This window comes from Hyperoodon ampullatus (genome assembly GCF_949752795.1).
Source record: "Hyperoodon ampullatus genome assembly, chromosome: 19".
Lineage (NCBI taxonomy): Eukaryota > Metazoa > Chordata > Mammalia > Artiodactyla > Ziphiidae > Hyperoodon > Hyperoodon ampullatus.
Window position 1 is genome coordinate 13,614,774 of NC_136932.1, and position 140,607 is coordinate 13,755,380.

A 140,607-nucleotide genomic window follows, 5' to 3' on the forward strand; every position below is an offset into this window, starting at 1 on the left:
TAAGTGGGTAAAAATAAGAGCCAACTGGGCAGACCATAGACCCCCGCATCCTGCCCGCTTCCTGTCATTTCCGCATCAAATCTCTCTGAGGCATGTGAATCAGAACTTCTGGGGTCTTAGCTGTTCACAGGACACTTTCTGGATTTTCATTAAGCCCAGAAGACAGTACTCTGCCTCCATTCTTGTTCTTTGGAATTTTTCAGTCTTAAAGGAAACTCAAATTGGGGAACCCTTCTCTCACGTTAAAATATTCCAATCACATATATATTACGAAGATAGCACCTCATCAAACTGAGGGAAGGGGCTGCTGACAAATGGGGGTAGCAGAGAATTCTGAAAAACCAAAGTAATAAGAGAAAAGCTGAGCTGTTTTCTTCCAGTGTCTCTGATACCCACACGTGGCAGCTCCTCCATCCTCAGGCAGCTGACAGGCCTGACTCCCAGCCTCCTCGACGTTCACCACTTGATGTCTCGGCTGTTAGCAGGATGCCCTGGGCCCTGGTACGCGGTATGCAGGGCTTCCTGGACTCGGGGGGAGTCGGTGCCATCCAGCCATTCCTGGTACAGCTCCTGCACATGGGCACTGGTCTCCGGGAGCCGCACGGGGATGTCAGCGTAGATGCCTTTCATCTTCTGCAGCAGGGCCTTGTCCACGCACCCATCCTCGGTCTGGGCTTGGCCTCTGCCGTTAAGGCACCCTGAAAAACAAAGGGAGCTTACTCTTTCCCTCCTTTCACTTTTTTTTTTTTTGGCCGCACTACATGGCATGTGGGATCTTAGTTTCCTGGCCAGGGATCGAACCCTCGCCCCCAGCAGTGGAAGCACGAGTCTTAACTGCTGGACCACCAGGGAAGTCCCCCACCTTTCATCTTAAAGGGACGGTGGTTCTGGAAGAGAGAGGAATGACAGCAGCATGCAGTGTCTTGTGGCCAGAGCCTGGAGCTGGACCTTGGGCCCCAAGACCCCGGTCACAGGCTCACAGTCCCTGGTGCTTCCTATTCTCTCCTATTTACATTACCCATGAAATGCTTTTATCTAAAGCCGAAATAACTTGCCAACCTTTTAGAAGTGAGTGGCTAGTTTCTCTTGAAATTTATCAAAACCAGGAGAGCACAGAAATTATTAATGAACAGCTAAATCACTGGTGTCTACATAGTGTGTGCATCCACATCTGGGCTGCACGGGGTGGGGGGGGCGGGCGGGCGGGGACGGTGGATGGAGACCCATGAGCCCAACACCCTAACACCTTGGCCTGAATAAAGAACATGCCTCCTACGTATTGATGCTACTTATTTTCAAACGTGTTAGATGATGTCATGACTTGTAAGATAAAAATTCATTTAAGAGAACTTGCAGCAGGACTTCCCCGGTGGTCCAGTGGTTAAGACTCTGCACTCCCAATGCAGGGGGCCTGGGTTTGATCCCTGGTCAGGGAACTAGATCCCACAGGCCACAACTAAGAGTTCGCATGCCGCAACTAAAGATCCCACGTGCCTGCAACTTAAGATCCAGCAGGCCACAACTAAAAGATCCCACATGCAGCAACAAAGATCCTGCAGGCCGCAACTAAGACCCGGCACAGCCAAATAAATAAATAAAAACATGAAAATAAAAATAAAAGAACCTGCAGCAAATTTCCAAACCTCCCTCCACTTATCCCTTGGCTGCACCCAACAGCTGCCCTCTGGACCTCACATCTCACTTCCCCAGGGGCCTGCTTCTCTCTCCTCAGATCCCAGCTCCTGCTCCCCCAGCTGATGCCCTAACTACAGGGCACAAGTGAGTCCTGCTGAGCCTCTACCCGGATCGGGGTGCCTTTCCTGGAGGGCCTGCATGGACCCCTCAAGCCCATAGCTCCCCCGCTGCCTCCTCGTCCTCATCTCCTGTCCACTCCTCCACTCAGACCACGGGATCTGCCCTCCATGTCCTGGTCCCTGGAGCGAGGTCTCCAAGGCTGCCCATCCCCCACGGCCAGCGCTCGCCTCTCTGCCCTCAGCTACCCGCACTGGGGCCTCCTCTCCCTGAGCCCGTCTCGCACCTGGATCCGCGTCCCCCCGCCCAGGTATTTCCACCTGCGTATCTTGTGGGCATCCCCCACCCCAGAATGGCACAGACATCCCCGACCCCCTGAGTTGGCTCTATCACCACCAAGGGGGCCGATGGGCCATGGGGGCCGCACGCTTCCCTCCTGCCCGACTCCACCAGCAGGTCCTCTTGTGGGACCCCTACCCCCTCTCATGGGCCTCCATCCATCACACGGGTCTCTCCCATCACTCACTGACAAACCTGGCTGGAGGAAGTAGGGGCCATTCAAGCTACCAGGCAGTCTCAGTGTTCTCACACGAGCTGGCTCTCAGCTGGTGCCACCCAAGCAACTCTCTTCTGGGACCATGTCCCCAAGAGGTTTTCCAAGGTGACATCTCCCAGCCTGCACTTTCCAATATGTGCGTGTGAGGGAAGGAGAGGGACCATCACGCCACAACCACCAGGGCAGCATCCACACTCCCACAAAGCCCTTGGAGCTGAGTGAGGCTGGGGGTGGCCAATTGGGCCCGTTTCCTACAGGGCTCAGAGGTGCCCAGCTCAGCCTGGGCCCGAGTCTTACCCCCGGCACAGGCGAGGACCTCCACAAAGTGGTATGGGAACTTGCCCTTCTTCAGCTTTAGGACCACGTTCTGGATGTTTCGAAAGCCATAAGCAGCAGCAAAGCGCAAGAGAACCTCCCCGCTCTTCTCGAGGGTGACCTCCTGGAAGTCTTTGTTCCTATAAAATCAACAACACAGACTTTGATCTGTAGGGTCCTTCCTCTGTGGTTTGAGGATTATTTCCAATCTAAGTTTGGAGTGTCAGCAAAATTTAAAAGTCTGTGAATAACACATAAAAGGCCTTTCGATCTCGACTGGTGTAAATTCTATAAATAGGACCTCCCTCCCGGACCTGCAGCTGGCTTTGCGGGGCGGGGGTCCTATTTATAGAATTTACGCCTGACAGGCAGCGCTGACCACACAGGAAGACAGACAGAGGCCGCCCCAGCCCCACGCACCTCAGGGCGCGGTAGGTGACCTCCCCCACGTCCTCGTTGAACAGCTCCTTGGCCGCATGTCTGAAGATGTGCGCCAGGTATCCGTCGGAGCTGGCTCCGTCATGGCGCCTAACCTCCTCTTCCTTCATGTCTCCAAACCTCACCAGGCAGGAAAAGTGACAGTAAGAGTTAAATCCAACTCCCTAAGTTTTATGATCCAAGGTCGCGAAAACCACTTTGGGCAAAAACCTCATCTGTGTTGGGTTTCGCTGGCTGATGTGAAGCCTGCAGGTGCAGGCGCGCCCACTACTACCCAAATGACTCCTTTCCTCTGGCTGCATGTGTGTCAAGGTATGACCCTTAGAACCTCACAACTCGGGGCACGAGAACTAGGCATCTGAGGGCCACTTGAGAGGGCACACCGTCTGTGCCCAGTGAGGACGAGGCCTCTGGGTCAGCCTGGGCCCAAGCACGGGGTCTGGCCACAGGCACACCAGTCGCTTACATCCTATGCTTACAGTCCGCCTTCCACACCAGGGCCACACGTGGGCCTGACATCACTGCCAGAAGGATCTGCCGCGCAGCCCGTGTGTGCCCTGTGGCCCTCGCGTGCTCTTGCAGGCTGTGTGCGCTCTGGGGAACAGGATGCAGCAGGAGTGCGGTCAGTGGTTGGGGTCACCACTGATGGCAGAAACCCAGTCTGCTGCTCTTGGGCAAAGGGACCTGAGGGAGCCACTCTGTGTCTGGAGGTGCCCCCCCATCCCCCATAGGTCCAGGTGTGACGTCAGGAACATGTGAAGTTCAGGAGTGGGGGGTGCTGGTGTCCACTCCATGGTGCTGTGCGTGCTCTATTCAGAGCCAAGGGTCGTACGCAGTGGGGCAACAAAGGGAATGGTCCCCCAGACCAGGGGCCTCACCACACCCATGCCTCAGTGTGGCACGTGGCCTCACTGTAAAGGAGGGAGGCCTTGGGACATGCGCCTGGCAGAGGTCACAAGGTCACACAGGAGGCCCCCAAGGTGCAAGGGTGCCCCTCCCTGCAAAGCCACTTACAGAGTGTCCAGAGCAGCGTCTCTCACTGAGAGGTCACTCTGTTCCATCATCTGAGTGATTTCACCTACAGACAAAGAAGCAACATAAGATGCCATGACAGGACATGGCCCACATTTTCTCAGGAGCTGCTCCCGGTGTCACCTCCTTCCCCCGGAGGACATTCTAGGTTACAATGACCTTGGTCATCACGCCTGTCACAGGCAACAGATACAAAGTAACACTGATGAAATGCCAGGGAAGAGTCTAATTCCTCCTTCTGCCCCTGAAACGGGGGCTTCTACAAATGTCTCCCGGTGTTTTTGTTTCCTGAGTGGAAAGCTTTCATGTGGATAGGATGACAGTTATCTGCAACAAGACCGATCGAAAATCAGGACCACTTTTGTATCTCCCTTTGCACAAGGGATCCTAAAGAAACCCTTAACACTAAGGGTGTATCCTGAACCAACTGTGGTGGTGTCAGGTGTGTGTGAGAAGACTGAACATCTGTGAAAAAGAGTAAAATCTACTGTATTCAAAGAAAAGATGCCCGAGTGTGCTTCTTAGGAAAACCCATCATCTAAGGTGAGCAGAGGGCTGTGGCTGAGGCTCTCCCACCCCACTCACCCCCATCACCGCCATAGGAGCCTGTGCGGTGGGCACCTTTCCACGGGCTTCCATGTGGGGAGTTTCTGGTCAGGGGACCCACTGTCCTCGGAGGTTGCCAGAGAGTCAGCCACTCTGCCTCCATGCCGTAGGGACCTGTTTTCAAGGCCATTTGAAGTACACCCACCTGGGCTTCAGTAAAGACTTAATCTACCCCTCAACTGATGGCAGCATTCTGAATGGCTCTTGAGGATTCCAGGGAATCACTCCTATCCCAACACTGAGAAGGTGGTGCGGGCTCTCTGCACAAGTCCAGGGGCAGGGCCTCCATGAGGAGTCCCCCAGCAATGTCCCCGGTCACACATGTGCTTTCTGCTTTGCTCTGAAGGACGAAGCTTCAGTGTCCCCAGTGTGGTTGTGTGTCAGGCCCTCACCGTGGACATGCACCGGCCGCGGGGCTGGCCTCCCCCTGCTGCCTTTCCCGAGGCCCCACCCTCACCTGAGGTTAGCACGCAGTCAGTGCCCCGGGAACCCCTCGAGGCCGTGAGAACATCTTCCTGAAGGGCCTCCAGCTTCTTGTCATAGCAAGGGGCCACGATGACATGGAAAATCTTGTCTGGGGACAGGTTCTGTGCAGGAAAAGCAAATCCATGTTGGGGGCCATGCAGAAGGGAGGGGGCAGCTTAATGCGCTGGAGCCAGAACATGCCGCAAGGGAGCAGGCCTGGTGCTTTCTCGGGGTCCAAGCCCCGGCTCCCACAGACCAAGTTCCTGAGCCGCAGTACCCCCAAGCCCACCCACGGCGCCACGGCGCTCAAGACCTGCTGCCTGGACATTCACAGGGAGAAGCCAGAAGCTGGCCTGTTTCCCCTGAACTATGCACATGGTGACCAAACATCGTGACAACAGGCCGCTGCTGGACTGTAAATGAACGCCCAGCCATTTTCCCCGCAGACTTTCCAGATGCTTCCCAAGAGACCAGGCCGCCCCTCTCCGTGCCCCTGGCTGAGCAGGAATTGGTGGCAATGCCAGAAGCTGGAAGCTGAGTGACCAGGTGTCTCGATGCCCCCTCAATCAGCAGGGCCTGGGGCTGAGACCACCTTGCACACCCGGTGGAACCTCCCCTGCCCTCCCTCGCTCGCCCTCAGTTCCCATCAGCACCTGTCCTCACAGGGAAGCTCGTCGCCTGACCTGCACGCTGCCCTTCAGGAAGAGGCCGGCTTACCTGCCGTCTGGCAAAGTAGTCCTTCACCAGGGATCCCATAATCTGCTGGGGAGACTTGGCAGTGCAGAGGTGGGGGGTGACAGGGTGACCTAGCACCCGCTCAGCATATCGGACCCAGCCTGAGGAGGGAAGGGCCCCGTGTCAGCTCCTCGTGGCTGCCTCACCCAGAGTAGAGCAGGACACGTCTTCTTTCAGGAGTGCGTGACACGCTCCCTCTGACCAGGCCGCCTCTCCTCAGCGGCTTGGCCACGGGAATCCCAGGTGCGTTTGCCACAAGACCGGAGGGTGCCGGGAATGTGCGCCTCCCTCGGCCCCAGACCAGAGAGAACAGAGCAAGAGGAAGGTAAGAGCTGGGGTAGCAGGTCTCCCCAAATCGAGAACAAGCCTTGCAGGAGCAGCTACGAGGTGGCGGCCTGGGCGGCTTGGTTCCAGCTCCACCTTGCCAGCTACAAAGTTGTTCTCATAGCCAGGATGGGTGGCCACAGCTCAGACAGGAGCCAATGGTCACCAGGCCTACCCAGCTTCACTCACCTATTGGAAATTAACAGCCCAGTAATTGCCCACTTTTAGGACAATGAAATATGAGAAACCCACACTCCCCAAGCAACACACAATAAGCAGCACAACCTGCAGCGTGCCCATGGCGTGCCCAGCACAGTCCTTAGCGTTTCCCCTGAGTCGCTGACTCCCACAATGCCTTGTGAGTGCACCGCCGCTTCCACAGATTCCGGGGTGGACTGCAGGTCAGAAAGGTCAGCGGACCAAACAGCCAGCAGCTCAACCTGCAGGAGCAACAGCCTGCTCCCTTCTCCCGCTGGGCACGACCTGGTGAGGAGAGCGTCTGGTGTGCACACCACAGCACCATGAAAGGGGTGTCGGTGGGGGAGCGGGGGCGAGGAAGCCTGGAGACAAGCTGCCCACCAGAACCCTGGGGCAGCCACCTCCCCATGCCCACTCCCGGAAGGAGGAACAGCAAGCACCAGCCAATCCCATCTGAACAAACTCAAACCACAGCCATCACCTGCTTGCAGGCCTGAGCATACTCAGGAAATGTTCATGGTCACCAGCAGAAGCCCCTAAGAGAAATGCTGCTGGAGGATGGCTCCCCTCGTTCCCAGCCTCTGCACGTGTACATGGAATGGTTCACATGGAAACAAAAAAACTAGGGAATTCCCTGGTGGTTCAGTGGTTAGTACTTAGCGCTTTCACTGCTGGGGCCCCAGGTTCAATCCCTAGTTGTGGAACTAGGATCCCACAAGCTGCATGGCACGGCCAATAAATAAATAAGTAAAAAGAAAAAAGAAAAACTATCAAAGGTCATTGAGCGTTTGTGGGCCCAAGGCCACTCCCACCACAGGTCTGGCTTTGTAAGGCCCCTGTGCACCCTGGTCTCAGCGCCAGTGCCCGCACCTGCAGACTCGGCTCTCAGGCAGACCCCAGCTCCATGCTGCGGGCGAGTGTGCTATGTGCTGTGAAGGCCTCGCACAAGATCAGGCAGGACAGCAGGCGGTAGGAGCCAGGGCCCCGGAGAACCTCCTGGCCGGGCCGGGGAAGAGGACCAAACAGGGATGAGGAGGAGGAACCGGGTCACAGGGTCTGCAGCACCTGGCACCGGAGACCAGACAGGCTAGCACTTTCTCATGGGCACCCCTGATCAGAACTTGCTACCAGCACCGGCATGGGGCTTGGTAAGCCCCGCTGGCCCCCCAACTTGGTGGCAGCATGGGTGTGGATAGGGCACCCAAATCCCACCCTGTCAGACTACCCACCTCTTCTCAGTGACCCTCTCTGAAGGCAGAAAGGGAACCTGTTCAGAGAAGTGCCTGGCACAAGGTTCCCGCTCTCCAGACACTCTGCTGGGTTGGAGAGATTACTTCCCACACTTCAGCTCAATGAGTGCTCTTGGCGGGATATCACACAGCCCAAGGCCCGTGAGCATGTCCAGAGCTGAGAAGCTCAATACCTCCTCTCCCATCCACCCCCACGGGGCAAAGGTACATCGGCAAGGTGGTTTTCCATCGGCTTGTGGGCAGCAAGGGCCTGCCCAGATGTCCCTATCCCGGCCTGGATGTGCTGCCCTCCAGTCTGAGGAAGCACGACTGGGACATAGGGACCCTGTGTGCAGAAGCTTGACAAGTCAGTCCAGGACCACCTATAGCCTGATTCTGCGTGCCAGGTCAAATCATCTGACTTGGTGTTGTTTTAATTTCCCTAAGTTGTCACAGGGAAGCAAAACGTCAGCACCAAATTTTACAAAAGGGTTAGGTCCGAACCAGATCTCACCTCATCTCCCTGAATTTGAGAGGTGGCATAAACCTGAACAACAGTTACAGTTTTGACTGGCTTAGCTACGAAGAGCTCCCGAAGGAAAATGCATCATTATCTAGAAAGAAAACTTGGAGAAGCTCCAAACCCATGAGTAAACAGCCCTGAGCAGCTCAAGGAGACCACCAAATGCTGCAAACACCACGCTGGAGGAGGGGGAGTGGCTGGTCTGCAGCAACAGCAGACAGCCCAGGTCTCCACCAGCGCTGCACTCACTCCAAGGACAGAGGGCCCATTGCTTTCTGCAGGAATCAACCACCTGCTTACTACCCAGGTCAGCAGGGCTAGTTCCTGCTAGGAGTGGAGGTTTCTGTCCCAGGCTCCATCCGAACAGGGCCTCCCACATAAGGAATCCATCGCTATCTGAAGGTTTGGTGTCAGGACAGCACGGCAATTCCTGTGATCCTGCTGACAGGAACGTGGAATGGGAAGTCTGGAACCACTGCCCTGGGGGCACGGGCCAAGCTCAGGTCATTTTATACTGCCTCTTCCTTGGATGGGTGGGAATGAGCCACAGTGAGTGGCTGTGTGGCATTGAGTGAGGGCCCCACAAGGATCCGGTGCGGGGATCCCAGGGGCAGGGGTACCTCTGCAGTGCCCTTGGAGAGCCAGGTGGTTCCCCGAGACCTCAGCTGTGCATACCTACTCCTAAGCAGCTGCGAAAACACCTACAAGGACGTAAATGCAGAAGTGGACACCACAGTCCAGCAAAGTGTGCATTTAGAGTCAGCTTATACATAGACTCTGGATACAGAAACTGCCTGACATGCCTGGAGAGCTGGGAGCATCCATGTGGGGGGTCACCTTTCCAGGAGGACAACCTACACACCGGAAATAAGCCCCACCTGATGCTGATCACCTCTCGCCGGCCCGCGGGCCGCTGAACAACATCACTCAGTTAATGAATCAACCCATGGGCCTCTTGGACAGATGGCAAATTTCCTTTCCATGGTTTTACGAGTGGGTGGAAAGTATTTCCAAATTCTAAGCCACCATAATGTCAACATTTGACTTTATTAAATCGTAATCCTAATGATTGATGGGTGACGTGTAAAATGCTAGAAAAATTTGGAACCATGGTGGGGGAGGAGGGGTAAACTGAAAATAGAAACGTGAACAAAAACCTAAGATTATGTAGACCTGGGCTCTCACAGACCTGATTTATTTAGAAATAATTTTTTCACTAAATGTCACTTACCAGTACAGCACTTCCTCCCTTCCCTTATGCATCATCTTTAAACATTTTCTTATTCCAAAACTTTCTATTTCTGCAGAATTAAAAAACCTGTGATAAAATTTCTCTACCTCAGGCACCAAGCTCTATATAATAAAACTAATTAAAGACTGTTTTAAAAGGTGCTCCAGGATGGAATCTAGTATTAATGTAAAGAAATATTTTTTATTATGTAACTTCTGTTTAAGCTGGCAAAAGATCCATGGGTGTTCATATTATCTACAACTGTTTGGACATCTGAAATATGTCATACTTCTAATAAATATGTTGGTCGATGTAAAACTACTCAAGGCTCAAACTACTCCCCAAGACCCACTGACCCCCTGACCTCATCCACTGCCCAGGCCTACCCCCAAACGCAGACTGATGTGAAAAGGTGCTTCAGGCACCCAGAGGCCCAGCCGCAGGCCCTGTGCTCACCAGGACAGGCAGAGGTCAGCATGGGTAACGTGGGCTCTTCCTCACTGTGCTGGCGGAATCGACGCACAAATTCTTTTTGACTCTCCAGGATGCTGAAATCTGCAGCGATTGTTGTATCGAAGACATAATGCACCCCTGCAGGGAAGAGAGGCGCATTCGGCTCCACATCACAGAATGTGGGATCTATTCTCAGGGTCTGGAGTGTCAGCGACAAACTGAAAGTGCAGACTCCACAAGCATCGCTAGCTGCCGAAGTAGGAGACTCTGACCTTTATTCTTTCAAACAACAGCATGTATCATTTTTCACAATAATATATATTCTCTCTCCTGCTTCCTCTTTTCCCCTCTACATGTACACAAACACCTTACCGTACTCCATATGTAAATTAATGGAATTTTACAAGGTACCAGCAGTATTCTCTTCCAATTCACTGGCTAAATTAAATTCCAGTCTGTAATGGTCTTTGATATCTTTAAAATAAACAAAATGAGTAAACTGGCTGAGCATACCTTTATTATGTTGATTTTTAACTAGCTTTCTTTTTCTTAATATTTTTCTTTTTTTAAAACTGAAGTATAGTTGATATACAGTATTATATAAGTTACAGGTGTATGATATAGTGGTTCACATATTTTAAAGGTTATGCTCCATTTATAGTTCTTATAAAATATTTGCTATAGGGAATTCCCTGGTGGTCCAGTGGTTAGGACTCAGCGCTCTCACTGCCATGGCCCGGGTTCAATCCCTGGTCAGGGAACTAAGATCCTGCAAGCCGCGTGGTGTGGCCAAAAAACAAATTTTTTTTTGCTATATTCCCTGTCTTGTACGATATATCCTTGCAGTTTATTTCATCCCTAATAGTTTGTACCTCTTTATCCCCCATCCTTATAGTGTCCCTCCCCGCCTTCCCTCTCCTCACTGGTAACCACTAGTTTGTTCTCTGTATCTGTGAGCCTGCTTCTGTTTTGTTATATTCACTAGCTTATTATATTTTTTTAGATTCCACATATAAGAAATATCACACAGTATTTGTCTTTCTCTGTCTGACTTAACTCACTTAGCATAATACCCTCCAAGTCCATCCATGTTACTGCAAATAAGTTCTTAATATTGGAAAATAAACCTAAGACAAAAGAATGTGCTTTCAATAATTACAATAAAATAAAGCAAGCAAGTAATTTTAATATCTGCAGCTGGTCTAAACCTTAAAAGCAGCCAGTTATTCTTAAAAAGAAATATTATTGGGACTTCCCTGGTGGAGCAGTAGTTAAGAACCCGCCTGCCAATGCAGGGGACACAGGTTCGATCCCTGGTTGAGGAAGATCCCACATGCCGAGAAGCAATGAAGCCCGTGTGCCACAACTACTGAGCCTGCGCTCTAGAGCCCACGAGCCACAACTACTGAGCCCACGTGCCACAACTAATGAAGCCTGTGTGCCTAGAGCCCGTGCTCTGCAACAAGAGAAGCCACTGCAATGAGAAGCCCGCGCACCGCAACGAAGAGTAGCCCCACTTGCCACAACCAGAGAAAGACCACGCGCAGCAACGAAGACCCAAAAATAAAAATAAATTTATAAAAAAATAATTTAAAAAAAGAAATATTATAAATATTGCGTCACCTTAAAGAGTTACCTTAAAAATATCAGTTTCACTGTGGATATATTTTCTTTATTAACATATAATGCCCAATTATTTATTTTTTAAAAATCCCCCCCCTAAAAATAGGGCTTTTCACTATGAGAAGACAGAGCATCTAATAACTTTGATCTCTGGTAAAAGTAAGTTAACCTTAGGCTTTTTAAGATTAAAAGCATAAAGGACGACTTAAGGAGTCCACGCTGGTAGCTGCAGCCTTAGTTTTGGTTGTGGCAGGCAGTGCACTGAGAAACAGCTCCGCGGGGAAAGCAACACGGAGCAGTGAGGCAGGTAGACCAGTGCGAGGACATCGAGTCTACATGTCATCTTATTAGTAATCCCAATGCGTTTACATCTTTAAAAATCCATTGAGGAACAGTAAAAACTCTTATTTGGCAAATGGCTCAAGTTCTCCTCTTCTGAGCCCACCTGTAGGACACTCTGGGTTGGAGGGGAAGTTCTAGTCTCACATGACAGACAAGACAGAAGCATTCTTATCGCTGTTTGAGGCAGTATTACTCTAGTATTCGTTCACCTTTGAGTCCTCATGTACTGACCTTTCACTCTTCACACAAAGGACATAGCCCATTCCCTTCCTGCTCTGATCTTCAGAGAGCTTCCTGGGAAACCAGATGCCAATCACTGTAGATGTGATTCTCCATCAAATAAACGCCCTCTGTAACCACTATGAGCCAGGCAACTCGACACTGCTGGGCAAGCGTGGGTCCCAGGTGTCCCCAGCTACGTGCCCTAAGATGGTCATTTGCTGTTCCCGGAGGGGCCATCCCCGGCCGTAATACAACACCCATCTGCATGGCAAGAGGGTAAGTGACACCAGCCTACCATGCATGGGTCAGAGAGACGGTCCTCTTATGTTCCACAAAACTCTCATGGAAGCTCTTACCTATCCTGTGCCCTTGAAAATTGAACTCTAGAGATTAAAAGGGCAGTTAAAAACTCAAGTTATAAATTCAAATTAAATCAAATTTATTTGCTATAAATAATATCAAAAGGCACCTCACCAAGACTTTTGAGGAAGCCACAGAGTCTTCTGGATGCATCAGTCACACTGAGGCTGAATTTAGCAGCAAAATAAGGCAGAGACTGAGGACATACCGACACTGCCAGCACCTTGTGCTTTGAGGTATCACATTTCTAGGAGAAACAGAGAAGAACATTGTACATGTGGTGATTACACAGGGAGTGAAAGTAAGACACCTTCATGAAAAGTCTAGAACAAACAGAATGTAACAGATGCCCTATGGAAAAACTAATAAAATATACAAGACACTGGCAAGCACAAAGAAAAAGGAGAAAAAAACGAGAGTGAAAAGAATGAGACATTCCAGGAGATTTTATCAACTTTATATACACTGATATTATACATAAATGCAAACATCTGGAGAAAATGGATAAATTGAAAGGAAAAATAAAAGTTATGTACAATATTGGACTGTAAATAACTGAAATGACCCATAACAATGAAAATACATGAAAATGGGGCCCTGAGGTCTGTCCCCAAGAGACCTCAAGCCCAGGTCACTTAGTGGCAAATTTTAGCAAATTTTTAAGTAGTAGATGATCCTCATTTTCTGTGAAGTCTTTAATAAATACCAAACAAACAAGCGTGAAACCAGGCTATCACACCCTGAATCCAAAACCAGGTGCTGGCAGTTCAAGAAATCCCTAGAAAAATATGAACAAATTGAGTTTAGAAGCGTGCTGACTCATCACGGACACACAGGATATAACCCAGGGGAGCAGCATGAGCAAGCATGTCAGGCATTAGAAAGTCAGCAGTGGGATCCCTTGACATGGGATTAGAGGAGAGAAGATGCAGGATTATCATGACAGAGACTGTTCAGGTCAGACACTGTCTGCAAATGAGGAAAAGCGGAAACCTGGACAGAGGCGTTCAGTGGTCACCTTCCACCACAGTCTACCTGTGGACTGGTCACAGACAGGACAGTCTGGTCCTGTCCCCATGCCCCTGCCTCGAAGCTCAGGCGAGACAACGCTGAGGCTGCCTGTCTCCTCTGGATGGGATTTCACCTTCATGTGACGCCTGGGAAGCCCACACCCAACAAATCCATCAGGGCACCAAGCTGGCACACACTGACCTCCAGCTCCCTCACAAACTCCTATGATGCCCAAGCCAGCCAGGCATGGTTTCTGTGGTTTGTGACCAGCAGCACCCTAATATAAATTTGGAAGCAGGAACAAGGGGGTGCAAGTTTCAAATGCTACTGGAGCAGGAAGAGCAGAGGGCGGTCTGTCCCCAGCTTCAGGAGCCAGACTCGGCACTTCCTACCCCTCTGTCTGACACCCTGCCCAGGGAATTGCGAGGGCGCACTCCTCACTTCATTCTCACTCAAATATCACCTCCTCTGAGGGAGCCGATTTATGACCAAGAGGGCATCAGCCTGAGCCCAGAGCCGAGGGCAGCAGGGAAATAGAAACTGCTTTTTCCTGATGACAGCCCTGACTGACTCTGCCAAACCCCCAACCTCTCCCACTTCTAAGCTTTCAGTTTCATGAAATAACTAAGCATTTCCTTTTTATGCTAGTTTGACTTGGGTACCCATTTTCTACAGCCAAAATGCTGATTGGTATGAGTATCTACATCTCTTTAATAGTAAAAGATTCTGCAAACATCTATTTAATAGTGAAACTTTACCAGCATTTCCACTAAAGTCTGAAACAAGACATTAGGACTATCTTTTTAAATTTAATTTTATTATCATTATTTTTTTAATTGGCCACACCACACGGGGCATGTGGGATCTTAGTTCCCCGACCAGGGATTGAACCTGCGAGCCCTGCATTGGGAGTGTGGAGCCTCAACCACTGGACCGCCAGGGAAGTCCTGACATTAGTACTATTTTTATCACTACTGTTATTTCAGGTTGATTTAAAGGTCCTAGACAATACCATCAGAAGAAGAAATAAGATATACACAGACTGGAAAAGATAAAATTTGTTACCTGCAGTCCGTACACCTAGGAAAAAACCTGGGCCTCACATGGGCCAAAGCGCCCAGCAAGGTGTGTAGAGCCGGTACACACACTTCCTGGGAAGCAGCTGTGAGAGCACAAACACCCCAGGCCAGAGTGAGGGCAAAGAGAGATGTGCTTTACAGCCTCATCTGCCTCCGCATTTCCTGTCTTTCCCCTTCACCTGTCTTCCTGTCACTACTGGAATACAAGTGACATTGAGTAGTTCCGTCTGTACGGGGAGTCTGAGTCTGCAGGGATGAGCTGAAGGACCACAGCCCTGCCCCAGGTCACAGAGCCTGTGAGGACAGAAGCCCTGCCTCTGAGAATGCCCCAGAGGCAGAGTGGCAGCAGCTGAGCCACCACACCATCCCGTGACCAAGCACTCAGAGGCCTCCCCCAAGCCAGGGGAGCCTGGTCGGTGGTGCCGGCCATAGCTGCTGTCCACATCAATGAGGGAGTGTGACTGTGGGTGCGGTTTTGTTCTGACAGGGCTATGGAGAGGGTCAACTACAGCAAGGGACACAGAGCCAGGGCCAAGATGCACTCCCCAAGCCCCAGCAGAGGCTTCATGCCTCACCTTGACCTCCGCCCACCTCTGGCGCCAGAAAGCGCCCGGGATGCCGTACCTTGTTAAGGTTCAGAACTCGGAAGAAGTCCTTGGCATTCTGCTGGGAAACCTGGACTCCTTCCTCTGCAGACACACAGCTGTCACAGGCCAGGCAGTCACTCAGAAATATCTTGGCATCAGCCAATTTATGGAATTCTCCTTTCTACGAAAGAAAGATGATGCTCTGGCTTGATTCTTCAACAAAAATTCTTTAATACTTGCTTCTTCAGAAAAAGTAACAGCACAAGCATAATACAGAAAACTGGTGCAAAATCCCTGAGACATCCAGGCCAGGCCTGGAGCTCCAGGTGCTGCAGCCACCATGGTACCAGGGTCCCACGGATGGCAATATGCGGGGAGCGGGCCAGCACCGTCAAATGTGGCAGGAGGAGAGCTACACTTCTGGGCTTCTCCTGCCCCCACGCCTCTCCCTGCTGCCACTGGGGGCTCCTGCTTTGGCCTGCTCTGCACTCCCCGTTGAGCTCGCCCAGTCCCACGGCTCCCCACAGAAGCCTCCCATGGAAGCCCACAGACTGGCCTCCCTGAGAGGCTTACAACTAACGTATTCCACTGCTGACCCGTGGGCAACAGGGCCCTCACGTCACAGAGCTGTGACGCTCAAACTCACACATCAGTGACTCTGCTCCCTTAGACGCCAAGACTATAACCCTTGGCTGCTTCGTCTTCTCCTGGCTGCACCTGCGCCCACTTGCTCCCTGCAGCCCCCTCCCTAGGCAGAGGTCCACCAGAACACAAGCCACACCTCCGATGGAGGCCCTCATCGCCGTCACTCCTCCCAGCTCTCACCTCTAGCCACTCTGGCCCTTCCTGCTCTGGGTCTCCCTGCGGGAAATGCTCCCTGAGAGCCTGGCTCACCCCTCGGACCCTCGCAGACACCTGCCAGAACAGCACCCCCTGGCATCTATGTGTTGCCTCTTTTCCCTGAAATGCAAGCTCTGAGGGAGCAACCTTGTCTCATTCCCTTCTGTTCTCTGACATCTCCTGTATACAGAAGGCACTCAATAAATATTTGGTGGATGAACATATGAATATTCTAAAGCCTACTACAGCCATTTCAACAGCTCCTGATGGTTGTACATTGGTTCTTCTTTCAAACATTTGGTGAGAGAGGGCTTGGGGTGGGGGTGGTGTGGCCCTCCCGTCCACAGCAGCTCTGAATAGGAGTGCACACTGTCACCTGCCTCCTCCCCATGTGCCCCTATGTCACTGTGCAGCGCTCACTCTGGGACCTTGTTATGTTGCAGATACTCATTCAGGAGGTAAGGACAGGACCCAAGGGTTTGCACTTCTAACAAGCCCCCAGGTGGAGCCAGAGCTGCTGCTCCAAGGGTCTGGAGCACATGGCTTGGCATACAGCTGGTGCCTAATAGGTACTGTTGAGCGGCACTGAGAGCTCTGCCTCCACTGCCCCTGCAGAGGCGCCCAGGACCACACTCTGAGCCGCCGCGGGCAGCAGGGCTCCCTCCCGGCCTACGAGCCACACGCCACCCCGTCATCCTCATCCTTCTGCAGGCTTTCAAGGGCCAGGCCTGGTTCCTTTCCACCTGTTGCGGTCCTTCCCCTTTCTCCTGCTGCCTCTTAAACACAGGCATTCTCTGCAGAAGCCTATCCATTGGCCCTTCTCTCCAATCAGCCTCACTTCTCAGAGCAGCGTCAGGCCCCTACTCAACCTCTCCAATCTCGGCCTCCAGGGAGCTCTCTCCCTCCCCAGCTCCAGACTGACATCCTGCAAAGCTCAGTGTTCATGCAGCTCAAACTGCACTCAGCTCCCTGTGCCGTGCCCCCTTTCCTGCTTCTGCCACTCTGGCTGGCCCACCCAGGCCTCACCACCCTCAGCCTCCCAAGTAGTTTCCTTCTATTCTTCCCCTACTCTAGTCAGCTTAAGCCACCTGCCTTAAAACATGCATCCAATCTATCTCCTTGCCCTTTACACCTTCCCTGTGCCTGATGAGCTTTCACCCCATCCCTACATCCCCACCCTCAGTTCTCACCACCCCTCAGGGCCCACTCCAGTAGCCACTTTCCTGACTGGCTCTTCCCATCAGGGGGTCCGCCCACTGTGCTGGCAGGGCGCCCACTTAAGCCATGTACACACATTATCTCCCGGCTACCACAGCCCTGGGAGAGAAGTAACCCAACTCCCCATGTCACTGATAAGGAAACTGGGGCTCCCAGGGTTAGATGTCTGTCCACGGTGATGTAGCCAGAGGGTGGGTGTGGGAGGCCCCAGGCCAGGTGCTCTGGGGCTGCAGGGCCCCAGGTGCTCCCTGCCTCTCTTCTGCCTCAGTGCCCTGGGTGCTTGTCTCATCCCCTGCTGCTCACTAAGCCCTACAGTCACCAGAGCACACAGCAGCACTGGTACATGACAGAACCAGATCAAAGCCTGTCTGACTCAATGTTGTATCAGGACTCCTAAACTAAAGAGGAAACCTGCTGCTTGCTTCTTCCATGTTGCCAATTCTCCATTTCTAAAACCGGTACCAGTACTTTTTAAGGGAAGAAATAACCTTAACCTCCCTGTACCGCATCCTCCTCTCTGTAAAATGGGGACAACAGTAGGGCTTACTTGAAATGCTCATTCTGAGCATGAAATGAGATCACATGTATAAAGCACTTTCTCTAGCGCCCAGCTCAGGGTATGTACCCAGTAATTGTAAACTGTCACTACTAGCTAAGGAAAACTTAAAAACTCAAGAACTGAGAGAAGAAACCATTAGAAAAATAAACTTACAGAATCAGGAAATCTGAATTATTTTATAAATTACCTACCTAAAATCCCATCTTACAGAATAGAACTTTTCACTTAAAAAAAAAAAAAAGGTTTAAACATTACAGCTCTATTTCTAATAAACAGCCAAGGACAACATTTTTCTTTGTCCCTAACATGGTATGTCTTGGCTTGGTGTATTCTGTGAAGAGACACTGTTTCGTACTCTTAACTTGAAGATCGTGTGCCTCCAACTGACTGACCTGCACGTTTGGCCCCTGGCAGGGGCTTTTTAGCCCCTGCATTTCTTGCTTCTTTCTTTCTTACAGCAATGATGTATCTGGTGATGTGAGCCCCCAAAGAGGAAAAAAACAGCAGCAGCTGTTTACTCCAGGCTGATACAAAACTGAAAAATCTACTTGCCTCTCCATTCTCGTGGGCTGGACTTGGTACATCGACTGATGCATTCTCTTGGTCATCGGTTTTTGTTTTTTTACTACATTCCTTGAAAAGGCAAAGGAACATATGAAAGAACAACTTTTAATCTGACTCTGTGAATTTAAAAAAACATACATACTTGCTGATGAATTCATCGCATGTCTCAAAATCTTTTCTACAGAAATAGAAGCACTTATAATTGTGGACATACAAACACACCCATACACACCTTTATACCTGCATTGTTTGCAGCAAATGAAAACTAGAACCAATGTGGCCTCTCATGACAGGTAAATTAATGCCAGACTACCTGGACATGTGTATACTTGGAATACAACGAACTAAGGTTGTATGTAATGCTACGAAAAGGTATCTCCTGTATAACGTTGAGTGAAAGAAAGAGCAAGTGATGGAATAATATTTATGATACGATCCAATTTTGAAAAAACAAACAGAACCCCGCCCCCCGTGCATCACAGCCTAGAAGTAAGTGGGTAACGCTATCACAGTTACCGTGGTTACCCAGGTAGCAGAAGGCCCAGCCCGTTTCCTTCCTGCACTTCTGTATCGTTTTCGTTACTGTAAGCACGAAAGTTTTTAGGTAGCATAAAGCCCCCTAAAAACACTGTTTATCACCGTATCGCTAATTCACACCAAGGATGGTGTCTGCTGTAAGTGCCCTGACTGGTAGCAAAGGTTGGTCGGTTTGTCTGGTGGTTTTTGGCTTCCAAGGTACTTTGAAAGGATAGACATGCGCCCCGACGTCACGCCGCCTCCAGGAGACGGGAGCGGGAACCGGACGCGCGGGTGGCCCACCCTCAGCGGCCTCCACCCCAGAGAACGGCAGCTGCGGGCCGGCGCCCGGAGGTTCTGTCAGCGATAACACGGAGGCAGAAGCGCTCGGAGCTGCCAGGCTCCCGACGCCCCCGAGGGCCTGGGCTCTGCGAGCGTAGGCTCCTCCCGGCCCCGGACCCTGCCCCGGACCCCGCCCCGGCCCAAGCGCGCGGAGCCCACCTTCCGCGTGCAGTGCTCACACTTCATCTGGAGCGGGGCTGGCAGGTCCGGGTGCGCGGCCTGAGCGGAGCACCGCGAGACGCGTTCACCACCGCCCGCCTCCCGCTGCCCGCCACCCTTTGTTGTCTTCGCTCCGACGCGGCCCCACCCCTCGCCGCTCCGCTCGACCAATGAAAGCTCCGGGTGCGAGCGAGCCACAAGCCTGAACCAACAGGAGCGCGTAGAGGGCGGTGCGGCTCCACGCTTCAGGGCTCTGCCTAGGCCAATGAGACCGCGGGAAAGGGGCGGGTCAGGCCCTGGAGCCAATAGGAGCACGCGGGGCGGAGCGGGCGGGACCCCCGCGAAGACCGCTGCCGGTTCCCCGGTGGGTTTCCGCGGCGTGAGGGTCTGATGGCGGCTCTGGGCAAGCTAGCTCACCGTCCCAAAGGGACGGCCCGAGATCGTTCCCAGGGTGCTCGGGCGCGTCAGCTTGGCGCCAGACGCGCGCTCCGCTCCGGGCTCGGGCCGGCTGAGACGGCGCCGCCCCGCCGCCATTTTCACCCCGAGAGGCGTCACGTAGGCCCGGCGGGGCGGCAGTGCGCACGCGCGGCGGGTCGGGAGCACGTGTCGCCGTCGGGAGCGCGAGGCACCTGTGAAGCGGTGGTGCTGGACCTGCGTCTTTCCCCTGCCTCTAGCAAACCGGGGGTGGTGGGGGCGGATACAAGGCTAAGGGGAGATGCTGAACTCTGTCCACTGTGAAGATTTTATGAAGCCTGTGCATGGTCATCGTACCATCGGAAATGAGAAATACACCTGGAAGAAAAGCATGAGGGTGTCTATCAAACACCAGCAGTTCACAGGAATCTCAGGAATGGACCCTTCTTCCTCCTAACCTTGGGGGAGGGGTCACAGAGGTCAGCAAAACATTCAAGTATATTCCACATAGCAGAACCTCACTAGGATCTTAAAATTTTCCCCATTAAAACCGTTTTTTAAAAATAGTTTTTGGTTCGTACCACTTTTTTTTTTTTTACAAATGCCATCAGTTAAATTCAGGAGGTCCTCACTAGCTGCCAGATTAACGCACTGTATTACTCAAATCTATGTCAGCACCTCTCAGAAAACATCTTCAATTATCAGCTGGAAGAAAAGAATAATTTCAGGTTGTCATTTGTATATATTTTGTTAATGTTTTAAAAACATAACAGTATCATCGTGTGAAAAAAGCAAGTTACAATTAGTTCCATCGAATGTGTATTTAGTGTCCAGGTTTCTGTCCAGGTTTCCCCAATGGTCTCATCATTTTTCTAGTTTCAATCAGGATCTAAATAAGGTTCAATGTTTTATTAGTCTATATTTCAATTGGTTTGTGTGTTTGTCTCTCTTAGAAATCTTTGTTTCTAGAAAAAAAAAAATAAGGCTCACTTAGAAGTTAACAAATATAGTACAGGGAGTTCCCAGTCTTAAGGTTTGGGGAGTTTTTTTGGTTTGTTTTTTAAATCTAGGCTCCATCCACAAACCCCCCTCTCTCCTTGCATATCATAAAGAAATCAGGTTGACTGCAAGGTTTTCAGCAATCGCTGAATGCATCCATGTGGAGTTCTTTAGCATACCTTTATTCTGAATTTTCAGCAAAGGGTAGTTAAAACATTCTAGTGGCTTGATCACAGTTAGGTAAAAATTTTTTGGCAAGACTACATAAATAGTGTTGTGAAATCCCTCCAGGGGGTTCTATTGTCCTTTTTGTGATGTTAATTAGCCATTGATGAGATTGCCTAGATTCATTAGGGTGATTTTAAAAAAATTATTTATTGGCTGTGTTGGGTCTTCATTGCTGCGTGCGGGCTTTCTCTACTTGCTGTGAGCAGGGGCTACTCTTTGTTGCATTGCACAGGCTTCTCTCATTGTGGAGCACGGGCTCTAGGGTGCGCAGGCTTCAGTAGTTTCACACGAGCTCTAGAGCGCAGGCTCAGCAGTTGTGGCACATGGGCTTAACTCCGTGGCATATGGGATCTTCCTGGACCAGGGCTCGAACCCGTGTCCCCTGCATTGGCAGGCGTATTCTTAACCACTGCACCATCAGGGAAGCCTCATTAGGGTGATGTCTTACTCCTATAATTTCTTCTTATTAGCAGGACTACTTCCATAATGAGAAATTCCTCTTATCCACTATTTGATTATTCTGTTGAATTCTTCTGACAAGACATTAATAGTCGCTTTGCATTTTTAAAAAAATAAATTTATTTATTTTTGGCTGCCTTGGGTCTTCGTTGCTGTGCGCAGGCTTTCTCTAGTTGCGGCGAGCGGGGGCTACTCTTCATTGCGGTGCGTGGGCTTCTCATTGCGGTAGCTACTCTTGCTGCACAGCACGGGCTGTAGAGCGCAGGCTCTGCAGTTGTGGCACACGGGCTTAGCTGCTCCGCAGCATGTGGGATCTTCCAGGACCAGGGATCGAACCCATGTCCCCTGCATTGGCAGGCAGATTCCTAACCCCTGTGCCACCAGGGAAGCCCAGTCTCTTTGCTTTTTAATACATTTCCTTGTACATTTCTTACTTCAGACCTGACATAAGTCTCACTGGAGACACTCTGCTACAAAACCACTTAGGGGTTGCTGGGGAAGGTGCTGGATGCTGGGTGTAGTTGGCCAGTGTGTATTGTAAAAGCTGGACACTGGAGAAGCCCTGTGCACTGCAGAAGCCTGTGGATCCAGCACAACAGAACCAGAACCAGGAAAGGAAACTCTTCCTCCAAGTGTCTCCAACCCTCTATTGACAAAGCTTAATATCATGCCAGAGAGCACAGAACAAAATAAGGGCTCAGATGCATTTTCATAGAACAGGCAATGAAGTCTGAATTTAGAACAGATATATAATGCATTGATAACTGGCAAAATATGCAGATTTTCCTCACTCAGTCCCCTATTTATGGATTTTGTAATTTATTTCCAGACTTTTGCTCTTATCAATATTCAGCAGGATTTTAACCAAATCAGACATCATTTGTTCACTCATTTAACATTAGTAGAAAGCTCGTCTAGGCTTCATTTTTAAATGGCTTGTACTCTAGTACAAAAGGTGAAATTATGCAAATAACTGTAATGCAAAGTAGAACTTTCTGGGTATCAACTCAGTTCTCCCTAAGTCCTAAGGAATTAAGATCACTTTCAGCTGTACCAAGCAAGAGGGACTTAAAGGAGGTGCTAACCAATTCAAATGGACCTTCAAGATGGTGTGGGATCTTACCAGAGAAGGCATTTCAAGAAGATGGAATGTGAGCTGAGGCATCAGGTCAGGAAACCTGCCACATTCAGGCAGAACCTTCTTCTGTTCCAGCTTAGCACATAAGTTCTCTGAGTGTGGTTCCCAGAGCAGCAGCACATGTACATTTCAGGCCCCATCCACTGCTGGGAACAGGTCCAACAGTCTGTGTTTCAACAAACCCCCCAGGTGATTCTGAACCACAGGCAGAGAGTATATGGAGGCTGGTAAAATAGAAAAGTCATCTCCAAATTTTTGACATTGTGCCTATATTGATAAAACATCTAGGGTTATGAATATCTATGTATGTATATTTCTTTATAAGGTAATATGCACTGTGTATTAATCTTATGTAAATTATAAGACACATGACAATAGATATAAAAACATAAAATAAGTAGGAATACAAGCTCTAGTATGTTTTTCTAGCACTCCACAGATCGTCTTGACCATCCCAGTTTGGAGGTCACTGAAGCAGGCAGTGGCCGTGTGGTGGAGGCTCTCCTGTTCCGGGTAGGGTCCTCCATCTGGTGGAAAATAGAAAGGCAAGTCAGGGTCCTGCTTGGGGCCTCATCTGGGGGCTGTGGGGACAGGTGCTGAGTGTTTTGGTGGAGAGTGGAGCAGGGAGGCCACTGAAGCGGCCGTTCAAGATTTTCCTCGAGAAAACTGTCTGTCCTACTACAATCTTCCTTCCCGGGCACTGGGGCAAGTTTCTGAGCAGCAGAAAAACTGCCATCACGAACATGTGAATGTTCAGTTTCCCCAGCTACACTGAGCTTTTGGGGGGTCAAGGATCTCTGGTTTTCCCCTACCCTCCTCCACTGTGCCTTGCAGCATTGTTCAGATTTAGTTTTTTAACCTGCTGATACTCTTACTGGGTTCGCAATTGAATCTGCAGATCACGTTGGGAGAATTTACATTTTTACAATAATTTTCCAGTCCATGAACAAATATCTTGGTTCTAATTTAATATTTCTTATTAAAGTTTTTACAGAATCTACCATAATGTTCGTACGTATCTGCTGTGAGGTTAACTACGTACTTCACGTTTTCTCACCATCCTAAGCGGATGTTTCGTGGTACAACTCACCTCGCCTTCCTCTGCGGAATTTCTAAGGGTTGTGACCCCAAACGCTATCTGCTCAACGACAGGGCGCGCACACCACACCACGCGGCCGCCTCTGCTGCTACGTAAGAGACCTCCCGTTGTAGCCCCGCCCGTTCTCCCACCTCGAAGGCTGAATGGGGGCCTCAGAAGTCAGCGCCCGCCCGCCCCACCGCCGGTCCGGAAGTCAGCTTTCCCATCCGCCCCCGCGGGTCCGGAAGTCAGCCGGCTTAGCCCCCCAGCTCGGGAAGTCGGAGGCCGGCGGGTCCTGAAGCCTGGCGGTCCGGCCTTTCCCCGCGTCCGCGCCCGCAGGTTAGTGTCCGCAGTGGACGGGCCGTACCGCCGTCGCGGGTGGGAGGTGCGGGGTGGGCTGGGGGGCGGCTCCCGCAGCCGGGGTCCTGCTGGGAGCGCAGTCTCGGGACCCGGCCCGGCTCAATGCCCCGGAGGCCTGGCGGCGCGCGAGCCGGACGGGGCGCCTGGTGTGGCCGCAGGGGTCAGCGGGGCGTGTCCAAGGTGGCTTGTGCCGGTGACAGGCGTGATCTCGCCCCGCGGGCGGCTGAGTCGCGCGTGGAGACAGATGAGGCATGTCAGGGGAAGGAGCCGGTGATGTCCCAGGATCCTGGCTTCGTTTGTGTGAACTGAATTCACTATTTGTTGTCAGAAATTTGACTTGACTTCACAGGGAATATCTGAAAAGCTACCCAGAACGGGGTCCCTGGAGCCAGCATTTCGAGCGTATTGCAGCGTGCAGGGCAGAATTCTCCACGTGTGGAAGATCAATCCCCTTTGCTGACTCGTTCATTAAACCAGTGCTCTGGACCCTCCGCTCCCTCCGCTCCCTCCGCTGGGTGCAGACTGTTCTTCTCGGCAGCTGTAGGAGACCGTAGAGCTGGCTTTTTCGGTCAGTGCCAGTACAGACTCAAACTATGATGAGACTTTCAGTTCCCTTTTTCAGAGGCCAGCACAGGGAAATGAGGGTGTTCTGGTAGGTTCCGGTAAGGTGCCGGAAGTTTGAAGCCTGCTGGGGGCTAACGGTTTCCAAGAGACTGAGGTTTCCAGGTAGGAAGGGAGCAGGCGATGATCAAGTGCTTGTTGATGCTTTGTGAGTCGGAGCAGGGGACAAAGCCCCAGTGCAACCATTACAACTGAGCAGAGAAGAACCTTCCTTACAGGTCTCTGGGGGATTAAGTGATTTGCCGGACCACAGAGACTGCAGTCAGCACGGGCTGACTGGTTCCTGAGCCTGTGTGGGCCTTGCTAGTGGGCAGCCTGGCTTCCTGTTCTGGAGAGGAGCTGGGTTCTTGTCTGTTGGCAGTGGCTCGAGGGCTCCAGCTGTCTGTCTGCCCTTCCCCAGCCCCCCAGTCTCCTGTTGAAAGTTGTGGCAGCACGTTCCAGGGATGTATATGCAGGTGGAGACACGCACCAGTTCCTGCCTCCATCTGAAGAGGGCTCCAGGCATCAGGTCCTGGTCCCTGCTGGTTGGTAAGGATGTTCATATTTCTCCTCAAGTTAAAAATCTAACTTTAAAAAAGGATGAAAATTAAATTTTTTTCATGGTTCTGTTACCCCAAGATATGGCAACTATTGTGCCTTTCCAACTTTTATCCTCTACGTGTGCTTTTACAGATGATGTGTGTCTGTCTTGTCTTTTTTCACCGTTTAACATCCTTTCGTTAATACTCTGCATGCTCTTCTGAGGTCCCCGTACTTCCCCTTTTGCTTGTTTTCATACACCCAGTCCCAGGTATCTGATTTATGTCAGGGCCCACATGATGGAGACAGTGAGGAGTAAGGCGGCGGGGGCCCTGGCCTCCATCCCTGTCAGTACCCATTGGAGGGCCCTGCACTCCCTGGGCAGCTGCACCATGTTGACTGGAACCTAGGTGTGTGGGGAGAAGCTGCTGTGCCTTCAGCAGCCTGGCTGTGGGCCTTCTTTCCCAGGACTCTGCCTGATTTGTCTCATGTGCTGAGTTGTGATTCTTTACCTTCAGTCTTGTCTTCATTCCACACAATGTGCTGTCAGTGGGTAAAACCCACATCAGGTTCCTCTTTCTGGTTCCCCCGTCAGCTCTGCAGCCTCACATAGACATGTGTCCAGTGAATATGTGACTGGTGTAGAACATTCTTCTGAACAGACTTCCCAGTTGTTTCCCCCGCTTCAGAGCCTGGTCGTCTTCTTGCCCCCTGCTCCCTGCCCTCAGCCATCCCTGGCAATGGGAAGGGGCTGCTTACCTGGGTCTGTGGGTCCTGGGAGGAGTTGGGCTCTGGGCTGGTGGTGGCCCAATGGGAAGGTACCTGCTTTCTCCTCGCAGGAATCTTGTCGATTGGCCTGGCTGCTGCCTACTACAGTGGAGGTGAGATGCATCACCTGCCCCCCAGGAACTTCCTCAGCTGATTGGGAGAGAAAAAAGGAAAGCCCATCATTTGTAATCTGCCAGGGCATGGCTTTGGGGACTGCCTCTGCCTCTAAATTGTTTGCGGATGCGGCCCACTTCCATATGCTGGTGTGTCCCCCGCAGCTTACGTTTTTCACTTACATCTTCAGCATTTTCATATATCATAAAATATTCTTCAGAAAGGCACTCTTGTGTCTGCCTCATGTTCTGTTGCAGGGATGATCCGTGCTTCCAGCAGCTCCCTGTAAGCGTTCCCACCTTTCTGCTCTTACTCACCGTGCTGTGATTGTCATCACGAGTAGACATCCAGGGGAGAGTGAGGGCAGAACTGGGGGAGCACGTCCTGTCCCAAGTGACAGGGCCCGCAGTGCTAGGTGGCCATGGCGAGGGTGGGGTGTCCTTGCAGGCATGGGCAGCAAGCCAGGCCCCCAGGTCCCACTCCTGCTCTCGGTCTGGGAAGCAGCTGTGCTGGGGAGGGGGCACCGTCTCCGGGCACGTTGGCCTTCGCCCCTCTGCTGCCTTCCCTCGCCTAATTGTCTCCTGTGTTTGCTCCCCAGATACTCTGGGCTGGAAGCTCTTCTATGTCACGGGCTGTCTGTTCGTGGCCGTGCAGAACCTGGAGGACTGGGAGGTGAGGCCAGCGCAGGAAGGGTGCCCAGGCTTTTGGGCTCCTGGGCTTCCCTGCAGTGCGAATCAAAGCAGGAAGAAAGGCTCCAGGGGCCTAATGCCCCCTCCATCCTGAAACTTGAGCTTAGTGGTTTCCGGATAGCTGGACTTGGCCTCTGGACATTGCCTGTCTGTGACCATCCCTAGGCGAAGGAATCCTCTAAAGCTGTTGTTCTCCCAGAAGTTCTCCTAGAATAGAAGGGCAAGGCCACTTCCCTCACCTCCCTTTTGTCCCTCTTCACGTGTCGTTTGGGTCGCCTGGCCCCAGTATTGCTCTCTGACTGCCGATTTCCATTCCCTCGTTTGATGACCTCGTCCGCTGTGCTCGTTTCTCTTGAGTGCGGAGAGAGGCTCCTGCTTTTCACACCCCAGCCCCTGGAGGGATCAGGCTGCAGGGGTTTGGGGTTCTGACTGGGATGGGAAGGAAGAGGGGCTGCCTCCTTGAGTGTCTGCTCTGGTGAGGGTGGGGACGCAGTCGGCAAGTCTGTGTGTGTTGGGCTGGCTCACGGGCTAGCAGCCAGGTGACTGCCTTGTGGCTGGCGTTCTAGGAAGCCGTCTTCAATAAGAGCACCGGGAAGGTCGTGCTGAAGACGTTCAGCTTGTATAGGAAGCTGCTGACTCTCTGCAGAGCAGGCCATGATCAAGGTGAGGCGTGGGGAGTGAACAGGACACAGGTTACTCTGGGATGGACGGAGGGCGGCGAGCGTCTGTGTGTGATGGCAGGGAGCAGCTTAAGGCCTGGAAATGGGCTGGGTCCAAGCTGGCCGCTCAGTGACCAGGGTTGTGTCCTGCCTTGTGGACGCTGTGTACCCCAGACGTGCCCTGGCCCAAAGGAAATTGCTGGGCAGCCCCTAGCTCAGTGACTGGCCACTAGAAACCAGGAAGGCATTTTCCAGCAGTTGGGGAAAATGAAGCAGAAAGCTGGGCAGCACTGTGCTTAGCCGCCCCCTGAGGTGTTAGACTGAGAGAAGGGGTGGGCTTTTCAAGGCAACAGTGGGCCTGCTGGACATTCCTTCTCACCCAGACTGGACATTAACCAGCAGCCACACAACCCTGCACTGTGGTCACTGACCTGTGACATCTGAGGTCAGGGTCTCGGCATGGGCCCAGCCTCAGACATGGGGTGACACGTGCTCTCTGCTTCATGACAAGCGTGATGTGATCCTCTGCATCGTGGCCCCGAAGCAACTGTGCCAGCACCCAGGTGGGAGGGGCAGGGTGGGTGGGGGACACGGCCACTGACAGGGCCCTGCCCACAGTGGTGGTCCTGCTTAGTGACATCCGGGACGTGAACGTGGAGGAGGAGAAGGTCCGGTTCTTCGGGAAGGGCTATGTGGCGGTGCTTCGGTTTGCCACGGGCTTCTCCCACCCCCTCACGCAGAGTGCTGTCATGGGCCACCGCAGGTAAGCCGAGGACGGGCGACTTGATTGGCCAGGGCTGCCCCTCGCCCCCAGTCAGGTGGTCCTCCCCAGGGACTGCCCAGCACGGCAGGGCATGGAGAGAGGCCTCAGGAACGTGGGGGAGGAGGTGAGGCCGGGGGTGCAGGCCTGCCACCACCCACTAGGGGGAGGTCAGGGGTCCCCACAGGGACAGAGGGGATGGGGACGTCAGGGGTCCCCAGTGGGCATAGAGGACTGGGCTAGGGTCAGGTGAGGGTGGGGATCAGGACTGAAGGTGCTGGGTCCTAGTGGGTTACCCTGGAGGTAGATACCTGGGGTGAGACACATATGGTCTTTTGGCTGCTGCGGGGTGGCCAGTACCTCCGTCACAATAACCCACCCTTCCTCCCTGTGCCCGTCTGGACCAGTGACGTGGAAGCCATCGCCAAGCTCATCACTACTTTCCTGGAGCTGCACTGCCTTGAAAGTCCCATGGAGCTGTCTCAGAGCAGTGACAGTGAGGTTGATGGCCCTGGTGACCAGAGCTGACCTCCACGGAACCCCCGCCTTGGTTCTGGTGGGGCCCCAGCAGGACTGATGGGCCGCCTACAAGTCCTCCTCCTCAGCTCCCAGCTGTGTCCCTGGAAGCCCCGGGGCAGGACCCTCAGCCGTTCCTGCTGCTTGCTTCTGTCCTCTGAGCAAAACCACAGTGGGACCTTCTCTGCAGGCTCCGAGGGGTCCAGAGAGGGCACGGGCCTCAGATCTGTCTCTTTCTGGAATCAGACAGCCCACTGGGGCAGCGGCCTGGTGTGGACAGGCCAGACGTGCTAGCTGTGGGGGGCTCAAGGCCTCTGAAACGGGAAGGAAGAACACCCAGGGTCCCAGGGTGTGAGGGCCAGGGCTGAGCTCTTTGGGTCGAGAGGTTCGCCAGGACCAGGTCCTGAGGGTTGCGGTGAGGCTCCAGCAGGCCAGCGTCTGGGTGAGGCTCTGAGGATGCTGCCGCGCACGTCATCCCCAGGAATCCTATCTCCTGCCCTGCTCCCCACGCCCATCCCTCCCCGCAGCCAGATGTCCTCAGTGGTCAAAGTGAGGTGCTTGCCTGCGGAGCTGCCAGGGCTCAGGGTGGACGCTAAGGGGCACGCCTGGTTGGTGTGCTGCAGCCACTCCTGAGGCTTCCACAGCCCCCAGACTGCTGTCCGCTCAGGTGGCTCATCTCGAGTCCAACCAGGATTGTAGCCGGGCTCTCACAGAGAGGATAACCTCCCGCCCCTGCCCCCAGAGTAGGCAGAAGTTCTCTCTTCTAGCTTTGTGCAGCATTTAAAAACCTGGACCCATCCCTCAGAACCCAGATTCCCAGCTTCTCTTGAACTCTGGTGCTGGGCCTGTGTGTTTGGGGCCAGAATCGCTGGTCTCATGGCTGCCCCTCAGCAGTGCCTGAGCAGCTAGCTGCAGTCACCCTTGTGGAGTCTGGGTGCCAGCCACACTGACCCTCAACTGCACTATTAGTTTTCTCCTGCTTTCTCTGAACCTAGGCTCCTCCGAGGTACAGCATGTGCCCAGAGCACCTCTGAGCGAGGGACCCATGAGGCTGTGCACCTGGGAATGGCTGCATGGACCAGGGGTTCTGAGGCTGCCTGGGTGAGAGACGGCAACTTCCAGGGAACTCCAGAGAAATGAGATCCTCTCCCTTACCAGTGGTGGCCGCCAGCCAGCCCTTAATTTGGGCACACAGTCATTTAAACATGCCAAAGTTAGGTTTCTAAATGGTTAAACCTGAAACACGTTTTTCTTAAAAGGTGTGAAACAGCTATGGTTGGTTTCTTGTGTGTTTGTTTGCCCCTGGGCTGGAGGAGGGAGGGTGTTTGGCCGGCTCCCCCTCCCAGGGCTGGGCTGTGCGAGGAGGGTCTCCAGACCATCGTGAGGGCCAGTAACTAAGTCTTTCAGAGTTCTGGCTTCCACTCTCCTTTTTATTTTGAAAGAATTAAAGTTCTAATGCTGATCACTGCATAGGCCCAGAGTGTCTTTTCCTTCCATGTTTACTCTTGTTTCTGTGGGCGCTGTCTGCTGGCACGACTGCCCAGGGCTCAGGAGGCGCACGTGGGGCCGGGTGCAGCTGATGAGACTGCAGGGAGGCCGACAGCCTGAGCTTGGCCCCCTCCCCTCAGGGGTCCTGACCCGAGTCGGGCCTGGGGCCGGCTGCCTCACCCAGATCCTGCAGCAGAGCCTGCAGCCGCCGCAGGCTGGGGCGCACGTTCTCCTCCAGCCACTCCTCCACTGCGTCTGGGTAGAAGACACGCTGCAGGGCAGCCTCCAGCTCCCCCACGAGAACGCTCCACCTGGCCAGGAGACTGAGGACCAGGAGGCAGTGAGCCTGCCTGGCGAGGGCCCTGGGGCATACCCTCGGGCATACCCTCATGGCCTCCAGAACCCCACGGGTCAGTACATCCCGTACCTCAGTTTACTCATCCATAGAACAGGGCCGTTAGCACCAGCCTCATAGGATTGTTGGGAATAAGTGAATGACTGTCACAGTCTGACCTCTGAAACTAGAAGGCACTTCACAACTGGCTGGCAGGGTTTTTCTTGGTGCATGAACCTGCTGACAGTTGACTGCATCTTATACTCAGTGGGGACAGTCTGTGTTGGCCTCTCTCAGAGCCAGGATCAGCCCTAGGCAGTCTGGTTCTATGGTGAGCCCTGGACCCTGCTCAGGGCATCTGGTGACCGTCACCCTCTCAGGCAGGAACGCCCCAGTTTCTCTAAAGCCTAAAGGCACAGCTGATTCAGTTGAGTCACCTAGGAATCCACGGCTGCAATAACTAGAAAGCTTGTCTAGAAAGCTGCCAGCATGCAGTAGAGGGTGGGCAGCCTCGGGGATGGGCACGGCTGGGAGGGGCGTGGGCTACCTGTGCGCCTGGGGCTGGATGTGCTGGATCATGACGGGGTGGATGAACTTCCGCCTGCGATGGTAGGGGCTGAACCAGCCGGTCACATACCTGGGGGCAAATCCACACACACAGGTAGGCACGCTGTGGCTCGTAAGGCTCGGTGGTTGTAAAATAAGACCTTTGAAAATCTGGTAGAAATTTTTAAAAGTTGTTTTCCACCCAGAAAGTCTTCTTGCAGGATTGGCTGGCCCTCATCCTGCCGGGTGGGGGGTCACTCACCTGTCCCTCTCCAGCAGCGCATCCACGGAGCTGCACAGATGGAGGCTGACTTGTGTGATGAGGTTCAAGATGTCACTGCCAGGGAAGGAGCCGGCCCTCTCACTGCACAGGGAGCCGCCGTGCTGAGGATGCATCCAAATATGAGGGGACAGGCAGGGCTGGGGGTGAGGGTGTTACCTCCTAAAATCCGTTGCTTCCAAGCTCGAAGTCCCAAGAAAGTTCTCCACTCTTGCTTTAACGTTTTCGGCAAAGCCTCCTAAAACCAACCACAGACGGAGGTTGGAGGGGCCTCTGGAGGAGAAGGTGGCCTGGACTCCGTGCTGGCTGGACCTCCTGGCCCTCAGGCATGGGTGGTGGGCAAAGCAACTGAGAAGGACCACCAGCCAGGCCCAGCTGAGCACATGCTGACCTCAGGGGTGGGTTAGCCCAAGGCTACTGCAGCCTGGTGGGGAGGTGAGAACACGCTGGAGGCTCTGTGCTGCCTGCCTCCTGGGGAAGGGGTGCCAAGGCCAATGCGCTCCTATTAGCACAGGCATCTGCTCTGTTGTCTGTACCTTTTCCCGAAGAGTTCAGAACTAACACTTCAAAAGAGGATAAGCCAGAGTCCCAGTATCTGTCCTTCCACCTCCCTGTAGCTCAGCACAATACAAAGTGTGTTTTTCAGTCCTCTTTCCTCAACCACCTCGATGTTTTTCTGTGTCAACACCACGTATGTTGCTACTTAAATTCCCACCTGGTCCCATATAACATGCAGTTTATGTAACCAGGGTCTCGTCACCAACCTTGCCTGCTGGTCTCCTCTGTCTCTAAGCATCTATGCCCACACCTGGCTGCTCCCTCGAGAACCAGAAGTGAGGGAGCTGCCCCACTGGGGCCACACCCACCAGCACTAGGCATTCAGGATATTTACGAAGGCAGACCCTCCCCTGCACCCTAACCATGATGAATTTCCTTGTGGGTTCACTGTGCCTGCGGGGCATGTCCCCCTAACTTCCTGGTCTGTGTCTTGGGCTTAGGCTCGAAGACCCGGGCTGCAGTGGGGTGGGTGGGTGGGTGAGCCGGGGCCATGGGTGCGTTCCCCTCCCCTGCACTGGTTGGAAGACCACAGTCCAGCCCCAAGGAGGTGGCAGTTGGGGGCCCCGGGCACTAGGCTTCCTGGGAGGGGCAGGGGACCGTACCATGTAGAAGCACCTGCAGACAGACAGCCAGGGACGGGATTCCCACGGGCAGCAGCTCGCACAGCACAGAGAAGTGGTCATACCTAAGACCATGGGAGAGGGGCGCTCAGCACAGCAGATGCTCAAACACGAGTCACCGCGAGACAGGACAGGGATCTAGAAGCTTCTGCAGAGCGGTTGCTGCTTCCGTAAGGTTCCATGGCTTTGCAGGAACCCCACCCAGAGTGACCTGCCTGGGCTTAATGCTCTGTGGTTGCCACCCTGAAATCCCTAAGTTAACCTTTGACTCAGCTTTATGAGTGAGGGCTGAGGTCCAGTGGGTCAGCCCTGCCTCCCGCTACCTCCTGTGGGTTCAGGGCCTCCTGCTCTTGGTGTCAGGGCCACCTGGCCTCCCCCCTCAGGATGGGACCTGAGGCCAGGACTTGCTTGGGACCAGGGGTTTACCTGTAGCTCTACTTTTCAAATGATGTGAAATCCTAAACAAGCCAAAGTCTGTCCTCATGCCTCTCCCAACATGACCTCGGGCGGGGGGGCAGGACAGGGTGAACAGGCAGAGACAGGTGGTTCGGACAGGGCATGGGCCAGGAGGGCCAGTGCCCTAGGGCCCTGAACACCCCAAGCAGTGTCCCCTCTGCAGAGTGTGGTGCGAGGGGCTTGACCCCAAGTGGCTTGTTTTGTGCAGCTGGTCCTTCCACACCCTCCTCAGAGGGCTGGCTGCTTCCCCTTGACCGAATGGCAGGAAGGACTGAGGCCCAGACTGGATGGGCCAAGGAGGGTGGTGTGTCCTAGGTGACGGGAGCCGCTTAGACCCTCCCGGGAAAGGCCGGCCCCGAGAACGTCCCTGGGGCCTGCATGGCCTCACCTCTGCCAGCCAGTCAGGACGATGCCCTGCAGCGTGTCCGCTGGCACGCTGCCCGCCACCTGCAGCCACTGCATGTGGTTTCTGAGGTGGTGCTCGATGGGGGTCAGGGCCTGGCTTGCCCCTGTGGCTCCCTTGAAGGCACTGGCGGCCCAGAGCCAGGAGAAGCCGCTCTTCCGGTACTTCTCCATGAGGAGCGCTGGGTAAGCAAGTGAGAGGTGTGAGTGGCAGACCTGAGGAGGTGCAGCCGGGAAGCCCGAAACACACACCTGTCCAGGTGGAAAACCGGGAGGAGCCCAGGACCGCCGGGCTCTGCTATGGTACTGACCCTTGCTGTGGACGTCCAGGTCGGCCCCGTAGTCCCAGAGCACAGGTTCCACCAGCTGCGGCACCCTCGATGCTGGGGGTGGAGAGAGGCTGTGAGGGCGCGTCCCTCTAACTCTCCCTTATTGTGTTAAAATGGATTTAAGTACAGACTCAATACTATGCTATGATTTTGGCTGTAAATGCCGCAGCCACAAGGCCAGCTGGCTTTGGAAGTGACTGAACACTGCTGGAGCTGCCAGGGGTGAGTCCCAGGCCAGCGGTCCCAGAGCTCCCTCGAGGGGGACACACTGTCTGCATGCGGGGCCGGCCCAGGTGCAACAGGAACATACCGCTAAGTGGACTTAATTATAATTAATTAAAACCCAAGTGGCCACATGTGGTAGAGGCTGCAGTGAGGACACCTGGGTGGGCCTTGCGGAAGCGTGGGCCACGACCTCCCTGTCTCCCCCCAGAGCCTCAGGCAGGCTGGGCCCCGGAGGGCTGGGGGGCCACTGCTTCCCTCCACCAGCCGGTGTGAACCTCAGTAGAGGCCCCTGCAGGGCTGGCCGTGCAGGTGTGGGGCTGAGGCCCCTAGAAGCACTGGAAGCTCTCAAGCGCCACCAGGGGCCCTTGCCCCCCCGCACCCCCAGCTTTTGATGGCCAGCGCCCTCGGGGCCTCGTGCTGCTCTCTGGGTCAGATCTCTCACAACAGTGCTCCTGGCAAGACTCCAGGAGGCCTTTTAGGGGAATGGCATTTTCATGTGAGAAACGGTCCTAACAGGATGGTCTAGAGTTAGCTTTGGTACGGATCTACTACACGGTCTCTCCTTGACAGTCGGGGGCTCAGAGTAGCTCGGCTTCCTCCCCTCATGGCACCAAGAAGCCCCCTGAGGAGCGTGGCCGGTCCCCCAGGGCCATGCCTGGCCGACCTGAGAGCTGGTCCTCGGGGATGTCCCGCAGCATGTCATCCCACACCAGGGGCGTCGTGGTGGGGTGCCGGGCCTGCACGTGGCTGGCCACCGCCTCCATGTAGGACAGACACAGCTCTGCTCTGGTGTTGGGCTCCTGCTGCAGCCACTGTCTTGAGTCCTCACCCTCTCCGAGGTAGTAGACCTGGGAGGAGACACAGGTGGGTTTGCCCCAGGACCACCCATCCTCACCCGCGGGTTCACGCTGTGGCCTGGGAGACTCTCGGGGCAGCTGCCCTCGGGGAGGAGACAGTGAAGGGTGCCCTTGCCTTCTGCACTGAGACCCGAACCTCGACTCAAGACTCCCTTGAGCCTGGGCAAGGGAGTCTTGAGTCTGGAGCCCCACAGCAGCCAGAAGATGGAAATAACCAGATGTCCAATAACACAAGGTGGATAAACAGAGTGTGGCCCGTCCACTTGCTGGAACATCACTCAGCCACGCTGGAGAAGGTGCCCAGTGAGAGAAGCCCACGCACGGGGCAGGACTCCATTTATGGGGTGCTGGGGGGCAACGCAGAAATGGAAAGGAGACTGGTGGATGCAGGGGCAGAGGACGGGGGGCAGGGAGATGAGAGGTCCTGCAGTAGCCGGGGGGAGGGCTGCACAACACTGAGAATGACTTAAAAGTTACTGGATTATTCACTTTAAAGTGGTTACAGTGGTAAATTTTATGTTATGTGTATTTTACTACAAAAAAGAGATTTTTTTTTGAAGAAGAGGATCAAGCTCTGGGGTAAAATGCCTACAAACCACCGTCCCAGCTCAGATGCCCAAGCTCAGACGAGCAGAGGCCTTTGGGTGACTGTGCTCGGTGGCTCGGTATCTTCCTGGCCACTGTGTTTCTCAAGGACAAGGAGGGCACCCCCGGGAACCACTTTTCCAGCCAGTGCTCCACGGCCCTAAAGTGGTAATTTCCTTTCTCCCACAGTCCAAAACTGTTCTTCTTCAATTGGAAGAAAGTAACCAGCTCAAACTCATGGCCACGCTGACCCCGAGGACATGAATGTGCCGTAACCAGGGGCTGCTCTGCTGCTGTCCCGTGGGTGCCTGCACCCCATTGCACCCCGCTTGGCTCGGCAGGTTTGCCGGCACGAGATCACCCGTCAGCTGGGACCAAGGCCCTCACTGGGGACATCTCCTCGGCCAGCACTTCTTTATCCTCGGAACTACTTTTCTATTTAAGAGAAGAACCCACGAGGTGGGAGAAGGTGACCGTGAGGTGAAGAAAAGGGGCTGCTGCAGAGCTGGGGGAGCCGCCTGCTGGCAAGGCAAGGCACCCACCTCGTCACAGCCGATGTGGAGCCACCGGGCGCCCGGGTGCAGCGCCATCACCTGGTCAATCATGGCTCCAACCAGTGCCAGGGACTCCGCCTTGTGGGGATTCAGGGTGTTGGGGAAAAGTGCCACTTCCCGGAGGTGAGCGAGAGCCTCGTGCTTCAGCACAAACTGTGTGGAGACAACAGGAAAGCTGGTGGCCCTGGGGAGGACCTTGTCCCTGAGCTCCCCGAAGTCCAGCTCCTGCCTCTGCGTCCTGATGGCCTCGCATCTATTAGAGTCCCCGGAGGGGCCGGCGGGGCTGCACTGCGGACCACAGCCAGGGTGCCAAGTGGGCGGGTCTCTGAGTAACCTGGCTGCTTGGTCAACAGTCCTTCTCCCTTCCAACTCTAACTGGGCTGAATGAGAAAACGGAAAAGATAGCTTCCCTTCACAACAGAATTACACACGGGTGGACTTCTCGCTCAAGTGAAGAGGCTGGCAAATCCTCTCCCCAAAACAAGTACAAAGTGGAATGATTTGTCCAAAACGACCGTCTCAGGGCTCCAGAGACCAACCAAAGGTGAACAACAAATTGGGAAATGCGTGTTCATGAAAGGCTGCCATAATTTTGGGTAAAAACAGCTTCTGCAGCTTCTGCCTAGGTGCTCCCACCCCCCACAATGGCTGGCTGTGGGTAAACCCGGCCTTTGGGGACCTGTCAGTGAAAGTGGCAAACTGTTCTGAATTCTGCGGTCCCCACAGGGCTACAGAGGTGACACATGTTCTCCTTACGCACCGGCTGGCTGGGGCCACACACACCCGGGGGCCCGAGCAGGCTGGGTGGAAAGCAGAAGCCGCGGCAGACTGAGAACTGCCTGAACCCTGAGTGTGGCCCCCCAACCCCTGTGGCATAAGGGGGGGCCTTATGGGCTCGGGCACAACCACCACCCAAACCCTGCGGAATCATCAGCTGTGAAGACCGAAGAGTGACCCCTAGGCAAAAACCGAGAACAAGAATACAAAAACAACAGAGGCATCCGTGGCCACACACAGCTGGGGAGACAGATTAAATCCAGGCAACTTACAACTACCCATGGGGGGAAAAGTCAGACTTGCTGTAACATATGATCTGAAATGTCCAGTTTTCAACCAAAAATTGAGACATGCAAATAACTGGAAAGTGGGACTCAGACTCAAAGAAAAAACAATTATATGGAAACTGATGCTGAGTGGACCTAGATGTTGGATTTATCAGACAATTATTTCAAAGAAACTATTATGAATATGTTCCAAGAATTAAAGGAGGGGCTTCCCTGGTGGTGCTGCGGTTAAGAATCCGCCTGCCAATGCAGGGGACACGGGTTCGATCCCTGGTCCGGGAAGATCCCACATGCCGCAGAGCAACTAAGCCCACGCGCCACAACTACCGAGCCTGTGTTCTAGAGCCCGTGCTCTGCAATGAGAAGGCACTGCAATGAGAAGCCCCCGCACCACAATGAAGAGTAGCCCCCGCTCACCACAACTAGAGAAAGCCCGCGTGCAGCAACAAAGACCCAACGCGCCAAAGTAAATGAATGAATGAATTTTAAAAAAATTTTTTTAAAAAGAAAGGAAGTATTTACAATAAGGGAAATTAAAAATCCATTCAGGGGGAATTCCCTGGTTGTCCAATGGTTAGGACTCTGTGCTTTCACTGCTGAGGGCCCAGGTTCAATCCCTGGTCAAGGACCCAAGATCTTGCAAGCCACGCAGTGTGGAAGGAAAAAATCCATTCAATGGGCCCAGCAGATTTGAAATGTCAGAAGAGAGAGTCAGTGATTGGAACAAAAGATCAACAGAAATTATTCAATCTGAGTAACCGAGGAAAGGTGCAAGAAAATGAACAGAGCCCCAGAGACCACAGGGCAACATTGAGCTACCAACACATGAGCTAAGGAGTCCCAAAAGAAGAGAAGGGGACAGAAAAAAACATGAAGAAATGGCCCCAAACTTCACAAAAGTGAAGAAGCTCTCAAACTCCAAGGAAGATAAAGGCAAAGAAACCCAAACCTGGACACAACATAACCTAAAAGGCACATTTAGGGGAATAACACAATTAATGGCTGACATACCATGTTCGTGGTTTGGAAAACTCAACACAGTAAAGAAGTAATTTTCTGCCAAAACTGATTTACAGATTTAACACAATCCCAATCAAAATCTCAGCAAGGTTTCTAGTAGATACATAGAGAAACTGAATCTAAAATACATATGAAAAGGCAAAGGAACTAGAATAGCCAGAGTAATTCTGAAAAAGAATAAAGTTGGAGGAATCTCACTACCTGATTTTAAGACTTACAATAAAGCTATAACAATCAAGATAATGTGGTATAGACAAAGGGATAACACATGGATCAATGGAACAGAATAGGGCCTAGAAATAGATTCTCATAAATGTGGTCAATTGATTTTTGACAAAGGTGCAAAGGCAATACCAAATTTCAAAGAAAGCACAGTGTTTCTGACAAATGGTGTTGGCACCATTGGTCAAGTAGTGCCATACTACGTGCAAGAAAAATGAACCTCCACCTCACACCTCACACAAAAACTAACCCCAAATGGATCATAAGTCTAAACGGAAAATGTTCAAGTGTAAGACTTCAGAGGAAAACAGGAAAAACCTTCATCACCTGGTGACTGGCAGAGTTCTTAGAAATGACATCAAAAGCATGATGCATCAAAGAGAAAAACTGATAAACTGGACTTCATCAAAGTTAAAGACTTTTGCTCTTTGAAATACACTGTTAAGAGAATGAAAGGACAAACTGCAGATTGGGAGAAAATGTTTGTAAATCACATTATCTAACAAAAGACTTTGTCCAGAACACACAAAGAATTTAAAAAACTCAACAGTTCAGAAAGTGAAATGCGCAAAATCCTTGAACTGTGCTTCACTGCTGAAGAGGGTATTCTGATGCAAGTGACCAGACGTAGAGTCTTCGCCAACCCTGCTGACACCTTGATTTTGGACCGCTGTCCTCCAGACAGTGAGAGAACAAATGTCTGTAGTGTAAACCACCTGGTTTGTGGTCCTTTGCTATGGTAGCCCCAGGAGACGCATCCACCGTAAGAGCAGAGCAAGGCCACTTAAGGAGCAGAAGGGCGTGGTACGATGGAGCTGTACTTGAGGTGCTCAGACCAGCTGTGGAGGGAAGCAGGGTGCAGGGTGGGGGTGGGCGGAGGGATGCTGGGAGACCCACTGGAGGACTTCACAGCCTGTCAGGCAGTAGCTTAGATAAGGATGGTGACAGTGGGACAGAGGGAATGCTGACTCAGGTGGCAGAAGAGCAAAGGGTAGGACCTGACAGTAGACGGGAAATGCAGCTGGAGTGGGGGGTTGGGGATGGTACAGCCCCTCCCTGAGGCTGGAAGGGGCCTCTCAACAGAGACACCAAGCAGACAACTGTAGACTAGAACCCAGGGTCTGCACTAGAGACGGGGGTCCTGGGAGTCACTGAGGACAGGAAAGGGAAGCAGGAGGGGGAAATGGCTTTGTCCAGAGGAGTGTGAAGTGAGTAGAGGGCCCTCGAGAGGTGCCATGGGGACAGCCAAGTCCAGTGCAGCTACAGGACAGCACACAGAGAAGATGCTGGGCACAGCCAGAGCCGGGGAACAGGAGGCTGTAGGGTTTAGGAGGAGGGGGTTGTGGGTAACGAGAGCATGTCAGGACCGGAGCCCAGAGAGCACAGCAGGGAGAGTGCACCAGGAGAGCTGGAGGGCAGATGATGGGAGAGAATCCCTGAACAGGAAGGAAAGCGCCATCACTGGAAGTGAAAGTGAAGATGTGGGGGAAGGACTGCTGATAGATCTAAACGGAGCCTGAGAGCCATTAAATCAGTATTATGTTTAATTTGCTTCCCCTTATCTGAGGCAGATGTGAAAAATATTTTTGAAGATCACAAAGGAGCTTGGGAAAATATTTTCAACATTAAGTGAAAAAGGAGAACACAGAAAGCACGTTTTCTTTTTTTTTTAATAAAGTATTTTTTAAAAAATATTTATTTATTTATTTTGCCTGTGCCGGGTCTTAGTTGCGGCACGTGGGATCCTTAGTTGTGGCATGCAGGATCTTTAGTTATGGCATGCAGGATCTGTTTTTAGTTGTGGCATGCGGACTTCTTAGGCGCAGCATGCATGTGGGATCTAGTTCCCCGACCAGGGATCAAACCCGGGCCCCCTGCATTGGCAGCACAATCGAACCAGGGCTCCCTGCATCGGGAGTGCGGAGTCCTACCCACTGGACCACCAGGGAAGTCCTAGAAAGCACATTTTCTTAATGTTGTATTTCACCTCACACAATAATACTTTGATGAATATACGTTAAAAAGGAAAACAACCCAGTCTGCAGGGCTCTGTGGGAATCAGGACCCCCATCCAGCTCTTCCCCTCCCCTCCTTGGACAGAGGGTGCTCCCACCTAGAGCTCCGAGCTCCTCAGCCGTTCCCAGAGCCTCTCTGTACAGTGCTGAGCTGCTCCCTGCCTGTGTCTGGCCCCGTCTGCGCACCCCTGAACCCCACACCTGGGTACCAGGTAACTTTCCTTCCTCCCACTTACCTCCATGTGCCCAAATGTCTGCACCAAGGGAATGACCTCCAGCTCATTCAGTGTGGCCAGATGCAGGATCTCTTTGATTTCGGAGGGGCTAGAGAGACCAAGACCACCCAGAGAGGTTCACGCAGGCTTCCATTCAGGCTCCCCCCAACCCCCCTCGTCAGGTTCCTGGGGGACAAGTCTACTGCGGAAACTAGCAGGGTTGCTAACTCTGAAAAGCCCAACGGATATTCTTAAGTTTTCAGAGAAGACTCCCACGCTAGAATTTAGGAAAACGATGCTCTGTTACGTCAAGTAACAGTTTACTTCTTGTGAGAATAGTACCAGCTATTCTGACCCAAACTCGACAAGAGGCTAAAGTCATTTTACAAGAAACTAGGCCACACAAGCAATCATATTTTAGAGTAAGGGTGGGAAGATGGGCCTGAGAACAAACACACCACCTGTTTCTGTACAGCCTGTGACCTAAGAATGGTTTCTATGTTTTAAAATTGTTGAGAAAACTCAAGAGAAGAATATTTTGTGACATGTGAAAATCGTATGGAATTCATCCTTCAGTGGGAGTGTCCCTTCAAGCCAGCATTTCGTCTCTGAGGCCACTGAGGACGCCATCCTGGAAAGGCCCACTGCCTGCTCCACCGTGAGTTGTCATTTGTGAATTTATCTCAACTTCTGTACGTGTTTGAACCATCTCTAAAGTTAACCAGTTCTATAAATGAATTGATTTATATAAAGTTCTGTCTTTAAATATACCTTTTTCAAGCTTCACCGGAACCCTGGCACCTTTTTCACTTTCAAAAACAAAGGAACTACACTACCAAACGTAAGTTAGATAGCTAGTGGGAAGCAGCCCCATAGCACAGGGAGATCAGCCTGGTGCTTTGTGACCGCCTGGAGGGGTGGGATAGGGAGGGTGGGAGGGAGGGAGACGCAAGAGGGAAGAGATATGGGAACATATGTATATGTATAACTGATTCACTTTGTTATAAAGCAGAAACTAACACACCATTGTAAAGCAATTATACTCCAATAAAGATGTAAAACAAAACAAAAAACAAAGGAACAAAACGTGTTCATCGTAGGAATAAACACGAATACCTCCACCATCTCACCACATTAATGCTCTGGTTCATGCCTTTCCTGTTTCCTGCCCACACGTACGTGCTGGGAGTTCTACCACATGCAGCCAAGCTGCCCTCCAGGACGGCTGGGCTGCTTTACAGCCCACCAGTGGGAGGTTTGCTTTTGCTCACCCTTGTGGACACAGAGCATTATCATTTTTTTAAAAGCTTCACCAGTTTGGTAGCCAAAATGGCATTTCACTGTTATTTTATTACTATCATATACTTATTGGCTGTTTTTCTTTCTTTTGGGGGGATCAAAATGTTCTTTGCCCATTTTCTTTTGGGCTATTTATTACCGATTTACATGGATACCCATAATTTTAAAGCCAAGTGGGGTGCACCCATGACCACACTATCTGACTTCACTGATTCTGATCCTCTCCCCTTTAATCCTCACTTTCCTGGTGAAGATCCCGCCTTAAAGAGCAGCCCTCCTTCCCCTGCATGGACACCTGTCAAAGTGTCCTCCACGCACTTCACACCCAGCCAAGACTGAAACAGATCACAGCGCTCCCTTGTGGGGGATCATAGCTGATGCTTATTTTCTTTTAAACGTTTCCAAATTCTCTTCAGTGAACATGCTTTATTTTTATGATTAAAGACACGCATTTAACAAGACAGAAGAGGACTGTCCTGCTGTCGTTCGATTCTCGCCTGCCCTCCACTCCCTTCCAGGTTGCCGCCCCACACACCCCATTTTCTCTGCAGAGGCATTGCCTTGCTTGGCGGCTCGGGTACCTGTACGCGTGCTTGGCCCTCAGCAGCCTCAGGTGGCCCTCGTAGGGAAACATGTCTTCATACTCGATGAGGAGGCCGTTTGCACCCAGGGCACGGAACAGGGGGAAAATCTGGGGGAGAGGGGGATGTGATGAAGTGGTGACTATTTGAACAGAAAGTGACACACGTGAAGCTCACGGACTCGTTCTTCCAGCTGATGGACATGGATTGCAGTTGATCTTTGAATTTTTCCCACGTACTCCGTGTGACGCCAAATCAAATTCTAAAGTAGTGATGTGTTCATTGGATACAAGGGGGCGGAATGGGGGGGGCTGGGGCAAGGGGAGCCTACAGGGCTTTGGAGGGTTACTGGAGCACCCGGAAGGAGCCTAGAGGAGGGAGATGAAGGAGGAAAGAGGCTGTCCCGCTGTGCTCATGGGGTCCCTCCCCTGGTTCTCCCCCACTTCTTTCTCCACCTTTATCTCAAACATGGATCCCTATTCTCCAGGACTTTTAGGACTGTGTCTACTGTACACAGGACTGAGATTTTCTTCTAGCCTGGCATCATGGCCAGGGGTGGGTGTTAAGGGAGGGGGCTCCTGCAGAAACTCAGAATAGTAACCCACGTCCAGACAAGGGCCACTGTGAGTTTTATGTGATTTGCAGCATTCTTGTTGATGTTGCTATCAGAAGTTTTCTTTCCCCAAGAATATGGGGATGTTCTGAAGCATGCTGGATGGAAGGAGGAAATCAGCTTGGGACTAAGAATTAGCTGGGATAATTGTAAAATGGGTAATCAATAATTGACTGCAAATTACAAGAAGAGGCAGATTGTGGAAAGGAGTCAAACTAACCCAGGTCAGTCACTTACACAAATGGAACATAATGGTTACAGCATTTTCGTATTTTTCTCAGCGTTTTTGCTCCTGGTTTCCCTTGTAGCCTTTTGGCCATCTGACCACTGGGTGGCCTCTTTGGCATTTCCATTGGGGGTGGTAGGGATCCTTGGTGCTGTGGGTGGCTAACGGGCTGCTAAGCTCAGCCTAAGGGTGTTACCCAGCCAACTTGTGGAAACAGGAGGAATAAGAAATTGTTGTCTAAACCTCTCTGTCAGCAGCAGCAGGTAATGAAATGGAGGCTCCAGCTACACATAAGCTGGATCTTCTTTGCCTGTCTTCCACATCTATCCATTTGTCACCATGCTTTTATCTCTTCACACTTGACTTTTTCTTCTCTGCCATTTATTTCCCAATACTGTTTCCCATGGCATCTACTCACTTTTTTTCTTTTTCTAGTTTGGTCTCCGTTTCTGACTTTTTTTTTTTTCTTTTTCTTTCTAATTCATTTCCGAGTCTGGAGGCAATCTTTTCACAACCTCCTTCTGTCTGGCTGTCACATTTCTGGGCTTTTCTATTTCTGACTTATGCTGTTCTTCCATAACTGTATCACTTTCTTAGTATCTCTGCTCTCATTTTGAAATACTGCGGAACTATGTCATCTGCTTTGTGGTCACACGTTCCTGGTGTACCTTCACTGTTACTCAGATCATCGTCCTCTTTTTTCTTACAGTGTCTTTGTGTGGCACAACTACACTCCTTTTCTGTTGCTCATTTTTAAATGAGATGTGTTTTCTTGTGTTTTTGAGAGCAGGTCCTTCTGTTTGGGATGGAGCTGGGCCCAGGGCTCCCTCTGCTGCTGTTACATAAAGGATTAGCAGTTATGGACTTTGTGTGGCTACTGCCACAGCATGTGGTCTCCACTCCCTCTGGATCCCGTCCCCCCAGTATTTGAAACTTCTCTCCACTTCACCCTCAATGTTCCTGCCCAGCTCAATGTGGATTTTCCCCCCAACACTGTGTCCTTAGTGTGGGCTCTGTCCTTCTGGAAGAAGTTTCTGGAAGGTATTTTGGAGTGCTTTGAGGCCTTGGGCACTCACCCTCAATCTGGAGCCAGGGACAACTCGCCCAGTTTCTGACAGACCTTTACTAGCTGGGCTCTTTTCTGGGTCCTCTGGTCTTGACATCGTCTGAATTCTCTTTTCTCTTTCCTCTACCACCCCCTGCCAGGCTGCTAACCCCACGTGGGTGTTGTGCTGTCGGTGGTTTGGCCCCACCCCTTGCATTTTGGAATTCACGGGGATATCCTGATGCCTATTTTTGATTTAGAGTACCTGTGTTTTCTGTGGCTGCCATAAGAAGTCACCACAAACTGGGTGGCTTGAAACAGTCAGAATTTATTCTCTCACAGTTCTGGAGGCAGAAGTCCAAAATCTAGGGAGTCAGCAGGGCCATGCTCCCCCTCTGAGGCTGTAAGGGGAATCCTTCCTGCCTCTTCCAGCTTCTGGGAGTTTCCAGCACCCTTGGTCCTCCTGGGCTTGTGGATGCATCGATTCTAATCTCTGCCTCTGTCCTCATGTGGTACCTTCCCTGTGTCCTCACATCATCTGCCCTCTGTGTATGCTCTGTGTTTAAATTCTCCTCTCCTTATAAAGCCACCACTTATTGGATTAGGGCTTACCCTATCTCCATATGACCTCATCTTATGTCAATGACATCTCCAATGACCGTGTCTTTAAATCAGGTCACATTCCAAGGTCCGACGGGTTAGGATTTAAACACATCTTTTTGGGAAACACGATTCGGCTCACAATGAAGAGGTTGTGTGTTTTTTTTGTCCTTTCTGTTTTTCCTTTTGCTATCCTGGTTGCTGTCTGCTTTGTGAGGGGATTTGGGAGAAATTCAAAATCTATGCTGCTGCCACCACCGTGCCCCAACACAGAACACACAGTTGTGTTCCAAGCACACGTCTAGAGAACATTGATTGTTCACAACTTCATAACCAAACCCAAGGCAAAGTGATTCTCTAGAGGAGAAAGGGAGCTCTCACCTCCGAGAGGTAGCAGACCCTCGGTGGGGCTCCTTTCAGGTCCAGATGAACCAGTCGCATCTTAAATGGTGAGCAACCCGACATCGTACTATTTTTTGTGAAGTCATGTGACAAAAAAACCTCTTGTCTGGGCACTTCTTCCTAGTGGAGAAATTCAGGGTTATAGACTCCAGAGGCTCAACTGGCCTGGTCCTTCCAATGTCTGTTTCAATTCTTATATGAACCGGGAGGGAACTCATTTCACCGACATGAAATTGAATCAAGATGTCTGTCTCGGGACTTCCCTGGCGGTCCAGGGGTTAAGACTCCATGCTTCAGACTTCCCTGGTGGCGCAGTGGTTAAGAATCCACCTGCCAATGCAGGGGACATGGGTTTGAGCCCTGCTCCGGGAAGATTCCACATGCCACGGAGCAACTAAGCCCGTGCGTCACAACTACTGACCCTGCGCTCTAGAGCCCGCGAGCCACAACTACTGAGCCCGCATGCCACAACTACTGAAGCCCGTGCACCTAGAGCCTGTGCTCCACAACAAGAGAAGCCACCGCAATGAGAAGCCCGCGCACTGCAACAAAGACCCAACGCAGCCAAAATAACTAACTAACTAACTAAGTAACTAACTAACTAACTAAATAAATAAAAAGACTCCATGCTTCCACTACAAGGGGCATGGGTTTGATCCCTGGTCAGGGAACTAAGATTCCACATGCCATGCAGTGCAGCCAAATCAAAAAAAAAGGATGTCTGTCTCCATGTTCAAACATAGGGACCCTTGCCATTTAGTTGTGATTTGTCCCTAAAATAGAACAGCACTGTTTCCTTATAAGATGGCTATAATCTGTAATAACACAAATGACTGCAAAATAATTTCTTGTTTTAAAGACTCTCTTATCCTATGTATACTATGCCAGTGAAAACAGGCAAATATCTCAAACACTTTTCAGGCCCCACAATATGATGTTTTTGTAGAAAATTTATCCTCAATTTTATTCTACTTTGAATAGCGTTAAAAACAATTATGTTTCTAGAGTTCGAGTCAGCTTGGTTGTACAGAGGAGGAAGTTCTAAAAATTTATTCTAGGTCAGAGAAAACTATCTGTGATTTAAAACAGGCCATTGATAATTTAAAAAACAAGTAAGCTACAAGTTTATCAGTGCTGGCTAGTTTATGTTAAACTAGAGAAAGTTTCTGGATGATACTGAAGCAGCTGGGAAACAGTGAAATCTTATTTATTCTATCATAAAACACCAAGGATTAGATTGGAAAACGGAAGAAAATCTTTGTACATTGGTCATATATTCAGCTCAGTAATTCAAACTACTCATTCTGTGCAAGGATTCATAAATCCCTGACCTTAAGGAATCCATAATATAGCAGAGGAAATAACATAATGCACACAGAAACCAATCAGTTTGATTTTTTTAAGAATAAACTATATTCAAGACAGTCTCAATGACAAAGTTCTTAAAGCAATTACCTAAATTACCACTGAGAAGTGGATGAGTTTAAGACAAAGCATTCTGAAAAACTGCAATGTTTTAAAGTTGAATTGTTTTACATTTAAAAAACACCCCCCCAAAAAACCCCAAATCTATATTCCTGGGAATAGAATTAAAAGAAATAAAAAAATTATTTAAAAATATTTTCCTGGCTGCACCGTGCAGCATGTGGGATCTTAGTTCCCCGACCAAGGATCGAACCTGCGCCCCATGCATTGGAAGTGCAGAGTCTTAACCACTGGACCACCAGGGAAGTCCCAAAAGAAAAAAATTTGGGCTGAGAAGTCTGCATTGGTCCTGTGTGTGCCTCCTCGTGTTCAGAAAGAAATCCTCCTATTATTCCTGTAGCCCTAGGGCAGGAATGAACACAAACATCTTACCTGCATCAGACACATTCAGAGTTGTTTATAAATGTAAGTTGCTGCAAAATCTAAAGGAAAAGGAGAGGGAGAATTCAGTAATCCATCTTGTGAGTGTGTAGTTCTTTGCTTTGATTCCCTCCTGCATGAAGTCTATAGAAATGTGATTATTTCAAAGACTTGGGTCAACTGTCATTATTGTTACCAGACAACCTGGCAGGTCTGCAATTGTCCCAGTTCCTCGGGCTTCCAGTTAAGTTACCGGGAAATGGCATCTGATTTCCCCAGTTTCGGGATTGTTGGGCAGATCTCTTTTCCTGTTCAATGAGTCTAAGTAGGTTTTCTTTTCCCCCTGTATCAGTAAATTACTCACCTTCTTCAGACTTAATCCTCATGAATGAACCTCACTGCTAATTCCACTCTTTCAGAATCAGGTATCTCCACAGGGCTGGTTAAGATCTTACTTCTTGCCCACTGGACGTAAGGTTCTCTAGGGAAATTGAATGTTGTAAACCAAGCAGCAGGGCCTAACGGATACATGTGTACTGAGCACCAACTGGACCCAGTGCCCTCCGGTGTGGCATGGGCCAGGGGAGAGGGGCGTGGAAACCCCACAGAAGAGGGTGTGGAGTCCCTGGGAGGAGGGCTTGGAGACCCCGGGCGGGGAAAGGGCTTGGAGAGCCCCGGGAGGAGGACTTGGATACCCCCGGGGGGTGGGCTTGGAGACGCCGGGAGAGCACGCACGGCGGGGCGAGGACACACTTCAGACGAAGGCTTGGAGGCTCTTCGGGTTCCGCGGAGGGCAGGGGAGGAGGAGGGGGCAGGCAAGGGCGGGTGCGCCGCGGATGCGCGCAGGTCCCCGTTCCGCCCCGCTCGGCGCTCGGCCTCCGATTGCTCAGGCCTGGCCACCAGACCGGAGGTCGACGGCGGAACGCGTCGCTCCGCGTCCCTGGCCGCGCTGGTCTCGCGCTAACTCTCGCGGCGCTCGTCCCGGGCTCGCGGCGGATCCCGCGTTCGACCCGGCTCCACGGCGGCCTGGCCAATGGCACCTCAGAGGAGGGGCGCTCCCAAGGCGCCCGAGGGCAACCGGGCAGCGGAGCGCCGGCGCCCGAGCAGGTACTGGTCAGCGCCGGGAGCGCGCGGACGGCGGCGTGGGCGGGGCCTGGTCGAGGGGGAGGGGCCTGGCCTGGAGGGGCGTGGCGTGGTGTGGCGGATCTGTGGGCGTGGCCCGGTCAGGAAAGGCTGGACCCAGTGTGGGCGGGACCTTTCCCGGGACGGGCCTGCAGTGTGGGTGTGGCCTCGAGGGGCGTGGTATATGCTTGGGCGAATCGGGCTCTAGAGGGGTGTGGTGTGTCTGGAGGGCGTGGCCTGAAGAATCCCGCGAGGCCCGCGCCAGGAGGATCGGGGCTGGGTGGGGGGCGGCCCAGGAGAGGGCAGACCGTCGTGAATTTTCTCTGACCTCTCTCACCCAACTGCCTAAATCTTTAAGAGCCAGGGGTGTATTTTAATCATTCCAGGATAAATTACCTTGTCGTCGTGCTTGCCCCATGGGCCATGGACCTTGCTCCAAATCCCCTTCTGTTTTGGCAAGATTCTAGGGGTGCAGCTTGAGCGAGCTTACCCTGAACAGGGGTGCTTATTTTGAGGAGACCTCCAGGGGAGTGTTGCATCCGAATCTGGCCCAGGAAGCTGTTTTTTCCCCTCTTGTCTCTGTACCTTCCTCTGTGTCCCTTTCTGTCTCAGCAGCCGGGCTGTTCCAGGCGAAGGTATCACCCACAGTTTTGCACCTGCAGTTGGGGTTCCAGCCCCTGCTGCTGAGATGGGCGGGCAGTCTCCCTGCCCCATCCGGAATTGGGGAAGAGAAATGATGGGGCCACCGGAGTGAGGTGTCCACCCTGGTCTAATTGGAGGAGGCCAGGTGGGCTGGAGGCTAGACAGCAGTTCTAGGAGTGGGGGTGGGGGTCTTTGTGTTCTGGGCAACTATGCTCCCTGTTTAAAATGATCATGTATTCACCCAATCTAGTCTGACTGAGCTGTGCCCACCTTGGTATTTATTTAATCAGAATTTGTGTGTTATATATATAGCAATTTGAAGTGTGGAGAGACATATAAAAATAGAAGGCAGGGGCTTCCCTGGTGGCGCAGTGGTTGAGAGTCCGCCTGCCGATGCAGGGGACACGGGTTCACGCCCCGGTCCGGGAAGATCCCACATGCTGCGGAGCAGTTAGGCCCGTGAGCCATGGCCGCTGAGCCTGCGCGTCCGGAGCCTGTGCTCTGCAACGGGAGAGGCCACAACAGTGAGAGGCCAGCGTATCTCAAAAAAAAAAAAAAAAAAAAAAAAAATAGAAGGCAGGCTCTCTGCTTTTAATCGTATACTTGAAGACATGAGGTGCACCTCCTGAAAGGATGCCTGGATCTCTTTTCTCATTTCTGCCAGTGCTTCAAGCCCTTCACACTTTTCTTAGATAACAGAGTGCACGGCTGCTCAGTTACACACACGTGAAAACACACGTGCATGTACACAGACACACATATGCATGGTTATATACCACCCAAACACACATAGACACACATGTGCACACACACACAGACATGCCTACAACTTCTGCACAGGCAGTGTGAATCCCACAGTTAACCCGGGTGGTACAGAAAGTGTCTTACCGGTGAATCATTTCTCTTGTACTTGTATTCTCTTTGTGGCTGGCTGGTGGTTTTAGTGAAGTGGGCTTGACTCATGCTTAACTTACTTCACATTGTGTGTGTGTGTGCACACGTGCATGCACACGCACGTGCACTGGGACCACATGCATGGGGTTGTGGCAGTCATTTTTGGATGCAGGCAACGTGATCGGTGCCACAGACTCTGCTAAGACCTCGCAGACAGGTTCTCCATGGGCCTGGCCAGGCTGGGAGGAACACCAACAGGCAGTTCATCTTGTTGCCCTTGGGAGCAAGTGAGCCCTGTCTGGTCATATGGGGTGAGGGGCACGTTCCCCACCACATCCTCCCATGCTGGCCAGTGCCTCTGGATTGATTGAGAGTAGCTCTGACAACGGCAAGCGTGGGAACAGTTTAAGGCTGTAACTAAGGGTAGGTGTGGTCTCTGGTCATTGTGGTCTCTGGTCATTGTGGTCTGCATTTTCAGCACATGCAGGTGCATTTGGGTGACCACAGCTGTTTTCTGTTCTCAGCACCAAGAGTGTCCGGGCGCCTCGGGATGTGTGGAAGAAGTGGCTGAGGGTTGCCGTCCTGGGGGCCTGCACCACGCTCGTCGCGCTCCTGCTCTGGGGCAGTCTGGGGGGTGATGACAGCATCACTGAGGTCCTAGCTCATCGAAGTGAGGTCCTGCCAGGCAGGTTCATCGAGGTGCCCTGCTCCGAGGACTATGACAGTCACCGAAGGTTTGAAGGTACGCGATGCTGAGGTGATCCGGGAAAGAGCAGTATGTTAACATGGAACTCAGTGTGTTCAAAATGCGTCTTTTGGGCTTCCCTGGTGGCGCAGTGGTTGAGAGTCCGCCTGCCGATGCAGGGGATGCGGGTTCGTGCCCCGGTCCGGGAGGATCCCACATGCCGCGGAGCGGCTGGGCCCGTGAGCCATGGCCACTGAGCCTGCGCGTCCTGAGCCTGTGCCCCGCAACGGCAGAGGCCACGGCAGTGAGAGCCCCGCATACCCCCCCCCCAAAAAAAAGCGTCTTTTTTTGCTGCAATGAATTGATGGGAATCAGGTTGAAAGTAGTGTGGGGGTGGCGTTGGGCAGGTGACCTTCCTCACCCCCTCCCCCGCCCCCGGTTGGTTAGCCCACACCTGGACCCGGAAGTGTGGGTGTTTCAGGCCCTGCCTGTGCAGGGGCAGGCCCACTGGTCACTGCCCAGGCCTCACGGCCCAGGCCGTGGCCAGTGTTTCACTGAGGTCCCCCACACTGTGGGTGCCATCTGATGGAAGAGGCGGTTTGCCTGGAAGGATGTAACAGAATTGGGATGATAGTAATGAGCAAGTGGAACCCAGAAAAGGCATTTTCTGTCTTAGGGTGTTGTTACTGCAGAAAATGTTGCAACAGGGAACGTAGATACCAGAGGCCCTTCCCCCATGTCGTGTGCCCCATCCCAGCGCCTGCCTCCTCTGCTCGAGGGCAGCAGTTTTAAAAACCTAACCAGAGTGACTGGGTTTTAAAGACAAAATTCAGTTTATTTTTCTCTTCGGAGACATGCTTTGGACTTGAACCAAGAAAATATTGCTAAATCCTTCCACCAAGGGGCGCCATTGTGATGCACACAAGTGGGGTTTAGATGAAGGGAGGCAAAGACCCGCCCAGGGAATGGGGGCTGCCTTTCCCCTCAGGGGTCAGGAAAGTGGATAGGTTCTGTTGTGGGCACGCTCTCTCTGTCTTGGTCAGCTTTTTCACTCTGAAGTCCCAGCTTTTGAGAACGTATTTTTCCTACCCATTTAGTAATTTATCAACATTAAAAAAAGTTGGAATGAGGTGCAGGGGGAGTTAGTGGAGACGGGTATGGGTTTTCATTTGGGAAGATGAGAATGTTCTGGAGATGATGGTGGGGATGGTTGTACAACAGTGTGATCGTAGTTAACGCCTCTGAATTGTACACTTTAAAATGGTTAAAATGGTAAATTTGGGGTTGTATATATTTCACCAAAAAAAAAAAAAAAAAGGTGGAGTGTGCATTAAAACCTCTGGACTCCCCGTCCCTCTCGACCCTCTCTCCTCCTGTAGCTGACAGGGGCTCCGCCTGCCCTGGGCCTGTGTGTCTGGGTGGTGTGTGTGCGTGTTTGCAGCGTGTGCACTCGTGTATGTGCACTGACATCATCAGCCGCTCACAACTCACTTTCTCACCAAAATTATGCCCTTGATGCTCATTCACATTGAGCCTATTGTGTCGCTGCTGAATTTTAAGATTTCAAGGTCGATGGGGCTTGGGTTCTCTCTAATTGCACTGTAGCTGGAGACTGTAACCTGTATGGTACAGACCTTGTGACGCTGAACCGACTTTCCTTTTGGGCTAATATGTCTTTGTTAACGTTGCACGTGTACCTGGAAAAATGTGTGTTTCTGAATGGTTGCTGCAGAGCTCTGCGTGCTTCCTAGTTCACGCTCACGAGTGCAGACTGTCTTCTTGAACTTGTGTCTCGCTGTCCACAGTTACCGGGAGCCACGAGGCAGGGTCCCCACTGAGACTCTGGGTCTGGTGGCCGCTTCGCCACCAGAGGTGTTTGAGGCGATGTCACTTGGTGCTTTTGTTGCCCCTGCATCTTCCTGGTGAAACTGTTCCTGTTATCAATCTTTTTGCCTCTCACAATTCTTTTGTGTTAAAATGTATTTGTTGATATGATGTCGCTCCCCAAGCTGTCTTTTGGTTATAGTTGTTTTTGCCTTTACCTTCAACCTTTATAAAAAGCATTTTTGTGTCTTAATAAAAACACCTATATTAATAGATCGTATTTAGCTCCGTGGAACTGAGGCACCCCTCCCCTAATGACCCCCATGTAGAAGTTTATTTTTCCCACATGATGAGACCCAGAAAAAGGCACCCCAGGCCAGCCTGGCTCCCTGTAAGCACCCCAGGCTGAGCGCCCCAGCTCTCCCACTCAGCGTGTGGCTCACATGGTCCCAAGACAATCGCTCCACCTCCAGGCACGTTCCAGGCAGGAAGAGAGAAAGGAGGATGAAAGCTAAAGGTCAGCCAGCCCAGCGTGTCCTAAGAGTGTCCCAAGGCCCCATCTCATCGGCCAGGACATATCCTAGGGCCCACCCAGTGTGAGGCAGCCAGCCTGCCCTTGGCGCCAGGACACCAGGGGCTTTGCTAAGCTTGTCCATCTCTGGTGCTCTCCCTCATCCTGGCCCCATCTACCTGACCCTGGCCCTTTCCACCCTGACCCTGGCCTTGTCCACCCCAACCCAGTGGCAACCCTGGCCACTTTAGCCCTGGTCCTGTCCACCCTGACCCTGGCCGTGTCCACCCTGGCCCTGTGCACCTGACCCTGGCCCCATCCAAGCTCCCCCATCCTCCTCCCTCTAAGCAGCTCAGTCCTGGGTGCAGAGGCAGGAGGAGGCAGGGTGGAGTGTGTGGTGAGCACCTTGGGGCAGCTTTGCCAGGCCCTGCAGAAGGACAGTGACTACAGTTGCAAGCACAGCTTTGGTCATCCAGGAGGCACTAGCCAACGGGTCTGGATCTGTAGTCAGTGATGGTTCTAGAATACTGTGGATGCCGCCTCTGGGCTGTTTTCTCAAGGGTGGGCAGAGTGTCAGCTGCTTCAGGAGTGACCCGCCTGGTGTGGGGCTGCCAGGACCACCCCCTCCCAGTGAGATGTGTGCGCCGCAGGGGGTCTGCTTGTACTGGAAAGTCACCGTTGCTTCTCTGAAATTCACATCTGACCGAGTGGCCTATATTTTATTTGCCAAACCTGGCCCCCTAATCCCATGGAAGGCAAGGCCCCATCCCACAAAATTCCGTTGTCCCTGGGGAGGGCCGCCCACAGGTGAGTCCTTGACAGCAGCGGGCAGCTCTTTTGTCGGGGTTCAGCGGGGGTGGCGTCTCATCCTGGCTCGACTCTCTCCAGGCTGCTCCCCGAGGAAGTGTGGCCGGGGCGTCAGCGATGCCATCATCACCAGGGACGAAGCCCGGAGGATTCGCAGGTACACGTGTCTCTGAGTTTCTGTCCTGAACGAGCAGGAGAGTGGGGCTGTGGGTGAAGCACAGAGAATTACTACTAAAAGGATGATTTAAAGAAATTCATTAGAACTCCCTAAGAATTCCCCTTTGCACTTCCAAGGCAAAGAGGGCCTTTTCTGATTTACAGGAGGAGAGGCTGTTATCAGTGATGTGGTTGCTGATGGAACCTTCCAGGGGCCTGGGCCCTCTCCAGGGGCAGCAGTTCTGTCCCAGTGGGGAGGTTGGGGGGATGCTCTCCCGTCAGCCATTGAGGGGGCCAGCAGGTGCCTGTGTAGAGACAGTGTGTTCACCCAGCAGCCCCAGGCGGTCACTAGACTAGTTTCGTCTCCTCTCCAAAACTGGTTGGGATAGCCCTTCTGCCTCCTAGCCGTGACTCATGACAGGGCAGGAAGTCTTACTCAGAAGTAGTTGGCACTGGATTTTTCCTTATTGTCTTTTAAAAACAAGATCTTGAAGCTCTGATTTTCCAACAGGGAGTTCAGACACAAGCATGTGCCCAGTGGAGCAGCGTCTGGTCCACATGCCGAGCTGCGTCTTGAGGGGAGATTCTCCTCCTGTTTCTAGATAACATTGTAGAGGCTGGTTGGGTGGGGAGGGTCCCTTGTGTGAGGGATGGATCCAGCCCCCAGTCAGTTTCCCGGGCGGCCATGAAGCATCTGTCAAAGGCACCAGAAGCTCCTGCATCTTTGGTGACGTGGGTGGTCCTGTGAGCTCCAGCACAGGCCACCATGTGGCCTCTGCCTCCTGAGCTGGTGATTACAAAGGCTGCCCCCCAGTCTGTGATGACAGGAGAGGGACCTTCCGGTCCAGAGGAACCCATTCAACTCAGCACCAGGTCTCTGAGCTAAAGATGGAAACTAAGCCCACTTGTCCCCAAGCTATGTCATATGTGGTTAAGGAGATGGTGACAAAATATTAACATTTACTCACTTAGCTTGAAAGTCAAGTCCTTTGGTCCAAACGTGTGATTTTGTCATAAACATTAAGCAGCCTGTTAACGTTGTGTTAGTCGTGCTGATTGATATGTGTCTAGATGTATCATAGATGATGCTGTTAACTGAATTCTGATTTAAGACGGTCTTCCCCACAGCATAGCCGAGAAGGGGCTGTCCCTGGGAGGATCGGACGGAGGGGTGAGTTGTGTGCCGTTCCTGCTTCGGTTTTCTTTTTACCCCTTTAACTTTGCTCTCCCTCTGAGGGGAAGGCGAGGGCACCGGGAGTGCAGGCCCTGCTCCTGGGAATGAAGTGTCCCCTCCCTTCACAGGAGGGCTGCCTTGGATCACATCTTTGTGTCAGGCACCCTGGCTGGGGGCCATGGGGGGAGGTCGTAGGCAGTGAGTGAACAGAGTGGGTGACGAGCAGGGGCCCACTGAGGCGGGTGATGGCCCTGGGAGTGGGAGAGCCAGCACATGCGGTAGGAGCTGGTGGGAAACAGTGAGGACCACGCAAGGTGGAGGAGGCTCCCATGGATGCTGCGTGGGGACTGTCATCCGCCAGGTGAGACTGCAGGGGGTCTAACAGTGGCCCCTGAAAGATGCATCCACCCAGAACTGTAAATGGAACCTTACCTGGGAAAAGGGTCTTTGCAGATGTCATTAAGTTACGGGTCCCAAGATGAGATCTTCCTGGATTATCAGGATGGACCCTAAATCCAAGGACAAGAGTCCTTGTAAGAGGAAGGCAGAGGGAGATTTGAGATTGAAGAGGAGGCCGTGTGAAGATGGAGGCAGAGGTGGAGTGATGTGGCACAAACCAAGGGACCCCTGGGACCACCAGAAGTCCAAAGATTCAAGGAAGGATCCTCCCCTGGCGCCTTTGGAAGGAGCGGGGCCCTGTCGACACCTTGATCTCGGCCTTCTGGCCTCCAGAGCTTGAGAGGATGAATTCCTGCTGTTTTAAGCCTATTGTTTACAGCAACCATGGGGAGCTCAGCCAGGCCGATGCAGCTCTGCATCTCATCCGCTTCCTGGGCAGGCTTAGGAGTCCACCCCCGCGAGCACCTTACGTTGGCCGGAGTTCTCGTGTGGTCCCAAATGGGGATCTCCTTGCCTGGCATGTGGGCCCGTAGGAAGATCCACTCTCCTCTGCATAGTTTGGTGATTATCTTCATGAGTCTTTTATTCTGCAGACTCTTTCCTCTTGAGTTCTGAAAATTAAGCTTCTCCTTTTATTTTGGTTCAGTTCAGGGGGAATATTTATTAAAAACCTATTTGTGCGTGGACTCATCTTTTACTCTGTGCTCAGCATTTACTCGGGAAGTTGTCTTGCAATGAATCATCCAGGTTTGATACCTTTAAGTGCAGTTAACATTTTTAAAGCCCAAATTGTGTTCAAACAAACCCCTGGGCTGATCGCTGCATCCATGAGAAAAGACACCCAGACAGGGTAGAGGTGGTCCGTGCTGGCGCACACTCAGCTCTCAAGACATGGGAAGGCCCCCTGGAGGCAGGGTGGGCAGGGGTGGAAAACACTGGCTGTTCATTAAAGAGTTATGACCCAGCGATTCCGCTCCTGGGCATTTACCCAGGAGAAAGAGAGCATCTCCCATGATGAAATGCTGTCCCAGTGTCACAGCCACTTCATTTACAACAGCCGTAAGCTGGAAACAGCCCACGTGTCCATCTCCAGGTGAATGGACCAACAAGTGACTCCTACACAAACGATGGGTGCCCCTTGGCCAGGAGACAGTGGGCGGCAGGTACCTGCACCGACTGGAGGGAGTCACAGGGAGGCAACGCTGAGTGAAAGGAGCCAGGCCAAGAGCGAGTGCACCTTCGTGACTCCAGGGCCTCGGGTTCTAGAAAGTAACCAACTGCTGTGGCAGAAAGCACCTGGGGACGGGCAGGAGGGAGGGGTTGCAAAGGGTGCAAGGTGATGGGGTGATGGATGTGTGTCCTGTCCTGGTGGTGATGGTGGTTTCGCTGGTGCATGCCAGCATCAAAACTTACCAAACTGGGGCTTCCCTGGTGGCGCAGTGGTTGAGAGTCCGCCTGCCGATGCAGGGGACACGGGTTCGTGCCCCGGTCTGGGAAGATTCCACATGCAGCGGAGCGGCTGGGCCCGTGAGCCATGGCCGCTGAGCCTGCACATCCGGAGCCTGTGCTCCGCAGCGGGAGAGGCCACAACAGTGAGAGGCCCGCGTACCGCAAAAACAACAACAACAACAACAAAACGTACCAAACTGAGCGCTTTAAACAGGAGCCGGTCGTTGTGTGTTGCTCATACCACAGCAAAGCTGGGGGAAGGGCTTGTTCTTAGACCCATGGAGGAACTGTATCTGCGGACTGTTTTCAGAATTTTAGACCAGAGAGTCTTCATTCTTAGGGCAGGAGAGAAATATCCGCTGTCACACACCTTTGTCCAAATGTCTTGAAACCCAGCCCGTGTGCATCGTCGCCCTGACCCAGGTGTGCAAAGATGGGTCTCGGGAACACGTGTTTAACGTTGGTGGCTTTTAGAGCTCGGTCGCCTGCCAGGAGGCCCTCACGCTGCCCTGCCAACGTCTTTTCCAGGCGTCTATCCTGGACCTGCACTCGGGGGCCTTGTCTGTCGGGAAGCACTTTGTGAACCTGTACAGGTGAGAACCCCGGGGTCGGGGGTGGGGGTGGGGTCTCTGCTCGTTTCTTAGCTGGAGACACCTGAGTGAGGCTTGCGTGTATGGATCAGAGCAGCTTCAAGTCTTGGGTAAACTATGACGTTTGCCATCGGGCCGAGGCCAGATGAGGACTGGAAGATGCAGCTCTTCCGAAGGGCAGGATCCTTGCCGGCTAGCTTCAGGGGAACAGCTTAGTTAGGAATGGACCAAGGGGTGGGGTTGGAGGGAGAGGTGGGAGAGGTGAGTGGCAGGCCAGGCTCCTGAGAGCTGCCTCCTGAGAGGCTTTGATCCTCCCCGAGGGCCAGGAGAAGCAAGAGATTCCCCCAACCTTGATAAATGTCACCCCACCTGCCAGGTACCTCCCTCCCACCCTCCTCCCTTTTACCATACAGTTATCATTGTAGAAGGAGCAGCTCCAAGATAATAAGGACCAGCTGGTTTTCAGGGACTTGCTGGTTAACTGGAGGAAAGGCTGAATTGAAAGGAAATAAGGAAACATTAATAAAACATCACGTTTGTTAATACTCATTTTTTCACAGATACTTTGGGGATAAAATACAAACTATCTTCTCAGAAGAGGACTTCCAGTTGTACCGGTGAGGGAAGGAATGCCCAGGTCAGGAGGGGGGAAGGTGGCGGCGGGGCTGGGAGTGCTGGGGTCAGTCCTGCAGAGAACTGACCCTCAGGTTCCTGGGTGTGCACATGATACCCTGTCCCACGTGTGCGGACCTGTGTGTGCATCTGTTCACCTTTCACCTTAGCCAGCCCTTGTCTTTCTGTAGTGTTACCAAACCCAGGTCTGGCTGCTTGCTCCTCGAAAACCAATTCTTGAGAGACAAATGTTGGTGGGGAAGGAAAGGTTGCTTTATTTCAGAGGCCAGCAACCGGGGGAGAGGGTGGACTCCTGTCCGGGAACCAACTCCCAATTGCTGCTCAGGGGACAGGGGCTTTTAAAGGGGAGTTTCAGGGTTATATAGGCAGAGAGAGGGAGCAGAACAGCATAGTCAGTTCTGACAGTCAGCTTGAAACCAGTAATGTGGTCTGATCAGCGTCACCTTGGTTGTTTTAAGTACAGTTAATCTTTAGTTCCAGGGTTTGTTCCCATGTCTCTGAGGCCAGTTCTCGGAATTGTGTGAAGTGGAGGAGCTTATGTCATGGCTTCAATTTGGTCATCATGTAGTCATCCTCCTCCCCCTGGTGGGGGCTTCAGTAGCTGCAAAACAGCTCACGGGATATGGCTCAGAATATTATCTATAGCCCTTAAGGAGGAACTAAAGGTCCTTGACTATGCTTAATGACTAAACTATTATTATCTGGTCTCGTTTGACTATTTTCCTTTGTTTCTGCATTTTCTCACTTCTCTGATTAAACTTATTCTTTGGCTAAAGTGTTTCCACAGACAAAAGGCAGGCTGAGAACATGGGGGCTGGGGGCAAGGACCAGAGGGTCCTGCTCTGTTTCAGTGTCACACGGTGCGGGCCCTATGGGCCCGGGGAGAATTCTTTCCTGTGTGGCTGACACCTGTGTCCTCTCGGCAGGGACCTGCGGCAGAAGGTCCAGCTGGCAATCGCCCAGGCATTTGGCATCAGCGCGTCCTTGCTGCACCTGACGAAGCCCACCTTCTTCTCCCGCATCAACAGCACGGCGGCCCGCACGGCTCATGACGAGTACTGGCACGCGCACGTGGACAAGGTGAGCGAACCTGGGGCTTGTCTACCACGGCCCAAGCTGGGTGCTGTCTGCTCACGTGGTCAGGGTTTTAGAAGTTTCCTCTCTCACTGATGCGGTCGAGGAGATAAGACTTGTTTCTCGTGTGACGAGGTGAGAGAAGACTGTGAAAAGCACATTACAAAACAGTGAGGGCCTGTTGGGGACCATCCTTTGCTACTTGTTCCCACACGCAGAGCTGTGTCCACCTGAGCTGTGAGCTTATCGTCGGATGTAACCTGACCCGGCCCTGATTGACCTGGCCTTCCTGTCGTGTGGTCTCCCCTCGGGCCTGCGTCCCTGCCCAGGAGGCCCCCTTCTCCCCACTTTTCACCTTTTCTTGGGAAGATCTCTCGACCACTCCAGATTCTGCAGATTCCCCTTTCTTGATCTCTTGTTGTTCCCTAGACACAGTGGCACCTCATCAATCAGTGGTCCTGATCAGCCACAACTGAAGCCCTCTCCCGCCTGCATTGCAGCCACTGCCCTGCCCCGCTCAGCCAGCGCGCGCAGCATGGTGCCAGGGGATAGTTGGCCGCGGAAACATCTGAGGGCTGTTGGCGGTCACCCCAGCCGCGGGAGTGCTCAGGTGACCCAGATAAATCTCTGTGTCGCTTGACCCTGGAACAAAGGAAGCGAAGTGAAAAATAAGCAGAGAGTTTGAGCAGAAGCTCGCAGACTGGGCTTCTGCCTGAAATTCAGTTGGATATTCGTGTGTTTATTTAATCTCGACTGTCTGAGCTCAGTGGAGGAGGGCAGCACTTAAATGTGGTTAGTGAGATTGAGGAACCCAGTATTTAATTAAATTAACTTAAATTGAAGTAGCTTTATGTGGCCAGTGGCTTGTCTGAGCCAGGGCAGCTCGGAGGGCTCGATGGAACTCGGGTTAGAAGTGTGGGCTTCACCCTAAGGGGGCGTACGGTGTCTGCTTGTTCTCTTCCCATGGGCTTAAGGTTGATCAGTGGGTTTGGATTGATCCATCCACGATCAAGCTTCCTGTCCACCCTCACTTCATGGCTCTAGCAGCCATTGACCCATTGATAACCATTGCCCAGGTGCATTATTTCATTAGGGGACCAGGACCGAGACCTTCAGTATAAGATCATCGTAGATATTGCAGAGGGAAAAACAGGGTTTTATGGGGTTGAGGGCAAAGATGACGTGTGTGGAGGACAGACAGGTTCGCACAGCAAGGAGCCTCATGCGTGGGATGGAGTCCGGAGAATTTCCCTGCAACGAAGGAAGAGCAGCCCTCCATGTACCGGGAAGTGTGGGTTCAGGAAAGACAACACTGAATGTAGCCTGGTTCGGTGATCCAGCTTCAAAGGAAGAAAGATAAGGAAGAAATTCTTCAGGCAGAGAAAACGAGTCAACAGTGACAAGTGGGGTAGCCTCAGACATCTCAGACCCAGGAGACCTCGGGACAGGGTCTACAGGACCAGGGTGGCTATCACAGCCAAGGGGTCACTCACGCATGGACACAGCAAAAAGACATACTCGCACAAGGGGACCCCATGCATCTGCTCCTTGCCTTGAAGCTCTCCAGCCTCTAGCTCAGGACAGCTCAGGCCCTGCTGGCCTCTGCCATCTCCGGCACCTGCCATTACCCACCTCCTTCCCAGGTCACTGTGTTCATGTGGGTTTGGGGTGGTTCCTTTGCAGAATCTGAGCTGGGTGAGTAGGAGAGGGTCAGGCTCCTGGACAACCCCCGCCCCCGGGTCTCTTTTATGTTTTATGCAGGTAGTGGACATGAGGTTCACTGCTGAAGCGATTCAGAAGCACTGCCCTGGGCTGTTCTCAGGTTTAGGTCACTTTGATGTTTGCTTGGTGCCCTGATGCTGGATAAGGGGCCCGTAAATGGGGTCTTGGTGGGGGAGGTGGAGGGAGCTCAGGTCTGTGTAGAAAGTCCAGTCCCACAGATGGCGTGGTACTGAGTTCATGAGAAGGTGACGGGGACTCAGTCACCTTGGCAGGCTTGCTGCCTCTCCCCCCTGGTCAGCTCACCCTCAGGAGATGACCACTGTCACGGTGATGGTGGCCTAGCTGGTTGCAGGGGGAGCGGGGCTTTTGGACTTTTTGAGCCTTGATCAAATGTGTTATGGATATTGATCTGGGGCTTCTGTGTACTGTTCCCATGGTGCCTGCAGGTGTCAGTAAAATCATTTAAGAATCTATTCCTAAACACAGCAGCTCAGATAACAGGAGCCTGGGGCTGTGTGATAGGGCACTGATAGGATACTGATAGGATGACTTTGGGCTGCCTTCCTTGGACTCTTTCATTCTTCCTTATCTCTTATCCCAGTCTTGCTAATTGAATGATTCCTCAGGCTGGGAGCTGTTATCATGTGATTAAAATTCCTTGTACAGGCAAAATAGCCTATCTCACTGATTCCCTCTATTAAGTAGGTGCTAATTTGTGTGAGTTCTTATGTCCTTGGAAACAACACCTGCTTCACATATTACAGACAACAAACTCCTCTATCTCACATTGAAATCAAGTTCTTCATATGGCACCCCTTACCTATAATAAGTCCTGAAGATCCACAGATGGGACAACTATCTGGCCACCTCCCCTCCCGGACTTCAAGGGGTCCTTGGGAAACAACTGATAGTGCCTCCTGTTTACATTATATCCAGGCCCAGAGGGTCCACGCTCCTATGAGCCCAGAGCACAGATTTCACCCCCATCCCCTGCTTTCCACCGCCCATGCCGTCTTCCAAAAGAACGTCCACGCAAAGAGGGCCAGACAGGAAAGGACAGACAGCGTAGCGTGGGCACTGGGTGGTGGTGGTGGGGGGAGTTAAGTGTTTAATGGGAACAGAGTTTCAGTTTGGGAGGATGAAGGGTTCTGGCGATGGTCGGCGTGGGTGGGTGCACAACAGTGTGAGTGTGCTTAGTGCCCCTGAGCTGTGCACTCAACGATGGGTAAAGCAGTAAATTGTATGGTTTGTGTCTTTTACCACAATTTAAAAGAAAGCTTGGAGTGCCCACATCTGGAGAAAGAGCGGAAGCACCACCTTTGCTCCCTGTGCTGACGCGGGAGGGTCCTGTTGGCGGGTGGGTGGGTGGCGTGGCGGCCCTGGGGGTCACGCGTGTGGGCTTCTTGGCGTGGGCTGCGCCTCTGACTGTGCGGGAGCCAGGCGGGCCCGCGCGCCTGTGCTCGGCAGAGGGTTTTCTGTAGTTGGGAGGCAGCGCGAGGCCTCGGTCTGTCCCTTCCTGAGGAGCGTGTCCTCCCGCAAGCAGACGGTGACACGCCCTCAACGGTCCGCCCGCAGGTGACCTACGGCTCCTTCGACTACACATCGCTGCTGTACCTCTCCGACTACCTGGATGACTTCGGTGGCGGGCGGTTTGTGTTCATGGAGGTGGGGGCCAACAAGACGGTGGAGCCGAGAGCAGGTAGGACTCATGGGCGGGCCTTTCCCCGGATGCTGTGTTTACGGTGTGTCCAGTGTGTCCATGGAGCACATTCATCAGAGGAGGAGGCGGGCGTGGCCACGGTCACTGCTGTCACTGCAGAGCGAGTTCCCAGAGCCAGCCCCCGCTCCATCCCCTGTAGTGACTCGAAGCTTAAGACGAGGAAGTGATCCTGACCTAATGTCGGTAAACCGCACCCGAGCACAGGGACCTGCCTCCCCGACCTGGTGGTCCCAGAGCTCTCGCTGCCCCCAGCCCAGCTCGGACACTCAGTGCTGCTCAGTGAGCATGCGTGGAGCGAGGAATCGTCCCCTCTCCTCCCCAGGTTTTGGGGTGGGGAGGGGCGGGGATCCCCCAGGGGCTTCCTGAGGGGCAGCCCAGGCCCCGGCCCAGCCCCAGATGAGACTCAGAGACAGAGCCAGGCCATTTGGCTCTGGCCTGGGCACCTCGACTGTGCCAGCACCATTCACCTGCTGCCGTGGCTCACCCGACCCCACAGTGTCACCCTGCTTACTGTGTGTGTAGCTGTGTCCGCTTCCGCCTGGCAGCAGGCAGCTCAAACCAACGAGGCTGTCCACCTGTGTTGGTTTAGAACGTTCCCGTTAGCCATGAGGCAGTCCTGCAAGCCACTGCGTCCCCTCCTGTGCATCCAGGTTTCCAACAGGTACATTCCCCTTCCGCCTCAGCATTTCTCGGAGTGAGGGTCTGCTGGTGATGGTTTTTCTGAAAATGTCCTTATTTCACCTTTTTTTCTAAAGGATATTTTCACTGGATGTGAAATTCTGGATTGGTGGGGTTTTTTTCCTTTTTCTTTAAAAGCATCGTCCCTTTCCACTGGCTCCCCTGTTGCTGTCACCGCTGTCACTGCCCCATAGTAGCTGCCTCTTTGCTCTGCCACCTCCAGGATGTTCTCTAATCTCTGCTTTCATCAGTTTGACTATGATGTGCCTCAGTGTGGGGTTGTTTGTATTTATCCCACTTGGAGTATTTATCTTGCTCAGCTTATTGGATTAAAAGTCAAAGTTTTCATCACATTAGGGAAAATGTTGGTCATTTTTTTCTTCAAATCGCCTTTTCCTGCCCCAGTATGAACCTCTCCTCTCTTCGAGGCTCCAACATGAATGGTGGATGGTTTCCTATTGTCCCACAGGCCACGAGGAGCTTCACTTTTCCTCAGTCCTTTTCTTCTCTGTTTTTTGGTGCCTCTGTTTGCAAAGTGTGCAGAAATGCTGGGGTGGGGGTGGGGGCGCCCAGAGACCCCCACTCTTGCTGCAAGTCGGCGACATTTGATGACTGTGTCTGCAGCGGGGTGGCGGTGGGGGCGTGCACAGATGGCGTGGATGGGCAGACGGCCTGGCTACGTGTCCGAGGTCTCAGGTGTGACTGAAAGTGGAAAGACTGAGGACAAAACGTCCTTCAGCAGCGTGAGCCTCAGAAAGTGGCGTGACTCCAGATTGCTCTGGGAGAGAGTGTTTCCTTCAGGTCAGGGGCGGCCTGGCTGGCCCAGAGGAGGGTCTGAGTTCCTGGTGTCCCCAGGCCCCCATGCAGAGGTTTCCGTGTGTCACACGATTTCTTTTGCTCCCTTGTTTCCGGGCAGAGCACGGTTCTCTGTTTAAAACCAGAAAGCAGCAGACTCTGGGGTAGACTCTTCTCCTCTCTCAAAGATTTAGCAGTCGAGTTCCTGGCAGTGACCTTTTGAAGAGAAATGAAGTTGTCATGGGACATTTGGGGCAGGGCCGTGTGGCGGCGACGCGGCGCCTACAGGATCCCGGGGCTCCTCCCCGACGATTCTGTAACGGTCAACTCGTTTGTCCTAAAAAATCTGTGGTGGGGGCTTCCCTGGTGGCGCAGTGGTTGAGAGTCCGGGGACGCGGGTTCGTGCCCTGGTCTGGGAAGATCCCACATGCCGCGGAGCAGCTGGGCCCGTGAGCCATGGCCGCTGAGCCTGCGCATCCGGAGCCTGTGCTCCGCAAAGGGAGAGGCCACAACAGTGAGAGGCCCACGTACCGCAAAAAAAAAAAAAAAAAAAAAAAACTATGGTGGGTGTATGAGGCCAGTTAAATATGGAAGCACACAAACACGAGGTTCTCTGAACACAGGTGGGTGGAGGACCCCCGCTCCAGGACGCTCGGAAGCCACCTCCTGAGTCCTGTCTTCAGCTGCCCTGGAGGGAGCTACAGACGCTGGGTGTTTGTCTCGACGTGTCTTTCCTGATCCTTTGCTAAAACATTGTCACCACCTTCCAGGGTTTGGTTTTGTTCCATGTGTGATTAGAAATAAGATCATAAGGTGGGCCCGAGGAGGTCACATGGCTCGTAGAGGCCCCTGGGGGTGGCAGCAGGGCCTCACCCCAAGTCCAGGTTGCCCCACAAAGAGCCTGCGGAGGCTGGGCCGGGTGCTGGGGTGCCCTTCGTCCTGTGCGAGTGTTCTCCTGCTGGTTTGTCTCCAACCCCCGCCTTCCTGCATCAGCTGTTTCTCCAGCCTGCCCGGTTGGTCGTGTTGCTGCGTTGGCCTAAACACAGGTCCTCTGAGGCCTGACCACGCATGTGGCCTTGAAGTCATGCTCTGCTCTCCTCTCTCCCAGGTCGGGTGTCCTTCTTCACCTCGGGGTCCGAGAACCTGCACCGGGTGGAGAAGGTTCACTGGGGCACCCGCTACGCCATCACCATCGCCTTCACCTGCGACCCCGACCATGGCATTGTGGACCCAACGTTCACGTAGCCCTGGGAGGCCTGTCCAGCAGCCCTGCAGGGAAGCAGCCACGCTGGACACACACCCCTTCCCTCTCGCTCAGCCCATTTCCACTGAACAAGGTGCCTTACGAATCATCCTGAATTTTGATTTGCTAACATTTGATCATTTTCCAACTGTGAGTAAATGGGGGGAACCAGTTTCCGCTCACAAGCATCAGCGTTGGCTCTGCTATGCTGATGTGGGGCCCGGGAGCTGGCAGGGCCACCATGCCCTCCTTTTCTCAGGAAGGGATCCTGTGCCCGGGGTGGAATCCCCGTTTGTCAGCAGACAGAGGATCATTACCCGGCCACTGGAGACCGACTTAAGTGTGGATGAAGCTGAGTGGGGCCAGCAGCCTCCACTCGGGGAAGCAGAATCAGCATTATGGCACCTTGGAGAAGGTTCCAGGGGCAGGCAGCTCTGGGAGCAGCAGCTGGAGGGCTGGGAGGGCTGATACTGCTGGATACTGGGTGGAGGCGAACATCTGATGTTCTGGCGGCTCTGGGCAGAGCCCCCAACACTGCTGGCCACTGAGAGTCACACTGGCACCATGTCCATGCCAGACTGGGCTCTGCCCCATCGCCAGCCAGGGTCCCCGACACAAGGTCCGAGGCTGTTCCCAGCGTGGCCATCCGCAGCTCGCCTGGGGCCTTCTGCCCAGCTGAGGGTCCGTCTGCTCAGGTTCAGGTCTTAGCAACCCTCTTCTCGTCCTGGAGCTGCCCATGCCTTTTACATAAAAGTAACAGTCAGGGGAGCCAGGAATAGTAAATAAACTGGCCATGGGGGAAGCCTGGGTAGCACGGCCCCAGGATAAGGGCGGCACGTCCGTCAGTTGGCTTCTGCCAGGGTCGGGCAAGGTCCCAGGGCTGCCCCACAAAGCAACTGGCCTGGGGTTTGGGCATCTTCTGGGAGAACAGCCGATCACCCGTTGTGAGTGCAAAGGGATCCCCAGAAACGGCTCTGGGATCAGGACTCTCCTGGCCACCCTGACCCAGGAGGAGCCTCAACACTTTCCCTTTCACCCACCCAGCATGGACATGTGGACACAGCCACCACAGCCCCACGCGTTCCCCACACTCTGCAGTCACAGGGCTGCTTGGGCTCATACAGAAAGGGGCAGCATTCCTGGACCCTGGGATGAGCCGTTTGCGTGGCACCTGAGGAGGCTCCATGAGGGTCTGGAAGCCAGGACCCCTGGGTCCGCCCCTTGGTTTGCCGGGTGACCCTCCTACACCGTGGTGATGATATGCGTGTCTCAGGGCTGTAGGGGCCGAGTTTCCACGTGCAGACAGTGGCTTGGGATCTGCTCCCTTCTGGGTCATGGTTGCAGTTTCCAGAAAGGCGGGGCCACCACCCACATGATGGCCTGTCGTTGTTCCTGTTTTTAAAGGACTTTGGGCAGATCTGGGAAGGATGAAGGCCATGCTCTGGGTGGTGGGCAGGGCTGACCTTAGGGTTGGCGATGCTTTGGGGACACTGTCTCTAGGCTGGACCAGCCGGCCTCAGTCCTGTGCAGGAAAAGCTACCCCCTCCCATTCCAGGTTGTTCTCTGGCTTCTCCTATCTTGGCTTTTCAAAGGTTTGTTGCTCTGGTCTCAGGTTGAGATGCGAATTCCGACAGGAAAGCCCCGTGCAGGCCTCACTTTGTTCTATAACCTTCATGTTATCTGAATGACGCCTTACCCTCTGTGTGAGGATGGGCAGACGTTCTCGGGTATTCCACAACCCACGTGGCCACTCACTACATCTAAGGAGGGGGCATCTGATGGTTTAGTTGTGGTTGAAGTGCTTTGGAAATAAGTAAGGTATTGGTTTTAATTGACATTCTTTGCTACTTATCCTGTTCATAATCATCACAGAGGTACTTGGACAAAGGAATAAAGATATTTGGGCAAAAGCAAGAATGTCCTTCTTTTCAGAAATTCCCTGGCGGTCCAGTGGTTAGGATTCTGCACTTTCACTGCTGAGGGCATGGGTTCAATCCCTGGTCAGGGAACTAAGACCCCACAAATCACTCTGCGTGGCAAAAAAAAAAAAAAAAAAAAGAATGTCCTTCTTTTAAAATAAGAGAAGGTGTGTAGCCCATGCCGGTGACCTCCAGAAGAGCTCACCTGGGGCCACGTGGGCATCTCCGTCCTACGGGACGGTCCTGAGAGCAGATGTGGTGTGTTCCAGGGAGAAGAGGACGTTCCTGGCACGTCCTCTGCTGGGTGATTTATTTCCTAATAAGTGTTTAGTCTGAATCAAAGGACATGAGCATTGGTCTCACTGCTGGAAAGAAGGGGTTGCCGCTCCGTCTCTCCTGGCGAGCCGGCCGCCAGGGCCAGGCCTGAGCACGGCTGAGCCTCCATGAGAGCGGAAGCTGAAACATCAGGTCAGGAGCTGACCCAGTGGGACGGGGTCTGAGCCAGCTGCGAGTTACCTCACCTGCCCCGCGCAGGAGAAAATGGCAGAAGATCACAGAAGCAGAAGTGGCCACAACGTGCCAGGGAGGGCATCCAGGGACGGCATGCAGGGCAGGTGTGGCCCCACCATTTGTGTGGGAGTTGGGCTCGGCCAGTGCAGGGACGGTGGGGTCCCTGGTGTCCACCTTGAGCCTGGCTTTGCCAGTCACTGCCTGGCACCTCCGCTGTGCAGGCCCTCTGCTTTCTCACCAGGTGGGCAGGTGTGGCTGACTCCTTGCCTTGCCTTGGGGTTCCGGGAGGCTCGGAAGGTGCTCGGCAGTGACAGACAGCCGGACCGGGCGTGAGCGTGGGCAGGCGGGAAGGATGTGGCTGTGGCAACCCCGTGATTAGGGCGGGGCCAGTGGGCAGGGGCCACAGAGCAGGGCGCCGTGGCTTCGGGTGGTTGTCGCAGGGGCCACAGAGATGCCGCTGGAGGGACGGCATGGGGGTTGCTGTTTATAGAAATCTCCACAGCTGCCCAGTCTGTCTCAGGGCTGGCCCCAGAGCAAAACACCAGCCTGTTTGTTCCCCTTCGAGTTACAACTGGAACCACCTTGAATGGTCTCGGGATCCATGCTGGTTCTCAGTCCTGATCTTCTAATCCTGAAGCCACTTCGCTTCCGTGTTCTCTCCTCCAACACGGTCTTCACAAGAGAACTGGGACCGAGCTGCCCCAGTCCCCACCAGCCCTCAGCCCCCAGGCAGCACTGACTCCCGGGCATCTCTTGGGCTTGTGCTGTGGGGCCTCGGGCGCAGGTATTTCTCATGCAGTCCAGGGAAGTGGTCCCAGCCGCCAGCCCCCTAATTGGCGGCATCTCTGCCCCGCCCGCCGGGTACTGGCTCATTTGCCTTCTGAAGTCACAGCGGCTCAGAGCCTCCCACACCTTCTAGAGGTTTTCACAGGGAGGAAGAGTCTGGAGACACTTCTGCTCATCCCTGAGACTGGGGGCCGAGGACCTAAGACCCCAGCAATGTGAGTCCTGAATGATGCAGCGTATTCCAGAAACGAAGCCAGTCACACCAAACTCAGGGCCCTGGCAGTGCTCAGCCTGGAAGGCAGGGGCCGGGGTGTGTCGGGGGGAGGCAGGTGGGGGCAGGTGGGAGCAGCAAGAGTTTATCCCCCAGCGTGTGTACAATCTGAGAAGTGTTGACAAAGTACAAAGCAGTAAGACAGACGAAATGACCTAGCAGATTGAGGCCAAGCACGGGAGAACACCAGTGAACCAGATGTCAATCGAACTTCAGGCCTGAGGCTCCTGGTGGCCCCAGGGAAGAGGGAAACATCCTAAGTCCACATCCAACCCATCTCGGGGTCTCCTTGGATGCACTGACACATTAATACCAGTTTCTTATCTTGATCTTGAGTTTAAGGCCCCCATTCCGCCCCAGGAATGGGCCCTGCAGGCTCCTGTCTAGTAACTCAGCCCCTAGTAGCCCCTCTGTACCCCTGTTCACCCTCGAGGGCCTGAACCTCCCCTGCTGGCCAGCACAACATGCCCTGCAGTGTGGCAGGGGAGGCTCTGGACCAGCACTGAGGGCTGTGCTCTGTCCCCTGCAGATCTGAGGCCCCACCTTTGTTGCAGCAAAAAATAAAAATAAACAGATAAAAAAATAGACATGAGTAAATGGCCTTAGGCACATACCAGCCAAACAGGCCTGAAAGAGTTAAGCAATCTCAGTTATTCTTTAGCTGTTACTACTCACACTTGTAGCTAGACTTGCCCTTCACAAAGCTAATTACTTTCTGATTCCGTATGAATTATACTCTGCACCTGGCATCCTCCTCCTACACTTCCTTGTAGGATTCTGCATCTCAAAAGGAAGAAGGTCACAGCGATAACTTCAGGGACACCAGACTGGGTTGCTGAGCTGCCTGACGCCAGCTTTTGGCTGAAAATTTGCAGAAGAAAAAAAAAAAATACAAGACCTTCATTGCTTTGATCCTTATCACCTACCCATAGACCATGAGCCCTGGAATATAAAACTCTCTCCATTCCCAGGAAAAGGGGGGCACAGTTCTCAAGGCGCTAGCCTGCTGTGTTCCCCCTTTGCCAGGCAAAGAATAAGAAAAGCTATCTTTCGCGTTCCTCCAAAACTCTGTCTCCGTATTTCTTTTCAGCATCGGTGCACAGAGAGCCAGGATTCTTGGCATCACCTCTATGTTCCTTCCGTCTCAGCACCTTTGAGGCCAAGCAGATCCCAATGGAGCTGGGGGTGCAGGTGAGCCCCCATTCCTGAGGAGGCCAGTGGGGGCTCTGGGAGGGCTGGGCCTTGCCTGCCCCAGCGCAGGGCACCTCTCCCACCCTGCAGCATGGGGGTCATGGCTACCACCCCCCATCCCAGTGAACACACAAGGTGGAGGCTTGGAATCTTGCTGCAGTCACACACCTGGCCAGGTGCCCAGCTTGAGCCCCCTGCCCCCACCAGTCGTCCCTGGGCTTCCCAGGCCTGGGGGCATTCACCTGTCTCCTCCCATGCCCCTTGTTAAAGAACAGACAGCTGGGGGGGGGTCTCTTAGGAGGGGCCCCATTCCTGGAAAATTCCGGTGAGAGGAGGAGGGAGGGGAGAGAAAGGGGGAGGTGGGTGGGCACCATCCAGGGTCTCTGCACACCCAGGGTGGGTCCTGGACCAAGACGTCCTCCCCAGGAAAAAGTGGGCCACGTGCTTACACCTGCTGCCCCCTCCCAGAGTCCCCAGCCCCCCACCAGCTCTCCCTGACCACCCCATGTAGCCAAATCTCCCTCTCCCCCTGCCCTTACCTGTAGGGGCTGCAAGGGGCTTAGCAGGGCTTGTGGGGTGAGATGGATGTGGCAGTGAGGTGGGGGCCACGCAGTGGGTGCTCTCCTGTGCCCGTGTCTCTATGAGGCCAATGCAGGGTGGGGGTGGAGCTGCTGTTCCCTGGGGACCCCTGCCCTCCACGCCCCACTGGCCCCTTGGAGCCCTCGCTGAGGCCTCACATCCAGGGTGTGTGGGTCTTGCCTCCTGGGGCATGGCATCAGGCACACACCCCTCAGAGGGGGAATCCAGACCTCTCAGGTCAGGACCTGCCCACGAGACCCCAGCTAGCACCCCAACCTCGCTGTCAGCTCAGGCAGCCTTCCTGCATCCATCACAGGTGGGCATGTGGGCTCACGTTGGTCCTTCAGCACCTCCCCCCATCCCTATAATCGCCCGTGCACCAGGACCACCTCCCGGCCACATCTCTGGTGGAGAAGGCTCCTGGCTTCCAGCTGCTTGCTGCCCAGCCTGGCGCATTGTGGGGCACACAGGGTCCATCCCAGCTCTGCCCAGCCACCATGGGCTGGGGGGAGGGGGCAGGATGAGGAGAGGGGTGGGGGGCGCTGGGAGGCTGAGGGCAGAAATGGAGGTTCCCCCACCCCATCAAACCCCAGTCCCAGCCCTGACTCGCTCCGGCCCTGGGGAGGAATCTTGGTGCAGGGCAGCCAGCTCTGACACCCGGGCAGCCTCGGTATTTCACACTGACACATAGTTTTGGGGTGAGACCAGGCTCTGGGCTTTCAATCACGCTGCGGGGTACCTCGAGCCACAAAGGGCAAAGGCGGGTGGATGCTCCCAGCTCCTGCCGGTCCCGGGTCCCGTGTGGCCTGGTTCCTCAGCTGTGAAACAGGAATAAGAGAATTTTGTATAAAAGATGACCCAGTGGTGAGCTCGCCAAGGGGGCCACCTGAGGGCCAGGGAATTTGCACATGGAGGAAGGGCAGAGAGGGGCTGGAACACTGGACTGGAGTCCCCAGGCCACCTACCGCCCCAGCTGCCTCCTGGCTCTGACCCTGCTCACCACTCAGGCCTGCCAAGCCTTGGTCTCCACAGCTCCAGGAGGGGAAAGGTGGCAGGACAGAGCCATCCAGCCCGGGGGCCCGCTCTAGGCAGCTCAGGGGATGGGGCTCTCCTCTGGGCCCTCACGGGGTCCCAGGAGAACTGGCCCCCACCCCCTGTGTGGGGCTGGGCCCTCGGCCGGCCTGGAAAAGGCAGGAGTCTGGAGCTCCTGGCTGCTGGCCATTGGCAGCCTCTCGGGCTTCCTGCTCAGAGCGTCATCTGTCTGGAATTCCAATGGAAAAAAACCTGCTCTTGCAGGTGGCCCTGTGGCTCTCAGATTCCCGGTTTGGTGGTTTGCAGATGTATGGGACCCAGGCTAGATTCTGGTCATCCCCACCCCCTGCCTGGGATGGGGGCTCCCACCTTCTGCTGGCTGAGTCCCCTCCTTTCTCTTGCATGCTGGGTGTGTGAGTGGAGGTGCCGATGAGCTGAGGGCTTTCTCCAGGGCAAGAAGGAGCCCCAGCACCCCCCACCCAAGGCTGGCCCTCCAGGTGACCTGGATCAGGAACACCAGTCAGCTGGGCGTGTTCAGGTGTGGAATCAGGTAAGAGTTCAGGTCTCTGCACACCTGAACTAGGCCACCCTACCAGGCAGGGCCACTGTCACTGTGTCACCCATGGCCCCAGGCACTGCCCCCCAGAGCTCCATTTGGTGAGGACAGTCTACAAGAGCAGAGAGCTCCCTAGGCAGGTAAAAGTGATGTGTCTACTGGTTGTAGGTGCAACTCAATTCCCAAAGAATGACTTCCTAGAAAAATCAGGAGTAGAGGAAACTTTGGACTGCGTGTGTATCTTTGTTGATGAGTAATTTACACGAAGTGCAGCAGCCCTGGGCATGCAGCCTGGTGACACGCACTCTGTGCGCTGGTGCGTCTCCTTGCGGAGCTGGGCTCTCCCTGCCTCCACCCCCGGGGACCCACAGAAGGTGGCAGGGAGGGGCTCAAGGCACAGGTTTCTGGACTGGGCCAGGCCACTCTCCTGGGCCTGAAAAAACCCACAGGTCAGCAGCCAAATCCCAGCCAAGCCTGAGCCTCTTGGAAACTGACCGGCCTGCGAAGCAGGAATGTGCTGCACCTGGTAAATCCATCATCCATCATCCGATCCTCCGCCACTAGGCTCCTGGATCCCTGCGCCTTCTGTGAGCTTGGCTGTGAACTTGGCTGTGAACTCACCCGCCTCTGGCTCCTTCCCCACCTTCCACCAACCCCCTCCACCACCTCCGGGAAGAGGGAAGACAGAATAAGAAGGGGCAGCGGGTCCCTGGTGGAGGGACCGTTTGTCCATTCATTCCCCACTGGGTGCTGGCCGCCACTGTCCTGGTCACAGCCCCCACAGCCTGCCTGACCCCTGTCCCCACTCCTTGTTTTTGCTATAGGAACCGAGGGGAGTGGGCTGGGGAAACTCAGGGAAGAGGGTGCAGGGGGTGGGGATGGGGCCGGGGACATGCCCCAGGCCTGGCACACGGCTCCCTCCCGATGCAGCTGGGCACCCAGTCCCCATGGCTCTGTGCCCAAGGTCTTCCAGAGGAGCTTCATGCACCACCCCCAGCAAAGGCCTCCCTGCCCAGCCTGCACCCCATTAACCCAGCTTCAAGGGAGCCCCCCCGGAACCAAGTCCAAATTCACAAAACCTTCCATCTGAGCACAGTGTCTCATAAAGGGATCCCAGTAGCCGTCTATGAAAAGAAATTCGTTCCCCCAGTGCAGGGTGGGGCTGGCCCTGGGGCAGTGGTTGGGACTGAAGTGAGGGCAACAGTGCCTCAAAAGAAAGCCATTAGGAGCACCGAGGGCTGAGCCTGGCTTTGGCATTTTGCCTCTTCACCTGCAAGTCTGGGTGTTGGGTGGATGGCATTGAAATGTCGAGACCTCGTCCATCACCCTGAGTGACCCTCAGCCCGAGTGCTCATCCATCAGACAGCCGACAGCCCTCCCGTCCCCACTACTGACCACCACTGCCCTGGAGGCCAGGGCTGGGCTCAGACAGAAGGTGCCCTCAGCTCCTGGCATCCAGGGCTGGGCTCAGACAGAAGGTGCCCTCAGCTCCTGGCATCCAGGGCTGTAGCAGAAGAGTGCCGGCTGTTCCTCCTGGTCCTCCCTGTCATTTCCCACTCCCTCCCCCTCCTGTCTCCCCCCATCCCTCCCCTTTTCTCCTTCCTCCTCCCTTCTCCACTCCCTCCACTGGCTCCTCAGCCCAGGAAGGCGGTAGCCCCAGGTGAGGCCTTCAGGTTTCAGGAGCTCGGTCTGGATCTGATGCTTGCAGAGTGGACAGGGGCACTGTCACGATTTTCTCGAGTGGTGGCCTGTGTCCCCCTCCCTCCCTGGTTATGTGTAAAGTAGCTCTGTGCACAGCTCTGGTGGTTCCCTGCTCAGGATGAGCAGATGCTATCATCCAGGGCGTCCAGTGCAGGCTGTTGGGGCACTGGGGGCCCTGACAATGGGGGAAGGACGCCCGGGCAGAGGCCCAGGCCCACTGGCACCTGTGGGGGCCTGAGATTCTGGGGCAGGCAGGGAAGGGACGGGATGCAGGCAGGGGAGCAGCCCACACTGGTGCCGACAGCACCTGTGCCCACCCCAGGGGGGGCCCTGCAGGACAAGGCCCCCTCACCACAGGCCCAAGAGCATCTCAGGCTCCAACTGTGGTTGGGGAGTGTGGGAGTTAAGGTCAGAGGGCCCCAGCGCCCCAGGGTGAACATCCACCCGGGGCTTCCCTGGCTCTGTTCCCGATGACCTGCCCCCACGGCGTCCACACTGCCAGATCTCCAGCAAAGCCCTGTGGCCTTAAGCGTCAGATACCATGAGGGAACCTGCAGAGTGAACCCCGGGTTCTGAGCCATCCTCCCTGCCTTTGAACTGTTGGAAAAGACTCGGCAGTGGAGCAGCCCCAGCCGCCCAGCGGGATGTGAGAGCAGCCAGACCTGTGGACACGCCTGGTCAGTGCCTTCCTGGAGACAGGGGACGGGAGACCTGGCCGGTGCCTTCCCCAGGTCACAGGGGGCGGTGGTGACCTGGTCAGTGCCTTTCTGGGGACAGGGGAACCTGGCCAAAAGGGTTCCGATGACCCATAGAAGCAAGACGATCCACGGTGAAGATGGCCATGACGATGTCCCTCTCTCTCGAGGGGCCCTGCCGGCTGCCCCTCCCTCAGTACATGTTGCCAGGTGGGGAAGCCCCAGGTGTCTGGGACAGAACTGGAGGTGAGGAAGCCTGGACTCACTCCCGTCGGAGGCCAAGGTGATGAGGATGGGAAGGGGGGTGCCCCTGCCCCCCACAGCCTGCGGGCAGCACTGCCCTCCCCGCCCTGCCCATCTGAGCGAGGCCTACGGCCCTGGCCCCACAGGCGTGTGACTCTGAGAAACGGTCACCGTCCGGAGCTGCCCGTTCTTAATCCGAGTTTACCCAGAACAGCTGCTCTCTTGTCATAAAACAGTGCCTGCCCCGAGGGAGGGCAGTGCGGGCAGGACGGAGAGGCCAGGAGGACATGAGGACAGGAGCCCTCACGCAGGGCAGCTGGAAGGAGCGGCAGATGCACAGTCCTCCGGGAACAGTCCAGAGGTTCCAGAGCAGCAACGCCTCCACACAGACGCGCACACGGGCGTCCACGGCGGCCCTGTTCATTTGGAGAAAATGTGGCAGCAGCACAAGTGCCCAAAACCGACACGTGTTCATCCAATGGGGCACATTCAGCTCTGCCCAAGCTGTGCAGCCGGGCGTCTGTTCCCGGAATGTGGTGGGTGAGGCTCCTCCATGCGGTTGGAGGCCTTCCAGCAAAACTGGAGGTTTCCGGGAAAGAAGGAATTCTACCCCAAGGCTGAAGCATCTTCTCCTGCCTGAGTTTCCAGCCCACCACCCCATCGATGGATCTCAGATGTGCCAGCCCCTTAATTGCTGAACCAGTTCCTTCATAGAACCTTCTATTATTTATGTCTGTCCTATTGGTTAGTTTCTCTGGAGCTCCCTGCCTGACATGTCCTGAGACTGGATTGTGATGATGGTTGCACAACTCTGTCTTTTCACTGAAAATCATTACTTGCACTTTAAGCGGGTGAGTTTTATGGTGTGAGACTGCCCCCAATAAAGCTGTAGCATTTGAACGGGAGCCCTCACCTGCTAGAGCCGGTTCTAGCCATGCCCCGGTTGGCCCCTCACCCCGGGACCCTCTGCTGTCCAGCTTGCCAAGGGCTGGGCACCATGCCTGATGGGCTTGAGCCAGACTAGGCCTCCATAAATCACCCGTCCCTGACTGGTAGGTCCCGGAGGCCCCGGTGAGGGGAGAGGGAGAGGCTGTGGGTGGTGGATCCAGGGAGGTCGGCCAAGTCACAGTAGGCCAGCAGGAGTCTCCTCGTGGCTGTGTGTGTGGGTACACAGGCGTGAGAGCCTGCCTAACATTTTTAAACACTCTGAAACACTTAGGGTGTCATCATGAGGCTCCCCAGAGGCTGGGCACTTCCAAGCGGAAGATGGGAGGACAGCCCCTGCAGCTGTCCTAGGCCTGGCGGTGGAGGCTCGCCCGGCCTACCTGGGAGCATTAACCAGGGTACTCAGGTCTTAAGTTTGGAGCCAAAAACGTAACTTTTTCAGCATCACTCGGAGAAACAGCACACAGAACACCTTCACACACACAGATGAATGGGGGCTCCAGGGCCACTTCTGGGGGTCTCAGTTTTCTAAGTTTGGGGGCTTCTCAGCACATCCTGGAATCAGGATTTGGGGAGCAGAGACCCAGGGTCTTGGTCAAGGTACAAACTTTGGGCTGTTTACTTCCAAAAACATTTGGGGTCCCAAGTTGCACTGGTGGCCTTGGACGCCATACTTAGGGGCCATTGGGGAGGTAGGTGTAGATCTCCACCTGCTCACACATTAGGATCCTGTCAGGGTCTTGAAAGGGGTCCAGGAGGGCCTGGCTGGTGGTGAGTCTGATGTGCAGCCAAGGCTGAGACCCAGCTGTGGGATGTGAGCCGGGGCCACAATGTGGAGTGTACAGGCTGCTGGACGGTTGGGTAGGGGTGGGGAGAGGTCCAAAATCTTTCCCTGTGGGCGGGCTCTCTGCGGGCAGGGTCCAGTGGTCTTGATGTCCACAGGAGGCCCAGCTCGGATGCTGCACACAGGAGGCATGAGATAAACCCCTACATGTGTTGTACGATCCACCCCCCACCTGACCCCCGCCCCCCCAGGTCTGGGGAGGGAGAGGCAGGTGAGCTGCTGAAGGGAGAGGAATTCTGGCTCATGGTTCCAGTTTAGGTGCCGAACTCCTGCCCTGGAGTGATGCCCCAGCTGCCCCTCCTCCCTGAGCAGGTTGAGGCGAATGGCTCCCTGCCCCGCCCCAGGGTCTCAGGCCCCACATCCAGGGCCCGGCTCAGGCCTGATGGCACCCACCCACCGTGTCAGGAAGGCTGAATGGCTGGATGTGTCTCCTCCCCTGCCAGGTGGACAGGCTCATCCAAGTGCGGGGGGACGTCCTAGGGGTCCTGCCTCCGTTGACATCCCACCCACACTGCTGCGGCAGGACAAGGCTCGAAGAGCTCAGAGTTTATTGTTCCAGGTGCTGAAGCTGTGAGGGATGGAGCCACATGGGAGCCGGGAGGGATGGGGAGGGGGCCATGCACCAGCCAGGAGGAGGGTCTCATGCAGGCAGCCTGCGTGCCTACACGCTGTCACCTGCCAGTGTGTGCCCCGCCACGCGTCATGTAGGCACTCACGTCTGATGGGGGCAGTGAAGACTCCACTCACCACCGTCTTCAGAAGCTAGTCCTGGGCCTGAGCCTCCTACAGACCCTCACAGATGGATGGGGCAGCGGGGCATTACGGGAAGGTGGCTGGGCTGATGGAGCTGAAGTGAGTGATGGGGAAGGGAGAGCAGGGAACTTTCTGGAAGAGGACTGAGGAAAGGAGGCAGTCAGTGGGGGAGTCCCGGAGTGACCTGGGCTCTGGGGGCCACTCCCCACCCTGACTCCAGCGCCCACCTGGAGGCTGGGGACGCTCAGGTGCAGAGCCCCCTAGGGGCTGCCTGGGACAGCGCGATGGTCTCACTGGCCTGCTGGCTGCTGGAGGACAGTGAGCGGCCTGAGCCGCGCTGGCAGCCGGTGCGGGCCTGTGGGAAGCTGTAGGTACCCCCGGGCCGGTGGGCGCCCCTGCCTTGGAGCGAGCGCTGGCGGTAGTCGCGGTAGTTCTTAGTGAGCAGCGTGTAGAGGAAGGGATTTACGCAGCTGTTGCTGTAGGTGAGGCAGGTGGTCAGGTAGTTGACGATGCGGGCGGAGCGGGGCGTGAGCGGCAGGGTCCCGCGGTACTGGGTGAGGAGCTGCCACAGCCAGAAGGGCAGGAAGCAGGCCCAGAAGAGCAGCACGATGCCCAGGATGAGGTAGAGCACCCTGGGGTTGGGTAGCCGCCGCGTCTGCGTGAAGGAAGCCCGCTGCGACTGCCAGTAGGCCCGGGCCAGGCGGACGTAGAGCAGTCCGATGACCACGCCGGGCCCCACAATGCTGGTCCCGAAGAGCAGTGTCAGGTAGGTGCGGTGGGCGCGCTGGCCCCAGGACGGCAGGCAGAGGCTCTTGTGGCCCCTGCGGACCAGCCGGATGGCCAGCATCATGGGCAGTGCCAGCAACAGCGCCAGCAGCCACGTGCCCAGTGCCAGGACCTTGCGGTAGCCCTTGGAACGCTGCACCATGTCCAGTGGCCTCACCACAGCGGCGTAGCGCTCACTGCTCATGAGGGTCAGGGTGAAGATGCTGGCGTGCATGGTCAGGAAGTCCAGGCTGAAGAGGACACGGCAGCCCACGTCGCCGAAGTGCCACGCCTTGGTGACGTAGGTGGCCACGATGAAGGGGATGCTGAGCAGGTAGAGCAAGTCCGCCAGTGCCAGGTTGATGACGTAGACGTACATGGAGGCCGAGGTGTGCAGGCAGCGGCACATGACAGCCAGCGTGTACAAGTTGCCCACCACGCCAACAACGCCCATGGCCGAGAGCACCACCCCAATGGTGCCCGTGGCCACCAGGTCCTCCAGGGAGCTGGGCTCCGCTGGGCTGGCCCACGAGCTGTTGAGAGAGGCATTGGGGGCGCCAGGCGGCTCAGGCATAGTGCTGCCTGTCGTAGCCAGCACAGGGAACCTGCTCAACGGCTCTGGACTCGGTGCCATCTCTGCTGCCTCACACTGGGCTTGGGGCTGGGGCCTGCTGCTCCTTTAGGCAGAGAAGGGGCATCTGTGGATGACAAGCTCGTCCTGCGGGAGAGGATGCCCATTAAAGATGCAGGTCAGGCACCCCCTCCCACTCCCAGGAGGCCGTGAGATGACACAGTTCCCACTGGGCTAGGGAGGTCTGCAGAGGGATGGGGTTCGCCAACTGCAACACCGCCTTGGGGACTCTTCGTTCAAAACTCTAACACTCTGCCTCATTTCCCCAGCTATGTAGGGGGACCACCTAGAGCAGCTGCTCCCCGTGCGTGCCCCAGCAGCACCCCCACCCTGGGCCTCAATGCAAGTCCAAAGGCCTCTGGGCTGGCTGGACTTTTCTGAAAACCAGAGCACAGCAGGCAGCCCGCAGGGGTGGGGTCAGCAGTGGATGGAACCAGGAGTCCTCCCTAGGCCTCCTCACTTCCTCATCTGTGAAGGGCAGGGAGACCGTGCTGACCCCTGTGTCCTTTCTCCCAATTTATTTCTCCTGTATGTTTTAAAAAATATATTTTGTTCGGATTGCAAAAGTAGTATCTGCTGACTTTAAAGTTCAAATGGAAAATATGTTTGGTAAAGAGGGGAAAGCCCTTGTAATCTCTCTTTATCCACATGGGGAAAATGGACCTTGATGCCTACCTCCCACCACACGTGAAAATAATTCAAGATGGACTGTGCACCTGTATGTAACAGAGTAAATCAATTAATTAATCAAGTTCCGTTAGAAACAGGAGAATATCTGCATGACCTTGGGTAGGCAAAGATTTCTCAAAAAAAAAAAAAAAAAAGAGCAAGACATACTTGCAATAAAAGACCCATCAAGTGGATTTCATTAAAATTAAGAACTTCACTGAGAGAGTAAAAAATGTAAACCATGGACTAGCAAAAGGTTATCAGAAGACATATATCAGACAAAGAACTAGTAATCAAAATATATGAAAAGGGCTTCCCTGGTGGTGCAGTGATTGAGAGTTCACCTGCCGATGCAGGGAATACGGGTTCGTGCCCCAGTCCGGGAAGATCCCACATGCCGCGGAGCGGCTGGGCCCGTGAGTCATGGCCGCTGAGCCTGCGCGTCCGGAGCCTGTGCTCCGCAACGGAGAGGCCGCAACGGTGAGAGGCCCGCGTACCGCAAAAAGAAAAAAAAAAAAGGCAGATCCCAAGTGCTGGGAGGATGTGGAGGAACCAGACTCCTGAACTGCTGGAGGGGCCGTAGAATGGTGCAGCCCCTGTAGAAAACAATCTGGCACCATCAAAAAAAAAAGTAAAGTTGGACACATGTCCTCTCATCCAGCAGTTCCACTCTTAGGTTTGTGTCCGAGAGAAATGAGTGCAAGTGTCCACAAAAAGCAAGAGTGAGAATGTTCACAGAGGCAAGAGCTGGAAACCACCCACTGTCCATGAACAGTAGTGGATAAAGAAACTGTGACCCCTGCATAAAAATGTTGAGATGATGAAGAAGATGGAATTACCCTACAGTCAACAACTTGATAAAACTCAAATATGCTATGTTGAGAAAAACAAAAGAAAACAAAAAAACAGACACAAAGAGTACACTGTGATTCCATTTACCTGAAGTTCTGGAGCAGGCAAAATCTCTATGATAGCTGTTGCCGGGGTGTCAACTGGTAGGGGGCACTGGAGAGCACTCTGAGGGATGGACTTGTGCTGTGTCCTCATGTGGTGGTGGTTACACAGGTGTAGACACGTGTAAAAACTCACGGAGTTGCACACCTATGACCCGTGCTGTGTGAAAATTGCCGTCATAAGAAAAAAAGACCTAAAACTGGAAATACTTGAACTGAGAGGAGAGGCCCATCCATCGCCCCATCTCCCCACATCCAGGGAAAACACTGGCTCCAGGTTTCTTCCCTCTACAGGTCCAGCGTTCACACTAACACAGATAAACTCGGGGCGTCCACCCGACGTGGTCTGAGCCCTCCGTGCAGAAGGGAACCTGGGTGCAGAGATGCCGCCCCAGACCCCCTCTCCGCGGGACCCGGCCCAGCCTCGAGTCTGGCGAGGGCAGCTGGGGGCCTTCCTACTGGCCGGAGGCTCCCTCCCCGGCCGCCGCCCCCCGGGGGTCAGGGTTCTGGAGCCCTACCCCAGGGGCTGCAGCGAACCGAGCAGAGAGCGCCCCCGGGAGGGACGCAAAGCCCTCGCCGAGCCCGCGGCGCGCACCTCACCGCTCGCCACCCGAAGCGCTGTACATCCTCCCCGAGGCGCGAGGAGGGCTCAGTGGCCCTGCGATCCTACCTGGCACAGTGCGGGCCGGCGGGGAGGGCGCCCCGCGCACCAGGTCCCGGCCCCCGCCCCCGCCCCGCACCCTCTCAGCGTCCATGCCCACCTCGGTCACTGGGCCATCAGGTCTGTGCGCCGAGCCCCGGGGTCGCGCTCGGGACGTCCTCCTCGCCGCCACGCGTCTCCGGGAACCTTCCCGAGGGCTCCGTCCCGGACGGGAGCGCGGAGGGGCGTGCGGGCTCCCAGCGGCGCGTGGTAGAGGGGAGCCCGCCCGCCGGTCCCGCCGGGAGAGCCTCTCTCCGCGCCCAGGCCCCTGTCGCCGCAGCCACCTGCCCGGCCGCCAGCTGGGAATGTGCCGCGGCCCTACGCCCGGCCTGGGCATTAATAACTCGGGGGGGGCCGCGGGAGGGAGGGGGGCGGGGATGAGCTGGGGCGGCTGGGGAGGTGCGGGGGGGCGGGAGAGGGCAGCCGGCTCGGGGGCGGGGGGGCGCGCAGGGAAGGGGGCAGGTCACTCCTCGGCCGTGGGGTGAAGCCGAGTCCAGGCAGGTTGCAGCCCTTGTGCGGGGCGTCTCTGCTTCCCTTCGCCCTCTGCACCCCACCCCTCAGTTTCCCAGGCGCTGAGCGGTTGTCAATCAAGCCCTGGACCCTCCCGTGCACCTGGTGGGGACACAGTGAGGGGGTGGTGGTTCTGAGACACCGAGGCGGGGCCGCGACCCAGTGGCATTAATGACATTCATAATGTGCACTCGTCACTACTTCCAAAACCTTTTATCAACCCAAACAGAAATTGTCCCCATTAAACAACTCTGCATCTCATCCCCCCAGGCCCTGACAACCACTATTCTCCTTCTGTCTCCATTTTTTATTTGACTGCTCTAGGAACCCACCTCCTGTGAGTGGGATCATACAGTTTTTGTTCTTTAGTGTCTGGCTTCTTTCACTTATTATGATGTCTAAGAGGTTCCTCCATGTTGTAGCAAGTGTCAGAGCTTCCTTCCTTTTCAAGGCTGAATACTATTCCGTCGTTTACACACCACATTTGTTTATCCCCTCATCTGTGATGGACTCTTGGGTTATTTTCCCCTTTTGGTGATGGTGACTAGTGCTGCTATTTTGATTCACAATTTCCTGTTCCTTTTATGGATCATATTTCTTCCTTTATCTCTTTGAAAAATCCTAACCATCATTAATTGTCAGGTCTTTTTCAGATGACTCCATTTTCAGGGAGCCTGGGACCCTCTGAGCACTGCTCTCCACTCCTCACTGACAGATGGAGACCCTGAGCCAGGATGCTCTTGGCATGGGGGTGTGCCTGAGTCACCCCACTGCAGCTCTCAGACAGGTGGACCCATGGACAGGTCTTGCTCTCATCCTCCTGCTCTCTGGGCAGGTGATTCAAGCTGGTCGGCCTCATGGTGTTCAGGCCCATCTGCTGCCTTTGGTCCAAGCACCGTGTAACCCAGAGTGGGCCCAGGCTACAGAGAGAAACCTCCAGGAACACAGCCAGGGCCAGCTGCCTGGGTCACTGAGCAGCCCAGCTTGACACAGGCCCTCAAGGCCACAGGCCAGGATGTATGGATGACCAAGGATAGCATCTGCTTAAGTGTTGGTCAGCTCCCTGCCCATCTCAGAGAAGCCTTGGTCTCATCTCCTGGTCATGATGTCCTGCAGAGCTGCAGGCCACACGGCCCATGGCCTTCTCTCTATTTGCACCACGAGGGAAGGACAGACACCCATCCAGCACGCATGCTAGACAGACCCCATGGACGGTAGGGTAGGGGCTGGGCTGTCCTGAGTGTGAACAACAGGGGCCAAGGGTGGAGGGAGATATTGCAAGACACGAAGGTGCTGGTGGCCAGTATGTCCCCTCAAGGGGTGCCATCAGGGAGATACCTGAGAACCTTCCTTTACTGCACAGTGTCCTCATTCTGGATCTGAGAGGATCCAAGTGGCTGCAGAGGTCAGAGGGGCGAGGAGAGGGGACCGGGATCCTGCAGGAAACTGATGCTGCTGCCCTCGGGTTGGTGGACCCCCCTCCCTAAAACCTACTGTGCTCTGTGCAAACATAACTCTGCCCATCTCTGATTCACTTTATGGACCATTAAGTCATAAATCATAATCATAAAGCCCCCACTTTCCACAAATGTGACTTTAAAGCTTCGCTCTGTGTATAATGGGTTCATTATGTCTTGAAATGATCATTTTTCTGCAAGAACTCTTTCCCAACTGTATTACAAAATTACTGGGCAAATGAGTTTCCATAGGCAGAATCTGGCTTCATGGGGTCTCTTCACAGGTGCCCATCCAGCCTGACCACAGACTTGTCAGAGACATATCCTGTCACTGCCCTGTCCCACCCCCCTCAAAAAAAATGCCTGGGAAAGAGAAAAGGGAGGGAGCAGGAATGGGGGTGGGAGGCGCACAGGCCTCGATGCGCCCCTGAGAGCCTAGGCCAGCCCCTCCCAGGAGAGCAAAGACTAGGGGGAGGTTGGAGCTGGGCAGAAATGGCTGGCGTAACCCCACCTAGGGCTCAGTCACGGGCAGAGGCTGCCTGGGGCCCAGCTGGGGGCACCTGACCCAGAAGGAGTTTCCAGCAGGGACGCACCTGCTCGGCCGGCCCCCACTTCCACACCAGCCCAGGGCCCCTCTGCAATCAATAGCTAACTGTGCTTTTCCAGGAGACCCTTCCCTTGGTGCTGCTGCTAACGTTATTACTTGATTTCAGTTTCAAAAACAACATTTTCCCCAATCCTTGTCTCAAATACCCAAGATCTGAGACCCAGCTGGAGGGATGAGGATCTCAATCAAACCAATTAAAACATGCCCAGGTCTCCAGCTGGAGGCGGGCCCCTATAAATTAACGGAGAGTCTCCAGCATCTGAGCGATCCACGTGACTGAAGTGCAAAGCTGGCATGAAACAGCATGGAGTTCGGAGAGGTCCCGACTGAAAATGCCCGAGCTCGGGAAAGCTGGATGCAAGGGAGAGGGAGGAGAAATGTCAAGTACACACAACGCTGTCTCTCTCAGAATCGACGTTGCGGTCCCTAGGGAAGCCACGTGGGCCTTCTGCCTTTTAGAGAGGTGCTGCAGGTCCAACACTGCCGCCTCCCAGGTCTCAGGTGCCCTCTCAGGCTGGGTGACCTGCAGAAAAGGGCCCCAATTCAGGATCCATGAAACTGCACATTCTGAGTGAAGAGGCTGGATGCAGAGGCCCTGAGAGCCCTTCCGGGGATGGCAAAGGTGGCAATCAATGCAGGAGTGAAGATGGAAACCCCAGGGGCTCCAGATTTCTCCTGAAAGCAGTACAGCCGAGGCCAGATGTCGTCACTGTGTCGGTGAACTCTAACTCCTGATTCTGTCCAAGTAACAGACTGTAGAGGCACCTCTCCCCTCAGCATGGCCATCACTCTCCTCCCTGCCTCCCTGGGAAAGGAGGTCAGGACACCACCTTCTTCCTGAGGCCCTTCAGCCCCATCCATGAAAACAGCAGTGAGGTGCCTGAGCCCCCAGATTAATGGAGGGGTCTCTGCAGCAGCCAAAATCCAAGAGTGGGGGTCTCTGTTGCTACAGAAGAACAGAGGTGAAGTCTCTCCTGGGGACTTTCTTTGCCACCACCATCATCACCATCAACTTCATCACCATCTCCATCACCACCACCATCATCACCATCAACTTCATCACCATCTCCGTCACCACCACCACCACCATCATCATCATCACCACCACCACCAGCAGCAACAGCAGCATTTTACCTTCATTCAGTACATAATACACACCTGGGCACCCCCATCTAGCTCAAGTGACAGTATTTTTCCATATTAGCTTCAGGTGGTTGTTTAAGGAAATAATGCGTCCTCAGTCCTCCACATTCCCATTGTCCTCTCTCCCTAGAGGCACTGTTGGCCTGACCTGCAGAGGTTGGGAGGGACAAACTTCTGGAATTACCTTCAGCTGATGCAAGCGTTCTGTCCTCTGGGAACTGCAAAGGAAAGCAGTGAGGTTAGGGCCCCCCAGCAGGCAGGTGGGAGCAGGTCACGCAGGGACGAGTTGGGTGCAAGGACCTTTGGGGTCAGACCCGGCCCTTGCGCTCTGCCTCTGCTCAGTTTAGCTGATCTGGGGCCAGTGGGCCACACAGCCTCTCCCCCATCCAACTCCCCACCCTCCCACCTCAGGGATCCCAAAACCCAGTCCGCCTTGCCTGATGGAACTGAAGGAAACTGAGGCAACCTGTCACAACCTGAGGGAACCTGAGAGAACCTGAATGAACCTGACAAAACCTCAGGGAAACTGTCGGAACCTGATGCAAGCTTTCAGGACCTGAGGGAACCTGTCAGAACCTGAACAAATCTGACCGAATCTGACAGAACCTGAGAGAGCCTGACCAAATCTCACTGAATTTGACAGAAGCTGACAGAACCTGACTGAATCTGAGAGAAGCTGTTGGAAACTGACTGAACCTGGGAACCTGAAGAAACCTATCAGAACATGACAGAACCTGAGAGAAACTGCCAGAAACTGAGGGAAGCTGTCAGAACCTAAGGGAAGCTGTCAGAACCTGATTGAACCTGAGGGAACCTGCGAGAACTTGACGGAACCTTACTGAACCTGTCAGAAACTGATGGAACCTGAGGGAACCTGTCAGAACCTTACGGAACCTGAGAGAGCTGTCAGAACCTGACAGAACCTGAGAGAATCTGTCAGAACCAGTCAGAGCCTGACCAAATCTAACAGAATCTGACAGAACCTGACAGAACCTGAAGGACCCTGACAGAACCACCCCTACCTGAGCTAGCCCGTCTGGCCTGAGGCCACGCTGGACCACGTGAGCTCTTCAGCCTCCAAGCCCCACACTCCACCAGCCCGCAGGCCCCAGACCCTCTCCTCAGTCCGAGGGGCTCTCTCCTGGCCGGGTGCCTCCCTCCTGTGGTCACCTGGGGGGAAAGGAGGGGACAGAGCCCGCCTGGGCATATAAAGGGCCATTTCCCATAGTGCTCTGGGCTCATCTGCATATCTCCCATGAGCCTCAGCCCACCAGGAAATGAAACTACTGAGTCATCCCCCTCCCCTGCAGGAGAGGCTATGCAGCCCCCATGGAGGGCATGCCTGTTCCCCCAACCCTGTCCCTAGGGTGATTGTGCCTGTGATATTTGCTCCTCTGAGGGCTGAGAAGACTGTTCCCATCAGTGTTTCATTCTGCAGGTTTCTGAAATTGTGTGGGCAAGCGTATCTCTTATGGTCATTGTCCCTTCATGGGTCTCTTGGGTGACCTGCCTGGTCACGGGTCCTATCCTTCTGTGGTTAAAATGGATTCCTTCTTCGTATCTCTTGATTAAAATTTCTTTATGAATTTCAGAAACTGATCAATTGCCAATTATTTACATTTTAAGCACATTTCTGTCTCTTTGGCTTTTCACTTTTAAAATAAAGGCTCTTTATCTACAAATAATAATACAAGTAATAAATAAACGCTGGAGAGAGTGTGGAGAAAAGGGAAACCTCTTACATTGTTGGTGGGAATGTAAATTGGTGCAGCAATTATGGAGAAAATGTGGAGGTTCCTCAAAAAACTAAAAACAGAGTTGCCATATGATCCAGCAATCCCACTCCTGGGCATATATCCAGAGAAAACTATAATTCAAAAATATACATACACCCCAATGTTCATAGCAGCACTATTCACAATAGCCAAGATATGGAAACAACCTAAATGTCCATTGACAGGTGAATGGATAAAGAAGATGTGGTATATACATATATATATATATATATATATATATACACACAATGGATTATTACTTGGCCATAAAAAAAGAATGAAATAATGCCATTTGCAGCAACATGGATGCAACTAGAGATTATCACACTAAGCGAAGTCAGAAAGAGAAAGACAAGTACCATATGATATCACTTATATGTGGAACCTAAAACACAACACAAATGAACATATCTACGAAACAGAAACAGGTTCACAGACATAGGGAACAGACTTGTGGTTGCCAAGGGGGATGGCAGATGTGGGAGCGAAGGATTGGGAATTTGGGATTAGCAGATGCAAACTATTATATATACAATTTTTACAAATTGTAAAGTTTTTTGTTCCAATTCTGTGAAGAATGCCATTGGTAGTCTGATAGGGATTGCACTGAATCTATAGATTGCTTTGGGTAGTCTAGTCATTTTCACAATATTGATTCTTCCAATCCAAGAACATGGTATATCTCTCCATCTGTTTGTGTCATCTTTGATTTCTTTCATCAGTAACTTATAGTTGTCTTTTGCCCCCTTAGGTAGGTTTATTCCTAGGTATTTTATTCTTTTTGTTGCAATGGTAAATGGGATTGTTTCCTTAATTTCTCTTTCTGATATTTCATTGCTAGTGTATAGGAATGCAAGAGATTTCTGTGTATTAATTTTGTATCCTGCAACTTTACCAAATTCACTGATTAGCACCAGTAGTTTTCTGGTGGCATCTTACCATTTGTATACCTTCTTTGGTGAGGTGTCTGTTCAGGTCTTTTGCCTACTTTTAAATCAGGTTGTTTATTTTCTTATTGTTAAGTTTTAAGAATTCTTTGTATATTTTGGATACCAGTTCTTCATCAAATGTCTTTTGGAAATATTTTCTCCCAGTCTTTGGTTTGTCTTCTCATTCTCTTGACTGTCTTTTGCAGAGTCAAAGATTTTATTTTTAGTTAAATCCAGCTGATCGATTACCTCTTTGATAAATTGAGACTTTGATGTTACATCTAAAAAGTCATTGCCGGGCTTCCCTGGTGGTGCAGTGGTTGAGAGTCCGCCTGCCGATGCAGGGGACACGGGTTCGTGCCCCGGTCTGGGAAGATCCCACATGCCGCGGAGCGGCTGGGCCCGTGAGCCATGGCCACTGAGCCTGCGCGTCCGGAGCCTGTGCTCCACAACGGGAGAGGCCACAACAATGAGAGGCCCGCGTACCGCAAAAAAAAAATAAATAAAAAAATAAAAAGTCATTGCCGGACTTCCCTGGTGGCCCAGTGGTTAAGAATCCGCCTGCCAATGCAGGGGACACGGGTCCGAGCCCTGGTCTGGGAAGATCCCACATGTCACGGAGCAACTAAACCCATGTGCCACAACTACTGAGCCTGTGCTCTAGAGCCTGTGAGCCACAACTACTGAAGCCCACACACCTAGAGCCTGTGCTCTGGAACAAAGACAAGCCACTGCAGTGAAAAGCCCGCGCACTGCAATGAAGAGTAGCCCCCACTCACCGCAACTAGAGAAAGCCCGTGTGCAGCAATGAAGACCCAACACAGCCATAAATAAATAAATAAATAAATAAATAAATAAATAAATAAATAAATAAAATCAAAAGTCATTGACGTATCCAAAGTCATCTAGATTTTATCCTGTTATCTATTAGGAGTTTCACAGTTTTGCATTTTACATTTAGGTCTATGATCTATTTTGCATTGGTTTTTTGTGTAGGATCTGTGAATAGACTCATATTTTTACATGTGGATGTTCACTGTTTGCAGCACCATTCATTGAACAGACTATCTTTTCTCTACTGTATTGCCTTTGCTTCTTTGTCAAAGATCAGTTGACTATATTTATGTAGGTAACAGACACTTTTTTTTTAACAGACACTTTTTAAAACAAAGACTTGTTTAGAGTCTTTTAGATATAATCAAACGTTAATCTTTTCTTTAAAAAAATTTTTTTGTCTTTTGAAGTATATCCTACAGTTCCAAGGTCATGATGTTAGTTTATTTCATCTAATTCTTACTCTCTAATATTTTTGTTTGCTTCTTGTATTAGTCAGCCAAGGCTGCCATCAGAAAACACCAGAGTGAGTAGCTTAAACAACAAAAACTTATTTTCTCACAGTTCTGGAGACTGTAAATCCTAGATTAGGGTGCAGGATGGTCAGGTTCTGGTGAGAGCTCTCTTCCTGACTTTCCAGATGGCTACCTTCTCACTGTGTCATCACATAACACAGAGAGGGAGATCTCTCTCTCTCTCTCCCTCTTATAAGGCCACAGTCCTATCTGATTAGGGCGCCACCCTTATGACTCTATTTAACCCTAATTATCTCCTAAAGATCCTATTCCAGATATAGTCATATTGCGGATTAGGGCTTCAACATATGAATTTTGGAGGAACCAATTCAGTCTACAGCCCTTCTCTTTACATTTTTATACAAAATGCAATTTAAATGGAAGTTGCTTTTATTAATATTATAAGAATGTAGATAGGCAGCTTTTGCCAAGTTAATTGGGTAAGTCAGTCCTTCTTTCCAAACTTCAACAGATATATTGAAGCACACCAGCAACGTCTCCCCCTAGATGTTTGTCGAGCACCCCAGAATGAAGGAATCAGCAGTCAGCAGCTGGGCCTGGATTGGGCAGTGCCTGCAGGAAGGAGACACAACCACCTCTAGAATTAGACAACAGTGAAGGTTCTTGGATAAGTGGCTCCCAGATTTTGCTGCAGGTTAAAATTTTCTTGGGAGGTTTGAAGAGACCCAATGGCCACATCATAGCATGTGGCAGACACACCTAAGGGGACCTCCAGTCAGTCATACCCTCCCTGTGAATGGGGGTGGAGCCTGTGATTTGCTTCCAACAAAAAGCAGTGGTCAAGGTGGTGGATGTCACTGCCTTGATGAGGTTACATTATGTGGCAAAGTGTCCCTTCTGCGATGACATTACATAAGACTCCTACACAGCTCTTGCTCTCTCCTGCTGGCCTTGGAGAGGGACACAGTCATGTTGTGAACTGTGGGTGGGAACTGTGAGTGGCCTCTGGGACCAGCTGACAGCCAGGAAAGCCAAAGCCATCAGCCCTACAAGCACAAGGAAGTGAATTCTGCCAGCTAAGAGCACAGCCTGGCCAATACCTTGGTTGCAGCTGTGTGAGACCCTGAGCAGGGGGCCCAGCCAGGGCATGTCCCAACTCCTAACCCATGGAAACTGAGAAAATAAATGTGTGCTCTTTTAAGCCATTAAGTTTGCTAATTTGTTACGAAGCAAAAGAAAACTTACATTCACCCCTTACCAATGATAGCAGAATTCACACATGGGACACAGGCATCAGTGTCTTTTAAAACTCTGCAGGTGCTTCCAAAGTGTACACTTCAAGAACTAGTGCCTAGATCACTGGGTGAGGTTAGAACTTTTCACAGATATTGGGTCCTTTGATCCCTCCTCCCTCTCTGGTAAACGTGGTCTGAGTTCAGTCGATACCCAATCAAATCTCCACAGGGACCCCCCAGTAGCCATGGTCCTCTGACCACCTGATTGCCCCACCCTGTGACTCAGACACCCCACCATGACCTGCCACAAACTGAATAATTGGTCCTGCCTTGAGTTCCTGATCCACATGGCCCTCACGGGGCCAGAGTCACGGTCGGGAGGCCAGCAGGGCCCAGAATCTGGCACCCAGACCTGTCCACTGCCCAAAGCCCACTCCTATGGGCCCGGGACACATGAGTTCTCACAATGGAGAAGGGTGAGAGAGAAGATGAGGGTCAGTGGGGCTGACAGACCAGAAGGGCACCAGGATGACTGCCCTGGTCAGTTTAGGGCCCCATTGCCCGGGGGGGTTGGGCGCAAACACTGGTTGAAACCCGTGGAAGGAAGGAGACCGAAACCCTACCATGTGCCCCCAGAGCACCAGCGCCTTCAAGCTGCAGCAGAAGTTAGCAGTCTCACCCACTTGGCTTTCTGCAGCTCCTGAGGCTCAGAGAACATTCCAGAGAGGTTTGTGGGGTAGACACATTCCTGCTCCTTCTCTGGCTTGGTGACCTCCATCCTCAGGATAGCCAGCCATCACAGCGTTCCCAACCTGCTGTGTTCCCGGGCATGGCCCCTGCATCCCTGGATGGGTTCAGAGCCAGCATGGGTCGGTGCCTTTCCCAGGCACAGGCTCTGCCAGCGCGTCCGGGAATCTGACCTCAACATGGCCAGTCGTGCCCAGAGAAACCACCCAACCCACGAAGCCCTCAAGGCCCCACGGGCTTGGATGTGTGGGCAGGTGACCCAGCTGGAGTCAAGCCCTGACAAGGAAGAAAAGTGTGTTTAGACAATCAAGTGACTCACCAAATAAAACCTTCTTGAAAACTGTTGTAATAATCAAGATGAGGAAGGGATCACTGCCTATTCCAGTGAAGTCCAAGTACTTGGATCTTAAACATTTACGTCGTTGCTCTTATATTACAAAGCAAAGTCCAGCCCTTACCTCCAGTCTCCATATTTGCGCCAAGCATTTCAGTAGATTTTTATTGGCTTTTCCCTCTCATTCCTCCTCACAGGCAATAAAGGAGGAGATGAACAGTTTAACACTTTCTTGCCTCACTTCACTACAGAGAGTTCTTCAGAGGGACACTGCCTGTTGATGCAAAGGAAGATCTCTGCTTCCACGGGGAGCAGACACCCGGTGAGGCCCAGAGGCCGTGAGACACCCCCATTGCCGTGGAGAACAGATGTGCTCTGAAAAGTTGCCTGTCTGTTGATTTTCTATTTTTTTACTGACTTGCCCATAAAATTAGAGTTGTGTTTCCAAAAGGAACGGAAAGCCACAAAGACAAGGACGAATAATAATTCTCTGACCAACTTATGCTAATAAGACTCAAAGTCAGCCATAGTAATGAGTAAGGTTCATGAGTTTACTGTAAAATAATGTACAGAGCCACTGGTTTCTGTCTCTGCAATCCCCTGGGGTATAATTGGGGTCTCACACGAGTGGGGGCCTCTAGCACCATGCTCCAGTTTCCCTTAGAGGCACATACTTCTATAGGGACATTAAATTTTGAATGCCATGATAAATCTGAAGAAATAGCAAGAATCTTGGATTCCCATTTTCATATCATTTGCACCTAAGTGTGTGAGAGTCATTTTCATTTGTTTCCCTCTTACCATTAGAATTTTATAGAATCAAAGACTTCAGCGGCTTCTGTTCTCCTTCTGTGCTGACTGGTCTTTGTCTCACATCCAGTCACAGCCCCATTGTCCTTTCTGCCTCCAGCTGCCACCAATTAGAGGTCTGACCTCAAAGGATACCTTCCCCCAACAGGCCTTTTGCCTTTTCCAGTCTCCAGGCAGCACAAGCTTCCCCAGGAGGGGGGATAACATATTGCAGATTGCGCCTCCTTACGCAGGGCTTGCCACGTGTCACACTGCAGGGACATGCCCTGTGTGTGGCCACACTCTCCACGACATCGCCCCCGACTTCTACCATCTGAAATTAAGGTGTTTCTCTGCTGAGGAGATTATTGTTAGCTCCCCCTCACTAAAATGGAGGCTGCAGAGCAAGAAATGGCATGTTTTTTTTACCCCCTGAATTCCTCAACCCAGGACAGGCCCTCAGCAGGCATCTGTCCCATGGGTGGGCAGGTGGGCTGTCAGTCCCAGCAGCAGGAGTCCCAGTGGGCTCCAGAATCCAGCTGCACTATGTCACTGCAACTGGACCTCAACGTAGGGGGAGACATGCCCAGCCCTCCATACCATGTTGACCTGCCAGACTCAGATTTGGGGCTGAAAGTTCTGTGTTTTACCAGAATGAGGTAAATGATATTGTCAAACGATACTAACAGGCCATGTCTTATAGCAGGAACTTGGGCTGCAGGGTTTCCAGGGAAGGGCCGCCGTGGACACAGTGGGGCCACTGCAGGAGTTGATGCTACGATCCCAGCTAGGAAGAGGGCACGTGCGGGAGGGGAATGCTCGTGGGAGACTCAACATCCCAGGCAGACACGGGAAATCAGTTTAATTCTTCCTTCTCTCTTCTGCTACTGCTTCTCACAGCAAATGTGCATTTCGAGTCTCTGTGGCACCAACCATCTGTAACTGGATGAATTCATTTTCTTCTCAAGGGTTGTAGGAATGCCCTTTAGAAACATGGATGGTTTGTGCAGGTATTTCATTTTGGGAACATCTGGGCACCAGAACCCTCTTCATATCTGACACTGAAGGGAGATTTTTTTTATCATTGTTTAAGCTTGTTCTGTCAGGTGTGGGGCATGAAAAGGGCCAGAACAATAGGGAAAGGAGGTGTGTGCTCCGAGAGCCTGGCTTTTCTCAGCCCCTTGGGAAGATGCTTGTGACAAGTTGTCCCAGAACTCGGAGCAGAGGGCGGCCTTGAGCCTCCACTTCTGACTCATGTGAGCTTCTAGGTCGGCCCCGTATGAGAAGTCGGCTTCTGAGAGCCAGGGCACTTCCCATGTGTCCTGAGAGGAAAGATGCTTCCAGAATTCCAGAGCTGGACAGGAACAACTGAGAGCACAGGATGGCTGAACAACATCCCCAAAAATGTCCACTAATCCTGGGACCTGTGAGTATGTCACCGCACACAGCAGAGGCTTTGCAGGTGTGATTAAGTTAGGGACCTTGACATGCGGTGGGGGTGGGGGTGGCCTGGACGCCAGTGGGACCAATGCATCACCAGCATCCTTACAAGGGGAGGGGGAGGGGGGCAGAGTCAGAGAGAGAAGGCATGAGGACGGAAGAAGAGGTCACAGATGATGCTGCGCTGCTGACCTGGAGACGGGAGAAGGGGCCGTGAGCCAAGAAGTGTGGCTCCTCTAGAAGCTGGGACAGGGGAGGGAGGGATTTTCCCCTGGAGCCTCTAGAAAGAACCAGCCCTGGACCCACTGAAGACATCAGACCTACAGACTCTAGGAGAAGAAATTGTGTGGTTTTAAGCCACTGAGTTGTGGCAGCCACCGCAAACTCACAGGATGAACGTGCTTCTGCCTGGATGGTTCTGGGGACTCTGGAGTAGGGGACATTGAGACGTCCCATGTCCAGTGAGCTCCCTGAGGTGGAGGCAGCCACATCGAGGGTGGCATCCAGAGCAGAGATGGGTGCCTCCCAGCAGAGTGTGACCAGAGCTAGGCTGGGCTGCTGGTCACTGCATGTGGGGACACGGGGGACACGTGATGATCATTTGCTGGGGGATGTTCACCCTGAATCTGGCTCTTCTCACGGCTGCTGCAGCTGCTGGAGCCTCCGTTGCCTGGAAGTAACCATGGCAACGGCACGGCTGATGGATGTGTGTACAGCCGCTCAGGGTCTGAGTGCATGTGGAGGCTGTGGCTATGGGGGAGCTTCAGACACTCATAAGGGTTGAAATGAAAGAACCTGAGGGTGGTTCCAGGGGCTCCGGAGTCATCCCCCTAAGGGCTCTGGGCAGCGGAAGACCCTAGGAAGGAGGTCCAGCCTTGCCATGGTCTCGCGGGACAGCACTCACCCCACCATCCTATCCATTCACCGAGCGCCAGTCCCTGGCTGGAGTCTGGAGGTGTGAGGGTCCACAGTCCATGGCAGCGTAACAGGCAGGTGCTGGAGGGTGGCTGGGGGAGGTGAGCAGTGGGGAGAGCTGTGCTCAGGACTCCAGCCAGGAGGGGCTGGTCTAGACCCCACCACCACCCACAAAGCACTTCCAAGGGCTTTCAGTGGCTTCCAGAGGTGTGGTCATAGCACATATTTATTCTAGAAAATTAGGTGAATATGGAAATCTATGAAGAAAATTCAATAACTCACAATACCACCACCCAGAGGTAATCATGCTGATATTGTGTTTCCATTCTTTATATGCTTGCAGACATGTGATACCCAACATATGTGCACAGGGCACAGATGTGCCCAGATGCATGGCACTTACATGTGCACACGGGCAGGAATCCACCAGCACGTATCACACCTGACATTTGCACATGTGGCCACAGATTTGTTTCTTCTACAAAATCAAGGCAATACTATGTTCACACATAGGGACTTCCCTGGCAGTCCAGTGGTTAAGACTTTGCCTTCCAATGCAGGGGGTGTGGGTTCGATCCCTGGTCGGGGAGCTAAGATCCCACATGCCCCTCGGCCAAAAAAACAAAACATAAAAACAGGAGCAATATTGTAACAAATTCAATAAAGACCTTAAAAATGGCCCACATTTTTAAAATATTTTTAAAAATACTATGTATACAACTTACAACCTGCTCTTTTCTTTTCACTGGACAGATGCTGATCCCTTCACAGTAGATCTCCTTTGAAGTTTGTTGTCTATGGCTGTGTGTGTTCCATGGTGTGGCCGTGTGTGTTCCATGGTGTGGCCGTATCCTGTGCATTCCTACCGGTGGACACTGATATTGTTTCCCAATTTCCACTCTTCACGTCGTTCCAAAATGGACCTCCAGTTTTGCAGTTTTAAACTTATTCCTGTAGATATCAGCATCTTTGCTGACCTCTCGTGGGAATGGGTTGCAACCTTCCTGTTGTGCAGGATCATTCCCTTCTGTCTCTCTCATGATGTTCATTATTGTCTTCGTCCTTGGCCACTGCCTTTGGTTTCTGAAGAGACCTGCTGGGAGAATCCACGGGTCTGAGGCTCCCCAGGCTGTCCTAAGTTCTAGATCGTTCCTTCCGTGGACCCACCCGAGCATTCTGAAGGGTGCGTGGATGTTGGGAAGCCTGTGCCCATGTCTCCATGACACCGAGAACAAGTCGCTGTCTCTCCCAGCTCGGGAACTGCTCCAGAAGACTTGTCGGCCCCCAGCGTGGGAAACTGCTTCCAGAACCTCGCTCACGTCGTCCTGGCACTATGCTGGCCATTTGTTCCTGCGAGGACAAGCGCTCAGCACGGGGCAGGGGCAGTTAGAGCCTGTTGAACAGATGTGTGGATGGATCAATGAAAAACCAATGACCAGAATTTTACAGATGTAAAAATAAAAACAAATAATCTAAAAAATGACATTTAAAAAACGAGTCTTCATAAAGAGAGATCTTAGTTAATCATGTCTGAATTCACTGAAGAAAAATTGATCGAAATATTGAGGATATTGTTTCTCTTGAGTAACCCTAACTCTGTCGTCAGGAATGATAAGATTTTTATAACAAACATATTTAAATTGTTATTGAATTCACACGGATTAAGAGCAAGTTTAATCATTTTCATCTAAGAAGTGATTATTCTTTGAAGAAGTTATAATATTAAAGCACTGGGTTTAATATATGAACACATGATTAACCTTTTTACAATTTTGAAAAAAAAAAAATCAAGGACCAGATCCATAGGAAGCGAGACTGTCCTCTGATCCTCTGTGCTGATCTGGAGTGGATCCGGAGTGGATCCCTAATGCCGGGAGGGGGAGGGAATGGGAGGATGGGGGCTGCCCCCGCCAGGTGTCTAAGTGCCTTCACTCCCCTAGGTCTCACACACACACACACACACACACACACACACACACAGCCAGGAGAGCCAAGGTGGGCAGCCCATTCCCACCCAGGCTCAGGGTCCACAAGCCAAGACTGTCACCTTGAATGCTGGAGTCCATGAGAGCTCATGCCTGAGGGCAGGCCCCTCGATGGTGAGCCCGTGTCGGGTGGCAGGAGAAGGTTCAACAGGCCAGGGTTCAGATGCCCACTCTTGGCCTCCTTGCTGTGGGGGCATCGCCCCCCAGGCCTCAGAACTATTCATCTGCTGGAGGGGACAGCTGGGGTCAGGTAAGGGGTTGGGGGCACAGGCTCTGCCACAGAGATATCCTGGGTGGAGTCAAAGCCTGACAACCCTGGGCATTGAGAAGGGAATGGGACAATATCTCTCCAAATGATCACGTTTTATGTTCTGAGTTTCCTCTCTGAATACAAATACAGAGACCTGAGTCAAAGTCAGTCCTCTGCTCTGGGTGCTCGGCCCAGAGGTGGTGATAAAGGCACGTACAGAGGACAGACTAATGCTGGGGAGGCAATGGCTTGCCAGGCTCAGCAGACAAGTGAGAAGTCACCAGGAGGGTCACTGCTATTTCTTAGTGTCCCAGCCCTGGGAGGGGCCAGAGAGGGGGCACCTCGTGTCCCTGCAGGTCACAGAATGTCCCTCTACCTCCAAGTCCACAGCTCTTCCAAACCACCAGAGGCAGCCACCTGTCCCTCACAGTCCCTGCCCAGCAGGCGAAGGCCAGGGGCCCCAGAGCTCCAGCCTCTAGCCAGTCACAGCACAGAGCTTTCCTTCCTTAAGACCATGGGAGAGCAAGTGCGCATCTGAACATGTACATGTGTATATGTGTACATGTAGATGATGTACATGTGTATAAAGATATAAATATTTGATAGTGTATGTATGTATAGAAAATAATGTGTAATATATAATATATGCAATAATGTACATATATATAAAATAATGTGATCAAGAGGGCGACATCCATCACCTTGTCACTTTTGTTGGTTAGAAGAAACTCACATTTTCCCCTCCAATCATGAGGAGGGCATGACTGCCTGGGGGTCATCTCAGGGTGTCTGCCACATGCTGTGACATGGGATTTTTCAAACTCCTAAGACAATTTTAACATGCAGCAAAACTGGGGGAACCACTGATCCAAGGAACTTTATTGTCATCTAATTCCAGAGTCAGGTGGTCTTCTCCTGCAGACCCAGATGCTGACCAGGAGCCTAGATGCAAACTTGTTCACTTGGGAACACTCGTCAGATGTCCTTGGGTAGATGTGGCAGATGCAGTTGGATGCACTGGTTGGAAATTTGCAAGGAAGGACTGAATGATGTGATTAATTTAGCAAATTATTAAAAAACCCATCTACAGGTGTCCCTCACTATCCAAGTAGAGCCTACCTATGAAATCTTTCATAAGCTGAAATGGCATAAAGCGATGAAACAATCACCTTTTTCGTAAAAGCAAAAATCCTCTTGGGATTTCTTTTGGCTAGCGAAAACAGGTATTAATGTAGGTCTTTCATAAAAAAGAAGTGGCGTAAAGAGAACTTTTGATAAGCGAGGGATACCTGTACCTATTCTCTTGTATTACATTCTTTTTTTTTTACAAAAGCAAATTACATTTAAATTAAGAAGCAAAAGAAACAAAAAATGTGAAAGAATAATTTGAAGATACAAGAAACTAACATTGTGGTCTTGGAGAACTGAAGATGTTCTTTACAAAGACCAAAAAAATATTTTCTCAAAAAAGACATTGGTACATTTGACCATACCTACAGACTTTAAACAGAGTGAAAAGGTGAACCACCAAAGTGTAAAATGTGGGGCTTTCCTGGTGGCGCAGTGGTTGAGAGTCCGCCTGCCGGTGCAGAAGACGCGGATTCGTGCCCCGGTCCGGGAGGATCCCGCATGTCGCGGAGCAGCTGGGCCCGTGAGCCATGGCCGCTGAGCCTACGCATCCGGGGCCTGTGCTCCGCAACGGGAGAGGCCGCAGCAGTGAGAGGCCCGCATACCGCAAAAAAAAAAAAAAAAAAAAAAAAGTGTATAAAATGTGGTTAAAATGTATTTTCAAAAAAGTGGAAGAGGCTTAAAGGCTCATTTAAAGAGCCTTTATTTTAAAAGTGAGAAGAGCCAAAGAGACAGAAATGTGCTTAAAATGTAAATAATTGGCAATCGATCAGTTTCTGAAATTCATAAAGAAACTTTAACCAAGAGGTACAAAGAAGGAATCTATTATAACCACAGAAGGCTAGGACCCTTGACCAAGTAGGTCACACAGGGTACCCAGGGATAGAACAATGACCATAAGAGAGACGCTTGCCCACAGAATTTCAGAAACCTGCAGATTGAAAGACGGATGGAAACAGTCTTCTCAGCCCTCAGAAGAGCAAATATCACGGGCACAATCACCCTGCGGACAGTGTTGGAGAAACTGGCCTGCCCTCCCTGGGGGCTGCACAGGCTCTCCGGGGTGGGGCGGGGTTGGGGGGGGAGGGGAGGAGAGGAATGACTCAGCAGTTTCATTTCCTGGTGGGCTGAGGCTCATGGGAGATATGCAGATGAGCCCAGAGCACTATGGGAAATGGCCCTTTATATACCCAGGCGGGCTGTGTCCCCTCCTTTCCCCCCAGGTGCCCACAGGAGGGAGGCATCCAGTCAGGAGAGAGCCCCTCGGACTGAGGAGAGGGTCTGGGGCCTGCGGGCTGGTGGAGTGTGGGGCTTGGAGGCTGAAGAGCTCACGTGGTCCAGCGTGGCCTCAGGCCAGACGGGTTAGCTCAGGTAGGGGTGGTTCTGTCAGGGTCCTTCAGGTTCTGTCAGGTTCTGTCAGATTCTGTTAGATTTGGTCAGGCTCTGACTGGTTCTGACAGATTCTCTCAGGTTCTGTGAGGATCCCTCAGGTTCCGTAAGGTTCTGACAGGTTCCCTCAGGTTCCATCAGTTTCTGACAGGTTCAGTAAGGTTCCGTCAAGTTCTCGCAGGTTCCCTCAGGTTCAATCAGGTTCTGACAGCTTCCCTTAGGCTCTGACAGATTCTCTTAGGTTCTGACATGTTCTGATAGGTTTCTTCAGGTTCCCAGGTTCAGTCAGTTTCCAACAGCTTCTCTCAGATTCAGTCAGGTTCTGTCAGCTTCTGTCAAATTCAGTGAGATTTGGTCAGGCTCTCTCAGGTTCTGTCAGATTCGGTCAGATTTGTTCAGGTTCTGACAGGTTCCCTCAGGTCCTGACAGCTTGCATCAGGTTCCGACAGTTTCCCTGAGGTTTTGTCAGGTTCATTCAGGTTCTCTCAGGTTCCCTCAGGTTGTGACAGGTTGCCTCAGTTTCCTTCAGTTCCATCAGGCAAGGCGGACTGGGTTTTGGGATCCCTGAGGTGGGAGGGTGGGGAGTTGGATGGGGGAGAGGCTGTGTGGCCCACTGGCCCCAGATCAGCTAAACTGAGCAGAGGCAGAGCGCAAGGGCCGGGTCTGACCCCAAAGGTCCTTGCACCCAACTCGTCCCTGCGTGACCTGCTCCCACCTGCCTGCTGGGGGGCCCTAACCTCACTGCTTTCCTTTGCAGTTCCCAGAGGACAGAACGCTTGCATCAGCTGAAGATAATTCCAGAAGTTTGTCCCTCCCAACCTCTGCAGGTCCCTGTTGGATTAGGACCCAGTTCATCCCCCCCCCCGCAAATCCCCACGCCGGAAACACCTTTGTCCTCCTGATCCTCCCCGTTCTCCTCCTCATTCTCACGCCCCTTCCTCCCTGCCCCCCAGCATTTCACTGTGGCCCCACCTGTGGGCCAGACCCCCGAAGATCCCAGCAAGTCCTGTAGGCGGCGTGGCCATGTGCCCCCCAGTCAGCATGCGGTGTGAGGCGGAGGGCGTGTCCTACCTCCACACGTCCTGGATGTATCAGCTTCAACATGGCAGCCAGCTAAGGGTCTGCTTCGCTTGCTTCAAGTCTGCCTTTCTGGTCCTTAGACAGTTGCTGGAGTTGCAAGACTGGGAAGATGAAGATTGGGACCCTGAGCTGATGGACCACACTGAGGCAGGGTCTGAGCAGGGGGCATCCCTGGGGATGGGACCAAGCTGGGGGCAGGGCCAAGGGCCGCCTGCACAGGGTGGGTCTGTGGACTGGGGGTTGGGCACCCTGGCGTCAGGCCCCGTGGAGTCAGAAGAGGTGGACCTGGACGATCCCTTTGTGCCCACCGAGCTGGATCCTCAGGATGCCACACCCCTGGGCCTGGGTGCTGAGGATGCTGACTAGATCCAAAGCCTTCCCTGGAGATTTGGGGGACTCCTTTCCTGCCCACACTGGCCAAGCCCCTCTCCATGGCAGAGGTTTTTCAAAGTGGACCTGCCCCCGGCGGGAGCCCATGGTATTGGAGCTGGGCAGCACCCGGGCCACGGACCCTGTTGAGGCCAAGGCCTCATTACTGGACCTGCAGGTCATCTTTACCTGCATCTTTACCTACCTCCGGAAGATGAAGCCAGGATGGGCCCTGAGGACCCCAGACCAGTGTTGGAAACTGCTGCTGAAGCCTGATGAGGTGAGGGTGGTGAGACTCCCAAGATGCACCCCAGAAGCAGGACCTGCACCAGTGGAGGCTAAGCATTCTGGAATCCTCTCCAGGCCAGAATGAGGAGCTGGTCCCTGCAGACTCAGCCCTGCTTAAGAGGGGGTTCACCATCCTCTCTTATTCACCCTGGACCAAGAGGGAGGCAGAGGAGGGGGACTCGGCCTCTAGGCCACAGTCCTCCACCCAAGGATGGGATACCAGCACCAGTGGGCCCAGAGGGCCTGGGGAGAGCCTGGCTGTCATGGGAGCCTCAGCCCTGGGGGAGCTGCCATGTTTCCAGACCCTCAGCCCAGGGCCCCTAAACTGAGGAACTGAGGCCCAAGTAGTCACCATTGTCCTGGCTTCCTCAGGACACCAGAAGCTGGGAAGGACTGACCCCTCCACAACAGCCAGGGTTGTTATTAGCAATTAGCAATTAGCAAAGGTTGGAGACTTGGGCCTGGGGAGGAAGAATGGTGAGTGGCCCAGAGACTGAGAAATGGGACCCACCACAGCATCAGGTGGAAGGGACCCAAACACCTGTAACTGGGAGAGAAGTTCTCTGTCAAATGTCATGGAGTTAGGAATTTGAGGCTATTCAGGATGTGCTGGGTGAATGGTTGCTGGCAGTGTGAAGTGGGGAACAGCACACACATCTGTGCACCAGCCCCACCCTGGCTGTGGGGAGGGACGTCTCAAGTGTGACACACTCCCAGGAACAAGCTGGAGTTTGGGGACCATAGGGACATGTGCTTGCCTTTACCCATTGGCCTCTGGGTTCCACAGGACCCAGTTATCAGCACTGGGGACTGTGCAGTGGGAGAAACCTTGTTTCAAATATTGGCAGTTTTATGCAGTTTGCCTGTTTACTTCCTGTTTCTTTGTGTGTCATTTTTAACTAAATAAAGTCATAGAGTTTTGCATCAAGTGTTGTCCAGAGCTCTTCCTCAGAAAGTCTTGGTTGGTTCTCCTTTCCTCTCCCTCTCAGGAACAGATCAATCCTGGCAACTCCCACTTCACCAGTCACAGTTGACCAGGGTGACTAAGAAAATCTATAGCTTCCAGGTTAGTGATGGTTAGAAAGCCTGAGGGTGACCCTGTCTGGGCCTTTCCTATTTCAATCCCTGGGAAGGACAGAGGATTGGCCCAGAGAAAGTATTCCTGGAAGAGTGGAAGCAATGGTGAGCAGTGTCTGTTTTCCCTTCTTCCCCCAGATAGTCTGATAACCAACTGAATATCCAGTCAAAATCCCAGGCATGGTTTATGGAACTTTGGATCCAACACACACGAACACATTCACATTGACAGTAACTCACACCAATGACCTTGTGACATAGGCACGTGCCATGCAGACCTTTGGGTGAATAGAATGTCAGTAAATTCTGGGGTCAACATTTCACATCTGTGTGATGACTGTTCTGTGATTGGTACTGGAAACCATCAGTCTCTAAACATTTAATGAGGCCTACTGTGCACCATGCACTGTTCCAGGCACAAGGGGTATGTCAGTACAGAAAACAGATGGAGGAGGGTTCCATGGGATGGGGTTTCCACTCTAGGAAGGAAATGGGTGATAAAAAGACGTACCTGAGAATGGAGAATGTGGTGAATGAGGAGAGTCAGATGTGCCAAGGGAGGCACTGGGCAGGGAGCCTCCTATCCCTTCCAGCCTACTTCTCCTTGTCTTACTGGCTTTGCTCACCTACTGACCTCTTGTTGCCTCTCTCCTTCCAGGGGACCAGGACACTGCAGTGTGGAAGCATATCCCCGTGCCCTGGTCACGTCTCTCACCAGAGCTCTAGGAGACCGGGAACCTCCGTAGTCCGTCTTCTCACGCTCTGGTCATCATGCACTGAGAGACTGTCCTTTAAAAAATAACCTCCAGTATTGTTTGCTTATTTCAAAATAATGCATATCCAGGGCTTCCCTGGTGGCGCAGTGGTTGAGAGTCCGCCTGCCGATGCAGGGGACACGGGTTCGTGCCCCGGTCTGGGAGGATCCCACATGCCGCGGAGCAGCTGGGCCCATGAGCCATGGCCGCTGAGCGGGCGCGTCCAGAGCCTGTGCTGCGCAGCGGGAGAGGCCACAACAGTGAGAGGCCCACATACCACACACACACACAAAAAAATAATAATAATAATAATAATGCATATCCATCGCCCCAAATTTAGGAAACTGGCTTCCCTGGTGGCGCAGTGGTTAAGAGTCCGCCTGCCGATGCAGGGGACACGGGTTTGTGCCCCGGTCCGGGAGGATCCCACATGCCGTGGAGCGGCTGGGCCCGTGAGCCAGGGCCGCTGGGCCTGCACGTCCGGAGCCTGTGCTCCGCAACGGTGAGAGGCCCACGTACCGCAAAAAAAATAATAATAATAATTTAGGAAACAGATAAGTGAGAGGAAAATTAACATCACCGGTAACACAACTCTCAGAGAGAGAGAGTGCTATCGATGTTTGGTATGTATTGTACTATTCATTTTTCTGTAGATATTTAGAATTTTTTGTCTAAAAAATATATATTTTTTAAAGTGTGGTGTCTGCATGTTACTCTTAAGTAGGAAGAATGGCTTCGGGAGGTGCAGGAAGAGAGGGCCTGGGCACCAACATCCAGCTGTGGCCAGCACTGTTCTGAGCCCTTCTGGGGTGGGATCTAGGTGGGGTGGGTATTATCATCTGCCCTGGGCAGATCCAAAGCCTGGTTGAGGCTCAGAGTCCACTATTTTCCCTCATGGCCAGGGCTTCCCCTTCTGAATCCAGAGTCTGTGACTGATCAGAAGCCCCAGCGGGTTGTGTAGACCATAGTCCCTGAGCAGGAAAGGAGCAAATGTGTGTGGGAACCACAGAGCCCTTTGCCTGAAGGGGCACGGGGGTTTCCTCACCATATGCATGTCCTTGCCACTGTAGCCGGACACATTAGCAGATAAACTGTCGCCATTTAAAGGTGGGTTTCCGGGCAGCTGGGGACCAAGTTAGGGGGTGGGGGAGGTGGAAGCAGAGCCCCCTCCACCCCGGAGGGGGGGTTTCACCAGCAACAGCAAGGGCAGAGGCTGCCCTGTGGAGTCAGCAGAGACCTGCTTGGGAAGGTCTTTGACACAGCTTTGAGCAGCCCCGTGAGTGGGAGGCACTGGTGTTTCTTGGGGAGAGGTCAGGGAAAGGCCCAACAAGGTGCTCCGGAGGCTCAGACCTCTGGAAATGTTGCCCCCAGACAGGCCAGACCCCAAGCCAGTGACCAGGTCGGGCCCAGGGCGGGGTCTGAGGGCACAGGGCGTCCCTCAAAAATGCCTTTGCATCTGGCTGACACTCCTCCAGCCTTTGGGGTTCCCAGCCCCATCTCAGGGCCACGGAGACCACCTGGGTTTACTGTGTTTGTTTCCCTGGAATGTAGCAATATTGTTTTTTTCTTTCAGAAAGTTTACATGGGAGGCTAGCAGCCGAAACCTGATACCTCAAAACGTGCATCTCACCTCACACCTAAAAGCCGCCTCTTCTTGCAGAGGCTTCTGTTTTCAGACCACCTGCCCTCCAAATTCATGGTGAGCACAGCCACCTGCACGTGTGGGGAAAGGGTGGCCGTGGGTTCACCCCCTTGTCTCGTGGGTGCCTGAGGCAGGCGGGGTCACTGCAGGCTGGGTGGGGGGTGGCAAGTGAGGGGGCGGAAAGGACTCGGCTGAGTGGTGCTGATCTGGACAAAGACTCCTGCTCTGGCCCCACCTGAGAATTGGAGAGGCGGCCCCATGGATGTGCAACCCGTGAGCCAGAGACCCCTTTGCTTAAATACACCAAACATGAAAGATGTAAACCTTGGATGCTCCTGGTAGATTTTCTTTTTTTTCCTCTCATCACCCTATAAAAATGTCATCTCCTTAAAAACACACATTAAAGGAAACTAAGGAAAAATGCTGAGGATTAAAAATTCTGGGCAAATCATAACGATGTGGCCTCAGCGACTGCCGGCCTGCCCTCATGGAGACCAGGCTCATCACTGTCTGTCATCGGAGTGAAAGGCTGAGGCTCTCCATGAATAACACATTTTTCAGTTAAAAACAGTTTTCATATTCATTTCAGTTTAATCTGTTCGTGTTGAAGTCAGAGCAAAACCAAACTTGTACAGAGAGTGAGCTGGGAGGGTCAGACATTTGACACAGGCACAGGCCACATTGACTCAACTTCTGCTCCATGAGGATCCCATCCACAGGCCGTGGAGTGTCCTGCACTGCAGAAGCCACCGAACATACGTGGGCAGCTGTCGTCACCACCATGGATCCCACTGCTGGACACAGTGGGGGATGCCATGAGGGGCTGTCCTGAAGGGATGCCAGGAAGGGAATCATGAGGGGACACAAAGAGGACACTATGAGGGGATAATCATGAGGGGGCCAGGAGGAGACACCATGAGGGACACATCATCAGGGGATGTCATGAGGGGACACCATGAGGGAAAGAAACATCATTTGGGGATGTCATGAGGGAACATCATGAGGAGATGCCGTGAGGGGGCAGCCATGAGGGGACTCCTTGAGGGGAGCCGTGACAGGACGCTCAGAGGGGATACCAGGAGGGGATGCCATGAGGGGACACCACCAGGCACACAAACGGCCCCAGGGGGGCAGCACAGCCATGCCTCCTGCTTTACTACCCTGGCCCAGCTCCTAGCTCCAGGTGGGTGGGCTTGCTCCTGGGCTCCTGCCAAGGCAGTGGGCTCTGAGCTGCCTCCCTTCTCCAGTGAAGGTGGGGGGAACATGCCCACCTCTTGCCAAATGAGGACCTCACCTGGAAGCAGGAGTGTGGATATGACAGCCCCTTGTGTGCAAGGACCCTTCTCAGGCACCCCTGTCCCTGCTGTGCATTGCACTTTTTTTTTTTTTTTTTTTTTACTTATTTATTTTTGGCTGCGTTGGGTCTTCGTTGCTGCACGCAGGCTTTCTCTACTTGCAGCGAGCGGGGCTACTCTTCGTTGTGGTGTGTGGGCTTCTCATTGTGGTGGCTTCTCTTGTTGCAAAGCACAGGCTCCAGAGTGCAGGCTCAGTAGTTGTGGCTCACAGGCTTAGTTGCTCTGCGGCATGTGGGATCTTCCAGGACCAGGGCTCGAACCCGTGTTCCCTGCACAGGCGGATTCTTAACCACTGCGCCACCAGGGAAGCCCTATCAGGAATATTTTAACCAAAGACAGTTGGTGTTGCTGTACTGAATCAAACAAAAGAGACTAAAATAAATTGGATGATTAGTGTGAAAAGGGTCATTATCTGACGACAAAGGCTCAACTTACCAAGAAGATACAGCAACTTAAATATTTTTACATCTAATAAAATAGCTTTCAAATATATGATAAGATTGCTAGAACTACAGGGAGAAATGGATGATTCCCCATCATCTAAGCCATTCCAACCCACCTCTCCCAATCATTGACAAATCATCTCAAGCTGATAAAATTCGGCAAGTATATAAAAGATCTGTACTACCCCACCGATCACCTTGCCGGGAGGGACCACAGAGGATACAAGGATGTCTCAAGGACCCAGAGGCATTTATAACAATTGACGTGCATGTGTGTGTGTGTGTGTGTGTCTCAACCGAGGCACAAAATGGCAAGGTGTCAAAGTAAGGGAGCCCAGAGAATGAGGACAGAAATTAGAACAAAGTTACAAATTGGCAAAAAAAAGATAAACATCACAGCACTTCTGGAATATGAAGAACATGCTGCTGAATGTTTTTTTTTTAGTTAGATAGGAAATCAGAACTGAAATCTACAAATTCCTAGAACTGAGGGAAAATGAAACTCCACCTCTCAACAGAGGCTGAGATTCTAGTGTGAAACTTCTGAGAGAAGAGAAGGGAAGACAACGAGGGAGCCCAGTGCCCTCCAAAGACGGGGTCCCAGGATTGTCTAAAAACATGAAAGATGCACACCTTGGACAACAAGCATGTGTGTTTGTACAGACACAGAAAACTTCTAGAAAGTTATATGAGGAAGTGTCCACAAGCGTTACCTCTGGGAAGTAAACAGGAGTCCCAGCGAGATAAGAGCACAGTTCGTTTTAGCTTATCTTCTTTTTTTTTTTTTTTTTTTTTGCGGTACGCGGGCCTCTCACTGTTGTGGCCTCTCCCGTTGCAGAGCACAGGCTCCGGACACGCAGGCTCAGCGGCCAGGGCTCACGGGCCCAGCCGCTCCGCGGCATGTGGGATCTTCCCGGACCGGGGCACGAACCCGCGTCCCCTGCATCAGCAGGCGGACTCTCAACCACTGCGCCACCAGGGAAGCGCTTAGCTTATCTTCTTATGACATATGACTGGTTTACTTTCGATACAAACTGTTTCATTTCAAAAGTGTAAATGCTTTATCAGGACACCCATGTTCATCAAAGTCCCAGTGGATCTCATTTTGTAGGGACGAGACTCTAAGCCCTCAGTGTGTAGGACCCTTCTCCCCTCCTCCTCAAACAGCCCCTGCCCAGGACCCCCCGTTGATCTGAGAGACCCTAGGCAGGGCTGGATGGGAGGGGAAGGAAGGACTGATTTGGGAGGTGGCTTTAGGGATCAGACGCTCCTTCCAGCCCAGGTGGGCATGCTGGGCAAGGGGATGGCATGTGGTACTTTGGTCCCCAGGCCAGGTTATTTGTGAGGCCTTTCTCTAGTGCCTCGTTGGCCCTCGCGATGGGGCTGGGGACCCCAATCTCGGTGCCCCTCTGTGGAGGGGCTGAATTTCACACTGACCTTGGTGCCACCTTCCCATGAGGATGACTGGCTTTGAGGTTTATCTGCCCACTAGACAAAGGTTACTCCTTTGGCACGTCCAGGACTTTGTCCTGTTCTGCCTAGCTCAGATGCCAGATTGTTGGTTAACCTTCAGGCCCAAGTCCAGCTGAAGAGGTGGCCCTTTTGCCCTCTGACCTCCTTGAAGGCCGAGATGCTCCACCTGTGGGACAGCTGGAATGTTCTGTCCTGTCCGGTCTGGGGCCCTTCTCTGCCGCCCGCAAAATTCAAGGGTCCCCCAGAACTCAGCTCTGCATCCTCCTCTCTTTTCATGAAAGTGGGGCATCACCTACTCTGGCACCTCTCACTGCCTGCCTGACAAGGACTTTCCCACCCATGGGTCCACAGCCTGTGGGACCTCTCCCCTGGTGGCCTAGAAACATGTCTTTGTCCCTTACTCCACCCTGCCACCAGGTCACCTTGGGTTCTAGTGGAAGAGGGCAGTCCACGTGCCACCCAGCTGGCACTGAGCACTTCCAGGCTTCCTCACCCCACCTCCAAACCACCAATATCTGTGGGCTCTCCCTTCTCCATACACCTCCGAGCCTTCCCCACCCCCATGGAACCACTGCAAGCACCTCTAGACTCGCTGCCTCCACCCCACCCCTGCCTTCCAGGGGGCTTTTGGAAGCTCAGGTCTGATGAGGGACGTCCCACTCTGGATAGAGACAAACCCCTTCTCCTGCCCCCCATCCCCTGACACAGCCCTGCACACGCCCCCTTATTTCTCATAGCCATTGACTCATGACTCCACTGCCCCAGGTGTAAGTTCACAGGACCCAGACTGCCTGCAGCTGCATCTGTACACCTGCCCCTCTGTCACAAGGAAGATGAAGCTTGGCGAGTTTAAGCAGGTTGGTCAGTGGGGAGTGACAACGAGTGGATGAAGGGTCAGCAGCTGCCTCCTGGTCTGCAGTAAAGCTGGGCCTTGCTGATGAGCCCCCCAAAGCTGGCAAAGCTGGACATGGACCAAGGATTCTGGATTCAAGTCCACAACATCTGCTTCCCTCCAGCAATTTGAAAAATGGAGACTAGAGTGAACAAAGAATGACTCAAACACCTCCGCCCTTCCCCACCCATGTAACGCTCACATATTCCCCTTATTCCCCACTTTCAGAGTCTCAAAGAGAAACTTTTAGTGATTTTTATAATAAGCACCAAAACCATCTGTACATGAGAAACGTACAAACCCCTGTAATGAACCCCTAGCTTCCAATGTTTCTCCAAGGTCAGCACCTATCGGCCTTCACCCTCTGGGAACGATCTCACACAGGTACGCCCCTAGGTCACCTTCGTTTGCCCACGATGTGTCTCCACACCCACCCTGGGTATGACCCTCAGTGCAGAGAGAGCTGGGAGGAGGAGCTCCTTCTGCTCAAGGGCTAATAAAGGGCAGTCTAACCTTTTAACTCTTTACCACTGCGCCTGTTTATTGTGGTTCCTTATCCCTGTCTGCACCTCCAGTCCTACTTCCAAGTGGACCCAACTTGCATTTCCGACAAGTTGGAATCAGGCTCTGAGGAGTCTCGATAGGCAGTGCTCTGACCCTTGGGTGCGAGCCTGTGTGGGGGGGTGGTGCACACAGGAGGGGACTGGCAGGTCCCCTGATCCACGAAGGGCAGTGAACCCACCCAGCTCCCCAAAGAAGCATCTGTTCTGAGGAAGCTTGAGGATGGAGAACTCCAGGGATTGGCTCTCCAGAAAAACAACCACCTGCTGTTATCTTTAGAATGATCATCTAATGCAGTGTAGGAAATCACTACCAAGAAAATCATCAACTTTTCCCGTGAACTCAGGGCAGTTCCTGAAACTCGAGTGATTTCTCATTACTTGGGTTTCCTTCCTGAATATAGGACCTGGGTGCCCAGCCAACCTCAAGCGGATCCTGGATCCTGCTTCCCGCCTCCTCGCCTGGCTCCGCCCCGGGATCGCTCAGTTTTATCCGGCCCACACCGCACAGACGAGCTGCAGCTGCGGGCGTGGAGGAGCCGGGCGCACCGGGACCCTGGCCTCAGGTGAGGGGCTCGCTGGCCGAGAGGGGAGGCCCAGAGGGGCGGGGGCGGGGCTTCGGGTGTCGGACAGCTTGGTGCGCTCAGGCACGCGCTGGGATGCAGACAACGGGGGCGCGGAGCTCCCTACCTTCACTCACGCCGGCTGCCTCTTGCCACAGAGATGCGCCCAGAGCGCCGGGCCGGGGTCCGCGAGCCAGCGACCGGGGGCGCAGGTTGCACGCCGAGGGAGGGGACAGGGACTTCGCGTCGAGGTGGGGAACTGCGTCTCTGCAGGGCGTCCCCAGGCTCGGCTCTTGGAGGGGCAGAGAGGTGGCATCTCGGGCTCCCAGCCATCCACCCATCCGGACAGAGCCCCTCCTGCCCCCGACCACGTCTGTGGCGAAACGCATTCACGTCCAGGCCCAGCACGGCGGCTCTCCCACTCGCGCACACACGCTCACTTTCGTGCACACATTCACACTTGTGTGCACTCCCAGGGGCGCACACGCACACTCGTGGACTCTCACACTCACAGGCACTCAGCTCGTTCACTCACAAACACTCGTAAAACAGAATGAAACCCCCCAGAGACTTCCCCTAAGGTGGTGTGGTGTGCTCAACTGCCCCTTTCCACGCTTCCCTTTCATTTTTGGTTTAACTGCAGCAGCAATCACTAAATTCAATTCACCACCCACTACTGATTAATGAGCTACAGTTTGAAAACCACTTTCCATGCCTGTGGTGCCAGAGCCCCTGGGAGGCCTTCATCCCCAGGGACATAGTGATAGTGATAGTGAAGGTGGTGGGGAGGCGCTGAGGTCCCAGGAGGGTACGACCAGCAGGTGCAGGGGGAGGAGGGTTCTCAGAGGAAGTGCCTTGTGGGTTTTTTTTATTATTATTTTATAAAGTCTTATGGGATATCCAAATGTATTTATTTGTTTATTTAAAATATTTATTTGTTTATTATTTATTTTTGGCTCACACCGTGTCTTTAGTTGCGGCATACAGGATCCTTAGTTGCGGCATGCCTGTGGGATCTAGTTCCCCAACCAGAGATAGAACCCGGGCCCCCTGCAGTGGAAGCACAGAGTCTTACCCACTGGACCACCAGGGAAGTCCCCAGGAAGTACCTTGTGAACGAGAGTGAGAAGCAGCCAGGCAGAAAGGCAGAAGGGAAGGCATGTGCTGAGGCTGAGGCGGGAAGGGTTTTCAGGCTCAGTCCCTAGGCCTGGAGGACTTTCGTGCCCAGTGGGGATTCCCTCCAGGCCACAGAAGCAGGGACAGGACATGGGCAGTGGCGCCCTGGACTGGGGCATTTCCTCCCTCTGAGCCACGATTGGGGCTCTGCGCCTTTTCAGCTATCTTCTGGAGGTGGTTGGTCGCCTCCCTCCACAGTGTTGGTGAAAAGCCGGCCAGGGCAGCATTGCGCTCACCTTCCCGTGTAAACATCCAAGTACATACAAGTGGGTGTTACCGGAGCCTCTGCGGTAGGCGGGAAAGCTGTTCCCGCTGCTCACAGGTGCCGTGGGAATGGAGATCCCCGCTGACCGAGGACCCCTGTGCACCTGGCCAACCGACACCCTTGATTCCACAAACCTGCTGCCTCAGTTTCCCCAAGATCCTGTGGCAGGACAAGGTGCCGGCAATGGCATGCACTTCCCAAGGTGTTTCCCTGACCCCCAAATGTGAAGAGCTCCCAAGTGACTGCACAAATCCCAGCTGTGTTGCCCCATCTTGATATGTGCAGATGCCAGCACCCGTGCCCATGATTTGAGAGAAATCTGAATTGTTGCCTCGCTTTTCCCTATCCCAGAAGTCTTGGGGCCCCTCCAGTCCTTGCCCCATGCGTGCAGTCTTCCTGTGCCACACCTGAGCCTCTGCCTTCCCACCCCTCACTTTCCCTGTTGTGCCCTGGCCTCCCTCTCTCCCATTTTTCTGTCCTTTGCAGCATTGGAGAAAAGAGGGGAGACTCAAGCAGAGGAGTGGAGCTGCCAAACTTAAAAACCCATCTGAATTTCAGATGATGAATCACTTTGAAATACAAGTATGTCGCAAATGTTGCATAGAATATACCTAGGTTTAAAAATAAGACAGCAGTGGAGCCCCAGACAGATCAAGGCAGCAGAATGTTCCTGAGGACATGGGGATCTCCCTCCATGCCCAGTCCAGCTCCTCCATCTCCAGTATAGCTCTTTGCAGACAGCCCTTCTGTGCTCTGTAAGGTGGAAGTTTGTGTCTCCATTTTATAGATCTTGTTCAGTTAAGACTTGTCCACAGTTTTGGGGGTCTGCCCCGAGCTGGAGGTCTGCCCAGCTCTTAGGCTGTATCCTATGATGGCGAAGAGCCAGGCCCAAGGTGGCTGTGCTTTGGGGGCAGAGATGGGTACGACCCAGGTATTCTCTTATCTGGATTCTGGAATCATCCAGGGGCTTTCCCAGTGAGGAGAACCTCAGGGAGCACATGAAGTTTGAGAGGTCCCTGTGTGTGAGGGCAGAGCCCTCCCATGGCCCGAGGAAGGCTCAGAGGAGACTGGAGGCTTTGGGCAGTGGGAAAAAGAGCCTGGAGTCCCAACCAGGGCCTGTCTGGGAGCCCACAACTTCAGCAGCCTCTGGCTTCCCTCAGACAACATGACAGAGCATGGCCAGGGGTCATCTTTACACAGGTCATACCCCCTCAGGAGGACACCAGGTGGCGGTAGGAGGTCTGTGACACTTCCTGGTTTAATAGTCTTCTGGTCATTTCATTGTGTGTGACAACATACCTATAAATAGCACATCTAATGACTACAGATGGGTGTTTCTTAAGGTGAGGCTAAAATAGATACTAATGTTTAAAAAATGAGTCAGTGTAAAAAAAATGGTACTGATGAACCTAGTGGCAGAGCAGGAACAAAGACACAGACATAGAGAATAGACTTGAGGACACGGGGGGTGGGGAAGCTGGGGTGAAGTGAGAGTGGCATCGACATATATACACTATATATACATATATACACTACCAAATGTAAAATAGATGGCTAGTGGGAAGCAGCAGCATAGCACAGGGAGATAAGCTCTGTGCTTTGTGATGACCTAGAGGGGTGGGATAGGGAGGGTGGGAAGGATATGGGGATATATGTCTGCATATGACTGATTCACTTTGTTGTACAACAGAAACTAGCACAGCATTGTGAAGCAATTATACACCAATGAAGATGTATAAAAAATAAATAAAATAATTGTTAGGATACTGGGGTATGTAGTGTGGTGAAAACCACAGAGGTTGGGGCGGGAGGCTGGTGGGATTGGGAGACTGGTGGGCTGACCTCACTAGGGTGTTTCCCTCGCAGGCAGGTGAAGTAGGACATACCAATACTGAGGGCAAAGGGTGGCAGGCTCGGGGAATCCCCGCACACCTCTCTCAGAGGGCCCCGTCCTCATTGCTGGAGGTCCCCGGCTGTCCTCCCAGCCAACCTCTGGACCTCAGCCTGCTGCTTCCTTTTGCTTTCCTTTTACTTGGCAACATACATGCTCCCTCCCAAAGTCCAGCCAGGCAGGTCAGCCTCTGTTATATAAACACACTTTTGCTGAGGTCACCCCCTCTCCATGTCACCTGATCCAGGTGCGAACCAAGGCTGACCTTTACCCTCCCAGCTCAGCTGAGGCCCCTGCTCAGGGCCCACCATGGGGGACTGACTGCACCCTTCATGGGAACGGCCCTGCAGGGGAAGCTGAGCAGGTCTGCAGGGATTAAGTACCTACTGTATGCAGAGCAAGTGGGAGGCCCTGAGGGGCCCTCCCCCCAGCACTGTGTGTGTGTGTGTGTGTGTGTGTGTGTGTGCGCGCCCTGTGTGCTTGCTTGCACGTAGAGGGGTGGGCCTCGCAGGGAGTGGGAATAGGATCAAGGAAGCCTCTGAAGAGGAGGTGGTTTCTCCCAGTTGTTGAGGCCCTGCATGGTCCAGGATTGTGAACTAACTCACCCATTCATTTATTCTCAATCAACATCTCAGAAAGTGTACTTGGAACTTGAAACACGACTCTTAAATTTATAGGAAAGATAAACGCCGGACAACAGTCAGGAAAACATGTGATGAGGAAAGGTTTTGAGGGGGAGGGTTTCCTTCTGGATACTACAGACCCCTGGGTATCTCCCTCCCAGAAAGAACACGCCTGCTAAGTCTCAAGGTTGCACAGAAGGAACGTGGTAGAAATAAATTCGCGTTCAGAGGACTCGGGGTGTCAAGTCTGTGCACTGGGCATTCGGTGGATATGCCGGGCCACCAGCAGGGGGCTCCACCACTCATGCTGCTGAAGGGCCAGGCTCCCAGAGCATGGGCTTAGGTGGCGTTCATGTTTTGGTCCCCTGGGGGTGAATCCTTCATGTGGCCCTGAGGACACCTGCCCGCTCCAGCCTTGGGGGTCAGCGGGCAAGCCTCCCTGGGAGCGTGTCCTCCCGCATCTCCGGCCTGGGGAGACTTGGCCTGCCTCCCCGTCGATGGGGCACCCAGACCCACGTTGGATGGCCGGGGAAGTGTGGGGACCAAAGACTGTTCTGAGGTCGGTGGAGGCAGCAGAGTGGCAGGGGTGGGGGGGAGACCTTGAGGAGACTGGAAATGCTGGGGGTCCTGCCCAAGGCTTCCTCTAGGGAGGGCCAGTGGCCAGAGATGACCACACAAGATGAGTTTCCTGTCTGCTCAGCCAGGCTCGGGGTAGGACACACCTGTGCAGGGGTCTCCCTCCAGGTAGCCCTGAGGGCTCTGGTCAGGGGGCCAGGGGTCACTGTGTACCACCAGCAAGGATGCCTTTGGGCCCCATGTGTTGCTCGGCACCATTCTGTGTATTCCAATTTAAGAAAACTTGTTTTTCAAAAATACTCAGGAAAAGGACTGAGCAGATCTTATCTGAGGTGCCAGGAAAAGCCCCAGCACAGAAAGTTGCAAAACCTCTTTCTAGAACCTTCTATCACAAGGCTCTCAGCAACATGTAATGGCGATGAGCTATTTATACCCATCCTGGCAATTGCTGACTGGCAGTAAAATCAGAAAGGTAGCCACTGGATTGTGCCCAACTGTGAAATCTCAGTCTCTTTTGTATTATGCTGAGCAGGTTCAGGCAGGATCGGGACAACGGCCCCTCTCCACTCAATCATCAAAAACTTGGTTCTAAAAAAAAAAATTGATTAAAATTATGTTGATGTTCTCATGGAAGACAAAAGTCCAAGGAAAGATAAACAGAGCAGTAGAGAGAGCCTGCCATCCCAGGGGTGAAAACACACGATGGACAACAGCAGCTTGGACCGCATGGCTTGGCAGGCTCTGAGTGGCCCTGCTTGGTGGGGGTCCCTCGGCCAGAGGGGACAGGGTGCTTCACTCTTCAGTGCCTTGGGCACCACTTGCCCTCCTGGAAGGAAGCAAAATTAGACCCTGTCACATGCCACTTGCAAAAAGACCTTGAGGTGGATTTAAGATTTGAACATAAAAATAGACAAAATTTGGCCATGATGGATTCTCAACGGTCTGGGAGGCCTTTTGATTTTTATTTTCTTTTAATTTTTTTTTTTTTTTTTTTTTTGGCTGCGTTGGGTCTTCATTGCTGCACACGCGGGCTTTCACTAGTTGCGGCGAGTGGGGGCTACTCTTCGTTGCGGTGCGCGGGCTTCTCATCATGGTGGCTTCTCTCGTTGCGGAGCACAGGCTCTAGAGCGCGGGCTCAGTAGTTGTGGCACACGGGCTTAGTTGCTCCACAGCATTTGGGATCTTCCTGGACCAGGGCTCAAACCTGTGTCCCCTGCATTGGCAGGTGGATTCTTAACCACTGTGCCACCAGGGAAGTCCTGGGAGGCCTTTTTAAAAGGATACTTTAAACAAACAAAAACCACTTTAAAACAAAATCTTGAAACTTTCAAGGAAAAGACAGACAGGACGACATAAACATGTGGAGTCTTTATTTCAGAAACAAGCAGGGGAGAAATGATGATGGGGAGGCACTTGCCGTGGATGGTGGTTTGTTTCTGTAAGGCGTGAAAGTCTTATAAACCTGTAAGGAGAAGACAGACAATCCCAGGAAAATGGGCAAAGGGTTTGCAAAGGCAGTGGCAATGCAGAAACTCAAAGGGCCAAAAACAGGATGAGCCGGTCTGCCCCCTGTACTCCCCGACCTCATCTTTAATTATAGCTGCAAAGGCCCTATTTCCAAGTAAGGCCACCTTCACAGGTTCTGGATGGACATGTGTTTTGGGGGTCACCATTCACCCCACTACATACAGTATGAAGGGAGAAAGGAGAGAGGACGGGCAGTGGGCATCTCTGATGAAGCTCGTCTAATATGATTCCACATATGTAAAATTACTCACGTGTGTGTGCACACGTGTGCACAAGAATACGTGTCTCTCAGTCGACATCTTTCAGTGCTTCTTTCTTCCTCAGCTACATATATGGTACATATATGAGAAAAGAAGGCTGTCCTTCTGATGGTGAATTAGGAATAGAAACAAGTTTAGAAAGTCAAACAAAGGAAGCTGGGAAACAGCAGCACCGGTCACACGAGTTCAGACTCTGGCCCACTGACCACTCTGGAACCCGACCCCAACCCCACGAAGCTCAGAACTGCTGGAAGGGACCACACCTGGTGGGGCCTGGTGACTCAGCTTCCAGGGTGGCCTACACCTCTGCTGCCTCAGGACCTGCCACTGCCTCCTGGCAACCGGGTCCACCAGCTAAGCCTGGAAGGATGGCAAAAGGAGGCTCCCCAGCGGAAACTGGCCAGTAGCCTATCATACTATTAAAGACAGCCAAAAGAAAGCTTCTCTATTTTTTATGAATGCAGAGGCGCAAAACAATGCATAAAAAAGCAAGGGAGTGATGTGGAGGGTTGGGAGGGGGAGGCAGCGGGTGGGCCGGTGGGGCCGCCTGGTGGGTGCAGGTTAGGGGCAAGGTCAGCCAGAGCCTGATGTGGGAGGTGGGCTCATGGGTGCTGATTATTGTGAGTGAATGAATGAATGAACTGGACCAGTGGTGGGAAGACACACACCAGCAATCCCAGTAACGCAGCTCTGGGCCATGTGTGCTCTTAGATTAAACAGGTATCCATGCATAGATGGAAAACTGGCATCCAGGGTATAGCCATTGCCTCTGATTTATGAAGTTTAGGAACAGTGCTGCTAGCACTGTCATCAGATGCCTGGGCACATGCAGCACAGCGATTAATCAAACCTCAGGGAGATTCAGGGTCCCTGTTCTTAGGAGAATAGGCACGTACCATGTAGAGTCCATTCTCGGTTTGCCATGGGGTCTCATCCAGGATGCACCCAGGGTCAGCACCGTCTACTAGAGACCAGAGCACCAAGACACCTAAGGGCAGGGTAATGCGTTGTCACCGGTACACCATACCCTGTACACACCCCACCCCGGGACTCCAGAATCCCATGTGGATTGAGTGAGAAAGAAAGCACCACCCATCCATCAGCCTGGCCATCTGTCTGTCTGCTCTGCCTGGTCCATCCCCTTGGAGGGTGAGCCGGCTGGGACCAGCCCTGGGCCCGTGGGCACACCCATGCTAGGGTCCACCCCCGCCCTCCCCAGGAGTGTGGCCGCCAACCCAGAGCCCCTGCAGACCCAGCCATTCAGGAGGAGGACAGGAGAGCCTGGGTTGGTTTGCATTTTACGTTCTTGAAACCCTTCCTGACTCAAATTCGATGTTTCTTTCAAAAGCTGGATATAGCCATTTTCCTTCCAGGGTAGAGTGGGCCTCCCTCTCCCGCTGCTCCGAGGCCCCCAGATCAGCAGGGCTGTGCACCCTGTCCCACTCTTGCCAGGAACTCCCAGGGCCACCAGTACACTGGCCAGGACCTGCTGGTCCAACAGGAGTCCCAGGGGCGAGGCAGGTAGAGGGGGCAAGACTACAGGCTAGTCAGCTGTCAGCTCGGCTCTGAGGCAGGAACCCAGTGAGGGTTGGGGCGGAATGGGGAGATGGGACAACAGGGAGGACCACAGGCACCACCTGGTCAAAGTCCCATGGATTTGACGAGTTTCCACACATGCAGTGCTTGGAATGGGGGTGCATTGTGGCCACAGTGGGGGGGGACTGAGATGGTCCCTCCCATCGTCATTCTCCTTGCTCGGCCCAGAGCCTCCTGAGGTCAGGACCGAGCCTGTTCACCGACGGCCCCAAGCTCCTGGAAGCGATTGCGTTCACAGTTCCCTTTGCTCCTGGCCCTTCTGCCCAATTCCCCCCAAAGTGGAAAAAAATCAGAAAGGCTGAATTCAAAACGCAAGGGTCCCAACTCTATGACGTTCTGGGAAAGGCAAAACTATGGACACAGTAAAAAGATCAGTGGTTGCCAAGAGTTGGGGGGAAGGAGGGATGAATAGATGGAGCACAGAGGATGTTTAGGGCAGTGAAACTACTCTGTATGTTACCTAAAGGTGGATGCATGTAATTATACATTTGTCCAAACCCATTAAATGTCCAGCACCGAGAGTGAACCCTGATGTAAAGCGTAGGCTTCAGTCAGTGAGAACAAAGCACTATAGGCTCATCAGATGTAATGAATGCCCCACTGACTGGAGATGCCAGTAATGGAGGGTGCGGGAATTATCTGCACTTCCTGCCCAATTTTTGTGTAAGCCTAAAACTGCTCAAAGACAAAACCAAAAAGTCTATTATTATTATTATTATTTTAATCAAAGGGTCAATAGTTTAAATAGCTTAAACTAATCAGGATAAATGTCACTTTTACTGGAGGCTGAAGCCTGAGATGGACCCTTGTTTCAGAGGAAGTGAAAGTTCAGTTTTCCAGATCAGAACTCACGAGTTCCACAGGAAGACTCTTTTCGTTAATAAATCTGGCAAGCGGGCCAAATGTCCCCAAATGCCAGCTGTGGAATGCAAAAGTGGGAGAGGGGCTGGGGGCTTCCAAGGTGGTCTTAGGTTGGTGTCAGGTTCAAGTGGCTACGCGAGACTCTGTGTGTCACAACCCATCTCTACAGGACACACGGCTCAGGCACTTTTGTATGTTTTATATAAAATTGAAGGATAACCCCTGCGATGTAAATGGGGTTGTGTCCCAGGGACTTGTTTCCTGTCTCATCCATGTTTTTCATCTGTCTGACAGTGGCCCCACTGCACACATCATAAAGGTACAGAGAAGGGTCAAGGCACAGCGGTCAGGCAGGAGCTTGGGGACCCCCACCCGCCCTGGCCAGGCTGTGGCCGCTCCCACTGGCTTCTGAAGGAGGCCAGGGGGCCTCTGACTCATCGGCTTTCCTTCCTCCAGGGAGTGTCCCAAAAACCACTAAGGAAGACGAGGGACCCCTGAGGCCTGCTCCCCGTCCTGCCGGCCATGTTGACCTCGGCATCTCCCCTTCCCGCTCCCAGAATGCTCTGGGCCCTCCTGCTCTTGGCCACCTTTGGGAGTGCTCAGAGTGGAGGTAAACTTCGTGGTCCCACTCTGCTAGGGGGGCCCCCCCGGGGGTGAGACAGGGGTGGAAGGAGAGACCTAGGTCAGGCCAGGAGGGCCCAGGCCCCAGGTAGTGTCAGTGACCCCAGGGAGGGCAATCAGTGGAAGTCCTGAGGCCCAGCCGTGACCCACACGTTGGACTGTATCCCCACACAGACTGGGACAGCCCCAGCTGCACCGAGGACGTGGTTTCTGTGCTCAGGGGCGAGCCAGCCGTGATGACCTGCAGCATCACCAACCTCTTCTCCCACATCACCATCTCCCGGCGAACCCACCACGGGGAGAGCTGGCAGCTCGTCTTCAGTGTAAAGGCCCCAGGAAACTTCTGCCAGGATGGATGGCAGCTCTGGGTTCAAGGGGGCGAGGCACACCTGGTGATTGAAAAAGCCCAGGATGCCCAGGCAGGGCAGTACAGGTGGAGTCTTGTGGGGCTCCAGAGAAACTTCAAAACCACCACCCTGAACGTCTCAGGTGAGGGGAGGAGCGCCTTGACCCCCAGGTGCTTTCCTGTTTGGGAGGGGCAGCAACCAGGGAGGAGCAATTCCTGCTCACCTGAGGTGCCCAGAGCCACAGGGGTGGGGCCTAAAGAGGGCTTCCATCTGCTCCGCCCACCCCACATCTGTGCCCCCTCCGAGCTTCTCCCCAGGGCAGCCCGTGCACGCATGCCCTGGGCACCATCCCCTGTCTGCACAGGGAGCTGGGCCCTTCCCTCCCTGAAAACCTCCTACCCCCTCCCCCTTCCTTTGCTGCAAAACTCCCCAAGTCACCACCCCTCACTCTCACCCCCCCACACCTGGTTGTAATGCAGTCACGGTCACCCCGAGCTGTGGGGACAGGGAGCAGGGGTTCAGCTTTGCCCCCGACCAGGTACAGTGGGAGGGGCTGAGAACGGCACCCCCAGCCTAGCCGGGCCCTGGGAGGGGAAGCCAGTGAGGCCCTCATGGACTCCTGTATCCAGAGCTCATCTGATACCTGGGGTGGAGGGGCTGCATAAGGGCTGGCCCAGGGCAGGTCCCCACCAACCTATCTGGGATCTCTCTTTGGCAGAGCCCCAGGACACACTCTTCACACCTTCCTGGGGTAGGTGTTTCTATGTTCATCCTGGGGTACAGGAGGGGAGCCTCAAGGAAGCCCCCTTGGGTCTCCCCCCATCAGACACCCCCACCCTCTGTGCCTGGCACCCTGCCCATCCCATGCACCCCATCTCCCTGCCACTCTGCCACCTATGGGCTTCCTGGCTGGAGGTGATGTCCCCCTCGAGGGTGCCCCCAAGGCAGGCAGTGGCTCCTGCACCAGTGAACGCAGGGTGGAGGTCCTGCCCACTCCCCACAGGCCCGGAGATGCTGCTCCCCAATCTCAAGCCTGACCCTGAAGACAAGAGCCAGGTCCAGGTGGTCCTCCCCATCCTCGCCCTGGTCGCCTTCTCTGTCCTGCTGGTCTGCTTGCTGGCCTGGCGCAGAAGGTCTGGCTCCCCAAAGTTCTCCAAGCTCTGGCAGGTATGGGCCCCTGTGCCTGGTCTGTGGGCCGGGCAGGGGGTCTTGGACGGGGTCTTCTGAGACTCAGCATGGACACTCGGCCCCATGGCCTTGTACCCACCGGGGCTAGTGGGAGAGTGGGGAGCGTGCAGGGTCCCAGAGAGCTGGTACCCCTCCCCCAGAGGACCCCGGCCCACTATGGCAGTTCCAGGCCCAGAACACAGATGCCTCACTCCCAGCCGGGCCACCAGGTCCCCACTGTCCCCAGGACACCCTGGAGGATGGCATGGGGGGAGCTGGACTTCCTGCTCCTTCCAGGAGACCTACGATGTGTGGGCAGTTGGTGTGTCCTCAGGTGTGCCGGTAGGCACAGGTGTCTGCTGATGGCTCCCATCCCTCCCTCCCTCTCTCCCCAGATAAGGAGGCTCTGAGCCAGAGTGGGGAGTTGTGTGCACCACGCACTGCACTACACAGAGGGAAAGTGAGGGGAGGACCAGGCCGAGGACTAGGAAGCCTGGCAGCGTCCTGGCCTCTCCCTGACATGCAAGCCAGGGAGGGCTCTTCAGCAGCTCCTCTGGCCCAAAGTGCAAAAGTCTCAAGCTCCAAAGCACTTGACCCAGCAGGACCCTCCCCTTCCTCTGCTCCATCCAGGCCTCTTGGCCTGGGCTCCTCCCTGGGGCAGGAGGGCCATGCTGCTGTCACCTCGGAGACACCCCAGTCTGGGGTCCTGTGTTGATCGTGGACACCCTCCTGTCTTTGGACTATGAACAAGAACAAGTTTTGGGGACCCTCCTGCCAGCAGTTGTGGCGCCAGGATGCGGGGATCAGGGGCCTGAGGTGGCGCGTGGGCCCCTCCTCCACCACCAGGGGGTAGAGCGGCCCCTCTGGAAGGGAAGCAGGACAGGTGGCTGCTGGGGACCTGTGTCCAACCCCCTGGTCTCCCCTAGCCCTGGGGCTCCCGTCCCCAACATCTGCCCCACCTGCTGGCTCTTCTAGGTCCCAAACCCATTTATGCCAGATGTCTTCGTGATCAAAACTGTGTAACTCCACTGAGTGTGTTCTTTTTTTGGCGGCGGGGGGGTGGGGGGTAGGTCTTTTTTCTTCCTTTCCTCTTTTGTTCTCTTATGATTTGATGACTGTCTTTAGTGTTGTGTTTGAATTCCTTTTTCTTTTTTGTGTGTATATCTATTATAGATTTTTGGTTTGTGGTTACCATGAGGTTTTGATACAGGAGTCTATACATATGCATGATTGTTTTAAGTTGCTGATCTCTTAATTTCAAACGCATTTCAAATATCCTGCATTTGTTCTCTCCTCCTCTCATGATTACTGGTTTTGATATCATATTTGTGTATGGATGATTTGCTACCTTTACTGTGTGTTTGCCTTCACTGGTGAGCTTTCCCGTTTCATAATTTTCTTGTTTCTAGTTGTGGCTTTTTCTTTTCCGCCTAAAGAAGCTCCTTTAGTATTTGTTGTAGAGCTGGTTTGGTGATGCGTTTAGTGTATTCTTAAAAGGTACATATAAGGTGATAAAAGAAGGTTTTTCTAGAAGTACTGCATTCAGTGCTTTGCAAAACATCCGTATTGCTAACCCTCAAGATGAATAAACTAAACCAAATAGCAAATCATCAAATGAGCTGAGAAGCACATTTTTAAGTGGAGAAAATAAAAATCTGAAACAAGCTGCTTCGAGCCTCAAAAACTAAAAAGTCCCAAGGCATCCAAAAGACCAGACATCTGGGAGTCCTCACTCACCATGAAGAATCCAAAACTGGAGACCCTGCGCGGTGCCTGACGACTGTGGCCTTGCAGGAGGATGATGATCCCAGAGCAGCTTTGCTGGCACCCAGAGTCCAGGTCTAGAATGGGCTGCATTTTCATCTCTCAGGTTAAAGTAAGGTTCACACGAGAAATACTGGGTTTGTGCCACCACAGGGCCAAGCCCACGGGACACAGTGTGCACGGCACCTGGGACCTCCATGCTTTGGGGGCCGTGGACATCTGTTCCATTTTGCCTGAAACAGACAAAAAGCGTTGATGCATTTGAAGTAATTCAAAGGTTATTTTAACTTTGGTGTTATGGTGGGAAGGGCTCACTAAGTCATTCAGCCCCTGCACACCCAAGGCAGGAAACCTAGAAGGAAATACTGCATCTCGGTCTTTGACTAATTTTCATTTTCTACTTGTTGCTTGTCTGTATTTTCAAGGATTTCTCTAAAGGACGTTTAGTTCTGAGTCCTTGCAATGCCCTAGAAGCCCTTCCTCCTGATTCCCCCTCCCCCTCTGCAGCCACACTGGCCCTCTTGCAGACTCTCAGACACACCAGGCAATTTCTGGCCTCAGGGATCATGCACCTACTGATCCTTCTGCTTGGAATGCTCTTCCCAGGCACCACATGACCCTCCCTCATCTCCTCAGTGCTTTACTCCTATGGCCCCTTGAGGTTTGGCCCCCTCTCCCGACACAGGCTGTGTGTCCTGCTGCAGGTCTGCTTGTCCGTCCCTGGAGGTCAGCTCCGGGCCACAGGCCTCTTGTCCATTTTGCCCTCTGCTCTTGGCAGGCGCCGGCACATACGGGCGCCCAGTGAGGGTTGGTGATAAACAAAGGCAGAATGAGATTAGGAAGGGTCTTGTTTTGCCAAGCCCTATGCTTGCATGACCTCCTGCAAACAACTTGCTAGGTTCCTAGGGGCCTTTGGCAAGATTCTGCCCCCGAAATAGATACCCCTCGAGGAAGGAGCGTCTGTGGGTCAGCCCAGCAGACTTAATCTGCCCCCATCACCAAACCCCACCCAGGACCCTGAGCCATCAACAGACAGGAGCATCTGGCCAGTGGAGGGGGCTTCCAGGAAGGAAACAGCTTAAGGCTGTCAGACCACATGTGAGCCATGCACACATACCTGTGTACATGCACATGTGGCTTTGGGCCCAACACTTGAGGCTTGGCCATCTGGCCCGTGGCCCACAGAAAAATGACCTCCTGGTTGCCTAGAGTCTTCCTCCGTGTCCTTGGGGTCAGGGGCCAGGCATGGGTCTCCCTCTGCCCTGGGGGCTGAACACCAGGGCCTGGTGCACCAACATAGGATGTTAGTCCAGCTGAGATGCCTCCAGCCCCTGCACCCACAGGAAGCAGAATCGCAAGCCACCAGGGCAGCAGTAGCCTTGGGCACATGCCCTGGCCCCGTCCCTACAGCCACACCAAGCCTCCACGCTACGGGTATGACTGACAAAATACTCCAAGTTTCTGGGCATAAATCAGGTCCCCACGTGGGGACCCCCTTATCTTTCTCCTGGGCCTGCCCCTGCCGCACCCTCCTTTCTCCTCTCCTGTTGTGAAGCAGGGGCAGAGGACCAGGACCATGGGTCTACCTGGGGGCACTCAGCAGTTTAGAGGCGGGGATGAGGGCTGCCCCTCCCAGCCTCGCCCACAGCGCCTCCCCTCACTCATGGCACCGCCTCCAGGAAGCCCTCCTGGAGTGTCCAACCTACAGTCACTGTGTGCAGTCCGCCTGCCTACCTCCTGCTCCATCCTGCCCCGACTGCCCCTGGAAGTGGCTGTCTGTGAGGTGGTGGCACGCAGTTAGGTGCTGCAGAGAGGAAGTCTCGACAGACCTGTAAGCGGGGCCCTGTTCTTCCCCCACTGCAGTGAGAATGGCTGGGCTCCGGGGGCTCCAGCTGCTCCCCATGCTCCTTGTGCTCCCCTGCATCCTGGCTGCCCAAGGTAAGCACTTCCCAACCATCCGTCCCCCCGTCCCCCACTGCACCCATCAGCGGGCCCAGCGCTCCCACCCAGCCACCCTTGCACCCCTCCCCTCCCCACCCCAGATTCTCCTTCTGGGAAGGGGGTGCTCCCCCTTCCCGGGGATGCTGGGGATGCTGAGTGTGACCTTCCCCTGAAGCCTTGGCATCCCCTCCAGAGGATAAGGTCTGACTTTGGACACTTAGACAAAAAACAATGGGTACCAAGACGCTGATATCTGGGTGCAGAATCACTATAGTTGAATCTCTTCTTTCTCTTTACCTGAATGTCTGGGGACTTTCTCTCCTACAACCAGCAAGGCTGCCTTTGTCCTGAGAGAACATTGTCCTTCGGTTTACCTTTTGTGCGAAGTTCTGCAGTAAGAAGGAGAGATTAATTCCACAAGGTGGGATGGGGACCCGGCAGGTGAAATTCTTGTGTTCTCTCTCCCAAAAACAGCTGCAGAATTTAGTTTGTGGAGAGCTGGTATTTGGATTATGTTTGCACCTAGAAGCGGGTCCTGCTGGGCCTTGCTGGGCAGATGAGGGAACTTTCTGGGTGTCCCACGGACAAGCCAGGATATGCCCACCCCATGGAGCCACTGGCTCCAGGTGCCTGAAAATGGTGGAGAAACTGAGGCAGTAGGCATTGGAAAGAGACAGGGAGACAGACAGCTGCCCCCAGCCCTCTCGGGAGCTTCATTTAAGAGAGGGGGAAGGTGTAGCACCTGGGAGAGTGGTTGGAGGCCTCAGCGGACGGCCTGCCGCTGTGGAAGGAAGAGGCCCCAGCTCCGACGTGCTCCGACCCTCAGGGTGGGGAGAGGTCACAGGCTGCCCAGCCCCCTGGAGCCCCTTTGGAACTTGAGTACAGCCCAGGGTGCTGGCGCCATGAGCTGCTTCAAGGCTTCCGAAAGTTGCCTCATCCTTGACAACAGCCGGCTGTCCAGGACTTCCCTGGTGGTCCAGTGATTAAGAATCCACGCTTCCACTGCAGGGGGCACGGGTTCGATCCCTGGTCAAGGAACTAAGATTCTGTATGCCACGCGGTGTGGCCAAAAAAAAAAGGAGAGAGATTAAAGCCTTCTTTAAATTAAAAAACAAAAACAAAATAAAATAAAAACAGAAAAAACCCAGCGGGCTGACCCAGGGCACCTCTGCCCTGCCACCATCCCCGGCAGAGAGGTGGGCCCCTGCCCCTCTGGCCAGGCTGGTGGTGACAGTGGCAGGTCCTCCTTGCAGAGGTGTGGCAGTCCCCCGCCTACACGATCGCTTTAGAGGGGGACTCTGTCAACATCACCTGCTCCAGCCGGGGGCCCCTGCTTGGCATCTACCTGAAGCAAAGGTGGCCGAAGCTCAGCAACGTGATTTACTTTGAAAACGGGAAGGAGCCCACCGTGGACCAGCGGTTCCAGGGCCGCATCACCTTCTCAGGGCTGCAGTACAACCTGACCATCAGCATGCACCACCTGCAGCTGGCCGACACCGGTGACTACGCCTGCCAGGCCATCATGAATAACGAGGTCTGGGGCCCCGGGACGTTGGTCGTGGTGACAGGTAAGGAGTGTGCCACCCCGGGGACCACTCCACCTGCCTGCTGGCCAGCCCAGGCTCCATCGGCCCCTGTCTGAGGATCTTCCCTCTACCCTTGCTTGAGTTACCGTGAGCCCACCTCCTCCAGGAAGCCTCCTGGATTCCCACATGTACACACACTCCAGAGCCCCGACCTCGCCCTGAGCCCAGAGGCTCTCGTGGACTCCCTCACCTGCCAAATGCCTCTCTCTGTTCCTTCTTCCCAGAAAAACTGCCCCAAACAGTGAACACGTGCCCGGAGACTCAGCTGATACTCTTTGCCCTCCCCACAGCCCTGGCTGTGGGCTTCTTCCTTGTCGGGCTGGGGCTGGGAGCAGTGTGTGTGCTGAGAAGGACAGAGGTCAGTGTGGACCCTCAGATGTCATCTGCATCCCTATAAGCCCGCTTCTCTCAGAGAGCAGGGAGGGAAGGAGAGTGGTTAAGCCCCAGGGAGTTGGCCACATGGGAAACCTCAGCACCCAGCCACTCCCTCTGTCAGGGTCTCCTGGAGCTCAGAGGGTTTGGACGGCAAGGTCCAAGGTGGGAGGAAACCCAAGAACTGGAGCCCCCAGCAAGGACGGGCGTGGGGCCAGGAAGACACGTCCTGGTCAGACGTTTACGGGGGAGCGAGAGGAGGGTCCAGAGAGACCCTTTCGGAGAGCATGGGGATGCCACGCGTGACTGTGAGAGTGTGCACGCGTGTGCGCACGTGTGCATGGGTGTACATATGTGAGTGTCAGGCCTGTGGGTGTGTGAAATCCACGTGCGATCATGGGCTGGAGGCAGGAGGGGAGCGGGCAAGAGAGACGGGCCAGGAAGCGGTCAGCTTGTCCCTGGTCCACCAGCTTTTGCCCCCACTTCCACCTAGCGCCTCCAACTCCATGTCCCCTGCAATAGCCAGACCCCTCCCTGTCCAGGGCCGGGGAGCAAGGTCACTTCCACCTCCACCTCCCTGCCGCTGCCCGATGGCCCTGCCTCGCCCACCCTTGCCCAGGCCTGGGCAGCTCTGGAGAACTGGGGGTCTGGCCGAGGACCTGCCTAAAAAGGGTTCATGCAGGCCCCCAAATCTAAAAGCTTCCTGAGGAGAGATGCCTTGAAGATAGAGGGTGCCCCTGAGCGAGCTGCCCCCAGTGGTAGATGACAGGCTTTCTTTCAGATCCAGAAACTTTGCTGTGCGAGGGATAAGAACTTGATGTGCGTGATCTACGAGGACATGTCCCACAGCCGCTGTAACACCATCTCCATCCCCAACCAGTACCAGTGAGCCTGGCAGGACCCCAGGCCTCCCTCTGTCCAGCAGAGCTCTGGGCAGACCATCCAACCCAGCGCGGACACACAGGCAGCTCCCCACAGCAGTCAGGCTCCTGCTGCCTCCTCCAGGCAGCCCTCCTTGCCTGCCTCCCACCCTTGAGGCTGCTCCTGGCACCTTGGAGCCACCGGGAAGGAAGCTTTTCTGTCGTCCTGCTGCCCTGACCCTTCCATGGCAGAAGAGGCTGCTCTGAAGGAGGGACTTGGGCCTGGGGCAACGGGCAGCTGGGGGTGCTGGGGAGGCTGGGGACTGAGCGCTGACCCCAGCCCAGCCTTGCCAGAAATAAAGGGCTTCTCTTCTCCCCTTTCCAACTCCAGTGTCTATTTCTCAGCCAGCTTAGAGTCAAGGAGGCTCGGAGGCTTGCCTGACACCCTCCCTAGAGTCTCCAAGGACTTTGACAGCCTAAGGGACTATGTGTGAGACTTTCAGAAAGGAGGGAGGGGCACGGGGACACACACTCACTCCAGCCCCTGTTCAGGCTGGAGAAGGGACGAATCAACCAGAGTCCTCCTGGCCTCGCTAGCCTCCACCACGGGGTGACGTGGGAATGGAGGAAGGGGAGCTAGCAGCAGTGGTCTGGGGTTCTTAATAGAGGGCCACTCCCGGTGTGCGCTCATGTTGGGGTGCGATGGGACCTTGGGGAACCGACCTTGGGGAAACAGGCGCGCCCAGAGTGGATGTGAACCGTGGCTGCGTCCTCCTGGACTCAGGGCCAAGAAACAGCAGACCATGCTGCCCACCAACTGAGATGTAATAACCCTTCATCCACGGGGTTTGCAAAGATTAAAGTGTCATTAGCCAATGATGTTCATTTTAGCTGGAATTCTATCTTTGGGAAATGATCTTTGGGCATAGAAACAAGATTGCAGTGATATCCATGGCAGTGTTGCTTTCAATACAAAAATCAACAACTGAGAAATTACCTAAATGTCCAAATAAGAGAAGCGCTGTATCGATTACGGTTTGCACATGCAGCAGGCATTAAAAGGGCACCATGAAGAATCTGAAACATCACACTAGGACCTTTGCAAGATGCCATAACGATACAAGCTGGTGCACAGTGTGTGTATGACCCCACATTTATAAAGCACAGATGGGTGTATGTAGTTGTTTAAACACATGACAGTACTTTTATGTCTACACGGATGACATAATGGAAGAACAAATGGGGTGTTGACACTGGTTCTGTCGCTGTGAGGTGTGTGTCACCGGGGCAGGGAGTCACTGGGACACCCTGGGCTTGGGTTGGGCAGCTCAGGATGTGATCTCAGCTGTTCTTGTGGAGGGTACCGGGATCCAAACGGGTACCAGGGGCAAAGGCAAGGAACACAGCGCCCCTGTACCCCCCACCTCCTAGGGCCCTGAGGAAAGGCAGGCCACCTTACAGAGCCAAGTATACAGCAGGTGTCCACCTGTTGCCTGCTGACTTCTGGTCTCCACTCTTGTGGCCTTGGGCAAGTCCTGCCTCTCTGGGCCTCAGTTTCCCCATCTGTAAATTAGAGGAGTGGGATCCACGCTGTCTTCAAGGGCTAGACTCTGTGGTTTCCCAGTCACACTGGCCACCCTTCCCACTGCCCCGACCCTCAGCTGTCACCCTGACCCTCAGCTGTCACCGTAGCTCTGCCCTCTTCCCACCACCTGAGACGGAAGCAGACAGCGCCATCGGCCCGCCTCCAGAGGCCCTTGTCATCGGAGGCATCTCTCCACCCGACTCCATCCCAGCGACCAGAGGCTGTGCCCCTCGGTCCTCCTCCCCTCCTTGTGATCTGTGCTCAGGGCTGTGCTCCCTACTGTCCTCCCCTCTCATGATCACCCCTTAATCATCTGCTTCTCTGTCCTTTGCCAGGACGGTGATGACATGAAGGGCAGGGCTGGGTCCCTCCTCCATGTGCCCCCTGCCCCACATTGAGCACCACTGCATGCTGGGCATGTTACATACATGTAAGCACAGTGGCACTTAAATACTCCTGGCTTTGTTTCTGTTGTGACAGAGAACCTGAGTGTGGCCTGAGTCCTGGTTCTCACATGTCTGTGTCTGGGTCTGAGCCTCTTGGGCCTCGATTTCCTCAGTGTAAAATGGGGGCAGGGAAGTGGTCCAGTGGTTAGGACTTGGTGCTTTCACTGCCGAGGGCCCGAGTTCGATCCCTGGTCAGGGAACTAGGATCCTGCAAGCCACATGGCACGGACAAAAAAAAAAAAAAAAAAAAAAAAAAATGGGGGCAGCAGCTCCCCTACCTGGGGGGGCCATGAGGACCGAGATACCTCGGTCAGCCCTCAGGGTGGCTTCCGCAGAGCAAGTGCTTCACAATCTTTGCGGGTGTGGACTGAGCCTGCGGCAGCTAGAGGCAAAGGCCTTGTCTGTGGCAGCAGCCTCCATCCTCAGACCGAAGCTTTAGAGGTTCCAGTGGGGGGCTTGGAGAAACAGAGTCAGCTTGGCCCAGCTGGCCAAGCACTGGGAGCAGCAGTGGAAACATGGGCCTCTGGGCATTGGCTCCTCCTCACTCTGGCCCCCAAAGCATGGCACTGACCCTCCTGACACAGGGGCTGGCCAGGGACAGCAGCCAATGAGGAGGGGCCGGCACAGTGGGCAGAGGGGTCGGAGGGTGGGGTCTCAGCTGGCCCAGGGGTGCACCCCTCCCACTCCAGGTTGGCCTGCCCCAAATCCCTGGGGTAAACTCACTAATTAAAAGATAGTCTCAAACTGTATTTAAAAGAAAAGATTCAACACTATATTGTCTGCAAAGAACAATAGGAACAATAGGACACCACGGGTTGGAAGGAAAAGAACGGAAAACATAAAAAAAGCAAACATGAACCACAAGAAAGCTGGAGTTATCAATCCTACCTTCTGGCAAAGTAGTAATACTGGCAAAGCAACAATAGAACAAAAACATATAACCAGTGTGAACCCATGAATCTAAAAACAGCAAAATACATAAGAACAGGAAGGACGTAACCACTGTGAGAAATAGATAAATCAACCAATTAAGCCTGAGATTTCAATTTGCTCCTTCAGATCTGAATCATGCTGTTAATTAATGTGAAATCCCACACTCATCGAACAGAAAATAGACATGACTGTACACCATATGTGAAACTTTAAAAAATGATCATTTACTATCAAGAGGAGCTGAGCAAAAGTAGAAGCAGGGCTTCCCTGGTGGCGCAGTGGTTGAGAGTCTGCCTGCCGATGCAGGGGACATGGGTTCATGCCCCGGTCCGGGAAGATCCCACATGCCGTGGAGCGGCTGGGCCCGTGAGCCATGGCCGCTGAGCCTGCGCGTCCGGAGCCTGTGCTCCGCAACGGGAGAGGCCGCAACAGTGAGAGGCCCGCGTACCGCAAAAAAAAAAATATATATATATATAGAAGTAACAACAGAAACAGGGTAAATAGCCAGGACACTTTAAGATAACAGTCACGGCAGGAACAGAGAGGGGCTAAACCCTGTTTAAGTAAAAGATCAAGAGGTCATATATTTCCCATCCTTGGGGCAAGGGAGACATTGCATATGCGCAGAAAGGCTCCTTGGGGGTCAAAAAGGAGGGGGCAGCACCCCAGAATAGGTGATGCCAAGGCCGCCCACAGGCCTCTGGGCTGGAATCCATCTTGGAAAAATGTTGCACACGTATGCTGGGGAGAATCCTGGGGCGTCAGGTGTGGAAAAGGCAACCAGATGATTGGTCAAAGGTAAACAAAGACCGGGAAGAACTGCCCTATATAAATGATTTAACCACCTCTTTACTGTGCTCCTCTTCATTAGGGGGGACGCCCATACCCTTTTTCTCTGGGTGTGTATCTCTGCCTTGCTTCTGTCTTAACTAAACAAACTGCTTCTCTGTGTGCTCTCCCACTTGTTGTACTGTCTTTAATAGTAAACTTTGTACCTGTTTGTATAGTTTTTGCCTCCTTGAGAAATGCATTTTCTCAATGGGGGCAAGGGCCGGGGGAGTTTTGCTTCTTAGCCTCTAGTCCCTGGTGGTATAGTGGCTAGGGTTTTCATACAGGTTACCCAGGTTCAATTCCTGGGCAGGGAACTAAGATCTCGCTTCAAGCCACCTCTCACCTGCTGCCTCTCCAAGATCATTACCACATGGCCTTCTCCCTGTACCCAAATTTCTCTCTTCTTATAAGGACAGCAGTCATAACGGGATTAAGGCCATTCAGGATGGTCTCCTTCTAACTTGACTACATCTGCAAAGACCCTGTCTCCATATAAGGTCCCATTCACAGGTCCTGGGTGGACATGAATTTTGGGGGGTACCATTCACCCTCAGTGCACCATCCCTCTCCCAGATAGATAGCAAAATCTTCATAGATCTTGAAGCCACTGCACACTCATAAGTAGATCCACTAACCAACTAAATGTATCCCCAGCCCAACTTCCTCTTAGCCGGGCCCCAGAGATGCTCTGGGCCAGCCTGAGGCCACCTGACACAGAAGCACACTGGAAGGAGACAGGGGTCTGAACCACCGTGGTTACACACCTTTACCAAGTTTTACATCACACCTGACCCTCCAGGCCTTGGGAGGGGCTGGACCTGAGTGTCAGAACCGCATAGCAAACCCGCCTGGGCCCACCGGCCAGGGTGGTCCTGGGAGATACGTCCACCCTGAGCTCCAGCTCAAGCCACCTATGCACAGCTTCTAGATGCCACAGAGTGGGTGGTCATTTCTGTACGGCAGGCGGGATGGGGCCCAGGTACTTGAGGCGCAGCACCAATCCCAGGTCGCAGGCCCGACTCAGCCCCACATCCTGAAGCTTCCCTGAGGGTCTTCTGTGGACCTCTTGGACCATCAGGCCTGAGGCCACCCCAAGCCCCTACCCCACTGAGGAACTTTCCAGCCCTGCCATACACCACATTGCTGTGGGGTCAGCTCTTGGCTCCCCAAGTAGGGGACACGCAATTAAGGGGCAGTGGGTGCTCAGCCCCTGGCTGTGCCCTATCGATGTCCGTGTGATGTAACCAGGTTGGGGTCCAAAGGTGGAGCCAGGGGCAGTTCTTGTTCTTCTAAGTGAATAACTTTTATGTCCATCCAACAAATACTGACCAAGTGGCCATACTGCACAGAGCACAGGTCTAGGTGCTGTGGGTACAGCGGTAAACAAACTAGGGGCCCTTCCCCCAAGGAGCCAGCACTCCTAGGTGGCAGGAGAGAGATCTGGAAAGAGGCACCTGGGTGCTGGTGAGAAATACTGCAGGAGGGGTATGTGGGGAGCCGGGGGGTGGGGAGGGCGGCAATGCTCCATGGGGCCGGCCTGGGGACACCAGGGGGGGGCCTCAGCCTGACACTACAGCGAGGGTCGGGGCTGTAGACAAGTCCATCTGCTGCCCTCACTGCCCCTATGGAGGCCTCTCAGGTCTGCGGGCCTGGGCGAGGGGGGAGGGTAAACACAAGGAGACCCTCCCCCACAGGGGCAGAGGTGAGCAGCCGCAGAAACGTCAGTCTGTTCACAGGCACCTGTCAGCCTGGCCAGCAGAGGCTGTGGTTGCCGTGACAGGAGCTGCTGTCTGCGTGCAGGAAGGAGAGGCGAGGCCTGCGGTGCCCCCCACCAAATTCTCACTCCCCCGCCGGCCTCACATCCGCCCCCAGCCCTGCTCAGTCCTGCAGCACCCCCATCATCCCCAGCCCCCAACACCCACAAGGGCAATAGCACAAGTGGTGCCCGTAACCAGGCAACTGTCTTTCACACCTAAACCAGGGAACCAGCAGCTAATAAAATGTACCCCCTTCACCACCTTGGCCAATGAAAACCCAGAGCCCCAACATGGGCCAAGGATGCTTGTGCACCTTGCCCTGACCCCTTGCCCCTACCCAGCCACCGGGGCAGCCACAGTCCTGGTGGGTCCAGCCCTCCCCCCAGCTGGGCACTGCTCCCACCTCCTCTGGAGCCCTTGGCCAGCCCTCCCCACCTGTCCCCAGCTCCTGGAGGCTCCTTCCACCCTCCTGCCCTCCCCTCTTCCTCCTCCCCCTTCTCAGTCCTCTGGCTGAGGGATGTCACCCCTTTGCAGACTCTGACCATTCTGCTCCCTAGTGGATGGCGTTCAGGGCCTCCTGAGCCACCCTGGTCTCCCTGGGGATGGACAGCCATGGGCAGGTGGCCTGTCTCCTCAGCCTGGAGCTCCCACAGTTCCTTGGACCTGACGCCTGACACATGCATGGCACCTGCCTCTCTCAGACTCAAGCCCTGGGCTTCAGGCATTCAGTCCTCACAAGGCCATGCCCTGCCCCACCCCCCGGGGACAAAACCAAGCTAGGGTGGGTGACTGGCCCCCACCTCAGCCCCACCCTGATGGATGGCCCAGGAAGGAGGGCTCCTTCAGGTTATTACCGAACTCAGGCTCAGCTGCTCGCCGCTCAAAAGCCAATAATTCAAGAGGCAAGTATCAATAGAAAGGAAAGTTGCTTTAATCACAAAAGCCAGCAATCTGGGGAGAAGTGGATTCATGTCCCAAGACCAACTCTGAAGATTCTGCTCAGCCATGACAGTTTTTAAAGGGGAAAAAAGGGAAAGAATCTCAGTGAAGCACTGAGGGAGGATGTTGGGTTCTGCATCATATTCCCCATTGTGTGCACGCTTCAGACATTATCTTGCCTGCGTGATCTGCTTGTAGGATTGCTAAGGGGACTGTTGCAGGTAGAGAGCTAGTCATTTTTTAACTGCTCAATTCTTTTCTTTTCCCCCTTAAGATTATTTATTATTTATTTATTTTATTTTATCTTTGGCTGCATTGGGTCTCAGTCGTGGCACGTGGAATCTTTGTTGGGGCATGTGGGATATTTCGTTGCGGCGCACGGGCTTATTTGCCCCGCAGCATGTGGTATCTTAGTTCCCTGACCAGGGATCGAACCCGTGCCCCCTGCATTGTAAGGCAGATTCTTTACCACTGGACCACCAGGGAAGTCCCTCACTTCATTCTTTTTATCTAGGAAACAAATCAACAGATTAGGCAAGGCATGGTGTGCATTCAGGAGAGCATAAGTCAGGAGTTTGGTTAAATTGCATAGTGATCTTGTTCCTATAATTAGGTTCTTTTAAGGTTGGAGGGGAACAGGAATGGGCAAACAGGAAAGGGGCAAAAGGGCTGCTTTCAATTCCCCACTGTCAAACATCCTTCCATTTCTATGAGATCGTGGGTGAAGGTCCATCTTCTGTAACTTCTTCATGCTGATATAAGGCACTGTATTCTTAGAGCGGAAGATGTCAACATGGGCCTGTAGTATATCTTTACTGACAATTTTTTTTTCTTTTTTCTTTTTTGCGGTACGCAGGCCTCTCACTGTTGTGGCCTCTCCCGTTGCGGAGCACAGGCTTCAGACGTGCAGGCTCAGCGGCCATGGCTCACGGGCCCAGCCGCTCCACGGCATGTGGGATCTTCCCGGACCGGGGCACGAACCCGTGTCCCCTGCATCAGCAGGCGGACTCAACCACTGCGCCACCAGGGAAGCCCCTTTACTGACAATTTTAATTGCCTGCTTTCATGTATGGGCAGAGCAAGCTAAAGTATTTTGATGCCCTCAAAGATATAGATTATTATGAGCAATAATATTAATCCCATTCTCTTGAGGCCAGTTCTTGGAATTCTGCCAGCCATAGATTCAGTACTGCTCAAGTTGGAGCAGCTTCTGTCATGGCTGCAGTCTGGTCATCATAGCAAGAAGTTCCAGGCTATTCTCAGCACGTCCAGAGAACGACTACCTTGGCCTCAGAGTCTTCTACCTGCCTTCCCCCCCACACACACACCTTCTGCCCGAGTGGGTCTCTCTTCACCTGGGCTTGAGGCTTTGGTCTTCACACACCAGAGGTGGGGGGTCTCCTGGGAGACCAGGCAGAGGCTGGGAAGATCCCCTGCCCAGCCTCCCATCTCTTTGTGTCCCTGCCAAGGGGCTGTCACTTGCCAAGCTACAGGGCTGGAGAACAGTGGTCAGCCCCCCAAATTGGCTGTGGTCCTATGATCCTCTAGCCATGGTGTCCTGGGGACTCACTGATGCCCCTCACTCAGACCTCATCAGCATCATCAGAAAGAACATCTGGTCCTGGTCACTGAGCTTGGGAGGGCTCTCTTGTGACATGGTCGGTCACATCTTCTTGTCTGTAGCCGGGCCACTTAGAAGGGGGGCTCCCTCTCTCATCCCCTCCCAGGACATTGTATGTCCCCAGGCCAACCTCAAGCGTGCTGGACCCCTGCCTGGACCCCTTTGTCCGTTCCAGCGCCAGGGCTCCAAGACCCGCCAGCTTGCACTGCCCCTCCCAACTCATCCATTTCTCTTCTGGTTCCCTGCTGCTGTCACCTCCTCCCTCTTCACCCAGAGAGCCTGCTCTGAGCTCAGATCTGCCCCCCAAGATGTCCCCATTTCTGCCCCCTGGTGTCTGAGCCGAACCCTGATGGCCCCACCCAGTCCATTCTGTGTGCCTGTAGCTGGGAGGTCCAGCTGGACTTGCATGTCCTGGCCCCTCCCTTCCCATCATCTCAGCTGGCTATCCTCCCATTGCCCCCAGAACCCCTTGCTGGTTCTGTGAGACCTAAGCCTTCTCCATCCAGTTCCTCTGGAGCCAAAGGCAGGGTCTGAGCAAGGAATGGGGCCCTGAGGAGCTGCTGTGTCCATGGTACAGCCTGCACAAACACACACACACCTTCACCGGCCCCTGGCCTGCCTGCGACCCACCCTCTTCGCTGTCTGCTGGAATCCTCAGAGCTGGCCCCTGGCTGCCTTCAAGGGCCCTTACTGCCTGCAGGTGACGAGCTCCCAGATGGTGTCCCAGCACCCAGCCTGGCACAGCATGGTGGTCAGGCAGGTTCTAAGCGGGGTCCCCAGCCCCTGTGGGCGCTGTGGAGCCCGTGGAGCCCTAACCGATCTGGGTCCAAGCAGCGTCAGCTGCCACCCCTCAGAGCGATGCAGAGAGCAGAGCCTCCTGCCCTCTGGTGGCAGGACGGGGACAGGGCAGGGAGCCCACCCAGCTAGTGTTCCTGGCTTGACACACCAGGCCTGGAAGGGAGCACCAAGTTCCTAGAGTTCAGCTCCTCATTGACAGATGGGGAAACTGAGGCTCAGAGGTGGCAGGGGCCTTTGACAAGAGATGGAGCCCGCCAGCCTCAAGACGACTTCCCTAGTGGGCTAGGCGCTGGTCACGAAGCAGTCTGTTCTCACCAGACTGTCCCCCTGTCCCCAAGAAATGAGCATCCCCACAACGTTCCTGATGGTTTGGGGGTCTAGGGTTTAGGAGCTTTAACAATCAACCCGAGAGGCTGGGGTTATCCGGACCAGCAGGGCTCACACCCCAAGTCAATGATTTGGGGAGCTAGAGGGACAGAGGGCACGGAGCCAATTTTCTTCGTGGGAAAGAGCTCTCCGGAAGCGGGTAAGAACGAGAGGAAGGAGCAGGCCGGTCGCAAACAAGGTAACAGCTGACGTAGACACACATGAAAACGCTCACCCACAATTAAAGAAAAGCAAAGGGCAGCTGTCAAGTGCAATTTTCACCTGCGACTTAGCAAGTCTCAGAAATCTGTAATACAGGGTTGGCAATGCTGTGCGGATCAGACCCCTCACACTCGACGTCTTGTTTACAGAGATGAACTCAGCAAGAAAAACAGGCAAGGGGGACCACAGCTCCCAGCAGCCGAGACCCGTGGCCGTCAGCACAGGACCTGTGGCCACCACCGCCTACCAGGAGAGGCGTGAGGAGGCAGCCAGCCAGGTGGAGGGCACCTCACCCCTCAGACTGGCTGGACGGTCCAACCGCAGCCGATGTCGAGGTCCGGGCGTGTGGGGTATGGGCAACACTGTTTGTTCGTTTCACCAAAATCTCTGCAGGGGCCCGAGCCCAGCCTGGACCGGGCTCCGGGCTCCAGGCTCAGGGACGGCGCCACAATTTGTGACTGCAGCTTTGCCGACTGGTGGCCCCCAGACCAGCCTGACAGGAGGGACCGGCAAGGTGTGTTTGGCTCCATGATGAGGGGCGTCTGCTTCTTTCCCAGGACACCTACGTCATCCAGGCTAGAGGCTGCTCTCATGGAATCCAGCTGGTCCTGCCCCCTTGACCTCTACCTGCCCTTCTGCCGGCCTGCCCTTTGGGCCCCTCCTTTCCTCTAAACCTCTAACTGCCCCCTCCTGGGGCATCTGCTCCTCTGAACCACCCCTCAGCTTTTGCCCTCAGCTTGGTTCCTTGAATGGCATTTGGGGATTTTAATGTCCCCGAAGTTGAGAGGGTCTGAGGTTGCCCAGGGCTTCCTTGCCGCCCTGGGGACGGGTCTAGGCATGAAAACTTCTATAATTGTGAAGTCCTGAGCTAAGGCCTGTCACAATGTCAAGGGTCTTACAACAGCGTGGGGAGGCCTCTCTCTTTCAGTGCCAACTCCCAGACCTCTAGGCCCACCACCCTTCACGAGTGAAATAGAGACCTTTTTCCACTGTGGCTGCAGGAGGTGTTCTGCAGAATGGACTTTTCACTGTTCCTTCCCAGACACCCTGCTCCAGGGCTCCAGACCCTTGCCTTTGACCTCTCCTCCTCATCGACCGTGGAGGGGGCTTCTGGCCAACACCTTAAGACAGAGCCCCATCTCCCAGCGTCTGTGGGAGGGCAGGAGTCTAGCTCTGATAAGCACCAGTTAGCAAGCCCAGATAGGCTTCACATGGACCAAGCCCCTTCCCACTTTTGCAATTTTTCACTTCTCTCACTCTACTGAGCCATCCCCCTCCCTACTTCCTCATTTTCCCTTTAAAACATCCCATCATCTCTGCACAGATCTGGAATGGAGCTCAGCTCCTTCCCTACTGGCAGAGTTACAGAATCAAATCTTTTCCCACCACTTTGACTAGCGTCCAGGAGCCTCTGCCACGCTCACAGGGCCTCAAAGGTACCTCTCATTCCACGCCCTTCACTCCTGCCCCCAGACCAGTCTACACACTGCTCCCTGCCCTGGGGGGGTGCACAGTGCCCTGTTATCTGGGGATAACAGCTGGGGGCACACTCAGAGAAGCTCCCCACCCCACCTTCCTGGTGGATGCTGGCCTGGCTTACGAACACAGATCTGCTGAGTCAGGTATTTCATGGGAAGCTACTTGTCAAAATAAGCATACTGGGATGATGATTCAGAACACACTGGAAATATAGGAAAGGAAGCTCTTGTGGAGACAGGAGCCCCACATCCCAGCATACATGCTGGTTCCTGGAACGGTCTCAGGCCCAGGTTCGCCTGCCCAGTCTGCCCCCAAACAAAAACACACAGTGTGCTCCTCCCCACACACACACGTGCTACACACGTGCACCTGGTCCCCCTCCTATGATGCCCCCCCACCCCGGCCCTGGACTCTTCCCCCCAACCTCACCCCTCTCAGCTTTTTCAGGCAAACACCTCCTCCCCATCCTCCTCACCACTCTCTCATCCTCCTGTCCCCCACCTCCATTTCCCACCCCCTGGTCTCAGAGGGAAAGGGCCTGGAGGGCTGGGATTCCACCCACCCAGCACAGCCCTGGGAGCTGAGGGCAGTCCTCACCCCAGTATGACAGGAAACAGAGAATGGTCCCCTTTTACTTTTTGTGTTTTAATTCAGATTACAAATGATAAATGGAACATTACCTGTCACATCAGTAAACAAAGGATGTCACAGTCATCAGCAATTGCAGCCCTCCAACGGGAGCCGGTGAGCCCTAAGGAAACCCAGGTTGTGAAAATGCAGGATACTGGCCCCCATAGCTAAGATGCATATCAAAGAAATGAGTTCAGTGAGCCCAGACTCTTGCATCTTCCCATACATAGAAAAGCGCTAAATTCCTGAACTTGAGGTATCTAGTTTTCTTTAATTAATAGTAATCTTCTGTTCCTACTACCTGCCCTTGGTTGAAAAACTTCTACATATAACCTGGCTGCTCCCCTTGCCTCTTCGGAGCAATTCTCTCAGGGTTACTTGAGATGCTGCCTCCGGGTTTGAAGTCCTAAAAATTCCCGTAGAATAAAACATAACTCTCAACTTTTAGGTTGTGAATAATTTTTTAGTCAACACAAATAAGTCACAAAAGTAAAAATAAAAGGATAATAAAATTCTTTTTTAGAAATTTTAATAGGAATTTAAACATAGAAAACCTCTTTGTACTTTTATCAAGTGGTTTTAAAGCACAGACATCAGAACTTCCCTGGCAGTCCAGTGGGTAAGACTCTGCACTTCCAATGCAGGTGGCTCAGGTTTGATCCCTGGTTGGGAAACTAGATCCCGCATGCATGCCTCAACTAAGAGCTCACATGCTGCAACGAAGATCCTGCGGGCTGCAGCTAAGACCCAGTGCAGCCAAAATAAATAAATTTTTTTTTTAAAGGCACAGACATCACTAAAGATGAAACAGTACTGTCCTGGGTCCTTTCGGTCGTGTGAGATGGTCCAGGTGCTGGTGGCAAAATACTGGGATGTGGTCACCTGATGACCATTCCTCCCACCATCGCTGGGGCCCAGGACCGCTCTATCCCTTTTCATCTTCTGATGCGCTTGCTTCCCCTGTTTCTTCTCTTTGCACTGAGGGCAGCAAATGGGAGATTCCAGACCCTCCACTGTGTTCAGTAGAGCAAACTGAAGCCACAGAGTGGTATCTGCAGCAAGAGGCTGATACTTCCGAGGCCCCGTGGGAAACTGAAGAAGCAGCGTCATCCTTCCAGGTGATGCCGTCATTCTTCCGTTTTCTTACTAGTTCAGTCATTGTGGGCATAGCTGCTAATAGTTGATGAGTCATGACGAAATAATTCCTGTAACCAAGCAGGACCCTATGGTGCCTCCCCCACATCCTCTGCTTTAGCTCCTCTCTGAAGTACCCAGATAACAGTATCTGACACACATTTCCAGAGTAGTCTTACAGATGCTAAACCCCCCACCAAAAGGCAGACGTTAACTCCTTGATGACCATGAGCCCCAGGATTCCTGGAGCCTAAGGATACTGTTAACCCCTGTGACACCACCCTGTTACCTCACCATCAACCAGTCAGAGAACTGTGCATGAGCTGATCACACACCCTGGGACTCCCCTCCCTCACCTGGCCTCTAAAAAGGCTTCCCTGAAGCCCGCTGGGCGTTCGGGCTCTTTCAGCACTCGCTGTCCCAGACTCCTTGTCTGGCGCCTGACAATACATGCTGCACTTTTCCTTCACCACCGGGTGTCAGTAGATTGTCTTTACTACGAGCCTGCCAGCGGACCCAAGTTTGGTTGGGTAACGTTCTTAGGATGATGAAGTAGCAAAATGCCTCAAGATACAGGAAAAACAAGACAGGGGTCAGTGGGCCACAGTGGCTAAGTGCAAGCCAGGAGGCGCTTTACTCTATTTAGAAACAAAAGTAACCTTGTGTTCCCTTTGTGCTTTGAAGACCTGTAAAAATTAAAGTCTCACAAGAGTTAGAACTGCCCACTACCTGGGGTGCTTAAGAGGCAACCGAGACCGAAGTTGGCCCCGGGCCGGGAAGGGGCCGCAGGGGTGCGTCGGGGCGCGGCCCGGAGGGGCGGGGAGAGGGTGCAGGAAGGGGAGGAGGGCGAGACGAGGGTCGCTAGACGCGGAGGGGGCGGCGTCGGGGAGGGAAATCGCGGGGAGGGGGAAGGGGCAAGGCAGGGAGGAGGACGGGAAGGGAAGGGTGGGGGCGGGAATGGGAGGGGCAGGGAGGGGGAGGGGCGCAGGCTCGGAGCCCAATAGCAGCCCACCTGCGGGTGCTCAGGAGACGGAGGCGGTGGGGAGGGCCAAGTGCCCGGACCACTCCGGACCGGAGGGTTCGGGGGGCGCCCCTAAAGTGGGGGAGCCTGCTGAGCTGGGGGCTTCCGCTCTGCGCCTCGGAGACCACT

The 140,607-nt window shown here is 53.5% G+C and overlaps 6 protein-coding genes across 8 annotated transcripts; 3 read left to right on the forward strand and 3 right to left on the reverse strand.

The window, feature by feature from the left end:
- Positions 1 to 456: 456 nt before the first annotated feature.
- On the reverse strand, positions 457 to 19,306 carry NARF (nuclear prelamin A recognition factor; the record flags this gene model as incomplete). The annotated part of the gene is made up of 11 exons (XM_079724821.1): positions 457 to 698; positions 2,606 to 2,763; positions 3,044 to 3,181; positions 4,076 to 4,139; positions 5,157 to 5,286; positions 5,882 to 6,000; positions 9,861 to 9,995; positions 12,519 to 12,651; positions 15,119 to 15,262; positions 18,251 to 18,331; positions 19,280 to 19,306. The coding sequence occupies 11 exons, from the start codon at positions 19,304 to 19,306 to the stop codon at positions 457 to 459; spliced, it is 1,371 nt and encodes a 456-aa protein (XP_079580947.1).
- A 5,713-nt stretch (positions 19,307 to 25,019) lies between these two features.
- On the forward strand, positions 25,020 to 28,666 carry CYBC1 (cytochrome b-245 chaperone 1; the record flags this gene model as incomplete). 2 transcript variants are annotated; one of them, XM_079724846.1, is made up of 6 exons in its annotated part: positions 25,020 to 25,104; positions 25,935 to 25,976; positions 26,576 to 26,649; positions 27,233 to 27,329; positions 27,944 to 28,088; positions 28,493 to 28,666. In XM_079724846.1, 6 exons carry the CDS (start codon positions 25,020 to 25,022, stop codon positions 28,611 to 28,613), a joined length of 564 nt encoding a protein of 187 aa, XP_079580972.1. In that variant the 3' UTR covers positions 28,614 to 28,666. The 2 variants fall into 2 exon arrangements, with proteins under 2 accessions (XP_079580972.1, XP_079580973.1); XM_079724847.1 differs by lacking the exon at positions 25,935 to 25,976.
- A 1,417-nt stretch (positions 28,667 to 30,083) lies between these two features.
- HEXD (hexosaminidase D) lies at positions 30,084 to 47,102 on the reverse strand. 2 transcript variants are annotated; one of them, XM_079724814.1, is made up of 13 exons: positions 46,995 to 47,102; positions 45,117 to 45,257; positions 42,252 to 42,361; positions 40,393 to 40,480; positions 35,824 to 35,988; positions 34,504 to 34,687; positions 33,597 to 33,668; positions 33,272 to 33,467; positions 32,410 to 32,492; positions 31,409 to 31,487; positions 31,232 to 31,333; positions 30,971 to 31,060; positions 30,084 to 30,412 (listed from the first exon to the last, which is right to left on the reverse strand). In XM_079724814.1, the coding sequence occupies exons 1-13, from the start codon at positions 47,007 to 47,009 to the stop codon at positions 30,226 to 30,228; spliced, it is 1,512 nt and encodes a 503-aa protein (XP_079580940.1). In that variant the 5' UTR covers positions 47,010 to 47,102; the 3' UTR covers positions 30,084 to 30,225. The 2 variants fall into 2 exon arrangements, with proteins under 2 accessions (XP_079580940.1, XP_079580941.1); XM_079724815.1 differs by lacking the exon at positions 46,995 to 47,102 and having other exon boundaries at positions 45,117 to 45,215.
- Positions 47,103 to 48,015: 913 nt separating this feature from the next.
- Positions 48,016 to 65,369, forward strand: OGFOD3 (2-oxoglutarate and iron dependent oxygenase domain containing 3; the record flags this gene model as incomplete). Its single annotated transcript, XM_079724839.1, has 9 exons — positions 48,016 to 48,089; positions 50,165 to 50,382; positions 53,549 to 53,624; positions 54,752 to 54,794; positions 57,174 to 57,238; positions 57,796 to 57,852; positions 58,795 to 58,948; positions 62,240 to 62,363; positions 64,966 to 65,369. 9 exons carry the CDS (start codon positions 48,016 to 48,018, stop codon positions 65,100 to 65,102), a joined length of 948 nt encoding a protein of 315 aa, XP_079580965.1. The 3' UTR covers positions 65,103 to 65,369.
- Positions 65,370 to 77,369: 12,000 nt separating this feature from the next.
- On the reverse strand, positions 77,370 to 78,524 carry UTS2R (urotensin 2 receptor; the record flags this gene model as incomplete). Its single annotated transcript, XM_079724824.1, has 1 exon — positions 77,370 to 78,524. The coding sequence occupies one exon, from the start codon at positions 78,522 to 78,524 to the stop codon at positions 77,370 to 77,372; it is 1,155 nt and encodes a 384-aa protein (XP_079580950.1).
- A 21,285-nt stretch (positions 78,525 to 99,809) lies between these two features.
- TEX19 (testis expressed 19) lies at positions 99,810 to 100,852 on the forward strand (the record flags this gene model as incomplete). Its single annotated transcript, XM_079724827.1, is given in 4 exon segments — positions 99,810 to 100,229; positions 100,233 to 100,334; positions 100,336 to 100,533; positions 100,535 to 100,852. Coding segments are annotated over 4 exon segments (1,038 nt in total).
- Between the last annotated feature and the right edge of the window lie 39,755 nt (positions 100,853 to 140,607).

What these genes read in the sequence shown, in the direction of transcription:
- HEXD (XM_079724814.1), bottom strand. An exon ending in GGGTCTGCTACCTCTCGGAG is followed by an intron (nt 42,362 to 45,116) that starts GTGAGAGCTCCC and finishes CCTCTCCCCCAG; the next exon opens with ATTTTCCCCCTGTTCCGTGC. An exon ending in ATCCAGCCCCAGGCGCACAG is followed by an intron (nt 30,413 to 30,970) that starts GTAGCCCACGCC and finishes CCTGGTCCTCAG; the next exon opens with TCTCCTGGCCAGGTGGAGCG.